Genomic DNA, 144179 nt, shown 5'->3' with positions numbered 1-144179 from the left:
GTAGAATGGACAGAAAATGAAAAAAGATACACAGATTTGATTAATGCTGTGCAGAAAATGTGAGAGTTGCAGTATAAGCTCTTATTTCACTAAACTCCCTTGCAAATACATTAGTTCAGATTGTTGTCTGAATGATATATTGTACTTTATGTTTCATTAAGACTGTGGACAAACTCACGGAGGCCTTGACTATTAGAAACTGTTATACTGATTGTGCTTATGGTACAGTCCAACTGAAAAACAACTTGTCCAGGGTTCGTCAGGAATTTCTCAATTTATTTTGCTTAACGTCCAACAATAGCTTGCCTCCTCAGTGCAACTTAGAGCAAGACTGATGTCCCAGTTTTCCATTTGAATAGTAGTTGAAAAGTAGTTCGAGGCTATCCAGAATTCCCTTTCACAGCCACTCCAAAAACTCATCCACCAACACCAACTTCTTCACCCCTACCTTTTGTCATGCTACCTATAGGACACACTACCCCTGTGCCGCAGTGACATAAATTGGACATAAATTGTGAGGTGCAGAATATGGATGTAATTCCAAGGGATACTGGGCTTCTGTTCAGCACTCCTCTCTCTTCATCCTGTGCCTGAAGCTACAGTGAGTAAGGCTATGTGATGGGCATGCATACTTAATGTTTCCCACTTCAGTTACCACCTGAATATTCACCTGTTCACCAGAGCTGCTGCTCCCCATCACTTCTTTATTGTGGATCAAATGACAACCACATACAGTATCAGTAGACACATTTCTAATATTGCTGTGTTGCTAAAAATCTATGTGTGTGTGTATGTGTGTGTGTTTACAAGCATACTGAATACACAAGACTGCCCTACAGTATAAGAAATCCTTCCATAGGTTGTCATTGGAGGCAGAGGAAGCCGGATGGATGGGTCTACCAAATATAAGAAGTCTCTGTTCGTTTTCCTATGATCTATAAAAGTTGTATTTTGATTAACATTATGTTTTAAATTAATTATTTAACTCTTAAGTCGTGTAATAAGCGGGATAATAGAGCTAGTCGGTGGTTATGGAGAAATAAACCCCTTCAGTCGGGGTTTATTTCTCCATAACAACCTTCGAACTCTCCATTATCACTTACGTAGTTGACAAAATACGACAAAAACATACAAAAACACAACAAAAATAAAGCAAAGGTTGAGTAAGAACTCAGAGCTACCAGACTTTGCTGCTCCCAGTTGAAGCGCATGTTCTGGAATAATAGTCAGCATTGTTTACAAATGTGATCATTCTACAAGTTTGAATTTAGCTGTGTCTCAATTCAGCGGCTGCAGCCGGAGGACCCAGCCTACGCCGTCTACGGAGGAAACGGCTTCGGAGGCACCTCGGAAGGCTGCGTTAACCGTCGGTAAATGAGACGCCATTTCCTGATTGCGTCCAAATGTAAACAACGTCCTAACATGTAAACAATGTCCAACGTTAAACATTTGAAAGTGGCGCTTGCAATGGCTCTTCCGTTCCTCTGCTCCTCACCTGTGCAGCCAGCAGAGCCCGGCACAGCGGGCGACCACACATCCAAGCCGGCTGCAGAGCGGGGGTACAGCTAACGTTCGATGGCATGCTAGGTTGCTAATAACAACAACAGCGCGCAAAGAATCTTGGGATACGGGAGGCCACGAAGGATAGGTGCGGTGCATCCTCCTAGAACTGGCAAAGGAAGGCTGCATTCATCGGCCGCATTTGGAGCAGCCGTTGAATTAAATTGAATTGAGACAGGCCTAGACGCGACACGAAGCCTCCGGATCTAGCCTGCTCTGGTCCAAGGATAAACAAAGGATCCTTAAAACAGATGAGGAGATCAGGACCCGTTGGAAAGAACATTTTGAGGAGCTTCTAAACCAAAGAATAACAGTTGATGATGAGGTCTGTGGTGTTTAAGAGAAAAGCACAGCAAATGTTAAAGTAAGTTTAAAAGGGTGTCAGGTTAGACAGTGCCCTGCTGTTCAAGGTGTTCACACTATGTCCCTTAGAGGGCACTAGTAGTATGTAGTAAAGAGTGTCACGGGGTTTCCTCCTCAGGTCAGTGAGGGGTGCTTTCGATGTTCATGTCCACCTGCCTGCACGCTAATAAATGGCTGCTGCCTGCTAGCACTCCTGGTCGTCCTTTTTCACCTCCTTTCCCACACAGTCTGACGACACGACAAGGTCCTTGACAGAATCCCACAGCGTCCCATGAAGGTGGGTATGATCCACCAAGTCTGTTGGAGGTTCATGATGCCATCTCAATGCTGCGGAACAACAAAGGTGGCGGTCCTGATGGGATTCCAGCCGAAATCCTGAAGGCCAGAGGACATATGCATGCTCTCATCCTCAAGATCTGGGACAAGGAGGCAATACCACAGACCTCAGAGATGCACTTGTTGTCATCCTGTTCAAAAAGGGGGACAAGGCAGAAAGTGGAAATTACAGAGGCATCTCTCTCCTCTCCACAACTGGAAAGATTATCGCCCGCACTCTCTTCAAGAGGCTCTATCCGCTATCTGAAGAACTCCTCCCTGAGTCCCAGTGTGGTTTACGTCCTGCCCGTGGTACAGCTGACATGATCGTCATAGCCCGACAGCTATAAGAATGCAAGGAACAAAAACAACCACTATTCATGGCTTTTATCGATCTGACTAAAGCCTTCGACTCTGTGAACCGCCAGGTCCTCTGGAAAATCCTGTTGAAGTATGGATGTCCAGAAAAATACATAAGGGTTCTGAGGCTCCTAAATGATGTCATGTCAGCAACAGTCCTCTGCAATGGGAATGAGACAGAACCTTTCAAGGTAGAGACCGGTGTCAAACAAGGATGCATCATTGCCCCCTCTCTGTTAGCAATTTTCATCGCAGCCATCCTCCACCTTATCAGCCACAGTCTCCCCCCTGGAGTCAGATCATCTACAGAACAGATGGCAAGCTCTTCAACACAAACCATTTCAAACCCAAGTCCAAGATCACATCCATCATGGAGTTGCAATAGATGACAATGTCATCGTAGCCCACACAGAGGAAGATCTTCAGTGCATACTTAATGTATTCACCAGGGCATACAAGTCACTTGGCTTGGCTATAAACGTAAGGAAGACCAAGGTTCTCCATCAGCCGTCATCATATTCCTCCACACCCGAAAATGTGAACCACTTCCCCATGGGAAGTCACCTCTCCTACAAGGCAGACTTGATAGCAAGATACACCATCATATCTGCTGTGTCAGCGGGGCCTTCGCAAAGCTCTGGAGAAGGGTGTTTGAAAACTCCAACCTGCTGGCAAAGTCCAAGCTTCTGGTCTACAAAGCAGTTGTCCTGCCCACTGGAGTTTTACCACCAGAGGTGCCTGCGCAGAATCTTGGACATCTCCTGGAAAGACAAGCGCACCAACTGCAGTATACTTGAGGAAGCACACATCAACAGCATTGCCACCATCGTCATCAAGCACCAGGTGAGATGGGTTGGTCATGTTGTTTGAATTTCTGACACACGCCTTCCAAAAAAGGTCCTCTATTCTGAACTAAGGACTGGCCAGCGAGCTCCTGGAAGTCAGAAAAAGAGATTTAAGGAAGTTCCATACTTCCTGTCGGGGTTTATTTCTCCATAACAATCGACCAACTATACATTATCTCTAGGCCTGTAACGATACACGTGTCGAAACCGAAACCGCAACACTCTAAGACACAAACCTGTGTCGCCAATGAAATGGCAGAACCGCAACACACCCATTCCAATGCTCCGTGGCTGTTTTGTTTTTTTTCTTTGTCCCCTGGGTATAGGTTATGGCACTGACGGCAAGTTTTTTTCCTAAACTTAAATAGTCTCCACAATGGAGTTAATTTCTGTTTATTTTTTAACAGTATTTTGTTTGAGAAAAGAGAATAGTTTCTTTGTTTTTAATTTATTATTGTTATAATTAGGGCTCGCGCGACTTGACGACGGTCTGTTATTCAGAAATAACGGACCGCAGAACGCAGCACTGGACCAATCAGAGAGCAGCATTCAATAGAGTCGTGTAATAAATAACGTTATCCACTGCTCCATTTATTGATTTTTCGCCAGCTTCGTTGTAAAAAAAAATGCACATGGGCGAGAGGAGTAACCAAAACAGCGGAAAAGCAAGCAGACTTGAATAGTTCCCCTTTAAGGGTTTTGAAATATAGCAATTAAAGTTTGCAGGTAGTTAAGTTCAACAGAACTGTGCAAATGCTGCTCTTTGCCTTGGGAAATGTTTAGACATGAGACTGAATGAGTAAAAACTTTTGAATGGCTTCTACTTGCTAAGAGTCTTGACCTTTCGTAGTTAACTATGGTAGAAATCATTATTATGCTCACATCTCTTACAAAGGGCACTTAGGACAGGAGTTACATTTTTTAATCTCAATTCAAATTTAATCAAATATAAAGGATCCATAACTTGTGTATGTGAAGACTGCTGGGAGGTTAATCCTGTATCTATGAATGAATATGTGCAGCAGAGAGGGAGGAGGGGGCTCCATAGGGGTTTCATTTTTTTTTCTTTTTGAAGCAATTTAAATCCTATGAGCACCCAGAACGTCCTCAGGTTATACTTTATCCACAGCTCTACCACCTCAAGCTAATATTAACATGTGGCCTGTGAGATTCAAAAAAAAAAGTCTAATTTCCCTCAGGGCAACTAAGTTCAATCCTCGAGAAAGGCCTCACCCACATCACACTATTTTCCTTGGATCTATTTACAAAACTCTTCTTATGTAATGTAGAGAGACCCCAATGAAATCCTGATGATGTAAGCGTTGGGTAATCAATCTGAGTTGATACAAAAAGTATAAGTGCTGTAGAGGAGAATTTACACTACCGGCAGCAAAAATGTTATTTAAAACTCTACAGAAAAACACAATTTGCTCTGCACTAAATAACATATTGAAAGCACCAGTACAGTATCAGCCTGCTGTCTGACAAATGATATTGCTTGCTGCTTCTTCTGACAAACTATCTTAGACATCATTTTAACACCTTGCCTTGCACAAAAAATCAAGCAAAGATGATTGAACATCGAAATTTGGTTGTTTGTGGTAGTAGATGATTTCAGAGAACTTTGCATATAGCTGTACAGATTGAACTAATGTAAACAAACAGGACAAAATGTGAGGTACTAATTTAGCCCAGCATGTCAAGTGGTATTCCTGAGGCTGTTATCACATGTTTTTTCTTATTGTATAAAACACAAATATGTACATTTTGAGCACTGAGATAAACTAGCCACCTGTTCAAAATATGCAGCACCTCACCACGTGCATGCTGGAATAGGCTTGAGCCTCTGTGTGACCCTGAACAGGATAAGCAGATATAGAAAATGGATGGATAAATAGATAGTGTAAATTGTGTCCGAATTGTCGTCCCGGCTAAAATTGGATCTGCACACACATAAGCAGAGAAAATGAAAAATGACCTGTTTCACTCTGACCGTATAACCTTTAACAACACTAAGGCATATATCATCAACATGCTTTTCTTTTTCTTTTTCCCGGAAGACTGCACAGTGTCCACTTTATCCTATCATATAACATAAAATGTGGGGCACAGTGTAATAACAGAGATCTGGTAACATTAGAGCAAAAGCAGAAAAAATGTCAATATGCTAAATACCTATTTAAGGAAATCACCTTTTGCAGATTTGCAGTTACTGTCCCACATGACACATACCATAACATATGTGCATTTTTTTCCTAGTTATTTGTCCATTTTTTGTCATTCCATTTATATTGCACCTTGGCTTTTCTATCTTCATTTCGACCAAATGTAAAAACACCAACAGGTTTCTTATGGAAATGTATTCCAACTCAGAAATTAAAGGTGAAGGATTGAAGGACACTGTTATTCATTTATGTGTGAATCTTCAGCTGCCTGGCTACTTTACATTGCAAAACTCATTCCTGAGCTGCTGCAGAAAAAAAGGGGGAAAAAAAAAGATTAATAGGAGTTCTAACTGTCTTCTAATATTCCCTGTGGAGACTTACATTGTGTTTTTATTTTTTAATTCACTGAAGCCTCACTTCTTGCCCTTAAGGACAAACACCAATTTTGTAGTTGCTTTCAGTGTGGCAACCAGTTTATGTTTGCAAATTGATACCATTCAAGTGTAAAAACAGCTTTGATTTGCGGAAAATCCTACCCCTTGTGATTTTATCCTATAATAATGCATCCACTGTGCACGTATAATGAAAGTAATTGGGGTTCCATTAAAGCAGATTCATTTATTGCACTTTTGTGACTTGAAACTAAGGACACAACTAGAACAATTTTGAGAACCCTCTTACGAAGGACACTGAATGTAAATTTTTATTCTGGTTGATTGAACCTCTTCTCAGGCTGACAACGGGCGGTCACCACACTGCATCTATATATATATAAAAATAAATTAAGCTGAAAGTTGTTGGTGCAACGGAACAAACAAGAGATACAGGGAGTCATCAATCAAGTTAAATTTCTACACGCCCTCAACCACAGAGGAAGTGTAATCATCCCAAATACAAGTGAAAACACGATAACCTTTGTTTTTATAAACCTTAAACTTGCTAAAGCCTCTCCTGACAAGGCAGATTTATTCAAGAGGGTCTGGGTGCAGACCTCCAGCGTGGAGCCGCTTCCGTTGCAGGCTCCACTCTCAGGCCACCTACACTGTCAGGCCTGGAAATAACAAACCTTTTTTTCGTCTCCAAAGGACCCTGGCATTTTCGAGCATGACAACAGTACTGTAAGTATAACCTATATCAAAAAAATAAAAATGTCTTAATGCACGGGTTGTATTACAGATTTACTAGCCACCTTTATCAGTATAGTAAATATGTCACACAAATTACCGAATGAATGTTATGGTGGTGGGCTAACAGTGGCTAGCAGTTGAAGTTCATGTTATTTGTTGTCTAAATGAAGATGAAATAAGGATTTGTTTTTTTTGCTATCTTTCAGCCCGTTTGGGGAGGAGGAACTGGTGGAGGCTGCACGACACTATGCCAGACTGTGGACTGCAGAAGAAGGATCTGAGCTTGATGATGTGGAGACAGAAGTCATCCTGGAGCCGTTTAAGTTCCCCAATATATCGAAGACATGTATTTCTGACCGACGAGGGTCCCTGGCATAATGTGAATGTGAAATGGAGGACTAATTGTTGAATAAAAGGAAACAGAATTAAAATGTGTTATTTTATGTGTTTTCATTACCTATTTATGTTTTTAATCAACACCTAATAGCCTTCCCACCTAATAATTTATTTTCATTATGAAAAGCACAGGTAAGTTAGTGTATTTTAAAATACAGTTTTAACTTAGGGTGGCCAAGTGTTCTCTTTTGCTTAAAGGCTTTTTCGCCTTTAATGGAAAGCACAGTCGAGAGAGAGACAGGAAATGGGGAGGCAGAGGGGTGGGAAATGACACGCAGGAAAGGGCCGCTCGCCGCTGGATTCAAACCGGGCTGGCTGCAGTGAGGACAGTATCCTCAACACATGGGGCGGCTGCTCTTTCTTTTTTGTTGTTGTTGTTTTTTACAAAAACTGGAAGAGAGGCTCAACAGGCTAAATGTTTTTCTATGAACTTATGTCACTAAATAAGGATGGAGTTTATACCCCATTGTGACCGTCTGCCTCCGTTGCATTAGCTGAGCAATTTGCATCTCTGCCTCGCAGATCTAAAACAGCTTGCACCAACAATTAAAGGTAATGAACATATACCTCTAAGACTATAGGGATTATGGCAATAGGCGAATTTGCCAAAATGTTGAACTATCCCTTTACTATAAATATAAATCAACAACAAAGCCGCTTCCTCCAAAAGTGTCGATTTTATTTTGAAGTGCACTTCCTGTCCCGAGTGTCCTGACAATGGAGGCGACCTGAGAGTGGAGCCCGCACCGCAAGACCCGCGCTGGAGGTCTGCACTCTGCAGCCAGACCCCTCTCCATTTATTTGAATGGCAGTGTTCAAACACAGTAATTCTTAATGCTTCCCAACACATATACCCCTTTCCCACTGGCCCAAAAACCCGTTTAAACCCGCTAACAATCGGCTTTTGGTGGCAGTCAAACAACCGCGTCAAACAACTCGGCAAGCGACGTGGGTTAAAATCGCCTTCAATCGGCTCGGCTCTGATCGGCTTGCAGTGGGAACGCCAGTCCCGGGTCAACCCACTAATTTACGTGATGACGCTGAGCGTTAGGTGACGCCACGTCATCGGGCCGGTCGCGTCTCATATCACGTACCAAAACAAAGCTCTGCTCACATTCGAGACTGGGATTTGATCAAAAGATCAAACAACACTGACCAAAAACGATTGAAAAAAAGACAGGCGACAGTCTGTTTAACTGACGTGTTGTGCCACAGACGTCCGTCATACGGCCGCGGCAGACTCGCTGTCCTCCGCGGTCCTGGTGCTCCAGGTCAGCCAGACGCCTCGTCTGCCTCGGTCGATGGACCTCAACACTCCACGGAGGGCGGCTGTGGCATGACACGGTGTTTCTCGCACCATGGATGAAACCAGGGCAACTGGTTTATGCTCATTTTGGTCAATGGGAAAGGAGCCAAATGCTGATTGTTAGCGGGTCGACCCGCTAATTTTAGTGGGAAAGCGGCTATAGAAGTTGTGTTGAAACATTAACTAACTGATCATTATTTTTATGTGTATGTTTTTCAAAATGTATTAAACAAAAATATAGTTGTATTCAAATCATTATTCATTATATCTTACTAAGTTAACCTATGGGCGTTACATAGAATATTTATCATTTGTGTAAAATGATTTTAATTCCTGTGCCAAGTCTTGAAAGATGGCTACGTTTTTTTAGGTCACACTGACCTTGACCTTTGGTCATTGACCATCATAATCCAATTACTTCATCCTTGAGTTAAGCGTTCCTGAGATTTTGTGTTCATGAGGCAAAGAATGGGACAGAACGATGGGCGGACAGACAGGGCAAAAACATAATGCCCCAAAATCTGTGTTGTAGGTGTGGAGGGGGGAAAAAAAGCTTAATTCAGGTTAAAATTATACTTGTATGTGTATTAGGTTCATAAATTCCAGACACAAGCCTCGGAATAGAGAACTGTCTCCTTCCATTGGTTAGAAAATGCTTAAAGCCTCGTCTTGCCTCAGACACTCATGCATAGCTGTCACGTACTGCCAGCAGGCATCATACCTTAATCCCAGATTAAGTTTTGAAGCAAGGTTACTCAGTGATTAATCTCAGAAGCTGTATATCATTTGGTATGTATCCATCAGTGTTTAACTGTGGCTTTCACTTCCCAAACTGCAGACTGTGTCCTGCGTGGAAGAAAGAATGGATTGCATGAGACAAAAATCTGACTCATTAATGACACATCATTGTGCTTCCCTCCAATGTCTCACTTCTCCTTTTCATCTCACTTTCTTGTCAAAATTTTCATTCTTGAAACAACCATCACAAAGAATACCGTATTTTTACACTTGCAAAATCAGAAATTGGGGGGGATTTTGAGACGTTACTACCTTGTCTTTTACACAACACGACAACTCAAGCAACTCTTGAACTGATTCAGACAAAGATTCACAACACAAGGTTCTGAAATCGTAACTAAGGTAGGGTTGGAGATCCTGGTTCTAGCAGGCCACATATTCAAGATACACAGACAAAGGCCAAGCCCCTTTCCTCAGACATCTCTATGAAGCCACGCCTCAGCCACAGTACCACGAAAAGCCGCATTGCTCACATTGAGTCGCGCCACAAAGTATTGCTTTCGCGGCACAACACTGCACAGCATTGCTAACTTTCCTCCAGCTTTTTCTTATGGCTCATTCATGTGAAAGAAAACACCTACATTGCCACCTACCAGAATGGAGTATGGTACATTCAACTGTCTTTTCTGCAGTCATTACTCTGCTCTGCAGACTCTGATCGCGCACGCAATTAGTGCTCTCATTTTTTTTTAAAAAGCATTGAATTACTTGGTTGCAATCATAGTGTGGAGAGGATAACCGGTTTCGTTAAAAACAAATGCACATGGCCGGGAGGAAAAGCTACCATACTTAGCATAGTTCCCCTTTAAGTGTTGAAGTTAAATGTGTTTAAGTTTAGCTCTGTTCAGCTTAAGAATAAACAACCACTCTATTGAATACACAAGAAACCAGAATCAAATCCTCTGGCTCGAGGAGGAGAGGTCATCTAAAGTATTGAGAGCTACAGCAATTAAATTAGGTTTGTGTTGTGTTTATACCAGTAGGAAATATAGGAAGTTGCTCCAAGTAAAATAAAAGGACTAGTTACTTCAATATCTATCTGTGAATGTTCAAAGTACTGCATCAACATTTGTTTGGATAGATGGATCAAAGTTGATCACAGCAACTTTTGTCCAGTAAATGTAAAACATCAGGGGCCCACCAGAGTTGCAGAAACAGTAACAGGGGCCAAACCTCCATAAATATCACATCCTGCTTTGATCTTTTATTTTGAATTAAATGACCTCGCTCTCTTTTTTCTGCTTTAATGGACTTAATTATATTTAATTAGTTCTTTTGATAGTGAGTGAAACACTTTAGCAAAACATGCATAATCTTGTAATTAACTTGAGTTTGTACCAATGAGTAGGTTTGTCAGTGAAGATGAAGCATACAAATGATATTCATTATTTTGCAAATGTTGTGTCTGTTTTAAGAATTGTCTACCAGGTTTATAGGCTACAGGAAGAGAAGCCTCCCAGTTATTTCCCAATGAGGAGATTAAAGGAATATCATATTCCAGGAATTTTAGACAGGGTCACGATAGGTTACTAAGTAAAATGGAGCTGGAGATTTTTTAATCAGAATGTGTTGATATTGTTTCATTTTTCATGTACACTCCCTCAGCCTTCATGACAGTAGAAATTGGTTTAATCAATAACCAATTTCAAGCTGTTTTTTGTATGCATACGAAAAATGAAACTGGTTAAACCCGCTTTACTTATTTCATTTTTAAAATGACAAACTCAATGCTTCCACTGAGAAAATAACTTGGATCAGGAGCTTGATGAAAATAAATGAGCAGCTTCCACTAATCAACCTTTTCTGTTATTTAAGCCATTAAATGTTTTTCAAATGTTTTGTAACACAAAGGTCTCACACATAAAGAGACACGATTAGGCAGATCCACAATGTTATCATATAACCTGGAAATAATCTGAGAAGCAGTTTCCAATACTGAACATTTAAATCCACCACCAACAGGATGCAGTATATAAGAAATGATGCCAAGCCACAATTATAAGAGTTTAATTCACACTCAGTATGAGACATTCTGCTCATCCCGGCTGTGATGTATAAACACATCTACTGTAGCCTATGTTTCTGACTCACACGTCCTACTTCCATTCTGTTCCTTATGTCCTACATATAGGGATCGCCCTGTGTAGCATGAATCAGAATTAGTTCTGGAGCTGTCCATGACCGACATATGACAGCCATGGGGGAAATTCATACACGTAGTGTACCACTGCGTGTCATAATCACACTTACATAAACCTATAATGAAGACAAAGAAATACTGTAAACTAGGACACACTTACACATCCTGTTACAGTGTCAGACAAACTATTTTCTTGGAACATTACTTTCTTAAGGACAAACCAAATTTATTTTCCCCAGTGTTGAACATCTTTTGTGTAAGATACTGTGAATCTAATTGAAAACCAGAGTCAATTACATCCTCCACATTACTGCTGACCTAAATAAGAACACATGTGTGGTCTTTTTTTGTTCATCTCAATCAATGCTTTGGTGCAGATAAAAAAGAATAAAAAAAAGACTTCACTAATAGTATTCAGATTGCCAGATTGGCTATGAGTAATCATTATCCCCAGAGGATGAATCCTAATGCCTTTCATCAACACTATGATTCCCTTTTGTGACAAAGGAATTTGAATGAATGCAATTTGGAAAGTCAGTAATCAAACCGCCTAGTTTTTACCCATGATACTGAGAACCTAATCCCCAGATTCTCAGGGAAAGTTAATGTGGACAGCTCAGCCATTGAACTTCTCTCTGCTTCCACAAAAATTGGATGATATGGTAGTCAGATGATAAAATATCATTACATTCCCCCCAATGACTGGTAACTGCAACTGTAATTAGGTGTAGCACTTGAGCAAAAGCAGCCTCTTAATCTTCACTCCTGGCTGCTTCTGTGAGTTTCTCTTTTTTCATGTCACAGGGAAGTATTTCACTGCAAATTAAAGGGTGGATATTTTCTGTAATTTAGAAAGTAGAAATCACACACTTCCACTGTGATATTGTGATGATAAATGAACTTGAAGCACGTTCTTATCCATTCCTGATTAGGGCATGAGGAAGAAAATGGGGGTCTGATGGAGAGATAGATGGCCACAGAAATACAGGGACATACGAGGGATAGAACATGTGTAACTTAATTAAAAGTGACAAGTCTTGAAAATGTCATTGTGTGTCTCTGTGCCTGTAATTAAGAGCCCTGATTAAATTCTGGCTCCCTCCCAAAGACTGTATACAGCATTTAAAACATTTGCCAGTTTAACTGTAGAATCTAATTAGAATGAATGACTTGTGGATCAACTCCAACTCAGTCTGCCACGCTGCATTCACAATAATGGAATAGAGGATGAGGAGATTGGGAGGATCAAGTAAAGTGGGAGAGAGAAGGCTCTTTGAACGAAGGAAAAGAGATGAGTGTGTTGGACCATATCAAAGCTCTTGGTTTATGTCTCTGTCTGGCTCGCTTGTATTTCACTCACTCCACTTTGGTTATAATATTCTGTCACCCTTACCTCCATCAGTCAGATGGTGATGCAGTCCATTACAAAACTAAAATCTCAACAAATAAATCCATTCGAAGTTTCTCTGTGTGAGAACAGAGAGGGACGTGATGGGAGCAAGAAATTATAAGGAGGCGAATTGCAGGTGGAGGAAAATTGGGCACAAAACCAATATGTTGTGTGGAAAATAACAAACACAGAGAGAAGAAAAGACTGATGGCGTGTGTGAGAGAGAGCGACTGTGTTTCCAAGAACAAGTGACAGGAAAAGCCGAGCTCTATAGCTCACCCTCTGATCTAAGTGAGGGTCACTGTTACTTACTGTGACACTGAAGATCAACTAACGGCTGCTAATGTGTAGAAAGGAAAACAGACCTGTGTCCTAACTGCTGATCACTCTGTAACAGGATAGTTAAAGCCCCAGTATGTAGGAATTCCCCGGTGCGGTTGCATATCGGAACGTATTCTTGATGTTGAATTCAGGTGAAATCGGGCAGACGTCAGACAGACAACAGACGCTGCATGTAACAGGATAAACAAGCGTCTATGTAAACAAGTGGTCTGCCAGCACGAGGCAAAACAATACAGGCGTGACAATATGTTGTCATGATGATGTCGTATTGTTTACCTGACCCACGTTTTACCGTCATTCTCTCTTGGAGTAAAATGACATCCGATTGGTTTGCCGACGGCCGTCTGCCTGACTGCACCTGAATGCAACATCAGCGCCTCCGTCCTTCCTCACACTACACAGTAGTGACAGTTTTAACAGGCCGAGCCCACAGCTCTGCTGAGTTTCTGTGGTTACCTACGGTTACGCTGCCCTGAACGTAAAAAATGGTGATGCAACATGGCAGCCTCGGTTCAGTGCGCCCCCCCTTGTATATTTATAACGTCTTGTAACAACTCTTTCTAAGGTACCAGAAAGCTTTCATTTGTATGCGGATGTGATTCGACTTCAGTGAAATACGTATTTAAGAAAGCAATATTTGATTTTTGCTAATAAAAAGCCAAATAAGTTACATACTGGGGCTTTAAGGACTGTGCGATCCAGGAGGACATTATTGTTTATATCACAGCTTCTCCCATCAAAGTTTCCCAAAGATAGTGAAGTATTTCCAAAGGTTGCCATGTAAGTGACTTGTTTTTAGCAAGACAAGACAGAAATAATGACGTTATTTAAAGTAACTGAGTTACAGACATTGAAGGCTTGCGGCCTCAAGGAAATGGTGAAACGGTGGTTGTGATGTTTTCGCACCTTGCAAGCTTATAATAGACCAGATGTTGTTATTGAAGGAAGAGTAACAGAGCAGGAAGTGGGTTATGTTGCACGTCTCACAGGTTGTTTTGTGTGCAGCCTTCAGTAACTTCCATAAATTGGTTGTTAAATGTTTGCAGATGCATGAGGGGGAAAATAGAGTGAAAATGATTACTGCACTTTATCTGCAGCTATTAGCAGATGTCATATTTTTGAAAACACTGCCCCTTGGACCTCTGATTGAATCTGATGCATCTTATTGGAGACAGGACCTCCTCATGTGTCCAACAGACTTTTTTGTGTCTTCAGATTTTTATGCAACAAGGAGGAATGTGGGGATAAATAAAAGTAATGAAATGTGTGGAGAAGAGAAGCATTCCTGTGGAAAGCATAGGCAGACAAGGTCAGCATATAATCAAATCTTAAGTACGCAAGATGTGAAGTACGCTGAGCTCAAAGGGGTTTTCTGTTCAAGAACTAACTTCAGTAGCATCACTAAGAGTCATAGTAGAGTCACAGAGACAAACAGAGCTGAGAGAAGCAGATCAACAATCGTCCCAGCTGCACAGTTCATTAAGACTTATTCTGTTGCACACAGTTAGCCCAGTATTTAATTGAGGAGGACAGCTCGATCATTCCCTTGTGGAGTAGCAGCACTGAGTGCATTTGGGACTGCAGTGCAACAGCAAGCTTCTGTCACACTGAGACTTGTCATATGATGCTTCCAGGGACTACAAAACCAAAACACAACTGCACATTACAGAGCCTCAGCTGAAAATTGGTAATGTACTATAAAGGAGGCTTCTCTGTGGATCCACATGAGAGCTGATTGTTTCAGAGTGAATGCAGTTGAGTTCTCGACATGAATATATTCAGGAATCAGCCCCCTCTCATAGAGATGATGTTTAATGCACGGGGTCGTGCAGAGGCCTTCAGGGGGAAGGTGCTCATAGTTAAGAAAAGACACATTGAATAAGATTTCAACATACCATACACTACCATCATTCATCTAGCATAACCTGGGAATTACAGCAACCTAATTTAGATTCAAACAGAACCACATCAGATGATGTCGCTGATATTTAAGTTGAATGTAGCCCCTACCCATCTCTGTTGTGAATTTACAGGATTTTTTTTTTATTCTCACTAAGATATAAATTTCACCACAACTCTATGTGCTTCTTAATGATGTATGAGGACTTACAAAGCAGATGTTGTAGACTTGTTGTAGTCATGGCCAAGTAGAACTGGGAGGCCTCCGTTCTAAGGGTGTGTGTACATCCGACTCCTGGAGGTGGATTGTGGACAAATGAAGTTCAAGATCATGTAACATTCACAAGTTACAGTAAACACATTTGTATGAATCTGATTATGTTAGAAATTCCACTGTGTGACATATTGAATAATGGCATCTCACCTCCGATATGCTTCGTTGACAAAGCTGCAGTTCAATGGATGTTCAGTTGCTGCAGGCAATTTTCCTGAAAAAGACAAATGTGACATTAAACGGTAGCGGGAACTGGGGCACTAAAGGTGATTTTTGAAAAGCCTTTATTGTAGCATGGCCAAAAACAAATGTGATATTACGTAACTCTGATCATGTACAGGTGTGTTTCAGCAGCAATGTCTTCATTACAGCCTACCGAGAAGCAGCAGACACCGACCTCAATGTTTACAGCACAAAAGGTGATATCACTTGAAATTTCTGATGTTTTTTTTTCTCCAGCCAAGCTTTCAGGGGAAAAAAATAGGCTACAGCCAGAAACACATCATGTAGCTACACTAGCTTTAGCAAGACATTCCTTAAAGGGATAGTTCACCCTAGAATGATATTTCGCTCATTATCTACTCACCCTCATGTGGACTAAGGGCTGGAAGAAGTTTCAGAGTCCTCCGTCCCTTCTCTGAGTTACAGGGGGTCTTGGTGTAAGTGCATGTCCATATAACGGTTGTAAAGGGACACCAGAGCTCTTCGTAAAAAAACACACACCGTCCAAATCTCGCGTGATTCGCAGTAACCGCACTGACGCCGGCGCAAATCACGCGAGATTTGGACGGACCAGGAAGAGGAGCTTTGAGAAGCTTCCGCTACAAACAAGCTTAAAATATAGACTTATTTAATTTTTTTCGGGACAATTACGCAATTTGGGGCTTCAGCACAAGACGGACATTACATACGAGCAGCATGGAGGTATTTGGATGTTTTTTTGTGTGTGTTTTTTTACGAAGAGCTCTGGTGTCCCTTTACAACCGTTATGGACATGCACTGCTACGCTGAGACCCCCTGTAACTCAGAGAAGGGACGGAGGACTCTGAAACTTCTTCCAGCCCTTAGTCCACATGAGGGTGAGTAGATAATGAGCGAAATATCATTCTAGGGTGAACTATCCCTTTAACTTAGCCTACTGTTTTAGCATTTAACGGTTGTCACTCATAGCCATAATGCTCAGAACAGCAGCAAACGTTACAAACAGTACAAACAGGGTCCCAGCACATAGCCTAATACGAGGCATCAAACATCTGTTAGCTTGAAAAGAGACGAAAACAACTCACCAGCTCTCCTCCAGTTCTAAGTTATGCAGCAGCTTTCCGCGTCCAGCTGAAAATGAAACCAGTAGTCGTTCTCAAACTGCAACCGTAACTTACTGTCCATTCTGCGATGTCTGCTTCACTATTTACATTACAGTCTCTTCCTGCAACAAACGTCGTCCTGATCTCGCGTGTGACGTCGCGTAATCTCGCGCTTGTTTACGTAATTCTCTCCGGCAAATATTTAAAGTTAGAAATGCCCAATTCCGTTCATTTCCCTGTGAACACTCGATAATAAACTGATAGGCAAGATACATTGAACTTTGGCTGTATTATATGGAGTAATAATCACACATTTTTATCCTTGAGCTGTGGGACTCTTAACTTCACTTGGTAATGTAATCGCCTCCACGCCCACCTCCACCTGTAACCATGGCAGTAACAAGCAGACATCACAGAAGGGACAACATGCTGAGTTTATGGAGTTTGAGGACAACGACGACTGGTTTCATTTCGATGGGTTTGAGACTGAGTTTACTGAAGACAAGCTGAAGGAAATGGAGGAGAAACGTGAAAGGGGGAGAGCTTTCCGGTGGAGTCTTGTGCTGAGCCTGGGGGAATCAAGTGGTGTGGTGGTCAATGCCTGCCGCCGCTGAAACCAGATGCCAGTCGGCCCCAGACGTGTGTTGTCAGTGCTTGGACGTTATGCTGGATGTGGAAAGATGCTGCATGACGTATAACTGGAGGAGAGTGGGTGAGTTGTTTTCGTCTCTTTTCACTAGAAACCAGGCAAAGCTAACAGATGTTTGCCTCGTATTATGTGCTGGGACACTGTTTGTACTGTTGATGATGTTTGGTGCCGTTCTGAGCATCATTTGTGGCTATGAGTGGCTTTTTGATTGGTTGCGCGTGGATCAGACTGCACTGTTTGTTACGGTGCGGTCATTGCTAAAGTTGCTACAACTAGAGAGGCTAGCAGTTAGCAGACTTCATCTCTCGAGGGGGGTCTAACTCGGTGTCACAGTGCATTGGACCCACAGTCTATGGTTGGACCATGGGTTAAATTTATGCCGGAATATCCCTTTAACAGCTCCCGATGTAGCTAAAACTTTTCTTGGTTGATTGAAAGGACTTTGAAAATTACAATACATTATGTTTATTTTACTGAAACTGTGAACCAGGCTGCTGAGTTTATTTGGAGCAACAACAATATTGATACAAAATATGAGGCGTTATAGATGGTATTCTGTAGAAACAACCCTCCTGTTTTCACAGTTAGGGTTATACAACTTCCTACTGTATAACAACTCTTACATGACTGACCAACCCTCTTGTCACTCTGCTCCAGTTTTACTCCAGTTACCAAATATCCTTACATTAATTTCCCAGTTATTATACTACAGCATTATTCTGACTTTATTTGTCTGTCATTTCTTGGCCATTTCTTCACATTACCGGAGTGTTATGTGACCACATAATCACAAGCCTTTTAGTGTACTGTAAGAGTTTCCATATTTAGCCAAAACCGGATCTTTCCTTGATCTTAACTTAACCAATGACTTTGACTGTCTACACGGCAGCTGCTCCGCCCTTGGCTGCAAAGACGCTCTGCAGAGGGCAGTCAGATCAGCAAAAGGCATCAACAACGGCTGAGCTGCCAGCCATCCAGAGCGTCTACAATGAGCTCTGCAGGAAGAGAGCGCAGCGGATCCTCTCTGACTCCAGCCATCACAGCCGCAGACTTTTCACACTCCTGCTGTCTGGCAGGCGGTGCGGGAGCATCCGGACCCAAACCAGCAGGTTTAGAGACAGTTTTTACCCACAATTTATCAGGCTACGGCTGATAATCACACTTGCACACACATACAGGACCATAATGGCATAGGCCTACACACATTTACATATAGCTATACATACATACACACCACGGAGGGAATATTACGGTTTACTTGGTTTAATTGATATCATTTAAATGTAAATACTGTGTTTTTTATTACACTATTTTTTCAAGGTAAATAATAATATTTTTTATCCTATTTTAACATTTTACATTTAAAAGTATACACTGTAATCATTCTGCTACAAGTGAGCAGTATAAGAAAACAACTTAATTGTGTTGTTACGATTTCATTCTAGATAAATGTTGTTGGTATTTATAAATAGTGGCTGCTCATTATTTTTTATTTAAAAGATGTAATTCAGAGGGTATTGTCTTTCTGCCATGAGAGAGAGAAAAGGTGACGGTGTTGTTAGGATTTCAGAATTTGTTGTTTCCCAATACCGCACCACATCAATTTCTCACTTGTGTGCATGTGTGTATGTAAAGATGTCACACATTTTCCAGCATCACATGTCTTCTATTTTTGAATGCTTATATGATAAAACTTGTGGAGCTGAGGCTGTGGCAACCACTAGCATCATTAGCACAGCAGCTGGGTATCAGTCAAAGGGTAAACCAATTGATGAGAGGTGTGGGGGCAGATGTTAAGAAAGTGAAAGCAAGTTGTTTTCTTTCTTTTTTTTAATAAAGGCAAATATAAGGACTTTAAATCAATCTGTTATTGGGGTCAGTGGGGTTGTTTTATGTACATTTTTTCATTTTGTGTAATTACACTTTCCTATTGTCCGTATGTTGCATTGGCACAGAGCCTGCAGGTCAAATGGAGCAGCCAACTAACCAGCTGGGGGTCAGGATGCACATACCGTGACCACGCTATTCGTCTGGACAGGGATTCTGGAAGTGCTGCTCCTGCTGCGTCTCCAAGTAAACTTACTGGCTGTTTGCCTGAACAACAGCAGCAGTTGCATAAGCAGCCTTGATGTGGGTAGAGGAGTCAGACACAGATCCTGTTTTGTAATACCGAGATGTCTAATGTGTAATTGTCTTTGACGTCCCATTTGCCGTCTTTGAGATGAAGAGAGGGCTCCTATTTCACTTGGGGTTGTTTGTGATATTGTAGGTCTGTATCCACAAGGTTACATAATCATCATCATCATCATAAGATAAATGCTGTTGTGTTGATGTTTATTGGTGTGCACCTTTCAAAATACCATAAACAGCAGAGAGATCTGTAAAGAATGTGTTCCCAGAGAACAAAAGGGAGTGAGGCACACTAATTAATCACAGCTTTTAATTGTCCAAACAGACTGTTTGGAGACTATTGTGTCCTCATCAGAGCCAAAGTGGTTCATTTGTCATTGGATAATTGGTTCAAAGGAGTTTCAAATCTTCCAGGTGGGAGTTGCTGTAGTCAGTGTCCAAGAGCTACAGGCCTAACCCATCAGGAACAAAAGAACACAAGACAAAAAAAAAGTTTCATGGATAAAAGTACCAAAAGTACAAGAAAATAACATCTGTCAAGTGTGACAAATTAGAGAAAACATGACAAATTAAGTAACTGATTCTTGCCAGAGGGCTAGCATCATGTCAAAAATGAAACAGAAGAAAAAGAGACCTCTCATATACTTACATGGATAAAAGTGCAAAAAGTACGAACACTTGACAAGTTTGACAAATACGAGGGAAAATAACAAATTCAGGTCTTCATTCTTGCCATAGGGCTACATTGTGTTCAGTGTGAAACCAACATGCCACTCTGTTGATCACCTCAGAGACAGGCTGGGATTTTTTTCTATTCCCCAAAACTTTTAATGCCACAGAGCTGTGGTCAGCCTACACACAAAGCCAATGGTGTTACCTATAGGGTGCAAATGTTTAATGGTTTAATGTTTATGTTTATAAATCTAAATCTTTGTCCCACATAAAACAAGCCGAGACCATTCAACATATAGAAAACGTGCTAATGCAGTTAATGAAGCATTTAATGGAGTATTTTATGACAGTATGTGGAGGTGTGAAGTAGTTTGTGCCTGATGCATTAGAGCATTGTGCATCGTGACCAAAGCAGAAAAACAAAAAGCACGTAGGCTGATTTAAGAGCCAGGAGACAAGGTGGTTTTCTAGTGTCAGAATGAACCACCCTGTCTCTCAAGTTAAATCTGATCAGGGGAAGCACAGAGCAGATCTTACTTAAAGAGGGGTCACTTCTGAGGACATATCAATGTTGGAGGATGATATTTTTGACCCTGTTTAGGAGAGAAAATGATTTGTGATGAAGGAGTGGACGTGTGAACTTGTACAGTACAGCAGGAATCCCCTCGGATTGGCCCACTGAGATATACAACAGCTTTGGCCTGGAAATCTGTAACAGTGTTGCAGTTTCTGCACAATCTCGAGAATTGGCCAAAGGGAATACTGCATATGAGTTGTTTTGGATGGTTACTCCCAGCTTTTATAAGTGTATTTCTGCTGAACGGTTTTATGCTTGTTAGTCTCGATAACACTGCTGTTTCCCCTGTAAAGATGTAAGGTTTATAAAGTAGATAAAGGCTTCATGTGGTTTTATTGCTTCATTATTGACTTTGTGTAGGAGGCTTAGAAGCTGTTTAAGTTAAACTTGCCAAAACTTACCCTGAAATACAATTAAATGAAAACCTAATATAAGAAGATCATGATCACATCAGGGTTTCCGAACAAATTGCATATTTTCTGGCTCCCATAAAATCTTCTGCCCAAACTCAAAGAAACTCACTTTTCGGGCCTATTAAAACTGTGCATGCTTTACATTACTTGCAGCTATTTTCTAAAACTTACTCTCTTTTTTTTCTTTTTTCTTTTTTTGACTGATTTCCCACTTTCTCCTTTCCTAGAGGAAAAATCAGGCCAGTGAGTCTTCCATGGCAGGGAAGGTGGTTCGCAGCCTGAGAGTACACAAACCATGAAAAGTAGCTATTACCAAAGTTGAGGGAAATGATGCTGCCAGAGTCTTCAAGCATAAAGGCTTATACCCACTCTGCCTTGCCCACTTTATTTCTGGTCCAAGCACAGTGAACTGTAATTGTGTAATGCGTAGACAAATTTCCAGACTTCAGCCTGAAGCTCATCAGTGATGTGTCATGCAAGCAGGAGCCCAAAGTGAGAAGAACATCCTCTCTGGTAAAGAAAATACAGAAGAACACAGTGTCATTACAGCAGCAGCTTGGCCCCGATGCAGGCAGGCTTCTTGGCAGTGCACTGTCAGAGTTTAGGGATGGAGGTGGAATGCAGTCATGCACAGATAACTTCCAAGTCTCTTTACCCTCTGATGGAAGGGCTTTTGTGGATCTGTGGCCCTTTCATCAACCCCTTTATGAGCAAAATTGGTCATAGGTCATTGCCTCCTGCAGGCAAAGCAACACTGCAACTGAAATATCGGTAGATAACCAGGACTCTTTGACATTAAAGGTTGAGTAGTCTTCCATATGGAGGATGAGAATTCAAATTTAAAGGTATATGTGTGATCATATAATGGATCCAGATCAAATGCATTTATAGGAGATGGTCTCTGAGTGCACATTTTTAGCATTAAATATATAGCATTTGGATCCATATTACAAATTTTTCCTCGATTGCCACAAGCACAAGTGAAATGCAATGCAAACTGTTAGAACATATGTTATTTTAACTATTTTTTGGATCAGACCTCCGATGGATTTTTTTCCCCCTTTTTTTTTTTTTTTTTTAACAGCCATTGGATTGATTGGTTGGTTTAATTATCATTATTTTGGGGGGTTTTATCCATTATTATTATTATTACCAGCAATCTCCTTTCAACTTAAAGCAGAAGTAAGCGATATTTTTGTGTTAATATAAGTCTTAAATAGTTATATCTTCCGACAGCAATCACTTACATAGAGTGTTTGGACCGAAACACGGGTCTCTCAGTCACTCTGCTCTGCTCTGAGCCGAGGAGAAAACTTTTCTTGTATCCTACAATTTTTATCCAATGAGGAGAGAGAACGGCATGAAGGGCTGTGTGTACAGCCAAGGGATGCGCGTGAATGTGGTGACGTAGGGACGAGGACCAATAGATCCATGACGAGGGCGGGGGCTGCTAACTCCATCGGCTGACAAGAAGTTATGGTGCGTTCAGGGCAGCCCGTTACTCGTGTTTTTCCGACCTGTGAAGTCATACCAGTTCAATCTGGTACGAGTTCACAGGTCGGAAGTTACGAGTGGCCGTTATAGTCATGGTTATAGTGCACTTTCACAGGTAAAACAGGTCGGAAAAACACGAGTGGGTTGCCTGGAACGCTACAAAGTCGTAAGTCGTGACTTGAAGCCGATTTCAAAAGGCTGCCTGGAACGCAGCATTAGCCAAAACGACCGGATCGCTTACTTCTGCTTTAAGACATCAGGAAATTTATTGTGAAATTTAATAAAATCTCTAATTATGAAGGGATGTTAATTTCTGTTTTAAATTGCTCGTGTTGAGAGAAGATGGGAGGAATTACATGAATAAGAGCAGATCTGTCAGTCGGGAGGGAGTTGAAATGAGATACTCATGACAAATAATAAAAGGGATGTTTAAATAACTGGAAGTGAAATGAACCACAAGGCTAATGAGTCATGTCTCAATGTTGCACCATGTCAGCACACCAACATCTGATTGCTCGTCTAATCACTGCCATAAAGCTTGCAACTCTGCTCACTTCCAGACAGAGTGAACCGCAGAATGTGAACGTAAGTCTGCAGTTTCTCATATTCCAAGGAAGGCATGGTTTGTCTTTGTGGTCATAATGAACCCTCGTCACTGTCAGTATGTGAAACACTGAGCATCCTCTGCTTTTCTGCCACTGAATGCACCACACAATCTATGTTGTAACTTTAAAGCTATAAAGGCTATAAGCAGCAAAATAACAAGTAATAAAGCAAGTGAGTGAAATATGAGTGAAAAAATATGCCATATTGTCATTGTGATAGAAGAGAGGGGAGGGTCATGGGGGCATTGAGCTGTAGTCAAGATGCAATGTGATAATTTAGAGCTAAACTGGTTTGTATAAATGTAAAACTAATGGTAATAAAAGTTGTGTGCATGCTTGTATGGTCACGCACAAATAGGCACAGAAGTGACACTGTTTTCATGACAAAGGGCAAAAAAAAGAAAAGAAAGAAAGCTGTAGCCAATGTCACTACACTGATGAACAACTGGGAGAAACTGTTGCACAGTGGGAGCCGTTATGGTCCTACAAATACTACTTCCATGATTAAGTTGACAAGACAATACTGGAGGAAAGTTGTTTACTCGTCTCCACCTGTAGAAGCACACAGACAACAATCTGCAGTAAATCTGGATTTCATCCTTGTGCCCTTTTTCCAGTTAAGTGATGGTTATCATTGCTCCCTCTTCTACTAATCATAACTCACAGCGCACATTCCCTGGGTCCCTTGATAAAGTTGTCAAAGTTTTAAATCCTCTAAAATGACATTGGAGATATTATAAGACAAAATACTCCTGTGAAAACTGTCTGACACGAGCAGAGCAGTGTGTCGGTGTCAGTGTGTGACTGCATGAAGAATCATGACTTAGCATTGGTAAGTGTTATTAGCCTGGTAAACTGCGCAGCAGACTTTTTCTGAGAAGTTATCAAGTTATCTGTACTTTGCTCAGGCAAGCTCAAGGAGTCATTTGAGCTGTGCACATGTTCATTAAGGATGCCAGATGTTGCTTGCACCACCTTTGCACTTGCAATTTTTTGTGCAGCTTGCTAGAAAACACTAAATGCATGTTGGAACAAATACTAAATATAAGTAAATATGTACAGGACACGCTTCCAGAAATTGTTCATGGCATTTCACACAGACACTAGCTTACACAACATGTGGCATTTAGCTGAGGAAGAACAGCAATGTGGCAGGTTTCGCTGCAGGGAACATCAGCAGCAGCATTCAGTCTCACGTCAAAAGACACTACTATTTTTCAGCAGTGATGTAAACAACATCAAAGTGCATGTAGCAAGACTGTAAACAGACCTGTAATCTGTCCAGCTGTTACACCAGAAATACTACAGCTGCACTGGGCTCCAGGTTAAAAACGTGAAATATTGGGGCGGTGTTTGGTAGAGCAGCCGCCCCATGTGTTGAGGCTATAGTCCTCACTGCAGGCGGTCCCGGTTTGAATTCCACATTGAGCGGCCCCATTCCTGCGTGTCATTCCCCCCCTCTCTGCCTCCTATTATGAAGTGAAATATATCCTCAAAATAAGTTTAAAAAGCACACATTTAGTACACACCAGTAAGTACATTTTAATTTCTCTTAGCTGTCAACTACTGACGATAATTGGTCTTAGCTATTTAGATGATAGTTTCTTATTGCAGTTGCATAACCTTGTGCAACTGCTATTAGAAAATCATTACAGTTTTTTTTATGATCCAGCTGCAATAAGCAGAACTCATTGCAGCTGGAAATGAGGCTGATGGGAGTGGTGAACCATCCAGTAAATCAGCAGGCTATAAAACTGAAATAATCAGCTATGAGGCTATAGATATGTTAAGTGGGAGGACTGAATAGTATGAACACATTCCTTTGTTTCTTTGCTATTTAAAAATGTGAGTGGAGCTTTAAGCCCATTAACTTCAATTTGTGTAGATATTTCCCACCTGACGAGATTAGCAACTACTTAAAAGCAGCAACCCATGAGGGAGAAATGGCCAGACTACAGGCCCAGGTTTAATGGCAATAAATTATGGCTACTAGGGAACACCACACATGCTGTGACTGTCTCTCGAGAGTTGAGGCACATTCAACCCTAATCAGTGGATGGCGTTCAAGAGCAGCGACAGCCAGTGACTGCTGATGGAGAAGACATGGAAAAGTGCACGTTGGAATAAGGGTTCGTTTATGATCTAACAGTCGGAGCCCGAGGTTCTCATCTGTTGAGATAGTTCTTCCTCACTGCACTAAATCATATTCCCAGAAGACTTATTCAAGAAATAAGCCTGCAGATTCTGTGCTGCAGCAAAAATATCCAATTCCAGTGCTGTAAGATCAACTGTACCAATAACCATACAGTAAAAGCATGACCCACCAACAAATTTGGGAAACCTATTCGTGGTAAGTGAGAGATCTATGTAAATACACAAAACAGTAAAAAAAAAAAAAAAAAGAAAGTTGTCTCAGTCACCTGAGGGAGAAAACGGAAATAAAGGGAATTAAGATAAACAAGAGAATTTAACGCCTTTCAAAGAACGGAAATCTGACTAGAAGCTGTTGTTAGTAGCTTCATGAGCTCAAAAAACATTCCCACAAATAAACTCCTCTTCACCACTGGAGGAAAGTGGCGGGGTGCCATTTCTTTTGTTGTGCAGAATAGCAAGAGGGAAAAAACAACATTTCCGCATTCAAATTCTCCATAGCCATCACATACACTTTCATTCACCCTGTCTACACTATGTTTGATAGAGATATTTTATTCATATCCAGGGGATAATTTGAGGATTATCAGCTCTAAGATGGCATTTTGATGGCTTTTAAAGAACACTGTTTTGCTCTGAGACAATATGTGTTTCTAAGTTTAGCTTTTTATGAGCGTTGGGGGCTACTGTGAAAACATGACTGCGTCATGTGGAGGAAAGTGACTATATTTTGCAGTTTTATTACTGTACTTGTTTGAACCGTGATTGTGTAAGAAACTGTTTGTTGTTCCTGGTAATAATTTTTATGTGATGTTTTTCCAGTACTTTCTGTACAAAACACTGTGCTTCTGTGTCATTCTCACTTGTTTTTACCACCACTTTCTTATTTTATTTCAGGTTGTCTTCAGTGAATCAATGATGGTGTCATGTGAAGGAGCACAGGAGCTCATGTGGAAACCACTGACAACGTCCACACACTTAAGAAGCAGAAAGCATCTTAAGAAAAACTACACAAATAGATAAAACAGACACATGTTACAAAAACATTTAGCAACACCAACAACTACAGAAATGCTGCAAGTAACACAGACGATGAATGGAATGCATAAATGCATGTTTGTTAAATGATTCAACTTCAAAAGTCGCGAAGTAGCCTATATCCCAGCCAGGTTCTTCATCTGTTGTGTCCCCTGAAAACACTTTCACCGTCACTTATTTGTGCTACTTGCAGCACATTGATGTAGATTTAGTTGTGATGTAGCAGTGTGATTTTTGTCAAACTGAATCTTGATATTTAAAAAGTGCTAACTTGAGTAAATTAATTTTAACAACATGTTCTTTCCCTATAATTAATTCATTTCTATTTTGCTTTCTTAGTTCATTACAACTCTTGGTTCTTGCTTCTCATTGTGTCATTTCTTTTACAAGGTGAGTAAGTGAATGAGTAATGAATAAATTGTTATATTTCTTTACTTGCTATCCCACCTCACGCCCCCATACAATATTCACCATCTCGAACCATCCATTCTGTTGCCCATTGTGTACTGACAAGTTATAAAACTCATTTTTATCCACCACAATGGTTCACTCAATGTGTCTCTGCCTCACTCACGCTCCCACTTCCAACAGTCTTCAAAATTTCACACTTTAACAAAGTTCAGTGTTGTTCAGAGTTTGGAGTCACTCAGTCATTACTGGGCTTGTTATTTGTACCCAGCCATTTATTCTTCTAAAGAAAAGAAATTGAACTTTTTTTCTCCAAATATTGGGGGTAATGAGGAAAACAGGAGACACATAAAATGAACAATTCAGGAAAGGTGAAAGAGGTGAAAACAATCACAATGTGTCTTGTTCTGGATGGGAGGGAGCCATCCTCCAAAATAAGGGCACAAATAAAAGACGTGTCCGCTTAACATCTCGTGCAGTGCAGCCTGGGGATGTTGAGGTTGTTCTGCCTGTCAGTCACTGTTCCCACAACATGATTTTGGTGACCTCCCTAAAATTTCATGCAGGGTCCCATGGTGGTAGCATAATAAGACATTTCAAGGAGATCGGGTTGAACACGGTGATGGATAGCAGGCATTGATTTTATGTAGCTCGACACCCACTTAACCGACTTCCAACTCAAATGTGACTGTGTTGGGTTGTCATTTGGCTCAGTTGGTTGAGGCGGGGTTCTTTTGTTGTTGTTTTTTACCTGTTCTCATGAAATGGTTGTGAATGTGATTTATTCTGGATAGATAATGTGTAGGCCTATCTTCTCAAAACTTTATTGATCAATCTCTTCCAAACCACTGTGAAAATTTAACCACAATTTACCTATATAATAGGAATAAAAAGAGGAATGTCTGAAAACAAAATTATTCCAACTTTATGGGGAACTGTGTATATAAGATCATATAGGTAAATAAGTAGAATAGGATGTAATCTAGCTGCAGTTATGTCCGGTATGTGTGGTATCTGCAGCTTCAAATTAGTTGTATAGAATAAACATCTAGGCTATGAGACAGGGTTGCCATGGTAGCATTGTCATTCAGTGTGTTAGCATTTAGTTCAAAGCACATTTGTTTTAAAGTAGCCTCAGAAAGTGGCTAACATGACTCTTGGACTATGAAATTATACAATTACAATATTCATCATATCATTTTACCAAAGCCTTATTCATAAATTCATGAAAGTATTGTTACAGGTGATGCTAATAGCTGAGCTTTCAAAATATGAACTGATCGTGGTGGCACAAAGAATCCCTGTCAGGACACCAGGAAAGACACTTTAAAACTGGCAGTGTCACAATTTAATTGGGATGTCTGGTTTCCACATCACAGCCTAGGGACCACTAGCTGGGCTTTAAAGTTTTAGACTAGTGTCACATCGTAAAAAAAAAAAAGAAAAGAGTGTGCCCATCCTTTGTAGTATGTTTTCTTCAGCAGAAATGTTTAGAGGGACTGGTGCAAAAAGGTAAAATAATATATTGGGAATGAATTCAACCCTGAGAGCAGGATTCTTATATTCCATACACTGAATATAAGAGCTATCAAGTAACAATCAGGGAAAAAGAAACATGTTTGTTGTTTACACAGATCAGACACTCAGCTTTGATATGAAAAAGTGAAAGGAAGTTCCCTCCCAGCTGTACAATAAACTTTCATTAACTATATTGTCTTCCTCTCTCAGCCATAAATAAATCATTTTTCCACTTACAGAGATGTTTAAGAAAAAATACACAGTTACACAATAATTCTCCACCACTAGGTGTCTCTCAGTCAAAACAGTAGCTGAAGACAAAGTTTGGTGGTGTTGTAATTTCACAACAGGGAATCATTATCTTCTCCACCAGTGTTATTATTGCCAATCAGCTACTCCTGGTTTCTTTCAGTATCAATCATTTGGGAGGTTTGTAAATCACCCACAAAGGTCTCCTCCCAGAACAAACAGACCGGTGATTAAAACAGGTAAAAACAAAACAGTTTCATATTAAATATAGAACAACAAGACATGGTGGAGTAATGGCCTCCTGAGCAGGAAAGAGAGAACCACCCCCTCTGCATTTGTTGTAGACTGAGCGTCTGAGACCTTCCAGAATGTCCTGAAGTCTCCTATCAAAGACGTCGGCTGGTGGACCATCATGATATCCATGAAGTTCACCTGTGTCCACTATGTGACACACACAGGACGTCTCAATGAACTGCTACTGTAGCTGGGTCACCCTTATCTTTGTTCAGCTTGTTGTTTGGATAACTAGAGACCAAGGCATCTGATGGTTAAAGTTTTCTATTCAATTGAAAGCAAAATTTAAAACATTCAAAATCTGAAAAGTGCATCATATCAATGTGGCTTAAAGTTAAATAACATTTTAATTTCTGGGGGCACCTTTCTCTTTATTCTTTTATGTTTCATTGTTCTGTAAAGCACATAACAGATAAAACTGCATTGATAAGCAATCAAATGAAACAAACTTTCTTTAATTGAAATTACAGATTTCTCTAGGTTAAAGGGACAATGAGGAGTTTCTATTTGGTTATAAAAAAAAAGTCTCACGTTAATGTGGATGTATCTACGTTACCCACACTTGTTAATGGGCCCATTTTCGATAAATATATTGTTTTGTCTCTATCGTTATTATTAGTGGTGGCGGAGATGCTGGTCGAGCCGACCAGCGTTTCTTTACTTTCGGTTTCGTGGCGAGTCATGAGAATAACGCAGCCGAATCGCCGTTTATGGTCGGAACTACGGCGGTATGTGATCGTCTTCGAACCTCTGACTTTAATTCTTGATGAATGAAAACATGAATCTGTCTTGCGCCGGTCAAAGACATGTACGGTGCGCACGGAGGCTCATAAATGTAGTGTGAAAACGCTTTGCTTTTCCAAAACTCCTCATTGTCCCTTTAACAATTGATGGAAAATGCAACATAATACAACACGATGCAGGTCTAATTGTGTTTCAACATGCAGGGAGGTTAAATATTATACCTTTTATGAGGTGACCAACTCTATACCCTTTAAAATAAGATCCATCTCACTGCTTCAAAAGGCCAGAATGCTAAAGTAGTAAGAGTTACACTCTCTGTCATCTTTAGCATCAGTACAATAAAAGTGTCTCTCAGGGCTCTGACTGGTTTGTAGTCAGACAATCTGTACAACATGCCCAGATTTTAATAATACATTGCCTCTAAAAATCTCACTCGTTCACAGAGATAACACAGTGCTTACAGCAAAGCTGAGCAGTGAGTGTTGCCTAAATGAGCAGTGCAAAATGTGTGAATGTGTGTTATCACTGGTCACACAACCCCTAGGGGTCAGCAGCATGCGCGCTCACACACACGCACACACACACATGCACACACAGATACAAATCTCCACACAGAGTTGAAAATTAGTGTTCTGGTGCAATGTGCTGCAAAAGGTGCAATTTGCTGCAGGTCACAGTGATGTAGAGGGACCCCGGAGCCTTTCAGACCAGGCTTGACCTCAGTGCAGAGTCAGTGTGTGCAGGAGGCTCCGGGTGCAGCAGGAGGTCACAACGCTTTTTTTTTTTCCTCATCAAGAGAGAGAAAGCAAAAACAAGAGCCCTGCCAATGTCAGGAATTCATTTTCTCCATTATTATTTAATTGCAAATGACAATAGTTCCTATTTAACTTCTCTGCCTGAAACACTGGGCAGTGATTAGACATTAAAATAATACTTATCTGGCCAAATGCCTCACATTTTGTTCTCATCATTATTCTTGGACCCCTGAATGAAGTAGTCACGGTGATGTTACAAGTGTGTTGAGCTTTCACAGTTCCCATGGGGTAGAGATGCCGCCCTTATCAAATGGAGCAATGCAGTAAGGGCCCTTTACAACTTGATGTGACACTGACAGAATACTGATAGACAGGTCCCATTAGATGGCAGACACTCTTCTAAGCCCCAATTTAACTTATAAAGGTCATACACTGAATACCACTGTAAAATGATCAATCATTGAAATGCATGGCGATGTCTACAGGTAGTATTCATAATAAATGAAGGGGAGAGCTCATAATGTGTGAAGGAGAGATGAAAAGACTGAAAGGTAGACAAGCTGTTGGGATAGCAGCACTTTGTGAAACTAATAACAGATTCAGTTTTCTCTCTGATTAGATGATAAAATTAGAAACTTAACGAATGCTACTCTAATGTCTGTCAACACGTCAAACATCCATCAAACATTAACAGATGATGTACCATTCATAAAATATTCAGACACTATATTATTCACATTTGGATCATTTAAATTCATTTTTCCTGCACTCAATATCCCATAAAGACACAGTGATTAAAAAAAAAGAAAGAAAAAAAAGAAAGAAAGAAATCAGCAAATATATTGTGAAAAATACTCTGTGTTCACACACTTTGCTCTGACACTTGAAATTTAGCTCAGGTTTGTCCGATTTCTCTTGACCATCTTTGGGATCTTGATTGGAGTTCACCTCTGGTAAATTCGATTGATTGGACATGATTTGGGAAGGCACACACCGGTGTAGATAAGGTCACACAGCTGACAGTGTATATCAGAGCAAAAACACAAGCCAAGTGGAAGAAACTGCCCGCAGAGCTCAGAGACAGGATTGTGTCCAGGCACAGATCTGGGAAAGATACGGGGAAAAAATAAGAGGATTCTGCTGCATTGAAGGCTCCTAAAAGCAGAGTGGCCTCCATAATTCTTGGAACAACCAGGACTCTTTCAAGAGCTGTCTGCCAAACAGAGCTATCGGGGGAGAAGAGCCCTGAAAGTCCACTTGGAGTTTGCGAAAAATACCTTAAGGACTCTCAGACTGTGAGAAACAAGATTCTCGGGTCTGATGAAACCAAGATTGAACTGTTTGGCCTCAATTCAAAGTGTCATGTCTGGAGGAAACCCAGGCAGTGCTCATCACCTGCCCAGTATCATCCCAAAGGTGAAACATGGTGATGGCAGCATCATGCTGTGGAGGTGGGGGAGGTAAAGAGACTGTTCAGGATAGAGGGGAAGCAAAGTGCTGAGATATTCCTAAGGAAACAGGGTTTGGATCACTCAGGATTTAAGGACAATAACCCCATGTGTAGAGCCAAGATAGTAGGCTGGCTTCACACTGGACAATTTTCAAATTTTAACTGTTTTTTAAATCATGGAGGACCGTAGATATAGGGACAGTTTCAACTGATTCTTAAGATGATAATCCTCCATACACACACACTAGATGAGAGACCCCACACCTGCTGTTTGTAGTAATGATTTCACAATGGCGATTCCCTGGATTTGTAAAACCACTTGTCAAACGCCAATACAGTCTAAAGGCACTGGTGTTGTTGCCAAAGCCCAACTAGCTAGTCTTCGCTTTGTATTTTCCATGTCTCAGTTCGCTGCCCTGTTTGTGAGCTGTAAAAGTGCAACATCTGGTTTGCAGGTAATACTACTACTACTACTTGCCCAATCTGGAATCTGGAGACAGGGGGTCTGTGTCTGAAACAGGAGCAGCTATTACACAAGCAATTAATAATATTGACACAAGACACTTGAGGATTATTTGGGTCAGTTGGGTCCAAAATCTGGACTAAAATTGACTAATGTGCAGCCAGACTCAGAGGGACAACTTTGTGAATGTCCTTAAGCGATCAAACCCAGAATCAAGGTGTGCAAAGGTTGTGATGTCACAATTTCATAAACTGTGAATGATGAGGGGAACTATAGGGCTGTAACATCACACAATGTGGTTCAGCCTGAATACTTTCTTTTGAAAAGAAACATTTATCTAATTACTATTTAAATAAGCTTTTTGTTAGCTTGAGCTTAAACTATTAGATATGCACAAAGATGTAGCCTTTGGTTAGAAGATTCAAACAGTTTGTTCTTGTGATCTGTGCTAATTGGATATAGTCACACGAAGCTATCATTCTCAAAGCTGCGGACCAATGACTCAGTTCTTTGAAGAATTAATTTATTCATTAGAAATAAAGAGTTGTGACATGAGGTCTTACAGGAATATCATTGTTTGTGTCTGAGGGATAAGGTAAACAAATTATTTAATTGGAGAAATATAATCGTTTTTTTCAGAATTATTCTTTTTTTCCTACGATATGCCAATGCTTTTATCTGTTTATTCCAGTGCCAGTGTGACAAGCTTCATAGTTCAGTTCTGGTTTAAGAATTTTAAGTACAGAGGAGAGAGAAAAAGTCTGAAGGCAAAAAAAATATCAAGAAAACAAGTGATTACATTTTTCAGTCATATCATCTTTGTTACAAATAAGCACGCTCAACTGTCTCTCCTGTTCAGTGGATCACCTTGAAAACAGGATGAACAGAATGAGAGGAAAAGATGTCTATTGTCTGTTAAGTGTATACTGACCAAAAGGTCAGTACACACTCAACACACAACTAAGCTAAGAGAAAGGTTTAGACTCAGACATTGTATACAGATATAATCAGTGTTAAACCTGTGTGCATGATATCAATGACTTATTCAGAGCATGTTTCTTTTTTTCTGTTTGTTTGCTCCCACAGTTTCATCCTAAGCACACGATATTGAATCATCTGATGTAATCTGAACTCAAATGAGTCAAACCTCTGCGTCTTGTTATTTAGCCTTGAATAACAGACCATGTTATACTGTAAGCAATGCATACTTTTTACCTCTGATGCAAATGATGCGCTTTGCACCAGAGGTTTTCACCGCAAAAGCTGCAGCACTAAAGCTATGACTCACTCTGTCTCCGTGTGCGGCTTCCTGTGAAGATAAGTCATCCTGTTCTCTGTCTCACAGTCTCGGCCCCACTCTTTAACCTCAGTCGACAGTCTACTGTTTCTGTCTTTGCAGAATCCCTCAATGGATTCGGCCTGATTGATCGTAATGAGTTTGGGGAGCTCAAACATGGCTGGAACTGCACTAGGAGCGGCCTTCTCTTTCCTCCTCTATGCCTCTGTTCTACAAGGTAATCATGGACCGCATGTGCCGTTGCTCATATGATATAGCAGCAAAGATGTGGATGGGTTTGAAATGTGTATTGGCTGCTGGTGTGACAAACTGTCTCAGTATAATGCTACGATTTTTATCAGCCCTCCATCCCAGTGGATTTCAGTCTGTGTTATCAACTTCAAAGTGTAAGTGATTTTGTCTCCTTTTCTTGCTTCCAATACTGTATCTGATGTGCTCAACAGGGCTCCCAAATATTGAGGGACACCATTCTGAAACGACAGAGGCAAAGGTGGGCCAGAACGTCACATTATCCTGTATTATGGACAACAATCCTGATCTCAAGATTGCCAATATTGAATGGCGTAAAAAAGACACAAAGCTGGCTCTGTTCAACCCGATTTATGGAGCCTATCTATTTTGGACTAATGTCACCATAGAGGCTGTGTACATTAAAGAAAAAGACTTGATGGGCAGTTATCTACACCTTCCTACCATAAATGAATGGGACAGTGGCACCTATATCTGTGATATTGCAACCTTTCCCAATGGCTCCATCAGGAGAGAGACGGAGCTGAAGATCAAAGGTACGTGAAGTTCATGTAAAGTCACTCCAAAACCTTGACCAGCCTCTGCTGCACCTGTCAGGATTTCATATTTGGAGAGACATGTACAGCAAATATCTAATTGTCCACTGCATATATTTCACATTACTAGTGATTGCATCAGGGCATTGGTCCCCTCCCAATCACAGCAGTTATTTACTTCTGAGCATATGTATGTAATAATTGCGGGAACACATCACAGAGCTTTGTGTTTGTCATGAAACATTTATGTCCCTCTTTCCTCTGTTTGGCCTATTTCTTCCTTTTCTTCTCCTCATCAGTCGTGTTGTTGTACGCTGACGCAGGCTAAAATAGACCCTCACCTTCCTTTCAGCCGAGGGGGGTGCTGTTATCATAATAGGGGGCAGAGGACGGAAATAACAGGTGTTGTTTTATGTCAGCAGTCTTTAACGAGGATCACCCTCTGGATTCATGTTGCAGCAAATGTTTTGCATAAGCGGGAATTCATATTGATCTCATATTTTCTCTCTGTCAGATGTGGTTAACCTAACATGCAGCGAGGACAGAGCTGTCGACGTCCACAGCGGAGAAAACGTGAGAATTAACTGCACGGCCTCATCTAATGCTGAGTACAGGTGGACCAAGGTAATGCAAAAACAGAGAAACAGTTCACCAGCTGGGCTCTGCCAGTCCTGTGAATTCAATTTCAATTATTTTATTTGCTTATTTAATTATACATCCAGCAAGCACCAAGATGATTTGATTACCTCTGACATCAGAACCTATCCTATTCAGTGTGTTAGAGAAGTGTACTGTACATGCCACATAATCTTGTTTTGCCCCAGAACAAGACGCTGGTGTCAGAGAATGAATCTCTGGAGCTGCGGCGGGTGACCGACGCTCAAGCCGGGGTTTACACATTGACTGTCAACACAGGAAGCCAGAGTCTGAGCAGAGAGTTTATCATCACAGTGCTAACAGCAACCACAAGCTCACAGACAGGTGAGCACCTCCATTTCCTCGTCGCCATGTCTCTCTTTGTGTCGTACTCAATTTCAGCATTTCCTCAGGGCTGGATTAACAATCTAGCAGAGGGTCCCAAGAGACTGAATGACTTAATAAACTGCACTAGACCAGAGAGCTCATACTTGACTTTTGTCATTATACTGTAGCTCACTCAATTTTAATTTTTAATTAGCTGAAAGGAAAAGGGAGAGATTCAAAGGATTTTTGAATCTGCCAGCCAGGTTATGAAAAAAGGCACTATAGTAACTGTGAATAAATTGGGGACTACAACACTTTAAAAAAAAAAAAACTCAATTATTTGCTGTGAATCAGTCGCACCATGGGATTTGGATGAACACTGAGGCAAGATAAGCGTAAATGACAAAACAACCAAACTGCACAGCATGTGATGCGTCCCCACTGCTGAGCTGATAGAGCCTGGTAAAGTGTTGTGAATGGGCCGCACGAAAGTAGGAAAACAGTCCCCGGCTGTCTGCGCTCACATCCTCATTTTCACACTGACATCTTCATTTCATGTCTCATGAGCATTTCGATATGTAACTAAAGGAAGAAAAAAAAAAAGACGCAAGCCACATACACACACACACACACACACACACACAGACATCAGAAGTCACTTCCTGTTCTTCCTCTCTAACTGCTCTCAAACCACAAGAGCAAACAGCCTCAGCTGAATGTCAGCAGCGGTGTCTCTGAAGCATCACACAGGGTGAGAGCACAATCTGTTGGACAAATCGGAGAAGTGCAGCTTTAATGAAAGGTTGGAAACAAAACAGAGAAGCTATTTCACACTGGCACAATGTCGTCTTTGCGGCCATATTTTCAGGGGATGTCAGCTGGTATTAATGAAGGATCTGCACAGGTGTATGAATGAGTGAGCACATAGCAGGATGCACAATGAACTAACCATTTCATCAAACCTTACTGTTGGATTTTCTAATCACACCCACACCTTTATCTCAGGAATCTGTATCCTTGACTTCACAATCCAGGGTCTTTTTTTTTCTTTTTTTGTGCCTATTTTCATTTATTGATTATGCACAGAGTTCTCACAAAAACCAACCTGGCCCATGTTTTAATGATGCATCACTGTGCACTGGGTGTTTTTGAAATTTTGCAGTGCATTACTGAGGGCCATCAAAGGAATAGTTTAACATTTTGGGAAATGAAAGTGAAAAGAGAAAAAAAAAAGACAACTCATTATATCACAGGAGGTTAGACTGACTTTTAGCTAGGAGCGGTTTCCAGGCCACCAGCAGGAAGTTCCAGCTCATAACACAACATAACACAAAGTCAACACACAGTGGCGACCTCAAAATTTGCTGGAGGGCAGACCAGATGAGGTTCAAATAACTCTCTTTGTGCTAAACTAAGCTGAGCTAAGCTAAGGTAACCAGCCGGTGGCTCAAGCTACTTTTTTACAGTAGAGATTTTCTCATTTAACACCTGGCAAGAAAGTAATTAAGTGCATTTACCTACACGTCCAACTATGCTATTAACTTTTTCATTAATTAAATACTGTAATGCTGCTAACCAGAAGCTGACAAACATATTTTATTTGATGAATAGGCTGCAGTTTGTTTGTTTTCCATCTCAGGTGTTTCTTTTCTAACGAGTGACCCCCTTGACCTCTGAGAAATTATGTTGTTTTTTTCTCCTGCATTGACAACATGAAGTTCAGTACAGTGCCCTGTTAATGCATATTTGCTATGGACTCTCTCTGTTTTTGATGCCTTCAGATCTCACAACAGTGTCATCACTGCCTTATGTAACTGAAGAGGGTCTGACGACGCCTGCAGAGAGCAGCTCCACCACATCATCAACCACCGGGCTTTCAAGTAGTGACAGCTCTGTAACTTGGACCATGAGTACTGCTAGCGACGCAACAGATGAAAATCCAAGACTAAGCAATGTTACGATCGCAGCAGGAGAGAATATCACTTCTTTCACACATGATAAACATGTCAGTACCACATCATCACCCCCCGCAACGCCCACACACACTGACCCCCTTCATCAAGTCAACTCCACTACCTTAAATTACAATTATACAGTGTTCAGATCAACACAGGAAACGACCACAGATGAAGTGAAGAATAAATCCACGCCACACAGGCCTACAATTGGTCCGGCAGACATTTTCTCAAACAGGACGGAGGAGCCCAGCACCACGAGAAACATTACACAAAACTATGCAGCACCCGGTGCAGGTAATGATCAATATGAGCACCACGTTAAAATAAGATGATTTATATATGGTTTTGTAAATTAGGTAGTTAACACTTTATGAAGCATAAATAAACAATTATAAAGAAGTTATAACTCATTTATCACACACTGAAACCTAAATCGTTTATAAGGGCATTCTTATTGTAAAGTGACAGTGTGATTTAGCTCCTTTATTTCCAAAAAGAACAGGAAAATGCAGCATTTCAAGGATTAAATCTGTCACCATTATCTGCCCTGCCACTCCAAAAAAAGAGAAAGGAAAAAGAAATGTGATAGTCCAATTTAAGAGCAGGAGAAAAATCTTTTTCATGTTATCAGCACTAGGTTATACTATGCTTTACTGATCTGTCTCTGGCTGAGAACCTGTATCTACATTCCTTTGTTGCCTGAAAATGGCTTTTTACTGATGCTCTCTGATTGTTTGGGATGTGTCATTTGCTCCCAGGTCACCGGTACCAGATTGCATTTGTGGCTCTTGTTTAAGACAATATCGTGAATAGTTTAAAAGCAGCATATAACTACAAACAATAAATGCTCAACTGGCAAAGCTCATTTCAAACTACAAATGATTAGCCACAGTTTATTTGCCCTCACCATCTGCATCTTCATGGGCATATAGAATCTTTACAGATTCCAGTTTTCCCAGCCTCGGGCTACTTGCCCTTTTGAGATAGAAACCTCATTAAAAGGAGGGGGGTGTCAGCTCCCGGGGTTGGAGTGCGACCAGCTCAAGGGGAGAACTGCAAAACACACTTTCTGCCTCAAGGCAAAATTTTCACATTGTAGCTTTGCATTTTTTTTTTAAATCAATATTCATTGCAGTCTGCCAGGTCTCACCAGAGAAAGCTGATCAATATCTTAGGAACACATCTGTAGCAGTTGCTGTCCTCCAAAATGACACTTTTCCTCCCTCTGAACCTGCTTCTTAAGATACCAAACGGAGTCACTTGGCTGTGTTAATCATCGTTCCAATACTGCTATTGATCGTCGTGGCTGGCCTTCTCTACAGGAGACATCTTATAAAACAGAGGTAAAACTTTGCACTGCACCCACTCAGGGTCATGCACCAGCTGACCCTGAAACAGAGGAAAAATATCAATATCCAACTTATTTTCTGATAGATGCACATGACCTATAGCATCTTCATGCTTCCTGGGTGTAGCAAAGTCTCTGGCAATGCCTCAAGTCAATATCTGTCTTCTCTCTGTGTCTCTCTCTCTTTTTTCTGTAGGATGGATCTTCCGCCTTCGTTCAAACCTCCCCCTCCTCCAGTCAAGTACACAGCTGCAAGACAGCCTTACCCCACTTCAAGGTGTAACTCAGTAGTATATGACGGATATATTCATTGATATACAACAGGTGGATGACTTACATGCATGTATTGTTTGGATATCATATCGGCTGCATCTCCTTGGTTACGTGCAGAAGTTGGTGTATTACTTTCAGTTGTGGTCACTTTCAGGCAGTGCGAGAGCCAGGTGTATCTTGGTTAAGTGGGGACGTTTCTATGCTAGCTACTGTGTAAAGCACTTTTGTGGTTTTCTCTTATTCTTACAGATGTGAATATTTTATGATTTTTTTTTATAAATGCGAAAATAAAGTTCTTTAAACTCACCCTTGCGTTTCTGATATTTGACAATAAAACTTGGTTTCATTTGACTCTGATTAACTGAACTATTAAACTGCATTTCCTTAATGCAGACATTAAGAACTGATATCACAGGTATTACATCTGATGAAGCCGTACACAAGCATTTTATTTGCACACAAGCAAAACTGCAAAAACCTGTACAGCTGATCCACCCCATGTTTTTAAAGGGCCTGCTGCTTCTGCTGACATGTTGGTTTTCACCTGAACTGATAGGGATTTCCTGTCGAGAAGCCCAGTGACTTCCTCTACAGTAGCTGTTGAGACACTGATGTCACAAATTGACAAAAGGCTTTATATCAAAGGCTACTGTTGTCCACAGGTACCACAGGGTGACAGCTGAGTTTACAAAGAGGGGCTGAAACCACAAACCACATGGCGAAATGGCTAGCGAAATACACACGTACACACACACACACACACACACACACATACTGTACACATATTTTGGGTATTGGAAATGATAACAATACCATTTTTTTGTTGTTGTTGTTTTTTAACAGTTTCTGCTTTTATTTTTATTTTCTGCTTCTGTGAAAATAAATTCTTCTGAAAATTTGCTTTGAAAATACATTTAATTTGCAGTTTCTCAGTAAACTGAGACACATGTACTGTATATACACACAAACACAGACACTGGTGCATGTAGCTGTACCAAGAAACCTTTTATAACTGCACATTTTTTTCTGATTTTCCAACCACAGTAGCAAAACCACAGTGTGCTGTGTGCGAGATAAAATTCTCAATGTATGTACATAGCTATGACGTTTGTGCACACAGACAGTTCATGTATCAAAGTCTTATTGTACTGTACCTAAACCAAATCCATTTGTGAAAATTCCCAGTTAACATTTGAAAGTTTTAAAACTGCTTGGAAATGAATGAATGGGAATTTTCTGTGCTGACATTTTAAACTTTTCTTGTTTACATTAAAACCAAGAATCCTAATATCAATTCACCATCTTTAGGTTGCACCACGGTGACCTATTTGAAACAGTTTTGTACCTCACAATGGTACTGGGACTGGGTGCGTCAGAATGAGGTTACATAGTTTCCTGTTTGTAACTGAAGAGCAGCCAGTTTTCAAAGTGCCTGCGATAAGGGAGAGGTAACTACAGCGAGGTAAAAATAGACTACAGTGGAGCACACCTCACTGACTAAACACAGTGATGCCCTGTAGCCTGAGAGCAGTCGTGTCAGAGAGACAACCCGTTTTGTTCAAGACGGCTGGAATATGACAAAAGGTAGGATCAGAGGAACTTCTGAAATCATATATAGATTTTTAAACTTAAATCTTTATATTTCTTCCACATACACATCCGTATAATTATCGTCTGTATCACTATCATTCTACAAAAACAGAGAAAGCTCAATCATTTCCAAAGCACATGTCACAATAATGGCAGAACAAAGGGTGGAAGTGAAGAGTGGAGGGTTAAAACAAGGAAAACAATGATGAAGATGACAATCATAACTTAGGTTATTTTGTAATTTATTACTGTTTATTGTAGTTTAGCGTCCATTTACAACCTTGTTTCGTTTGTGTCGCAACGCATACATTCATCATGTGCAGCACGTTTGATTTCCTGAACACCAGATTATTTGTTTTGCTTGAAGAGAGTTGAGCAAACAATCACACTACTGCAGGAAGAGTGAATTTACTGTGAAATTTGTCAGTTTCCTTTCATTTAAATAATGGCTCTTTACAGGTAAAACTGTGACTCATGGCCTTGATTTTATTTTTGAGAAACATACTATACAGTAGATGTTCTATATTCAGTAGCACAAGGTTTATACACACAAGTATTAAATACAATAAAAAACAGTTTAACATTTCTATCAGTGTAACATTTCTCTTTTGTTTTTTCTCAGATCCTACCAAAGGTAAGGGACAAGGATAGTGTGGTATTGCTGCTTTTCACTGGTGCTGATGATTTTTTGGTGTTAATGGTCAGTTTGAATTTCTCTTTTTAGATTGTAAGGCTGAAATCGTGGGTCTGGTGCTCTTACTTCTGGCCCTAATGATGTCAGTGTGTCTCAATCTGGTCTTATGTGTCAGACGAAGATCATATTTCTGCAACGGTATTATTATATATTACGTTTTTTTGCCATATTGTTTTGCTTGGCAACACTCAGACACACGGACTTACTCAGAATCAATAAATGTGTTGTTCATACAGGCAAAGGCAATTGCTGTTACCCACATGGTCATGTGGGACAAGGGTATGCTATTTCTTTATTATTTTTTAATGAGGAATAAACATGTACACATCGGCCAGTTATTATTCATCCCAAAGCTTTTGATGTGTAATAAGTAATGACAGGTATTCCAGTAGTTTAATTTCATTCCCTATCGACAAATAACATCTTCCTGACGAAATAAATTGTGAAAATGTTCCACCATATTTTGTTGAAGCCCATCAACGGATGAAGGCCATTACTTTCATGACCTCAACCATCGTGAGCAGCAGGAAAATCCCCACAATGATCATGAGCAACAGGAAAATCCAATCTACGGCAACATCTGCGCAGACAGAAGAGGTGAGTACAGGCCTGCCATTTCAATTTAAGAAAAAAATACAGTAAGTAACAATGACTCACTGTATTTTCCTTGGCATGTCAGTGTATTACTCAGTCAATTACAAAATGATTTTTGTATATACTGCATTATTTGTTAATACAATTCAAACTAGATGAACACACAGTACAACAGTTACATCAGTGTCATTTACAGGAGATGCAAAATTACAACTACAGCATGTGAAGTGTAAAAAAATAAGCGATGATGTCAATATTGGTAGATTGTTGTTGCAAATGCCATGTGGCCAAGTTTTAGAAACATTTAAAGTACTGTCTGATTACTGTCTGATACTGTCTGACTGTCTGAAAATTCATTGCATGCAGATTGCGCGTAAATCCGTACTTAAAACATAAATAAAAACATTTTTTATAACAAAAGTTCATAGATTTAATTTTTGCTCTCCGTCTAAATGAATTCCAATACATTCTTCATTCAACTTAAGACAAGTAGAGCTCTTTATTGTAATTATTGCCATATCATTTATATATTAATAGAGATGAAATAACACAGTATGCACATGCCATACAAACTACACTGTTATAACTCATATTTCACTTTATAATATTATATTATAAAGATTTTAACAGCTAATTAGTTATAATAAAATTAGTTAATACTAATAATAAACAAACATAACATCGATAAAATGTTGAAATTGTAACACTGTATTTGCTTGTGATACACACGTAGACAATGAGGATTTTGTATCACAAATAGTCCAGCTGTTTGTTGAAATGTATTCAGTGGTAGTGTTTGAAATGTGAATTATTTTCTTTTGTCATTAATGTGATTTACAAGTGCTCAGTCTGTAGACTGTAAATGTGTCAAATCATGTGCTTTACCTCAGACTCAGTCACTGGAGAGGTTTGCTATGAGATGATGACCATGCATCGTTTGAAGGTAATCGCTATGATTTCATAGAAATATTGCAATTTCTCAAAGTTTTGTTCCCGTAAATATAGTTCATACATAATTCCCTCATATTTTTCTATAGGCTACTGTATGTGATGTTATAGCAAAGTGTAATTTTATGTTACATTTGATAGCACATGTCGTTGCTGACAGCATTACGGCAGAGTGGAAAATTGTGCTAGAGTGTCCTCTGCTTCTGTGGCGCAACTTCAATTCTGCTCCAGCGCAATGTCTTTATAAATATTCATAGAATGTATATTTGTACATGTTTTCCCCTGTATTAATTATATAATTAATCCTGATTGTTAAAGGTCAACATTTTGAACATGCAGAAGGAAATGTAGTGAATCATGTTGTGTAAAGGTAACGAGCAGAAATTAGTTTGCAGGTTACTTATAATATGTAATCTCATGCAAAACAAAGTGTGTGGTTCATGTTTTCATTTTATTATATCTGCTGAGTTTGATTTCTACTGAAACTAAACACACAATTGCATGTAGCCTATTTTGTGTAGAAATACATTAAAGATATGCTGAGAGGTTTGCTTTCAAAACGGAAAGCAGCAAACACTACAGACAATTTGTGGTCAGTGACACTGAACCAGTGAATACAACAAGTACAACATGTTCTAAAAATAACAGTGACTTTGAGAAATATCACACTACATTTATGAGCCTCCGCGCGCACCGTAGAATTCTTCGACCGGCGCAAGACAGACTCATGTTTTCATTCATCAAGAATTAAAGTCAGAGGTTCAAAGAGGTTCAGTTACCGTCGTAGTTCCGACCATAAACAGCGATTCGGCTGCGTTATTCTCATAACTCACTGCGAAACGCTGGTCGGCTCGCCAAGCATTTCCGCCACCACTAATAATAACAAAATAACGACAGAGACAAAACGATATATTTATCGAAAATGGAGCGTAACGGAGATTCATCCACATTAACGTGAGACTTTTTTATAACCAAATAGAAACTCCTCGTTGTCCCTTTAAATGTTAAAAACATAAAAATATTGAACAATACTGTATATTTTACCAACCTTTTCTTGTCTCTGTTGTCTGTTTCCAGCCTTCAGAGCCTGACCTCAATTACGCTTCCCTGGATCTGAAGTTGGCAAAGAAACGCAAGAAGCATCGTCACCTGAAAGACCAGACTCAGGGGCGAGGCCACCGTCAGGATCAGCTGCCAGTTCAACTCACCCCTCCCATGAATTCTTTCCTGGGGATGGAAGGAGACATGGATCCTCACCTTCCTTCCAAAGATACCAGCATCATGGTCTCCCACAGCAGCATCTACCTGAACAGTCAACAGATAGCCCAGGAGACAGAGATGGAGAGGGAGAGGGGGATAAGCATGGAGAGGGAGGATGTGGGAGCATGGGAGGGGGAGGGAATGAGGGAGGACGAGGGAGCTAGAGAATGGGAAGGAGAGCTAAACGGTGAAGAAAGAGAGGATAGACAAGGTGTTGGTAATGGGACTGCGTGTGCACAGCTTTCAGAGCTACAGGCTCCTCAGAGCGCTGCTGATCAATAGGCAAACTTCACTTTCAAACTTGCTGTTTCAAACTGCTGAGATCTTGATTCTGGGTCACCTGGAAATGCAAATAAAGAGATAATATCTTTTGAAAAAAAATGTGATCTTCAGTATTCGCACAGTTGAGCAATTTCCACTTGAACTAGATGTTGAGGACATGAAGAGAAAAGGAAATGTGTATGACATTTAGAGGTCAAGGGCCACGTGGAAATTTTTTGTTGTTGCACAAGACAAGGAAAGCGTTACGACTCGTCAAAAGACAAGGAAGATTTTGATGTCTCAGAGACAGATGAGAGAAAAAAACACACAAAGACATTTGTTTTCGATGCTGTAAAGGGAGTGACCAAGCTCTGAGACTATTTTTCTTTATGTTGCCCTAGCACACATGACTCTGCTTCTAATTTATGTTATGACTCAAACTGAAATTAATATGAAGGTAAAACTAAAAAGGCAAGACCAGTGAAGGGAAATTTGATGTTTACAATCTCACTTTATTTTCCATGTGGGTATGTTATAACTGTCACCCTAAAAGGATTTTCCACTTGAAACTTGTGATAATGGTGATTCCCTTTATGACCTGTGTTGAATTTAATGTGTCAACTGTTAAATGACTATGCCCTTCTGTAATCTCTACTCTGCAATGATAATTTACTGCCCTGCTGTCTGCTGGGGATGGAGCTGTGAGGTGAACTCAGCAGGTCCGAGGCCCACAGCACACTAACCGTTTTTTGACAGTTTTTCAATAGATAACTGTGGCCTACTTCCCCTCTATGGATTAATTTTCGGCCTCAGGACCTTTGGAACTAACCGCTACAGACACAAAGGGAAGCCACACACACACACAAACACACAACAGGGCACTATTAGTAACTGTCAATACATGTGATGTGCAGAAGCAAGCCTCCGCCTCTGTGTGACATTTTACACTGTACACAAATCAGCTGTATTGCACGGGATGTTTCCTTGATAGCTTTGGGTGACATAATAAAAATGAAGATAAAAATGAAGGATTTGTATCCTGCTCAAACAGTGCTGACAAATGGCAGATGGCTGAATGATGAAAGACAAAGACAAATCACTTTCATTTCTTTCCTTCGTTACACAGACATACAGAGAGTTAAACAGAGCTGATACTGAAGTGACAGAGCAGATTCATTCTTTTCACGACGGTCTTATAACAATAGTGCAGGGCTCATGTGAACACTGAAACTCATATTTCAAACTGGAATTATTCGTATTTATACTCTATCTCACACTTATACTTATACACCATTTGTTGACCCAAAGCTAATCTAAATCTGTTTAATCTAACATTACCTCCCTGTAATTTCACTAACTCAGACTGTTATGGACTTGTATTATCTGCACATTCTGTTGGGAATAAATTGTTATTGTTTTTGTTTTTTTAAAACAGAACAAGAACTATACATTTTGGTCTCACATCTCTTAGGCCGCAACTGTGACTACTCCAAATAACTAATTTCCTGTTCCAGACAATGATAAATCACTTTTATAACATCATGAGACACCACTACATTGTTTCATCAATAGAGACTTAGTGTGAGGTGCTGTCTTGCATATGATATGAGGATTTTTTTAAAGGTAGTGACGTTCAGCCAGGTTGCTGAGAAACAGCACATATGAACAACTGTACAGTGTGCTTGTGTTGTTTAACTCATTTGATGATTGAATCAAATCTCCACTGTTAATTTTTAACATCAACACACACATCAACACATTCATGTTCCGTGCACCAGGGAGAACACACCGGGAGACCCGGTTCAGGATTGAGCAACTGTTGGATTCATGGTCACTCGTCCCATTGAATTTAGTTCATTCTTTATTTTAGCAGCTAATTGTCATGTTAGTGAGGGCACCACGTCAGAACCTTCAAGAATCATGATGGATAAAAAACCTGCAAAGAAACTTTGGACTTGTCCTTTTGAAGCTCTTAGGTAAGTGAGAAACTCCTGTTGTTGAGCCCCTTTTCTCATGCAGACATTTTATTTTTTTTTAAAAGACAAGAATTCACAATTAACTGTTTTTCCAATCTAATTTACTGAGAGCTGCAGCAGCTCTAGTTAGTAGACCAATAGGAAAAAAAGGACAAGGGTCTCAGAGATGGCTGAACCTTGTGGCAGAAATAAAGAAGGTATCGTGACCAGAAGGAAGAGGAAAGTGGTGGACGACGGAGCGGGGCCATCACATCAGAAGGAGCAGATGCCAAAATTCGACCACCTCAATTCAGCCACATCCACCGTCACCAGTAGCAAACCTTGGCTTACCACCGTTACCTCTAATATCGAAAGTGAACTGAGATGTAGGAAGTCACTGAAGTGAGATGTAAAACAAGAATTTACACAGGAGGGGTTCACATTAGAGTTTGAATAACTGCTCACAATTGTATTAAAACAAAATATGTGTTTCTGTTCAGCTCAATGTAAGAGAAGCAGCTTGGAGAAGGAGGGTGTGGGTGTGTGTTTGCTGGCTACCGCATAGCTGATACTGTAAGTTACCAGTAAGTGATACATTCTCATATCAACACTTATACAGACACACATAGCCTACAACATAGTCAGGAAGTGCTAATCAAAGCTCTAACTTGTGTTGTAGGTGGCTATCAAACACATACCAAAGGGACAAGGTGTTTTGCAGGCAGACAGTGAGTAAACAAAAGCACATGTTCACTGAATGTACCGTGAATGAATTACACTCACCCAAGGAACATCTCCTTCAACCTCTTTGGCAGTGGCAGTAGTTGAAGCTCTGAGAGTCCAGCATGATCAGTGGGGATGTTCAGGTCCGCGTACCTACTGGACTGGTACGACCTGGGCCGGGAGCTGATTCTGGTTCTGGAAAGACCAGTCTCCTGTAAGGACCTGTTCACGTTCATGGAGTAATGGAGGCCCTCTACCAGAGGAGGAGGTAAAGGTAAGCTACTGGGGTTTTGTGATGCCAAAAAGTGATAGCTCTCCAAAAACCAATTTCCGTCTGCGGGAGTGCACACAGTCTGTTAAAGCTGGAAAGCGTAGTTTTGGCTCTACAGTTGCTTTCATTAGGATCAAACAGCAAATCGAATAACTGTTTGTCAGAGCTAATAGCGATGGTATGTACTGTATTAAATGGTAACGCCCATTTTAACAGATTTTGCAGCCATACATGTGTGTTGGCTGTTTATGATGTAATCAAGCATTATATGAACGTGATTATTGTCAATAATGTTACTTTTATGTGCAATGTCCAATATGGTTGTTAGATAGATAGACTGTAATTAACATGATTTATATCTGGCGTGTGTGTGTGTAACAAAGACATTTGGCACAGAAAGGGTTTTTCTGCCTCAAAATGGCTTTACTGTATGTCACTCACAGAGTTACATTTAGAAGATTTGACCTCAACCAGTACTTTGAAAAATGAGTAAAGGGCCATTGCAATGCAAAATTTGATGTCTTACATAACCTGCCAAAAATTAATTCCAGCTCCTGGTGTTACAGTGAAAGGGGTTTCCTGCCTCAAAATAACTTTATGTCACTAACCAGAGCTATATTTAGAAGATAAAACCTTAACCAATCATTTTTACCGCTTGTAAAAATGAGTAAAGGGCCATTGCAATGTATAATTTGGAGGGTTTTTTTCTTGCCAAAAATTGATTCCAGCTCCTGGTGTTACATTGAAAGGGTTTCTGCCTCAAAATGATTTTATGTCACTCACTAGACTCACATTTAGAAGATTTGTCCTCAAGTCCAGTCCCTTTTACCACTTGGAAATTGAGTAAAAGAACTTATAACAGTCTTACACTTGCCAAAAATCGCAGTTCCTAATGTTGCAGTGAAAATGGTTGCTTGCCTCAAAATGACTTTATGTCACTAGACTCACATTTAGAAGATTTGTCCTCAACCAGTCCCTTTTACCATTTGGAAATTGAGTAAAAGAACTTATAACAGTCTTACACTTGCCAAAAATCGCAGTTCCTAATGTTGCAGTGAAAATGGTTGCTTGCCTCAAAATGACTTTATGTCACTAGACTCACATTTAGAAGATTTGTCCTCAACCAGTCCCTTTTACCATTTGGGAAATTAGTAAAGGGCCATTGCAACACATACTGTATATTGCAGTCTTACACTTGCCAAAAAATTGACTCCAGCCCCTGATGAAAGTGAAAGGGATTTTCTGCCTCAAAATGAATTTACATGTAGGCTATGTCCCTCACCATACTTACATTTAGAAGATTTGTCCTCAACCAGTCATTTTTAGGGGCATCATGTGGTGCAGTGGGTAGAGCAGGTGCCCCATATGCAGAGGCTACAGTCCTCACTGCAGTCAGTCCTGGTTTGAATCCTGCATCCGGTGGCCCTTTACTGCCTGTCATTCCCCCTCTCTCTGTCTCCCCATTTCCCGTCGCTCTCAACTGTACTGTCAAATAATTTCCCTATAACCTTGACAGTCTCAGCTTGGAGGACTTGAAGTGAGCCAGAGGGAGTTGGCAAAGTTTCCTGTTTTCAATGTGTTTGTTTGAGCTTTAAACATCAGTAAACCCTAAAGATCAATAAACTGACACAACAAAATTGAATGGTAACAATGAAGCTGTTATGACCCTGTCTCTTTGAATTTTCTTAAAGACTGAAGCAGCAATAACTGAGGATCAAGTTGTTTTTGTTCTGTCACTGTAATAGAATCGTTGTCTATGTGTTTACAGTATGTGTCAAACTAACAGATAAAACTGTTATATCTGTTTGGTTGTCAGCCTACTGTCTTCTTGTTTTAAGAGAGAACAACACATGGTTTACAAAAAAAGAAAACTCTGTTCGTGGCTGATTAAGATTAATTCCATCTGCACAATGAAATGAAACAATGAATAGTAGACTAAATCAATTTCTATTCCTACATGTGACTGAACATGTAATCAAAGACGATAGAGTATCTTTGATGTGATTTGCATGGTGAAGAAAAGGGTATTTGTGCCTTTAAGGCTCTGCATCATCACCAAATGACCAATGATAGAGGGTGCTGAGTTACTTAGCAACAGGTCTCATACAAACAACTTTGAAAAACACTACTAGGCCACTTGTTTCTGGACAGTTGTTTTCATTAGTGTAGGTGTTCTGTCATGGCTGAAATCATGATGTGTGAACCACTCGAACTTTATAATCTACTCAACCAGCACAGGTGTGTGTCAAGGCTGGCAGAGATCAACTACCTGTGTTTGATCGGTAAGAGCTCTATAGTCATTGCAGGCTGTCAGTGCTGGGGTGGCTTGATTTTTCTGATTCAGTTGAGTCTGGCTTTAGCTATAACTTACTTGCACGTGATGTTCTTTTTTCTCTCTCTTTTTTTTTAGATGCTCGTGAAACCCAAGATTACAACACGAGTCACATCATAACAGCTAAACATGTCAAAACGGTATGAATATTATAATAAGTTTGGGAGTGAAGTCTTTATTCTAGCCTACAATAAAGGCCGGACATGTAACTATGCCCTTAAAATACTGGTTGCTATGTTCTCATATCAATAGTAGTATAAACAAACACTGAAAAAGAGATCATCCAAATCAGTAACTCTGTATATCATGGTTGAAATGACTGAAATGAATGAATCTGTTTTATTGCAGCAGATTTTGTAGATTTGATTATTCTGAAGGAGATGAAAAGTAATTCTTGACCGCTTAATATTATGTGCATACAGCCTAGAGGAAAAACCATTCCTCTATTCAAACCAACCCATTCTACTGCTTGTAAAACAGGTTGTGTTACACTGTAAGTAGCTGGTAATAACTGAAAATATGATAGTACCAACTATTGTGTTTATTACTCATATATTATACAATATCAAGACATTTTTTGAAAACAAAAACAAACAAAAAACCACCATGAGTGGACATAGGATTTGGAAATGCCATCCTGAGAAAACAGCTCACATGATGCTTCCTTACCCATTAAGCATAAGGAGAGCTACAGGTGGCATCTCTGAAGTCCTGAAACCTTAAAACATCTGAGGCCCCAGTTTGTAGATAACGTTCCACAACCCACCTCGCAGGGCAGCTGGGAAAATGGAAATTGGTTCTGAGATGTACGATGAGCTTTGGAATGAGGGGGTGGGTAGGATCAAAGACTGCTCCATTAATGCTAGACTTCAGCTGGTGCAGTTTAAGGTCATGCACCGCATTCATATTTCAAAGAGCAGAGTTAGAGGTATCGCTGACCCTCATCTTTTCTGGGATTGCCCTGAAGAAAAAAATATTTAAAATGGAAATATTTAATTTATTTAGCATAGTTAGAAGTAAATTGTGCATGTGCTTTTTTGAGTAATGTCTAATTTGGTTGTAGCTTAAGGTTTTTGTGTGAGTGGAAATCTACCTCCACTCCATGCTTTTAGAAGTACATCAGACTGTAATTCTGTTAAGATGTAAGGTAATTTATTAATTTTATGAAAAGCAAATGGACTTTGCTGCAGTTAAGTAATGCACCCACTGAGAGTGGCTACCTGAACTATACCTTTTAAATCATACTCACTCCCCGGGCTTTTGGTGCAAAGTTAAAGCAATGCAAAGACAAGCCTTGCATAACAGCTGAGATTCTTAGTTCACTAATCCTCCCCAGGATTATTTTGTGCTTCAGAAATCAAAACCTTCTGGGTGACGACTCTTTGCAGGATTCAGAGGGCAAGTTCCTGCTGCCAGTGGCTGTGGAGGTTGACAGCATGCAGCATGTGGTGGTCTATGACAGCAACAGCAGCTGTTTGCAGGAACAAGGTAGGCTACAGTGTTAATACTGAAGATAAGGTTGATTTACCAGCACATTGATGGATAGCATAATGGTTTATATTTTTCCTGTATTTCCTACTATTCACCTGGAAAGTTCATAGTTACAGCTACACCGATGTTTATTGTTTGGCTTCTGTCTGTGGTTGCAGGCAGAGCAGTTGAATGTGCACAAGCCCTGGCCAAAGTTAGCCTGTATCCAGTCCAGATAGTGAAAGGAGGCTTTCAGAGGTTCTCAGCTCTGTACCCTTTCCTAAGGACCGAGAAAATCATGTACACCATCACAGTAAGACAAACACACCTGCAGCATCACACATTCATAATTAAACCTGTGAGGCTTCATGTCAATCATCCATTTCCTTCATATTCTAGCCTCACTTACATGAAATTGATTTCCATCCTTAAAATGTCGTGTGATTCAAACTCCTGCTGGTAAATACAGTTTAATGAATCTCTGTGGTGTCCTATAGGAGCTGGAAAACCTGAAGTCCTATCCAGTGGAGATCATAGCAGGACTGCTATATATGAGTGAGCAGCAGAAACAAGACATGGACTCCAGTATCCTCAGAGACCTGAAGATCAGTGCCATCGTCAGCATCTCACAGAGCGACACTCTGGAGTAAGTCAGGACTGAACATTTAAAGCATGATGGAGAAACTTCTGGGTGTCATGTGGCTTTGCTGTCGGGTTGGTTCTGAAGTTTCTTTGAATTTGTTTAGATCTAGATCCTTCAAGGGGAACCAGGCCATGCTTAACATCCCTGTGGCTGACTCAGCAGACTCTGATTTATATTCAAGTTTTGAAAGGATTTGTAATTTTATCGGTAAGTCATATTTATTATAGCAACTGTGTAGCTATAAACACTAAGTACTGTAAACTGATTTAAATCCTCACAAATGTTTGTAATGCCATAATCCACAAGAACTGTAAAACTGTCATCAGTCTTTCTGCACATCTATGTTAGCTGCAGTTATCAAGAATATAAACATAAATATAAAATGCAGTGTGGTAGGTCTCTGCTCTATCTTCTGTTTTCAGTGTCACACACCAGCCTGGGCTCTCGTGTCCTGATAGTTTCCAGACGGGGCAGAAGCCGCTGCAGTGCTGTAACCATTGCCTTTCTCATGCACCAACACAAATACACACTGGAGGTAAGTAGGTTCATTCACTTGAGTTCAGTGTGCATAATAAAGTGGCACTATGTGCCTTACACTATGATCTCTAGAGGATTATAAGTAAGCATGCAGTCTGCTGCTTGACATTGTCAACTCAAGATGATGATTTGTTTCCAAAGCAGAATAAGAGCTGGAAATGAGATTTTGTATCCCTGGACGTGCAGCTGTAGAGTATCTTGTCTGAACAGAAATATATAAAAAAGACAATTTGTGGGTTTTTAATGGGATTTATGTGTTGGATCTGTTTTTGTCAAACTGTGTATCCATCCACCCAGCACTTGTGTGCACTGTGCTCAGCCAAAGCACACTTTAGGTGTGGTAAGTGTAGGTATAAGTCTGTAGTGCTACCAAAACCTGGCAACCTGTGATGCTGCACACTGTCACTGTGTCCAACAGCTGCTCACCTAGAAACAGTGACAGCAACAAACAAGAAGAAACACCATTTGTTATTTTCTGACTTATGGTAACAGAGCAGATATAGTGTGTTGATGAAAATGAATCAGAGCTTTTTGAGCAGTTTTGGATTTTGGATTGAGCTAGTTGGTCCCCCTGCTTCCAGTCTGTACGCTAAAATAGACTAACTACATAATGACTGCAGGTGGGGGAAATAAGCTTCTTCTTTTTTAAAGATTGATACCACTCTCATCTAAAGCTCAGGCAACTGTGTCTCTCTCTCTGTTAAAATGAGATATATTAGCAGTTATCTTATTTGCTTTAGGCTTTTATGATGAAAAATATATACAACTTTAACTCTCTTCCCACTTGGGTGATGTGAGGTCTCACATTTAGAGTAGTACATAACACTGTTGGTTTGACTCTTTTCAGCAGGCCTGGAGGTACATGCTCAAATGCAAACCCACCATGAGGCCAAACACAGGGTTTCTACAGCAGCTGTCTGAATGGGAGCTTCACACCGTGGGAACAAAAGTCACTGATATCTCTGGCCATGATTTTTAGCAACTAGTCCCCTATTCAATAAAGACAACTGGTTTCAATTGTATTACATCATCATCCATTATTGAACGTCAAATTCAGATAACTTTATTTGTTCTTCAGGAACTTACTTTGTGGAAAAGCATCAGTGTATGTAAAATACAACTACAACCCAACAACAACAGTTAGTACACACATAGTAGAGGGCTATATCCTCCTTTAATAGCAGTCAGTGAGGCTAGAAATACAACAAATTAAATAAAGTATCCAGCAAAATAAAAGGTCAAAGTTTTTGACATGAGTAGATCACCTATCCAAAAGTCTGAATAATACCTAGTGGAATTAAGATTAAAGCAGAAGTAAGTGATATATTTGTGTTAAAGCAGAAGTAAGTGATATATTTGTGTTAATATAAGTCTTAAATAGTTATATCTTCCGACAGCAATCACTTACATAGAGTGTTTGGACTGAAACACGGGTCTGTCAGTCACTCTGCTCTGCTCTGAGCCGAAGAGAAAACATTTATCGTATCCTACAGTTTTTATCCAATGAGGAGAGAGAACGGCATGCAGGGCTGTGTGTGCAGCCAAGGGACGCCGTGAATGTGGCGACGTAGGGACGAGGACTGTTATGGTGCGTTCAAGGAAACTCGTATTTTTCCGACCGTGAAGTGGTACCAGTTCGATCTGGTACGAGTTCACCGGTCGGAAGTTACGAGTGGCCGTTATAGTGACTTTCACCGGTAAAACAGGTCGGAAAAACACGAGTGGGTTGCCTGGAACGCTACAAAGTCGTAAGTTGTGACTTGAAGCTGTAATTTACGATTTCAAAAGCCTGCCTGGAACGCAGCATTAGCGAAAACGACCGGACCACTTACTTCTGCTTTAACTGAATTAATTTCAAGGTCAGTATGCAGCCTTGTTACATCTTTGATATTGTTTAGATTTTTTGCTAATATTTGATAATGCAGGCTGTGATTTACTGGGATATTGTGTATTGTACTGTATGAACTAGGTACCAATAGAATAACACTGATAATTGTGGTGAACCTAGGCATTTTAGAGGAAAACAGAAATAAAGACTGTAGAGGTATTTTGTTAGATACTGACAGCCTCCAGGGTACAATAACAGAACAATAGAATTGGAAATAGATTAATCTTGCTTATTCTATTCCCTATAAAGTAAAAGGGGGAGAACAGCTGTATTATGTGAAATACATATACCCAGGGGGCAAAGCAAAAAAACGGACACGGAGCGTTGTAAAAGGTTTGACACCAGAAATGATATCTAGGAACTTCAAGGATTAAAACCTGGGTGGACAACCCGGTCAACTAGCTGCTGGAAAGCTACAGGGGGCTAAAACCCCTTTCTGGGGTCATTTTGCTGGCGAAATGATGTAAATGCAAATATTTAGGTACTACAATGGCATAAATAGTCATACAACTATAAAATTTGGCAGAGAGTATCTTGACACATAGGGGGAGGCATGAAAAAAAGATTCTGGGGTTTGTTGCAACTCAATTTTAAGATATCTCCCTCAACATCCCAAAAAAGACAAAAAAAAGTACTGTTCGCCTGACAAATTCTCATGAAAATTATTATTTTTCAGCACTTTATGCAGAATATCTATGCTTAACATGTATATAGAAAATTTCCTTAATTCATAAGCTTCCATTTGAGTCCAAGATAGCCTTTCTATCTCCAAAGCCCCACTTGCTGTGGCCAACGGTCTTCTCTATCTATCTGTTCACTTTGGGGAGACCAGAAATAGAATGGTTTCTGATCATGCCAGTTAACATGTAGTTTTTCACAATAGGTGTTGCATTGTTTGGAGACAGCCTGTAGCTTTCCAGTAGCTAGTAGAAAGGCTATCTTGGACTCAAATGGAAGCTTATGAATTAAGGAAATTTTCTATATATATGTTAAGCATAGATATTCTCCATAAAGTGCTGAAAAATAATAATTTTCATGAGAATTTGTCAGGCGAACAGTACTTTTTTTGGTCTTTTTTGGGATGTTGGGGGTGATATCTTAAAATTGAGTTGCAACAAACCCCAGAATCTTTTTTTCATGCCTCCCCCTATGTGTCAAGATACTCTCTGCCAAATTTCATAGTTGTATGACTATTTATGCCATTGTAGTACCTAAATATTTGCATTTACATCATTTCGCCATCAAAATGACCCCAGAAAGGGGTTTTGGCCCCCTGTAGCTTTCCAGCAGCTAGTTGACCGGGTTGTCCACCCAGGTTTTAATCCTTGAAGTTCCTAGATATCATTTCTGGTGTCAAACCTTTTACAACGCTCCGTGTCCGTTTTTCAAAAAACTGGGATTTTGCCCCCTGGGTAATATGAGCTTTCACTCATTGATACAATTAACTCATTAAACTCATAGCAGGCATCAAGTTTAGTGTGCTGGTGTAAAAAAAAAAAACAAGCACACCTTTCTCAATAGTGCACACATGTGGGTTTTTATTCATTAGTAATTAGAGAATGAACAACTATGATGAAGTAGTGATGTAAGTGAATTAATATTTGAATTCATGAATAAGGTACTGTATAGTCTGTTCTCCCCTTTTTACTTATTTAATCACAATAGATAATGGTTATTTACACCATTTCCCCCAAAGTTCAGTAAAGTTTACGTACATTTTTCTTACAAAATGCTTCTAAAACTTTTCAAAGATGAACTGTTTGAAATGTGAATGGAAACACAGATAAGTTAAGTGATGGTGACACCTTCATAATATGCTTTTTCATTAGCTAGCAAGTCTAATTGTCATATCTATAACAAAAAAAATCAAAGTATATTTCAATCATTTCGTGCTTGAGTCCATACATGGCTCCATGACAGGTGCTAACAAACCTGCTTCAGATGACAGTTTCCCCTGTCTCCAGAGTTACATAACATCTGCTCTAAAAATACAGGCCACATGCAAACACTCAGCAACACATTGCCCTGAAATTCATCTTGCAGGAGACACAGTCCTCTCCCTCACAAAATGACTAAACAGTGTGTATGTGTCATTTAAAGAGTTGTCCCTGTCACACATGGCTGTGGGCAGGGCCTTGGTTTGGGGTTACACTGGGTGGATGAGGATGGACAGAGGTTGTGGTGCCTGAGAGACGAAACCCAGGGAATAGTTTATTTCTGGAAGCGCGAGATCGCAGACGGGGCGTCTGATTGGACCACGCAGCTGCAAATTAACACGTCCAACGCGCAGGACGCACGCGCTTCTGTGAAGTTTACCGTCGATAGGTATGATGAAACCGGAAGCTGTGGCCTCATAACCATGGATCTATTACATCCATGCTCATAACCAAAAGCTTAAAAGTGGCCGCCTTGAGGACCTAACATTAGGAAATGATTAAACTTTATTTAAATTTAGATGGGTGCAAATACACAGAAGAAACAAAATCATTTAAGTAGTCATTATTGGTCGGACCTCGTCAAAGATGCTGCATGCTCAACTGTGGTACTGAGAAAGAAAAATATAAGAAAATACATTCACAACAGCATATAAATAAAAATAAACATGAAATTATATAAGTTGACTGCATAATGTCTGGAGTTGACTTGTTTCAGAATATTTCACTGAGAAAGGGAAACTTGACAAAAGATTTATAAGACTAAAAGGCATGATTTTATCCTACTATTCTGTTCTACTTTTTTATGTTTCTTACAATGAGAAAGGGAATAAAGAAAGGAAGCAATATATTGAAAAATAAAGTAGTTTTAGCTTAGTGTGACTTATATTTACACATTTAATACGATGTTTATACCTTTTGGCATTTATCAGAAGAACAAACAACAAATCAGGTATTTATCCTCTTGTAAGTCTGGTATTGAAATTATCTATTTATATTAATTATTTGATGCACTTCAAATGCTGAAAGCAGATTTTCTTGTTGCAGAATTGTTTCCACTTCAAACTGTTTTTTATATTTTTTTTTCAATATTTCCATTATTTTATTGTATTTATATTGTATGTAACGATTAATCACTATCTTAATAATTTAGTCATTGATTCGTTTGATTGTTTGTTTTCAGCATAAGCTTGGTGTATTTTATTTTTCTTTTCACTTTTTTAGTTGCTGCTTCAGTAACTTCAGTAGCCTATCTAACCGTACTGAGGCTTTTAATGTGAAGGCTGTGACCGGAAGTGACGCTCATACGTGGACGCAACATTGACGCTGACAGCGGTGCAACTGTTGCACAGCGGATCATAAGTGTTGTTGCCCAACTCCTAGAGGCTGCTGATGCCAGGCTAGACCATGTTGTTCAGTCCGTCGGGTTTCACCGAGTGTCTGCGGGAATGGGACGACCTGGAGAAGGGCTACCAGCAGATCCAGGTGAGTTCAGCGGCGTGTCGAGCTGTGGTTTACCTATGGAAGTGCGCCCTGGCTGGGTATAGCTAACAGTCTGGAGTGGGTGGGCACTCCGGTCCGTCGACACAGGGATCCGCCCTCAGCAGCTAAAGATAATTGTACTGTGACAGCCAACAGACAAACAAAAAGTAAGTGAAAGGTGCAGTCGAGTACGGTGTGAGTCATTGTTACTCAAGGGGAACACCACATGGCTCTTTGTGTTGGTCTGTTCAACAGCTTAAGCCGAGAGTGCACTACACATGCAGGAATTAAACCGGATTATGTGAAGAAATGTGGCGTGTTGTAATTTAATATGTTCAACTGTAAGATGGTGAACATACACATGTCTACTGATGAAGAGCAACCTATACACTTACCAATCAGAAAAACCCCATGCCTTTATATTATGGTTGTCATTAATGTTTATGATGCATTCAAGACAGTCCGAAATTTCAGCATGGCTCAGTTCACTTTTATCAATACAATGTCATCACCATGAGGCATTCATGTGACAGTTTTAACAGTTTTAATCCCTCATACAAAATAAGACTCGATAGATAGATAGATAGATAGATAGATAGATAGATAGATAGATAGATAGATAGATAGATAGATAGATAGATAGATAGAGTCATGATAAAAGACTATTTCAAAAACACTCACTCACTGTGGATGATCCCAATTAAACATGGTTAAGTGTGCAGCACACAGGCTGAAAGTCACTGTATGTCACATGCTCAGTGGAAAATAAGGAGCCTCTGTTTAATTATAACAAAGTCGTCACAGCTCTAATAATGTAAATAGACAAAAGATTAACACACAGTGATACAGTGAAACCTTGAGGGACAAAGGAGAATTTAATATCATGATGTCAAAGACATTTTAAGAAATGATTTTAAAGTAACAACAGAAGACAACAATACCAAAAAAAATAATAAGATTAAGCTGCTTCTTCATATTTTTTGCACATTTTATCATTTACCTGATAGTCTCTATGCACCTGTTGAACATTATTGTGGAAGATTCATCACAACTTTATATATTCTTATTCTCTTTTGTTTTTTTTTTACCTCCAGGACACCCATCGCCTATATAAACAGAAACTTGAGGAAGTGACCAAACTGCAAAACACCTGCTCCAGTGCAATCTCACGTCAGAGGAAGAAACTGAAAGAGCTGACTGCATCACTAGAGCAGTAAGCGTTGATCAGGGATTCATTGTGACGATCGACAGCTACAGTTTTAAACGTCTTCAGCTAATGAAAAAAATAGCAGCCTTTTGGCAAGGAACTACAGTTTAATCATATCCCTCACCACAGAGACTCAGAGGTCTTGTGTGAATGCCACTGACAGAGTTTGTTGGGAGGGATGGGGCTGTCAAATTTGAATCTTCAGGTAAAGGCTGGAATAACTACGACCCAAATATGTCTTAGATTTTTCATTGAAGGTAGAAACACAAATATTTTAGTAACAGTGTAATAAATGTTTACAATCTTTAGCTACTACATCAAAATGAGATGACAAGTACAGTACCATGTTTTTTAAATTCTGTGAAGGGGAAATTCACTTTTTGGCCTCAAACACTTAACACAATTTGAAAGTTGCAAAGTGATGCGTCTTCTCACTCAGACACCAGCTACAAATAATAAAGAGAACAGACATTTAATTTTCTCTGATATGTAATTAATGTTGATCAGCTGTCACTGATCTAACCACCACTCGATCCATGGCTGGGAAGCCAGTGAGGGATCAGGTCCTTTTTGCTTCAGGGCAATGACAAGGACTGTAGTAGTGAAAATGGGCAGATGTTTTAACCATTATACAAACAGGTCAGTCACACTGTTTTTGTTGTTTTTTTTCCCATTACTGTACCAGATGCAAAAAAAAACATCCAACACCCAAGTTAAGTCCAGAAGACGTGGACGCCATCGCTGAAATCGAAGACTCCATCAGAGACAGAGCCAATGCCTTCACTGAGATGGAAGCTTTTCTACCAAAGAAGAATGGGTTTGTCTCAATATCAATGCCAATTATCAAACCAGTTATGTTGTTTGTCTATTAGTGCAGCAAACATGGCAAACAAGTAGTTGTTTTGGCACAGTGATTGTGTGTTATGGCAGGTTGTTGGTCTGATACAACTGTGTAGTGTTTCACATTTCAATATGATGTTTACACTGTACTGTTTGTATCGTGAGTGACTGCCATGTCCTCCTCTGTAGGTTATACCTCACCCTTGTTTTAGGAAACGTCAACGTAACACTCCTCAACAAACTGTCCAAGTAAGTCTCCACTATCTTCATTTTCCTACGACCCAGAAACATCTGTCAAAGCGTGGTCACGTCACCATCCCATTCATGTGGCTTCTTTTTGCCTCACCAAACAGATTTGCCTACAAAGATGAATACGAGAAATTTAAACTGGTCCTCACCGTCATCCTCTTCGTGTTCTCCTTCACCTGTCGCTTTCTGTTCAGCTACAGGTGAGATTTACCCTCAGCTGAAAGTATTTTACAGTGTACTGTGTTATTGTGACGGAGGGATATGTGGAGCAGTCAGAGAGAGAATAGTTCATAACTGCCTGAGGTGGCAGCTGCATGACACATGTCCTCCACTCCCCCTGGAACAGCCAATCCTCTTCTTTATGACAGCTGATATCAAGACAAATCATGTTGTTATTGCAAAGGGAAGATTCACAACACAACACCCTGCGCATAAAAATGCAACAATAGACTGGCCAATGTGTTCCATATCCAGTGCATGACTACTATGAACAACAACGTATCTGGTCAGATCCTGTGTAGATTATTTTTCTTTTCTTTTTTTATTGTGCAATACCAGTGACAAACATTAACAAACATAAAGACATGACATAGCACAAGACAGGAAAGACCTAGCATCCACAGCAGTCAAAAAAGTACATGGATTGAGATGAATTGTGATAAGGAGCAAAACAAGAAACAAAAAAGGAAATAAATTAGAAAATCAAAAATAAACATCAGCAGCCAATCAGTCAATCAATCATTATATATTTTCATAATAACAATAATAATAATAATAATAATTAATATAGTTAGAAATAAACAAAATAAGTAAGGTATTTAAAAAAATAAATGAATCAATAAACGATACTTGACTCTCACCTGGTGTAGACTGACAGTGCAGCAGAATAAAATATATTATTACGTAATTTCCATTGTGTATTTCAATTGGTTTACTTCATTATCCTCTCCTTTTCATTTCAGAGCTCTTGATGCTCTGTTCAATTTCCTGTTGGTGTGGTACTACTGCACGCTCACTATCCGGGAGAGTATCCTCATCACTAATGGCTCAAGGTCTGTTCTGAATTCTCTGTCTGCATTATTGTTATTATGATAAGAGTAGATAGAGGCTTCCTAGAGTTTACAGTGTTAAAAGAAAGACACCCAGCCTGTAACCTTATAAGCCTGTCTGTTTGTTCCCTGTCTTTATGTCCTTTCAGGATCAAGGGTTGGTGGGTTTTCCATCACTACGTCTCAACCTTTCTGTCTGGAGTCATGCTCACTTGGTGAGTGCTGTTATGCACTGAGAGTTTCACACTTTACACAACTGCACATAAAACTATAATCCTCTGGTTGGGTTGAGATATCAAAAAAGTTCTCACACAAAATAAAATGCAAAAGCAAACACAGCACTGTGATTTATAATTGTAAGCACACATAATAAATTCTTCAGCATTACAGGAAATCAGTTCATATTTCAACACTTGGGCTCCGTGGGGATATTACATAAGAGATCCTTTTACAAAACAGTCCCATATTTCACCATGCACCTCATGATTTATAAACAGTAAAAGGCACTAAAGGCAATCGAAAAATGGGCTAAATAGTTATCATGATATTCATAAATTATTCATGTTTACAAGGAAAATACTACAAGAAAAAATAATATAAATATATGCAGTGGCAAGAAAACAAAAATGAAGCTTGCATTAATGAAAATGAAATAATCTAGCCTCAAAATGTGGTTTAATCCTAATATTTTTCATATTGAACAACAACATTTAGAGTTTAGGTTGGAAAATTATTATTTAGTAATATTAAAAAATGATGTGAAACCCTCAGCAGATGATATTATGAAAGCTTCATTGGAATCAGGAGTTATTAGTAAACACTGAGTCACCATGTTTCACGGAAGAGATCTGAGAAGTTACAGGATGAAGAATTGTTGGTTTGCGTGAAGCTGAAATCACACAGTGACTCTTATTACACTTTTGGGGATTGAAAAGTGAAAAGTGTCTGACTTGTTTGGTCTGTTTAACCCAAAAACATGCATGAATAGACATGATGTCCTGGGAATAAATAGAAAATAAAATATTTTACTCAAAACCAAATTAAAACCATCACTTGTGTTTGTGCTCCTAACCAGATGTTTGTTGTTGTTTTTGTTCACAGGCCTGACGGTGTTCTCTACCAGATGTTCAGGAACCAGTTCCTGACGTACTGTCTTTACCAAAGTAAGAGAATCGAGCTCAGCTCCACGCGATAAGATTAATGTACATTATGCAATACACATTCTTTACTATAACAGACCAGTCTGAATAACTAGATGGACATGAGCTTCAGTGTAACTGTCAATAGCCTCCAACGTGAAGAAGCCTGTTTGCTGTGAGGAAAATAACACCAAACACCCTGTATGACAGAAAACTTGTCCAGATGTGAAGTCATGGTTGTACTTGTGTTCTTGTGTGTGTTTTGTCCTGTGTTCTGTTTGCAAAGTAGGCTTTGTCCAGTTCCTCCAGTACTACTACCAGAGTGGCTGTTTGTACAGACTCAGAGCGCTGGGAGAAAGACATAACATGGACCTTACAGTCGGTGAGTCCAGACTGAACTGCTGTCAGTGTATTTATAGTTGAATGACTCTGAAATAATACGAGAAGAAGGGGCTCAAATGATCCGCAGTGCAGAGACAAGTTTAGTTTAATTCCTGTCTTTATATATATATATATATATATATATATATATATTTATATAATATAGTATAATAATAAAAGCAATACAATTGATGATACACTGTAATTTGCCAAAACTATAGTCATAAGAACAGGCTAAACATGACAACCACAGCAAACTGTTAAAAAAACAATTAACAGTAGATGCAGTTTCCCAGAAATGAGTGCAGTTAATTTGTGTTTCTGAGTTGTCAGCCATTTATGGAGAAATCTGATTGTCCAAAATTAGCTGATGCTCCAAAGCAGAGCGAACAATGAACTGAGTTGAGGAGTGTTGTGTTTGTGTAACGTGCCCACCAGAGGGTGCTCACCGGTCACATCTCGGCCACAGCAGCACGGCTTCGGGGCTGCTATGGGGGTCAAGTTGGCTGATGCACCACTTAGGTCCACACTGAAATACCTCAATGACAGTGAGATGGTTTGGCCTGAAGTCTGGTGCAGACATTCATAGTCTCCAGAGGATGAACCCTATTGTCCCCTCAGTTTCTATCTCACACCAGTGTTATGCGGTTACATCATTAAGTCAATATTCAGCTCTGTTCAGCACTACCTGAGCAATTAAATCCTCAGCTGTATGTAAAAGCAGGCTGATAAATGAAACTAAGAGAACAAAGTAAACATCACACCCGTCAAACACCAGCTTGTGTTAGCCATGTTATCTCTACCTTGTTAGCTTAAGGTAGTGTTACGTGTCTCACACAGACAGTGACAAGGCAGTTTTTAATGTATTATTTAGTTTGTGGGATTGTTATCAAAAAATGTTTGACATGAATTTATGTAAGAAAAGGAAATAACCAATGTGAGAGTTTTTATTGAATTTTCAAATTCTCAAATATAATTTCTGCTCCATATGAGCCACATTGACTTCTTGGATGAATGGTAGCAAAGCAGGAGGAATATTCTCTAATATTAGTAACAGCTGAAGTAAACCTCAGCTCAGTGACTCCTCTCTCTTCTCCTGGTGTTCAGAGGGTTTCCAGTCCTGGATGTGGAGAGGCCTGACCTTCCTCCTTCCTTTCCTGTTCTTTGGCCATGTGAGTGGCATGTCTCTGAATATAGTTTACTGCTTTTGGTACTTAGATTACATGTTTAACAGGTTTGGTGTCTGACTGTTGGCTCTTCCTCCTCCTCTCTTCCAGTTCTGGCAGCTTTACAACAGTATAACACTCTACGAGATGTTCCAGCTCCCAGAGTGTAAAGAGTGGCAGGTTTTTTAACGTTCAGTTTTCACTCTGTAGTAAGCAAATACAGCAGCATGTGTGATGCCCTGCTTCCTGTATTTTAAAGGACAATTCCAGGCGAATTCAACTCAGGGGAGTATGTTCCTATCATTTTAGGTCTAAAAGAAGGAATCTGAAGATTTTCAGTTTAATTGCTCCTGTTTTGCGGTAGTTGTGTCTTAGACCCAAGTTGCCGTGCTCGGTGTATTCAGGTGCAGTGGGAGCTACCGTTTGTGTCATAAACACAGGAATATCAGCTCTTTACTTGCTTGAAGTGTACATTTTTTTCCACAGACAGCATCAGGTGGCTACTCAAACATGCGGCGAGAAGTTTTTTTTACTTGAAGCAAGTCAAGAGTTGATATTCCTGTGTTTATGACACAAACGGTAGTTTTCCCACTGCACCTGAACACACCGAGCACGGCAATTTGGGTCTCGCGAGACTCCGGGAGACTTTGAATTAGATCTAGTTTTACAAACATGTCGGCTTGCTTGAAGTAAATAAACTTCTCAGTGCATGTTTGAGTCGCCATCTGACACTGTCTGTGGAAAAAAATTGCGGCTTTGAGGGATGTAAACAGTCTAAGCAGCGGAACTTGCATCCATTCCCATTCATTGCTGCTGTGGCGACGCGGGGACAGACACAACTACCGCAAAACAGGAGCAATTAAACTGAAAATCTTCAGATTCCTTCTTTTAGACCTAAAATGATAGGAAAATACAGCCCTGAGTTGAATTCGCCTGGAATTGTCCTTTAAAGTTGTGTGAGCCACATAAAGCCTCTGAGCGATGTAACCTGTTCATTCTCCTGTGGTGCAGGTTGCGATGTGCGGCTGCTCCTACATGGTTCTCTTCATGGGAAACTTCCTCACCACACTGGGAGTGGTTTACCAGAAATACATGGACAACCAGGACAAGTCCAAGACCTTATAAGACTGGAATAATCTGTCAAAGGAACACTCAGCGTAGCTCTAATATTGTCTTTAGAGCTCAATGTTACATTTGTCGTCCTTGTGGACCACTCATATGCACTGCTACTTTTAGTCCTGTCCTTTTGATTTCAAGTCTGTATGATTTCTTATTTGTTCATGAATAATGTGTTTCCAGGCCAAAGACATTATCACAGTGATTGGTCCAAAAACAAACAAACAAACAAACAAAAAAAACAGGTTCTTACAAAGTAATAGTGTAAGATTGTCTGTTTTGGTCAAAGTCGTACAACTTGTCTAAGGAAGTGTTACTGAAAAAAACCCAAATAATGTTATTTGCATTTTATTTATTTAGAGAAATCTACAGTTTGTTGCTCAGCAGCTGCTCCATGTTTTAGCCTCAAAGTGCTCAATAAAACACTCCTTCAAGTCACCACCTGATCTTGTCGTCTCTGTTCCAACAGACATGTAACTTCATGTTTCAGGTGGTAGAAACTATTTGATCTTATCACTGCTGCAGGAAGATCGAATAGTTCTACCTGTAATATGCCTTTGCTATAACCCTGTCCACTCCTACTTATGTTATTTAACTGTATCGGCCAAGTCATTGTGACATGTAAAAATGCTCTCTTAGACTTATTAGTAATTGCCAGAACACCTTTCTTGGAATCTTCTCTGCTTTTCTCAAAACTATAAGCACAAAACTAAACAGTCAAACTAGCAAAACCAAACATACCTCCAAAGTATGCCTCCTCTGTGCTCAAAATCAAACTGTTTTCACATCACTAGCAGATGAGAAGAAAAACGCCACCATGTGTTCATCACACACTGCATGGAAAAATGGAAAACACAGAGTTCAAGAGCACATTTCTATGGGACTGTTTATTGATTATAATAGAGTAGGGGAAGGTATTTTAATGTTTTCTAAAGAAATATTCACAATTCAGCTTTCGGTCTTTCTCCTCTTCTCCATCGTCCACCTATCTGATTATTTCCCTCAAACACTTTTGAGTTGTTGTATTTAAACTGTGACACTTGTGCTGTTGTGTTTGACTTCTGCAGCCTGCATTACAAGTGCTTCACAGTACACAATTTGTTTTTGTAGAGTTTTGAAAAAAGGTGAAATGAGATTGACAGCTGTCAAACTCCTGAAAACTGTTTATGGTTTCGCTAAAGGTATGATAGATTAAAAAAAACAAACAAACAAAAAAAACAGGTCCAGGCCACTAAGGATTCAATTCAGATAGTTTAGTGGAATTTAGTGTTTTAGCAAATCTGAAAAACAGTAATGCATGTGTATCATTCTGAGCCTTAGTGCATTACATCCAAATGGCCACAAGGTGAAACCATTGGATCATAACAGCTGAATGTAAACACCATCCAGGTCCTTCTGTAGACGCAAATACACTGAGTAGATTTCATTCATCAAAACGGCAAATCTTTTCTATATATTTGGACAAACATCATCACACCTCTCTGTGCTTCAGCTCATGTTTTACAGGGAGTCTGGGACTCATTTTTCCAGATGGGCCACGTCTCTTGAGGGTGATACCAGGGCGATTCTGCCATCTGCTGCTGCAGGACTGACTGACGAGGAAGGGGCTGAAATATAGTGATTATTGTTCACGTGCGATTAAATGTCAGCAATTTCACTGAGTGAAAGTTACTAATCAGTGAAAGGTTTAGAACAATTGGTGTAGTTTAAACAAAGCCGTTATCAGGCCTCAGCGGGGAGACTCAACAGTTAGAGCTTTGTTAATGTTAATCTGGTCTTTTTTTAAAGATACAACTGCTAATCTACATGAGCAGAAGAAAGAGAGAGTAAAAGTAAGAGTTACTTATAAATGTTTTGCATATTTAATTCTGTGAGAATGCATACTACATAAAGATAGAACTAAGCTAAACTCATATATTACACATACATCATTTTGCTGAAGCCGTTAAAATTGAATAAGTTTCATCTTTATGTTGATCACCATATCTCCTCTATGAGTGGGTAATTGATACCATTCAGTACAACAAATATGTGGCCAGTGTAGTTTATTTCGAGTCAATTTACACCACACTGCTGCTGTAAATACTCATTAGTGCATTAAATGTGTATTGATCCTCCACTGAGAGTCAAATTAAAGAGCTCTGTTTCCTTCAGTTTGAGCAACATTTGCTAAAAACTACACCAGCTGTTTTATTAAGAAGTTATTTAGCTTCATCTACTGTAAAGATAAAATTATACCTTTGTGACCCATATAAATGAGCCGGAGGGTTGAGTGCCAGTGCCACAGGCAGTTAATGGAAGTCAGCAGATAAGATCCATGACTGAGGGGCACAGATTGGCTCAGAGCTGGCTGGGCTGGGCCGGGCCGGTGTAGGGGATCAGTTATGGCTAATTAGTGATGCGCGTGAACGGATGAGTGAGATTCCCATCCTCCCAACCCACGACCCGGCAACACCGCAGCCAAGAGAACCAGCTTAGCATAGTCAGTGGGGAGAGAGGAGCTTGTTGAGCCTTACACCTGCACCCCTGCACCTGATGGACGGGTGGGTCCTGGTGGTGGTGGTGGTGGGAGGGGGGGTATTATTGGACTCTTCAGTGGCTGAAGCACACACGCCTAGTGGGTGGCAGCACCTTTGGAGGCTTCTGTGGTTTAGTTGGGGTGGTGGCTACATCTTGGTGACTTATTATTTAGAGGCCTGGGTGGTAATATGTTTTGATATTAAGATTGAGCTTTTTAAAAAAATAAATACATAAATTGTTCCATTGTTTCCACATCTAGAATAATAATGGACACTTGTGTGGTTATGACTGTGATACCTTTCTTCTTTCTTTAATGAGAAGGTATCTGTGTGTCTCAGCACCTAAAAATGAATGTACTGTACCATGTAACTGTGAGACTAATATTTTTACACCATATTCACTTTACCTATCAATACTTTTATATCAGGCCACCTTATATCCTCAGTACTTGTTTTTGCACATTGCCTGGTTGAAGGTTGATTTGTTTTTATTGTTTATTTTGTCTATATTTTCTGTCTGTTGATTTGTGTTGTGTTTGTGTCTTTGGTGTTTTTAGCCCTCTCTACTGTACTTTCTTCCTTACTTGGCTGATGTAACAACTGAATTTCCCCCGTTGTGGGATGAATAAAGTACATCTAATCTAATCTAAATTTACACTTTTGTGATGTAAATGTATGTGCATTTTTTACATTTTTACGTACAAAGTACAAATCATATGCAACAGACCAGACATGCTGAAACATTTGCACCTCTGTGGCCCAGTATTTATGTGCACAGGTCACAACTCACACCTATACCTGGTGATCAACACTAGCACTATGCAGAACAAAAGAAGTGATTCAATGCATGGAAATAATGAATCACCTTTTTATGCTCCCAAAGAGTTTTATGAGTTTTATTTCATAACTGTAACTAGTAGTACTGGTGCTTTTAATGATCATTTAAGAGAGAATACTGACATACAACTTGAATTGGTTTACAAGCACATCCAGGGATAATTAAATGGATGAGACAATAATAAAAACTTCATCAGCAGTTTAAAATTCTTACAGACGACACAGGATCTTATAAGAAAAGAATGAAAGGGTTTTTTCGACACAGCTGAGTTTCTCTGGCTTTATGATTTAAACATATCTACAGTATAGAGGCACAGAGCCAGAACACAAAGCAGGATGGAGAGAAATTTGCACATAAGATCAGAGAGAATAATACCTGAAAAATTTAAAATGGAAACCAGCCACACTTCCAATTTATTACAGTAGCAATTTCTCCCCCACCCCGGCAAAAAAAAGTGTTGGATGAGTTAGTGCTGCAGGGCCAGCGAGAGCGAGGCTGGGCTGAACAAATGTGACGAGGAGCAAAGTGAATGGGGTGGTAGAAGGGGAAGAGGAGGGCTGGGTATTCTCCCAGCCTGCACCTCTTTCATCTTTCTCATTAAAGCCAGAGCAGTGGGGGCCGTCAAGAATGAGCCCAAGGACATGGGGATTGGGGACTGAGCCTGAGCCTCGCATCGGGAGGCGGAGGAGGAGGAGGGAGGCAACAGCCAGAGCGAGCAGACGGGCCGCCATGTCAAACCTTCACCTTAAACTTAACCTGCCTCCCAATGGGACCCAGATAAAGACCTCTTATCTGCACTCACCTTCTCTCCAGGCCTGGGAACAACTCTAGCAGCAGCAGGAAGTACGTGGGGGGCGTCTGTGGTTGAGTAGGCCCCCAAATACACCCAGAGAGCATATGAAAGAGAAGGGCAGAGCTGCTGATGAGCTTCTATCTGACAGAGGAGGTGGTTCTGAAGAAAGACACTGAATCCAGTGGAGACATGGGGTCTTGGACTGGAGAGCTCACTGTTGTACTGAATTTCTTTGATTATGGTGATAGTTTGTGTTTTGTGGCGCTTTCATTCCTTGAAATCTTTCTTTTTTTTTCTTTTCATGGTTTGAAGCATTAATACGACCAAACAGCGTGACATACAATCTGTGCTTCAGTATGACACATAGGCTATCACTATAGGTTGATTAATTATCCCTTAATGTGTTATATATTAATTATAAGCAATTAATAATGAGAACCAAATTTGGGTTGCCAGGTTGACGAAACTCCTCCTCCAGTGTGGCACATTTCTGGTCTTTAAAGGGATAGTTCACCCAAAATTCAAATTTCACTCATTATCTACTCACCCTCCTGTCGACTAAGAGCTGGGAGAATTTTCAGAGTCCTCCGTGCCTTCTCTGAGTTACGGGGGGGGGGGGGCGGGGGTTGGTTGTCAATGGATACCAACTTTCTTCGTCCAAAAAGACACACCAAAAAACATTTGCACTGACACAGGAAGAGCAGTGAACCGAGACACTGGGAGCTTCCACTACAAACAAGCTTAAAATATAGACTTATTTAATTTTTTTCAGAACAATTTCTCATGTCAGGGCTTCAATACAAGAGGGACATTACAGACGAGCAGTATGGAGGTATTTGGATGTTTTTGGTGCGTCTTTTTGGACAAAGAAAGTTGGTATCCATTAACAACCATTATGGACAAATACTGCTGCATGGACCACCCCGTAATTCAGAGAAGGAACGGAGGACTCTAAAAGTTCTCACAGCTCTTAGTTGACATGAGGGTGAGTAGATAATGAGTGAAATTTGAATTTTGGGTGAACAATCCCTTTAATTATTTGACCACTTATTTGTATCTCTGTAAAGGAGCTATACAACTAAACAGCCTAGAAACATGTAAAACTACAGATTTTTTATGATATTATTCCTTGTGAACTTGATCCTGAGCTGCAAGACCAACACAGGCTAGGTGAAAGGTTGATGGTAAGATCATGTGTCAGGAGGTTTCTTAGCGAGAAAAACTCTGCTTGTGTAAAAGTAGGGTTAAATAAAAAGGGAATGCGGATGTTATTGACTTTGTACACTTCAGTTCAAGATACCTGCCCCAGGTGTGTCACGTGTTCATCCAATCGCAAGCTTTAACTGAGACATATCAATAATAAGATCATTCCAGTTAATTGTGGCGTGTACCTGACATTAAATCACTGTGTCCTCACCTGCCCCAACGCTAAGAACTTAAGGAGAATGTGCTCGGAGGTGTGGATAAATCCAGGCAGGTGTGAACGTGTCCTGAGGCCCTGAATCAATTCTGGCACATGTCCCGCCTCTGTCTCTCTGGAGAAGAAGGGGGAGTCACAACCCAGACAAGCAGCAGCCAGTCTGTAAGATTCCTCCTCCAGATACATGCATGTATTGATCGGAGTATACAGCCCATCAGAGGAGGGGAAGGCCGGGGAAAACATGCATGTGATTGAAGTAAACGATTCAACAAAATAAGAGCCCTATAGCTCCAGATCTTTCCCTCCCTCATTAGTAAATGTAGCCCCACGACAGCAGCTCATTCACTCTTGATACATGAACTGAGTGCCAAATTAAATATGCATATTTAATAGGAGAGGAACATGATTACATCCACTTGTTAAATGAGAGTATGAGGAACGAAGAAATCTAAGGGAGAGAGAGAGAGAGAGATCTTCATGGCCTGCAGAGTGTGAAAGAAAAAAGAGAATTCATCTTTATTTTAACACGGCTCTTTGGGAGTAACCCTAGCAGGACTTCCCCCACTCTGCAGAGCTGATTACACACACTCCGGCTTTCTGGGGGTTTGGACTGCAGGTTCCTATAGCAACCACCAAAAGCAGACAGTGAGGAGCAGTATTGCTTGCCATGCGCCTTAACATTTTTACCTCTTTTCGAACCATCAAACAGCATTTTGGAGGAGGCTACATGCTGCCAAGTGACTTTTGCAGCTCAAAATATTTCTTTGTCACAGTGGAGTCAGACCATAAAATCCCTCCGGCGCAGTGCTGATGAAAAAAATGATAACTTTTACAGTGGTCCATACAGTATCATATTCAGCGCACTGCGGAGATGCTATCCTGCTTTTCTGACTGCATGACAACAAGATCTATTCTGCAAAACAGCTAATATCAGCTCATTTTATGGCTGAATCTACTGATTTGTCATATTATTTGCGAACATATTTTTTATTTATTGACAAATATTTTGAATAACTGCCAACATTGAATCATTATATTTGCATTTTCAATAACCTTTTTTTAGCACAGCCTATATTTTAGATGATATTACGATCATTTAATTTTCACATTAGGTTAACTTGACACATATCGCTGCAATAAACTATATTTGTTTCAACACACAGTTGCTAAATGTTAACATAAGCAGGCTGTAAACACGCTCAAGACAACACTTGGATGTGCAGCATGTACAAGGTTTTCCATGTTCATCATTTAGTTTAGTGTCAGAGCATGCTAACATTTGATTATTATAGCAGTAAACACATAGGACAGCTGAGGCTGATGGGAATTACATTAGTTACGCACCTATGTGGCTCTGCACACCAGAAATCTTTGACCTCATGATGGTGCTAGAAGAAAGGTAGGAGGTTAGGATTTAGCCTTTGGGCAACTTTTTCTTAGGGCAGTCATAGTTGTGGAAACATTAGTGATGCACCAGCATTGAATCTATTCAGCCATACTACAGCTAGTGTGGCCAAAAATTGATGCTTACAGTATTTTATTTGTCCATAGCATTTCATAGAACAGAAGCAATAAGTCGATGAAATGTAAAAGTTAATACAGTATAAATGAAAAGAATGAAGCTTGTAATTCAAACTTTTCCTACTGTTCTCCTGGTTTTACAGTATTGCACATCCAGGGATTAAGACATCTGTCCCTGTGCAGGATTTCTGTCCCCACAAGAATTTAGACAAAGTACTGAGGATTTTCATTTAAATTGCTTGTGTGTACTGTACATTCAGACCCACAGACAATGTCCGTATGATAGCCTGGTATCTGAGTTTTAAACTACTGTATATCCTGGGACATCAACAAACTGATACTGGATCTGCAACCAGCAAACAGACTGCCCTGAAACTACATTTAGGTTAATAGAAAAACTATCAGCTGTGTTTTCATTTTAGCTGGAAATGTGGGTGTTGCAACGAGGCCAGACCAGAGAGAGATGTGGTAATCTAATCGAATCTACCACCTTTAACAAATCTCAGCAGAATGACAGCAATGATCTGATGGTGGAGATCATTTTTAGCTGAGCAAAGCATTTCTCTAGAAGTTGAAATGTGATATCACATGAAAATTCCAGGCAAACAGTTGGAAAATTGAGATTTTTGGGGGGGAAGTTTTCCACACGACTATCATTACACAGAATTCATTATGCATGTTTACTTCTTCGCTGGTGTCAAGACCATGAATCAATACTCCATGGTAAAAATAGACAATTCAAAACATACTATGTTTCCATATAAATCATCATTAATCATCCCACAGAGTCCTTGACCCACATATAGAAAATATTTGGCCCTCAGGTGCTAAAACGTGAACAATGAAGTAGGTCAATGGGGCCACTCCCACACACACGGTGTGTTTTTGGTAAGCCAGATGGTCAATTTGGGCTGAGCCGAGAGAAAACTGATCACAACACATTCTGTCCTCCGTCTGACTGAATACAATCAGCCTGCAAAGTGCAGGATAAACACCCTGCAGCCTCCCGCAGTGCAGTGTCAGCGTGTCAGGTGCAGCTTCATTGAACGAGGATATACACAGTGGTCCATGGTGATTCACTGGAGGAAACACTTACTTTGTCAATGTGTTACTGTATTTTGTGATGGAGAGTGGCAATTAACTTTATGTGTGTGTGCAAACCTTTCTTAAACAATTAAAGCTTGTAACTTTGCCTCAGCCAGAATCCAGTGTGAAATAGATGAGCTAAAAAGAAATTGTCCTGATTAAGAATGGACTCTGAGCCGGCACAATTAGCATTTACAGGCTCAACACGCGGATGAGATGCCGATGGGAGAGTCAGTTTTCCTTAGTGGAGCTTCTCAAAGTCCTTGAACTCAGTAGGAGGATGAACAAACATAGCTGTGTGAACTCATTTGGCATTTTGATGATGGTGGAATCTCCCATATGTCGTGCGTCAGTATTTTTGAGGTCACTGAAAACCTAAATTGACCCTACAGGGTGGAGGCGGCTACAGCAGCCAAACAATTTAAGAAGTGCTATAATGAGGATGGATTGGTTGCTTTCCACTGCTGCAGCGACAAATTGGAGCACAAAAGCCCCCACTGTGACAGCTTTAAAATATCACATCACTGCTTGTGTTGCCGTGTTGAAAAGCTTTTCTTTACAACATCCTGTTTATTGCCTTTGTTTCCATTTTTCAGCACAAAAAAATAAAAAGAACAAAAAGGCGTCTAAAGCCTCCGTTTGCCCCTGTTGTCATTGTTACTTTCACTAAAGCCATTGTTGGCGAACGCTGGTCACCGCTATTTCCAGTTTCCCATGGTTACCATTTCCCTTTTAAATCATCATGTGCTCCCACGCTAAGCTGAGGTGTACACAAGCAAATAAAACAAAACAAAGCCGCAATGAGAATACACACATTTAACAATGACTCTAAATGAATGCAAATGATGCTACATGTTCTTTTTACCGTACCTACCTGCAGATGAAATGAAAACAGAAAGGAATGTTCATACAATAGCATATGAATTAAACTACAAAAGACAAAAAACTACAAATTACTTTTTTTTAAATGCTTATTTAGTCTGTAGTTAAACTAAAACAAAAAAGAAACATACTCAAGAAGACTTTATTTTAAACATGTGTGCACCTGATGCAACAATGTGCACCTGATGCACCAATTCAATCAGCCAATTAAAACTCAGTGCCATAGGTTCCTGTTGGGACAAGTTTAAATTACTTGGTAAAATAAAAAAATAATATTAAAATGACTGCAATGTGGTAAAATGTCAGCAACCTTATGGTTGCTACAGTAAATAGACTAGGCTATTAGTCTCATAGATACAGTAAGATATTTTCAAGCTATTAACTTTGGTTATGTTAGGGTGAAAACTGTCTTACTAACTGAGTTTGATATTGTGCCTTACTGATTAACAAATAAAACAGAACGCCATTGTTTTACTGGCTGATGAAATAAAGCTGAACCTGTGTCTCTACACTGGACTACTAACACTGAACACATATTCTCCACTTTGAAATTACTGATCAACACTAAATATATCTCACTAATGATTGTTTTAGTAGATTGAGCTTGAGCACTTGCACATTTTACTCATTTAAACAAGTTCATCCTGAGTGGTGTGAAACTTTTGTCTTCATGTAAGTTGTTCTGAATTGTATTTGAGCTGTTGTGTCCTGTTGAAGAATGTGAGGGTGTCAAGCATTAACCCCGTGTTATGAAGGGTTAACACATGGAGAGATAGGAGCCAGGACCCTACTGTATAGAAAGATTTAGGCTATGTAGGCCTACCTGTTTATGCTTTCACTTTAGGTAGTAGTAAAGTTTAGTCTCATGTTTTAAGCTATTGTGTCTTATATTTTTGACTAATCCACCAAGTTTAAAGACAACTGAAACTTGTAGCAAACCCCTATAGATTTATGTTGAGCTTAAAGCAGAAGTAAGCGATCCGGTTGTTTTGGCTAATGCTGCGTTCAAGGCAGGCTTTTGAAACCGTAAATTACAGCTTCAAGTCACAACTTACGATTTTGTAGCGTACCAGGCAACCCACTCGTGTTTTTCCGACCTGTTTTACCTGTGAAAGTGCACTATAACGGCCACTCGTAACTTCCGACCCGTGAACTCGTACCAGATCGAACTGGTACGACTTCACAGGTCGGAAAAACACGAGTTACGAGTTGCCTTGAATGCACCATAACAGTCCTCGTCCCTATGTCGCCACATTCAGGCGCGTCCCTTGGCTGCACACACAGCCCTGCATGCCGTTCTCTCTCCTCATTGGATAAAAACTGTAGGATACGAGAAATGTTTTCTCCTCAGCTCAGAGCAGAGCAGAGTGACTGACAGACCCGTGTTTCGGTCCAAACACTCTATGTAAGTGATTGCTGTCGGAAGATATAACTATTTAAGACTTATATTAACACAAATATATCACTTACTTCTGCTTTAATTCATAATGCAATAAATACCAGTAATTCAGAGGCAAAGTTGAGAGCACACAGAGCCACAGTGAAAGCAAAACATCTCCAAGGCTGAAGGGAGGAGAGGATGAGAGGCCTGTGGCCTGCTGAATGAAGCATTGTTGAGGAAGAGTTTTAATGATCTGTATTATCTGCCCTGAACCCTCAGACACCTGGGATGGAAAATTTATGTCAGTGTAGGGAGGGTTTGTTGTGTTTCAGGTCCAGAGGTTCGTGTGTTGGGAAGATGGGACCAGCATGTGCCAGCCTGAGGGCGCCAACGAAGGGAGGGCTAAGTCTAAACCACAGCCACTCCCCACCTGTTAATAAGAATTAATTACACACACAAACAGTAGTGCAACGTATTAAGAATTATTGTAACGCCTTTGTCTTGGGCAGATGACAGAGAATTCTTGCTCTCTTGGGATGGTGATTGCAGCTAACTGCTTGCAGACTGCCATTTCTTCATTTCTTCTTCATTGTTTGTCCTCTCTTGGAATAAACGAACACGCATGTCAGTTTTCCTGTTTTTTCAACCTGACAGCTACATTTAGATAATTAAAATATAATTTGGTTGTCAAAGATCTTATAGCCTAGATAAAATGAAAAACTCAGTAGGCCAAGCTGCCAGGTTTGCTCACTAAACATACTATTCCCTATGTACTGTAAATGTAAACTTTAGTGGCTTTAGTGTGGCTTCCAGTAATCGAATGTTCCACACTGACTGGAAAACCATTAAGATAATTGCCTATGACTTTAAAATAGCTGGTTGAATCACAGAGCCCAGTCTCAGCCTAGTCTGAGGCTGAGCACATCATCCCGTCTCCAACAAGAGTTTAAGAGTTTGTTTACATCCTAGCGCTCATGAAGACTGAACTGTTTCCTCTGTTCTCCTGCAACTTCATTAAAACATCATTCAGACATTGAAAGTTTAAAAAAAAAAAAAAAAAAGATTCACTGACCAACAAATTTGCATTTCTTTTATCTCTTAGCACAACAGTGCAAATTTATAATTTTGTTTAAAGCTGTACAGAAAAGAAAATTGAATTTGAGCCCACTCTGGGTCATAAAATTAAAGCAGAAGTAAGCGATCCGGTCGTTTTGGCTAACTTCTTGTCAGCTGATGGAGTTAGCAGTCCCCGCCCTCGTCCCTACGTCACCACATTCACACGCAACCCTTGGCTGCACACACAGAGAGGACCGCCCCTTTATGCCGTTCTCTCTCCTCATTGGAAGGTTGTAGGATACAAGGAAATAAAATAAAAGTTTTCTCCTCGGCTTACAGCAGAGCAGAGTGACTGACAGACCCGTGTTTCAGACCAAACACTCTATGTAAGTGATTGCTCGTCTGAAGATATAACTATTTAAGACTTATATTAACACAAATATTCCGCTTACTTCTGCTTTAATGTAATAACTCATCTATCAGACGATGAAGGCCAAACTTTGCACAAAATTCTATTTTTGATTAAATCCAGGATGAAAGTGTGGTATTTTTTTTTCGCATTGGATAATGCAGGTGCACGGATTATATGTCAGCCTGCTCATGATTCATCAGCCACTGATATTGGATCTGTCATCCATCAATCAAACGTCTGAGACAACACACACACACCAAGCTCAGTCTCGCCCCAAGCTTAGAATATCCCGCCCGCTCTATAACAACCAATCAAATTCGTTTTTCTTACTTGGATAAACTCGTGCGGCAGCTCGTGCGGCAGCTCGTGACAACTCGGCGCGACAAACAGGACAAACGGCCATTTCTGTACACCTTTTAAAAAAAACTGTTTGTCCAAATCAGACAATAGTTGTGTCCCAATACAGGGGCAAACCATATGTGGCGGGGGGCGGTAAACGATACGAAGGTGCTACGATATACCGCTGGTCTGCGAGTGGCAGATCTAGAGAATTACACCAACAACGCCACCTTAGGACTTGCACCTAAAGAATTTACTCTTTTTCAAACTTTACTTTCTCAGAGGGTTTCCCGAAAACAACCCATGCACAGGTAGGTACACAAATGAATACAGGCACGGTTATAGAAAAAGTTTAACAAGTTTTATTTAGTCACAAATGGAAGCATTAATTTATTTAAGTTACTTATCTTCTGTAAAAAACAATTATAGTTATTTTTATTTCCAAAGAGCACAATATTAATCTGTACCACAGACTCAGTTGAGACTGAGAAAATAACTGAGCTGAGGTCACTGCAAAGGCTAAATAAACAAAAAGAGAAACGAAACCAAACAAAATATCTTATATACACAAAAACAAACTCAAATCAACACAAAAGAAAACAAAAACCATAATGCTACATGCATAACTTCTGCAGGTCCTCAAAGCTGTGCTACTTCCCACCCCCCACTAAGGAGTCGCGGTCAGTCAGTCTTGAACTACAATACACTACTTTAAAACGAGCGTCTAACTGACGAAGGCAGAGCAGTAACTATGAGCAAGGCAAACAAAAATAAACAAAACGTGGAGATAAAAGGCAAGAGGCAAGAGGCAAGGCAGGGCACAACAGCCTAACGCCAGGCAGGCTGCATGGAGGGCTGTAGCCTGCACCAATAAGTAATGTAGCCGTCAGAAGCTAGCGCGGCAGCGGTGGCTAACCGAGGGGGACACACACACATCCACCATCTTGGCATACACGCCAACCTGGAGAACCAACACCCCAGCGCATAATGGCGCCGGTAGACCGCGGCTCGGAGGAGCCGTTTGCCGGGCCTACGCAGGCGAGGAGAGAGAGGGCAACTGAACAACGGGGGCTATTTAAACAGGTCCGCATTAACAGCCAATGAGCGACTCCGCACTACAGGTGCCGGTAAGGGGCGTGACCACACACCTGACGCAAGGCGCCAGACCTGCTGCAGCATCAAAGACTGGGGGACACAGAAGGAGAACACAACATATATATTCACACAACAAATAACCACCCGGTTACACATAGACTGTAAAAAAAATTATGGACGAAGCATCTGTGACGTCATTGGTTTTGGGGAGTCGTTTTTGTGACTCAAATATGGCGGCCTGAACAGCGCCATGTTGGATTTACCGGCCGAGAACCCGCCCACTGGCCTCGAAGCAGTGGTCTCCGGACCTGTCACTCAACGTTTCCGCGCCCTAATTGGCAAGAATTTAAAACCTAATAATAGTAAAACGGTAGAGTTAAAAAAAACAAATTCACCCCCCTCAGAGTGCGGGGGTAGAAACTATCAGTAGAGACCAAAAACATAAAATATACCAGGCTGTAAATATGTTTTTTTAAGCTGTGAAGTCGGCTATTTTAACATGGGGCTCAATTGAAGTTGCTCCCATCTGGAGCCAGCCCCCAGAGGCCGCCGGGGTACTGCAGCTTTTTGAACGCGGAAGTGGTCTTCACTTGTAGAACCCACAACTCCCCCCTTGCTTCAAACGTGTTTTATTATATAACAACACAGTATGTAGCCTATATTAGATTTTTGACCACCCCCACGGTCAAGTGATTTGATTTTTTTTTTTTTTTTTTTTTTTACTTGCTTTGCTGATTAGATTGTTTTACTTGCTTTGCTTTTTCTGCAGCAAAACACTTTGAAAGGAGTCCTCAAGTATGTCCAACAAGAGAGGAGCTTTCATTTAATGCTGGAATCTGGATGTCATGACTATGATAATTGGTTTTGTAGAAAATGAGTGAATGCACGTTAACAGTGACCTGTTGTATGTAATGGCCCCATGATTCTGATAAATTAGGGGTAAACAACAACAACATATAGTTTAACATCATTGTTCTTGTTAAGTCAAAGCAATGACACATGAATTTACCCAGCCTGTTGGTAATATGTAACCCACTGGTGGATGCAGCAAGAAACAACATGGAGAGAAAAGATTCACTGACCAAAAAATTTGCATTTCTTTTATCTCTTAGCACAACAGTGCAAATTTATAATTTTGTTTAAAGCTGTACATAAAAGAAAATTGAATTTGAGCCCACTCTGGGTCATACATTTAAAGCAGAAGGAAGCGATCTGGTCGTTTTCGCTAACTTTTTGTCAGCCAATGGAGTTAGCAGCCCCCGCCCTCGTCATGGATCTATTGGTCCTCGTCCCTACGTCACCACATTCACGCGCATCCCTTGGCTGCACACACAGCCCTTGGCTGCACACACAGCCCTTCATGCCGTTCTCTCTCCTCATTGGATAAAAATTGTAGGATACAAGGATACAAGGAAAGTTTTCTCCTCGGCTTACAGCAGAGCAGAGTGACTGACAGACCCGTGTTTCAGACCAAACACTCTATGTAAGTGATTGTCGTCGAAATATATAACCAGAATCTCAGAGGGAAGTTTCCAACATCTTGTGGAGCCCATGTCATGAAGGATTGGGGCTGTTTTAAGAGCAAAGTGAGGGTCTGTTCAGTATTCATGTATTAATAAAGTGCTTGGTGAGAAGGTCGTCAACTTTTATGATTGTTAGAAACAGTTCCAACTAAAAGCAGTAAAAACTGCTTAAACCTCTGTGATAATCGAATCATATATAAATGACTCACATTTTTCAACTTAATGATACAACTTTACTTTTACTTAAGTACTTACTTTACTCAACTTTTACTTTCAATGTAGGACTTTGACCTGAAACAGTATTCTTACTGTAATATTACTTTTACTTTGATATGACCTCAATACATCTTTCCACCACTCTTACCGTCAGACCAGCCAACTGTCTGCCTGAGCCTGTTGCCAGGCACAAACATCAGTATTGGATTATTCTCCAAAATCCTAAATTACATGTCAAGACCTCTTTTCTTCAACCTAAATGCCAGCCTTTTTGAATTCCCGTAATTGTGGCTTTCCACAATACCAACGCAAAATTTAAACAACAGTACGTAGAATTAGACATTATGGCTTGGATTGCTCAGCCCCCATAAATAAACGCTAAACAAACCTAAAGTCTAATAAAACAGTAGAAACTTGAAACTGGCAGCTGCAGGATGCCTCAGACTATAAAAACCGTTCCGGACAAAGCAACCACGGGGCCACTGTGGTCTCACAGCTGTCTGTGATGCTCAGGAAGTCAACCCTGTCTCCTAGAAATGAGGAGCCGTAATTGCTGCCTGGATTATGTTCAGAGTTAGCTTTCTTTAATGGGTGAAGCTGCACTGATCAATGGCAGCAGATATGTATAGAACATATCTGCTGGCCATTAAGTCTTCCCATATTTGCTGTATAAAAATAAAAACTGTACCAATAATAGAACAAAAGCAGCAGAAAACAATGGGCTTTGTAATAAATGTCCAGAATAGCTGTTTCTTTTAGCTAACCCAATAAAAAGAGGTTAAAGAGCGTGAGTGTTTTCTTGCAGCAGGATGACTAATACTGAAAAAGAATGGACTGTGTGATCAGGCCTGTTAAATACTGTCAGATGATCAGTAATGGAAAAAAAACCCTACACATACAGTTTTAAGGTGCACTTCAGGGGAAAGCTGAATAGTTAACAGCTCTGGGAATACTAAACTCTTGACTTTTTTATGTGATTGGATGATTGAATGGTTTAAGGTTAATGGTGTTAGCCACTGCACTTGGGGTTGCCACTCAAGTAACAGGGGGCCAGTTTCAAGGGGTGCAGTCTTGACCCTCTATAATGCACCATTAAATGCATAAACAAGAAACAGAATCTCACATCAGTGTATGAGAAGGTAAAAGGTCTGTGACCGTGTCTGCTGAAGACATTGCTTACATTTTGTAAATACACATTTTAACTGCAGGGTTTTCACCTTGTAAAAAAAAAGGCAGAGTAAAGGAGCAGTTAATCTCTTACTTCTTGTCAGTGGAGCTGTCAGCAGCTGAAAGGCTGAGGAGGGAGGGAGTCAAAAGCTGCCTTATCAGAGCTGCCTGAAGGCTCCGGCTCTATAGTTCAGACAGTCTTTTTTTTCTGAATTAAATTTCAGCAGGATTACTGAACATGTGTAAATACTCAAGAGCCCCCATCATTAAAGCTACACTGTTTGAGAAATGTCACACAAAAAAAGAACTATAACTGTCTATACTGTGTTAATGGAGGAGTTGGCTGTGGGTGCAACTCTCCCTTTATATTTATAAAGCCGAGGAAAAAAGCCTCTGGATTTACATGTTTTTTCAATGCACTTTAGAGAATTATTTGCAGTATTAACAGAAATAACCCATTGTAGCCTACACAGTTTTATCCTCTTTCGGCTCATTGTTTTCTATCCCCCATTGACTTGAACCCCTGCAGTGTAAAATCCTTCCCACAGCTCTGTCGCACTATCTTGGGGTTACACTTCATGGCCCCATTTCCACCTGGCTATTAACATGTGATCATATCTGGATATGTTATCTGGATAATGACATCTTTTAACAGGCCCTTTTCATTTGAAATTGGCATTAATAAGGTTTCCTGCTATCTGAATTGTGCAAGGATTGTGATGGTATCTGAAAATGCAAATTGAGGACACGCCAAGACAGTCCGCAGCATGTGTAAGGCTGATTCTCTCTAGCTCTGCTTACCAGGCTGAAGTTATTTATGCTATAAGAAATGAAGGAGATTGTACTAATTCACCATGCGATCTTCATCTCGTGCCTCAGGAGGCACAAGATTCCTGTGCCAAAGGAAGGATCTCCACCTCCAGATCTGTACACAAACCAAGATGTAAGAGAGACAACTTTGTGGTTTAGACGGGAACAGTTCTCTGCAGCCTCTCTAGCCATCATGTGGGTTGTCAGATATGGTTGGAAAGCACGGCACGGGTGTTTGGTATGTGTGTCTGTCCAGGCATGATGGTACCAGACATGACAAAACATCAGGATACACAGCCGCTGCACCTGCAGAATTAGCTCATGTCTCTGTTTGTGCACAGGTTAAGCAGCAGGTCAACACAGCAAGGACTACAGTCTGAAACTAGCTGTTGGCTAACACTGGCACCATTACATTTTATTATATTCATCAATGTGCACTGTCCCCCTTAAATAAATAGAAAATAAAATAAAAGTTTTTTAATGAGCTTTGGAAAAGTTTGTCTCTGTTTTTCTCTGGAAAGTAGGAATAAGGGGCAGGTGTGATTGGCTGCTCCTTGTCAGTTGCATGACAAAATAGAAAGGAGGGCTCAGATAATTCTGGGTTACTTTCTCGCCTCTGCACAGCTGACTGGTCATGGTGTGACAGGTGTGAATGAAGGATCATAGGTTTCAGAAGGTGATTGTAATGGCTTTTTGGCCAGAATGTGCCAGAGACATCCTGACTTCCCCTCAGACCTCAGGGAGGGATGGATGTTACTGTATCACAGCACAGTTGAACTGTTCCTTCAATGTGGGTTGTAATCTTTATTATTGCAAGATTGGATCCTGTTTGACGGATGGATCATAGGACAAAATTTTGCTCTGCACAGTCTCTGCCTCATGTGGGTAGAAAATAGCACAGCCCTGATGTCTTGTTAATGCAATCAGAGAAGAATGAATGTGAAGTGTGCTGTCTGCTGGTGATTAAGAGCTGCCCTGACACAATTTTGATTCACTACATTTGGGAGCAATTGGCCACCTGGGTCCCATGGAGTGCTTTAACCAAACTGACTGTTGTGTCTATATGGAGCCGTGGCCCCGCCCCGCCCCGCCCCTCCCTCCCCCTGTGCCCTCAACGAGACACTGATGTGTCTGAGCTGAGGTGTGCCAGAGTGATTCATTAGTTCATTAAGGCGTCTTGTGGCCATGGCAACAATCTTTCCGAGGGGTCAATGGTAACATGGCAGCCCCCTTCAGGGCAAACTCTGTCACAAGCTCTGAACAATAGCAGGAGGTGCAATCAGTTACCCCTCCCCCCAAAAAACATCCAGAGGTCCCATAACCTATTTATGCCCTCTATCTTACAAAAACACACACTGCTGTGCACATACACACACCTCCACACAAGCACGCACAACATTACAATATAATCTAATCAGAAATTCAGGGTTGTATACCCAGTGATTGTTCCAGTAAGCCTCCAGCCCAGGAAATCTCCCCACAGCTAATGTAAGGTAAAGGTACATGCTTTTATTTGTTGTGTTTTCAAGGCTCAGTTCTATACTATGTAAGACTCTTAGATTAGTCATTCTTAAATATAAAATTTAAGGAACACTGTTTTACTTAAAGAATTACAACATTTCATGTCCCTTCATCCGAGTTTATTTCGTTACTATAAAGAAGACTAAAAGAATAAAGTCAGCTGTCAGAGTTGTGATTATATCTATAGACTCTTTGCTGAGTTGTGTTCAAGCAACAACCTGATTTTATACCATGAAATGTATATTTCACTCATTGCATTCTGGGATTGACTCATGTTCACACATATGGAAAAGTGGAGGTGAAAACCCACTTTTCTCATTGACAGAACTTTGAAAAAGACCTATTCTGATCTTGAATTTTAAACTCAACCAGATAAAAAAGAATAAGAAAAAACAAAACAAAACCTGACATATGGGGTTGAATTCTTGACGACAAATACTTTGAACTTGAAACTTGGATTACTTCATAAATTCACAATACGGCCTATAGTTCCCTTAAAGGGAAACTTCGTTTTTTTTTCAACCTGGGCCCTGTTTTCATATTTTTCATGTTTTTTCTTTCTGTATACGTGAGTGATGGATAATACAATTATTGAGGTGGCTCCAGTATTGAGCATGGCAGGCAGCCTGCAGCCCGGCTAATGCTCTTCAACCAGGCAAGTGGACAACATACTAAGGAGAAATGAACGTATATGTCTCTACCTTTAGCTGGAGGTCGCTGTTTATTGTGATCTGTGTCCAAATCTCACCACGCTAGAAATCCCTTTTAGGGACACAGATCACAACAAACAGCGACCTCCAGCTAAAGGTAGAGAGTGAGACATATGTTCATTTCCCCTTTCTAGTATGTTGTCGGACACTGTAACTATCTGAACCTGTCAGTGTGAAAAAAATGCAGGTTTAGGGCGAACCATGACGGGAGCCACTTGCCTGGTTGAAGAGCCTTAGCTGGGCTGCTGCTGCCTGCCCTGCTCAACAGTACTGGAGTGACCTCAATAATTGTATTATCCATCACTCACATATACAGAAAAACATATGAAAACAGGGCCCAGGTTGAAAAAAAAAACAAAGTTTCCCTTTAAAGCCATGGGTTGTTGTTGCTGAATTCTTTACATTTCATAATATGTGTTGTCAAAATGTAAACGCAAATGATTGCATTCATTCTATTGACCAGTTTTGGTTCCTAGAAACACACAAGTTAATTGTAGCGCAAATTGAACAGTGACAAAACAACGCAATTCATGTGTAATTTCAGCCCCTCATGGACTTTCCCTTTTCTCCTCTGGCCAGTTTGCACTAGTGCTGTTCCAACAAGTAGGAGAGGATGTGGAGCAGTTGCAGCTGAAACCAACAGCTTTGCACATATGAGGTTAATTTGGAACAGTGATGAGACCACCACATCATAGGCTCTTTTCTCTTTGCCATAATCACTACAGCAGTAAACATGAATGGTGTGGTAATGCACTAATTAAAGGCCCAGCCAAGAAGATTTTAACACTTCTCTCTCCTGTTTTCTCTGGCCAAACTTTGAAAGTATTTCAGTGTGATGCACTTTGTTGCTGCACAATGAGATGCTATTTTCAGTCTGAATCGCAGCACAAGCAGTAAAAATAGTTACTGCATGCAGGAATCCTCAGTGATGTAGTGTCTGGCTCAGCAATCCTCCTCTTCTCATTGAAGGCTTATTAGTGCTGATTGCTGTAATTTTCTTACAGTTATAGACATACATTTTCCTCATTCAGCACATACAGGGTTTTTAAATCAGCTTCTCCAACTGGGGAGAACACCCTTAAAGCCCCCCCCTCCTTGGCATTTTATTTTGGTGAGCAGCGTCCTCTTTTGCATTCCCACCCCTTCTTCTGACAGAGTCTGCTCAAACCATCGGTCCTTGACTCCGTCTGGCACCCCCGTGGTGAAACACTCTGCCCCCAATCTGTGTGAGCAGAGCAGCCAGTGTGTGGGCTCACTCCAGGCTGCAGGGAAATGGATGATGATGATGATGAACTTGAGCAACAATCTCCTCACTACTTCAAAGACTCTTTTATGCCATTGGACAATCTTCCCTATGTTGGCCCGCACAAGTGTTCAGGTTACATTTCAATTCTACTTTGAACTCTTCAAAGACCCCACAGTTATACCTGTGTGACGTGTTAGTATTCATGTGCATGACACACGTCATGTATTGTATTTAACCCTTTATTTAACATCACATCCAGTTCTGAGGAGTACACTGAGAGACTGGTGTTAGATGTCACTCTGACATTAAGATATTAGATGATGGGAATGTTAAAGTAGGCAGGCAAAAAAATTCATGATAAATACTGTATCATTGGAAATGTAAGATGCAGTGCTTTTGCGTATAAAGTCTGAATATTTCTACAGCATCACTTTTGACCATTTGACTCTTCTTGAACCTTTTCCTGTAATACTAAGCCTGTAGACTATTCCATTTATGTTTGTGTGTACACCAACTTATGCAGTCTTTTGTTTCAGTTTAAGCAGAAGTTATAGTATGAAATGCTTAGATTTGTTGGTGCAGAGGGTTGTTATCACGTAGGAGTGAGTATCTGAAGTCATAATCCTAAAGATTTTCTGTCCTGATGTTACCAGCAGCCATGCTTTAACACCACATTATTCCAAAAAGACAAATACAACAAAAGAACAGCAAGTGAGTTGTAAGTCAATAGTTGGCCTTTCTTTTCATAGTTAAAGCTTTTTGTGTGAAGTGTGGGGTTGAGCATCACTGGCAGCTGCTTTCTCTTTGTTCCATTATTTCCTGCAATATTTCAAACTGATCTCCTGTCAAAAAATGAGGAAGTGAAAGGTTAGAGACGTCACTGCATTTCCTAGTGTCAATCTCTGTCAACACTAAAAACAATGAAGAACATTGAGGTAATCACAAAATGTAAATACTTTCAATGGAAATAGCATCAAAAACATGGTCTGACGTCATGATATTGGCTGATTTAAACATCAAGTTTAATGTTGTCTTGTTTCGCTTCCATTGGGATGGTGTCTGTTGTTTCCAGTTAAGTTCATTGATTAGTCATGTGACTTACAAATCACCATTATTAAAACATTGTCACAACCCCAAATAGATTCAAGTTTCCATTAAAAAAGTAAAATTTCATCAACATTTCAATTTACTTTTCAAAATACTAAATACCACTACTATACTAAACTAAATCCAACCCTCCAATAGTTGACCTTATTCAACTTCATTTCAAGTGAATAGTTTAAAACACACCAAACATCTGAGTGAATGTAGCTGAAAACAAAGCTGATTTGCTGATGGATCATTAAAATCCTTTGACAATGAAGTGACTGTCCCCTGACACCTGTCCCCCTTCAAGGTAGATGGACTGTGTGTACTCAACATCTGTGTGTTATAATCCAGTGTGACCATTAAATCTTCAGTTTGACACCATTATCCTATCCTCCCATGCCTTCTCTCTCCTCACAGCAGCACCAGAGATGGCCAGAATAAAGAGAACGGAGCAAAACAAAAGTGAGGGGGAGGGATATAACAAAGAGGCACTGCTGATTTAAAATACAGTAGAAGAAAGATTTGGCAGAGGGGAATCATCTTTCTTTCTGCCTCTCCTCTCCATTACAGGCAAAAAGAAATATTTCAGATGGGGTTGGGGATTACTGCCCACTTCAAAGACTTTATTCACACGAGCTTCTGACTTTCTTTCCCCTCTTATAAAACAGGCTTCGTTTCCAAAGGCCAGTGATATTCCTGTGGCCAAACCGACACATCTGTGAGCCAAGAATTAAAGAGATAAGTATCGACTTTTACTGAAGTATAACGGAACTGACAGTCAACAGGACTCCCAAACTGGGAGGCCATCAAAACCCTATGGGAGGGATGTCCATTCTATCTATCAAGTATATAATGAAACATATTTAGTTTCCTTGTCAAATTAGTTTAGCTTTTGATTCCTAGTTGCATAAATGTGAAATATTGGTGCTACACCTAACACCTTCCACTAATACAATTGATTATTACAGTTCGACTGAATGATTTTGGTTTTATAGCATATGTGAAGAAGGATGCGATAAAGGAACAATAAAAACATTAGATCTACTGGATGGTTTGAGAAGTTGAAATCATGTCAAGAGGAAAGAAACTGATACAGTACGAGATGAAGTTTTAAGAAGAGACTGACTTGAAGCCTGGGGTCTTCTGGCAAAACATTTCAAAACTGACTGAAAAAGTCCTGCCAGAGCTGACTTATGGGAGCGCCTCCACATAAAGGGGGGTGGGGGTTATTTTCTCCTGCTGAAGATCCACTCTGATGCCAGGTTAAAGACACGACTGGCTGTACCATCTGTCACAGGGTGCAGCTACATGCCTGTCCACACCCTCCACAGGACTGAGTTAGCAGTGAAATTACTTCAGTGGAGAGGGAATTACTGTTCTGACTGAAGAGGGGAAAAAAGCTTTGAATAATGAGACAGGAGTTAGTAACAGCAGATCCTCAGTCACATGACTGCACACATACATCTGAGATACAGAGACTCTTCACCAGATCTGGCTGCACATACATCACACAAATATCACAATCACGACAATTAATTATTACAAGTATTTCTGCATTCAACTGAGGCTTCTTGACAATATTAGGATTCAGCCCTGCACAAAATACCCCACAGTCAGGACATGTAGTTGCCCAGTATGATGAAATCTGGAACCTAAAAGGATATCTTCGAATTCTTGGGGTTTTGGCGCAGTGCAACACGTACGGTATGTCATCATGCTAGAAAGGCTTTACTGTGCTGCCCACGTTACACCATAAGAACGATGCTTTCAAAGGCTCAGTAACAGCTGTTGTGGTCCATATTGAAATTCTTAAGTATGTTTAAAATGATAAATGAATGGTGGCATTGTTTTACAGGTCCCTAAAACTCAGTTTATATCTCCTGGAGAACTTGCTTGGAAAGAGCCATATAATTTTACACAAATAACAAGTCAGAGAGAGACTGATCAGCCCATAGCCGAGAGACTTCCAATCTTGGAGACAATAAGGAGTGAATGAGTAATTGATATTCAGCTTGGTTTAAATGGAGAAACTTCTGTCATGGAAATTCATGTGGAACCAAATTAACGCAGCACCTAAACCAACCAGAGCTTTGTCTCTGTCAGTACCAGCTCCTTCCAGGAAAAATTTCCAAGACATTATTTGGAAAAATTGACCTGCAAAATAAAGCCTTCACAAAGAAATCAATTAGATAGAAAGTATCTTGAGATTTTCAATAAAAATGTTGAATGGTGCAAGGCTTTATACATCAAAAGGGGCCCGAGCTTAGATTTCTTTAGGAATGTGGTATCTGGGGCATGCTTCAGGGTAAGGAGGAAAGAGCCAGAGCACTGTGAGCTACAGGCATTAACAAAGGAGAAAATGTATGGGCCAACAGTTGCATAAAAAAAAAACCCTTTTCACGAGGAGCCTGCTTAGACTCATGTCTCATGAGTAAGGGCTAGATAGATTTCATATGAGAGATGGTTTCCTCCAGAGTGGAGAGAACTTGGCACAAACCCAAAACAAATATTCCCTGATATGAGGTGCAAGATAGACTTTTACACATGTGTGCAGCTGTTGCCGTCCTCTTTTCACCACGAGGCCTGTATCAGGTTTATTTTGATGTGACAAATGCTGGTTGAGTTATGATTCATATAGGTGCGAGGTCGGTCCGTCGCACAGGAATGTTCGCTAATGCTCAGGAACAGTGGTTCCCAACCTGAACTCCAGACTTCCTGCAGTGTCCTAAAATACATGGTCACATGGACCCAAAACCATTAAAGGGATTATACAGGAAAATTTAAAGTCTGTTACACAAAATTGTGTGACAAAATAATCTTAACCCAAAGGCTCTGTTATGGCTATTTCTGAGCTCTCAGCTGTGTTTCACAGTTGCTAGTAGCAAATGAGAATTAACAAAGTTTTGTGCTTTTAAAACTTGTATCTACTTTTCTGCCTTATTGTTGGGAAATAGCAGATGTTATCTACTGTTTAAGGTTGAGAGGGATTCTTTAAATGAGAATCAAAAACACATTGAGACCATGCCAGCCTGTGATACTGTAATGGATCAGATGTAGAGATACTTCAGTTTCAGATGAGTTGATCTCTATACTGTATTACTCCACTACACCTAAAAGGGAACAAGCATTTTATTGTGTAATTTGTCATCTCACTTCATATGAATTTACCAAATAAAGACAGACATGTTTTCAAACTCATCAACCAATGTCTATAGTGTAATTTAACGTGAAGGCATGTTTTCTTGCCTTTACTTTCTAACCAGCAAATAGCAAAATTCATAGAAACTTGACTCATGAAGCAACAGGTCATAAATCCAGTTGTTTAGGCTTTAGACAACATACTGAACAAGTGACAGCTGTGATGATACAATTATTTTTATTTTTGGATGCACTGTCTGGTGATGACACCATGCACTGCTACAATATACAGCTCCATCAGGCTGTCACAACACTGCGTATGTTTGGAAGCACTCATGTTAAGCTTGTAGTGGGTTATAAGTGTTCTGTGACCACAAGACCTCCGTCTCCATGTCTAATGTCTGTGCTGTGTGCTCACGTATGACAGAGGATGGACAGCTGGCTGACCAACTCCAGGAAGCTTTTCTGCTGCAGCTGTTGGCCAAGGTGACTCCACAGTGGCACATGAAAACACCACTTTATTGGAGGAGATCCAGTGTCTCTAACCTTTGTCTCCAACCTGTATCATGTGCAACATCCCAAATGTATTCATGAGTTGAAGGGTGTGCTAAAGTTAACATAGTCTTGATTGCTTTTGGAATTAGAGCTGTTTTTATTTGTCCACCAAACGCTTGAAAAATATTCTGATTAAATATTTTAATAATTAACAGCCCTAATGAAAATGTGTGCACATCTGGAAGTATTAGAAGAACATTTAAAATTTAAATGGTTGGTTAAGGTGTTGGATACTGATACATCACCAATAATGGTCTTTGTTGGTGGTTTTCTGGTTAATGATTTCTAACATGGCCTTTGTGTTTCATATAATAGTAGAAGAATCTTGATTTGCATTTTAAAAGTAAATGTCACAAAATGCTTTTCAGTAGAATACAAATTGAAAGCTGTGATTAATAATTAGACATAGAAATCTAGTGAAGTGAAGTCTTTCACTGCTGCCTGAGCTACATTTCACACATGTGGAGAGCTTTAAAGTTTAGAAGTCACCGCTTCAAAGACACAGTCTCCTTTGGTTTTAAGCCTTGAGCGCATTGCAACCAAAAAGAATCAGCAGATAAGAGAGCAGCTTGTGATATACGTAGGTTCATGTCCAGCAGAAGTTGTTGCATCAGCACCAGTAAATCCACGTCGGGAGCGGTGCTGAGACTTGAACTAGTTGCTGTCTCAGCCATCAGCCCAACAAACAAACCAGCAAACAAACACCAGGCTGCTGCCTCGTTAATCACAGTCAAGTGTCAACACTGTAATCCACAAAAGTGAGGACAACTTGAGTTGTGTGTCACAGTGAAAACAGCTGGTTGTTTATGGGATATCTTGAACTTGTGCGTTATACTTGTGATGTTAATGGTGTATCAAGCAGCTCTGTGTGCGCTGGCATTATGATGTAGCTGAAGGGTAAACTTGAGAAAACGCTCTGTGCTCACCACTCTGTAAGATGTGTGGTATGAATCTTATCTAATAATAAATTCTGTATGTCAGGAATCTACATTTCTTATAAAAATGTGTAGAGGTTTGGCAAAAAAACTTGAATAAGCTATTAAAATCTATACATAAACATGCAAACATGTAGAGAAAAAGTGTAGTGGTGGAGGAAGCACTCTGAGATATCTATATTTATTAAGAAAGGAGACAAATAGAAGTATGGTATTCATGATGCAGACTACCCATTTCTGAATGTTTTATTACTGCATATTGCTGTGTTATTAGAACTGATGCATTTTCAGTCTGTTTGTATGATTTTATAATCATGTTGTATGGTTTTATTGACTGTATGTCTCTGCATAAATCTGTAAAACATAGTGACATAATCCATACAGAATAAAAGAGAAGTAATCAACCTAAAAGGAACACATACTCAAAATTGTCCTTAAAAACTTTCTTGCTCAAAGTTAAATGTGGGGATCGATAGCCTACTACTGCTGAGTCTCTATTATTGTTAGCATTAGAAGTGCTGGTACAGGTGGACTTCATTACCTTTGGACATAAAGAGCTAAGCTAACCGCCTGCTGGCTGTAGATATGAGAGTCCCATTTACAAAAGCAATAAGCTATTATTCCCCAAAATGTCAAACGATTCCTTTGAGCACAAGCCGTACAGTTTTTCCACCTCTATGAAATGAGAATACTTGTATTCCAATATGAACGACGTAGTAGAATAATTAGGGCCCGCTACACAAGCAGCCTCAATAGGCCACCTTCCTCTTTTATACATCCATTAAGCATTCGTATTTTGGGGGGATAATCAATAATAAAGTGTTTAGACAGAAGTAGAAGAAGAATATTCTCTCAGTATGATATTATCACTGTGTTGTGACGGAGCCTGAATCTCACTGAGGATTACAGTTTTACTCACAGCTCAAGTGGAGTCATGTTTTATTTGCAGAATTATGGCGGATTGGTTTCCAACATGCACTCTCCCATTCTGTCTCAGAATAGAAGGAGCATAATAAAACTTAAAGAACTTAAAGGCACAGTTCAAATAGAAACTACAAACTGTCTTCATACAGGGTGTAATGTTAAATAATTAATATTAAGGTTTTCTGATACTGCTGGATGTTTAATTCCACTGGTTATTGCAGTAAACACAATAGTTAACCAATTAAAGTCATGGAGCACAAAAGTGGTTTTAGATTCAAGAGAGAGTCTGTAAAATCATTTATTTAACAGTTAACACCTATTTTATAATGCTGATGGAAAAAATTACTTTCAGTGGCACTGATACAGAAGCTGTTTTAAGAGTTTATTTCCCCAATTCTCAATGGATTGATTGGTGGATGTTTTTCTAACAACAAACTCTAGTATAAACACTTAGCCTCCATGTATCAACAATATTGCCACACAATTTTTCCTCCACTCCCACTGGATTATGGGATATACGGTGATTTTCAGGTGAAGCAGAGTCTTAGATCTGTTATCTTACAGCTAATACAACATATTTTTTATACCCACCAGGTGCTGAGGTGATTCGGAGGTTTTTATTTACTTTGTTGGGGTCCTGGGTATTTACATTTACATTGCCCCCCTCCCTATACACCCCCCCTCAAAATTTAATTTCTGACTCAGCCACTGTGCTGAGTGCACATGAAGTGTCCCAGGCCTGCTGGATTCATGTGATTTAGGTTAAAAGGTGCGGAGGCCCGATAAGGTTCTTATTTAGTCATGACCTTTAGAGGGACTTTCTACCATAAGAAGTAGTGTATGCTGCGTGAGTTAGGAGAGGTTAAACACCGATAAGCTGCCCCCCCACCCCACCCCACCACCACACACAGAAAGCCCCCCACAATAGGAGGACCCCGCCAGACTGAGGCTCTAATTGAGCTCCCTCCTCCTCCCCCTCCCCCTCCTCTCTCCTCCTCCTCCTCCTCCTCAGTCTCCTCCGGGCTGCTGCTCTAACTTCTCGTTGAAACACACACACACACCACTTCAGCTTCAGTTTGTTTTGGACTGGATACGACGAGCACCGAGAGACATGGCTTTCCAGCGCGGAGCATTTGTACCGCTGTTTCTTCTTCACGTCCTCCTCCTCGGCTGGAGCGGTGAGTTAACACCACATTCACCATTTTGTCTTTTTTTTCTTTCTTTTTTTGCACTAAAGTTTAGTAAAGGAGGAGAGCCGCTCTCAACGAGTTTGAATGACAATACAACGTGTGGCTTCTCTCGGATGCTGTAATGATAATGTTTCTGACATGTTGCAATGTTTTTTCTTACTTAATTAAAACATAGTTTCCTCGAGTAAAAGTGTATTCTCCGCATTTTAGCTGCTCTGCGCAATTTTAAAGAAAATTTACATAAACTAGAATAAGCGCATGTTGGATTTTTTGCTTCTCTTACACACATTTAACAGTTTTTCCTGTTTCTTTGCCTTTTTTCATGATGTTTTAAGTCGAAAGTCTCGCCGTTTGACGTTATTCAAAGGTGTAAGTAATTGCTGCGTAATTAACGCACTAATTAACAGACAAACACGCAGCAGTTAAATGAGGGAGCGTCTAGAAACGCACCGGGATGTGAAGGGGGAGTTTGATTTTAAAGGGTTGTGTCAGAGAGTGTTTTGAATCTGGAGAAGTCGTTATAAGGTTTAATACGACTGCTGCCAACATCTAACAGACCGCAGCAGTTTATTTGAACCGCAGGACCAAACTTAGCAGAGTCCCACTCCTCCAGAGAGGAGGCGCGTGGTCACCTCCGAGTCCCGGTGGAGATGGTGTTGACCGGTTTACCCAGACAATGAGGACGAGGAGGCTTCTGGCATCACACACAGGACAGGACAGTGCAGTGGGGTACTGTCTGTCTGTTGTGTGTGCACTGTGCACGCGCCTGAATCTCTATCTTTTTTCCTTCTTTTTTTGCAAAGGTATTTCCCCAAAATTAGGGGTTCTGCTACTGCGGATTATTTTCATTCTCAGTTAATCTGCAGATTACTTTCTCAATTAATCCACCAAATGTCAATCATAGTGTCTAAGAGTCCAAGGTCAAGCCTTCAAAGGTCTTTTGTCCAAAACTTGAAAGCGCCAGACTTGGTTTGTGTGATGTGTTTCCAACCTGCATTGTTGATATGCCGATCTTCACCCCCTTGAGATGAACCATCTTGAACTGAGAGTTGCTTTGAGATGTTTATCACCTGCGGGTGAGTTGTATGGTTATAGCAGCCACACTTGTCATCATACAGCCTGCCAGCCTGTTGGTGTGTGGGTGTGGTATCCACTTTAAAGCTAAGATCCAACTTTGATTGAAACGTAGGCTTTTTAGGTCAATGTTGAGGCGTGAAACCAGTGTGAAGAAGCACATTTTTATTCATTTATCAGTTGGCCAACCAATGGACCACAATTGGAACATACCGGATGAGTTAATGATGTAAAACTGAAAAATTCAACAAATCGTCACAGCTGAGTGACTGGAACCAGAGACTTTTTTGACGTTTTTGCTTGAAAGCCTTCTGCTAAATTATGTAGTACGTACTACCATGTTAACGTTCAGAACCATTAGTATTTAGTTAGTCATTACGACACTGTTACATAAGAACCCAGTGAACTTTACTTAATTATGCACCAGACAGTCACCTACTCAGTACTCATGGGTCAGACCACACCTATGATCGAACTTGGCCTTCAGTTTGGCTTTCCACTGTACACCTGTGAAGCTTTATGGCTGTATATTTTTATCTAGTGAGATATAAATATATTTCTTTGGTATTCTATTGTATGTACAGTACGTGCTCTGTGCAGTGCTAAGAGTGACCATCCAACCTCATTGCACTTGTGTAATGACAGTAAAGGTTACTCATCTTACAGAAAATGAGCAACTGACTTAATATCGATAAAAATATGAATCATGCAGGTTATTTTTCAAGCAAGAATGTCAAATATTCCTAAATTACCTCAAATATTCAGTTTCTCTCTCAGTTAATCTGTAGATTCTTTTAGTTACTTTAGATTTGCTGAGTGGGTAAAGCGTGTGTTGGGGACTCTCATCAGTTGTTGCTGATGGAGCACTCTGGGTGATGCAGTTCAAAGAAATACTTGAACTTAGTCTTGAAAAGCTAATTATCAAGCCAAGAGAATATACTCATCTGATTGCTGCCTTTGAAGGTGAACTACAGAGTAGCAGTACGCTCTCTGGGTGCTGTGCTGTGCCCCGCAGGTTGGTCAGATTAACATTATTGTTAATTAAATCAATTTAGAATAGTGGTAGATAAGAGTTGTCGTTTTTCTTCCACAGTTAAAGTAGACATGAGGTTAACTGATGGATTACCTGACTCAAGCAAGCTTTACTGTTTTTAAATAAATGCAAACCTTCCTTCGTCTCCTTGTTGTATCTCACAACAGGACAACACTCACTCTGTCCCGACCTTATCCGTCTTTTTCGCTTAAATCCCTGTTTTTTAGTCCATCAGCCTTGTCTTAATTGGGTTACTTCTGCTTAATCCTCATCTCCCCTCTATCTCCTGCAGAGACGGAGTAAAGCTGTCTGTTTTTGGATTAGATTGTTGGCCCTTGATAGAGACCCGGCCCTCTAAAGAGCTTCTCAACCAGCCTCTGTCAAAACTGACCTCCCCCCTAATGGGCCTTGAAGGGCACTTGGCTTGAATACGATTTGTGGCTAAAAGCACTTGTGCTGTATGGAAATGGACCCATCCCGCGTACGAGAAGAAACCCAAACATGTAGCTTGGCTGATGCATTGTACGCCAACCTCTATTGATTGAACAGGCTGTTCATCAGTATGATGGTCATGTTTTGTTACAGGAGCGGCCAAGTCGTGGAGCCCGTGTTGTGCAGTAAATCAGGGCAGCGGCAGGGCTTTTACGATGACATTTACAGAACACAAAGTAGACACGGAGGACAGACTTACTTGGTTCATGCCATTATGAAATACTTTTAACCAAACAAGGCTTTATCCTTCAGTGTATGTCAGCGCTCTGAGGGACCCTTAAAGCTTTTTGTTCCCTTTGCAATTTAAACAACAAAACAGGGACTTGTTAACTATGTAAACTTAAAATGACAGGGCAGCAGTTGTGAAAGTTAGGGCTGTCTGTCTATCTCAGGGGTGTCAAACATGCGGTCCGTGGGCCAAAACTGGCCCGGCAGAGGGTCCAATCCGGCCCTCAGGATGAATTTTCCAAGTGTGAAAATTTTAAATTGCACATATTTCTATCAACTTATGTCAGGTAACATGTTTTGTAAAAGGATAGTTTATTAACCTTAGAAATATCTTTATAATGTACTCAAACAAAGGGAAAACCTTTTTATTTATTTATTGGTTATCATGCTATTATTTTACTGGTCCCGCCCACTTGAGATCAAATTCTGCTGTTTGTGGCCCCTGAACTAAAATGAGTTTGACACCCCTGGTCTATCTCTTCCCCATGATTCAGTTTCTGGATACATGGTTCATGACACAATACAGTACAGTAGTGACACTGACAGTCACTAGTAACTACACATGACAGTAGTTTAATTTCAAGCACACACTTACAGGTAACATGCTCAGTGACCTTGGGCTCACTTTTTGCCAGTCTTCCCACGTTTTGTTGAAATGCTGTTAACTGACAGCAAAGGACATCATTTCATATCTTCAAAGGTTGGTGATATCCTTCATTTTCCCCTGTTAAATTCATGAAATCCAGTGCAAAGACCCAATGTTACGTAAAACTGATTCAGCTTATAAATGCTGTGTGTGCAGCCAAACTGAAAGCTCATTACTCTGCGCAATAAATCTCCACTCTCGTCGAAAAACTATTAAAAACATATCAACGAGCCACACTTTTGTACTTGGTGACGTGTGTCTTCATTATAATCATTGTGCGCTTTGTAGTTCACTGTGGTTCAATCCTGCAACTTTAAGTTGTGATTTATGGACCAGGCACCAGATGAGCCCGACACCAACACTAATAGAAATGACGGTAATTAACAATCAAACTTAAACCAAGGCTTGTATGGCATTTACCACAAATTTGTTCACTGCTTAGTCAGAATCATTAACTCTATCCTGACTCACTAGAAATGATCTTCGCTCCCTGCTGTAGAAGTCATACAAGCTAAAGTCAAACTCTACCTCTACTCAATCAATCACTGAATATCAATTAAATCAATCACTCACACAGTAAATTGGCTAATGTTACTTCCCTTGGGCTGACTGATCAGCCTGTAACGTTGTCATCAAATGCTGTGTTTTGATGGCTGCATCAATGTTCTCAAATGACAGAGATTATGTATTAGTGGTGGTTTTACATATAGCATGTAGCTGCATCCTGACCTTCTATTAGTGGTTAATCTTCCACCTCCAGAGGAAATGCAGTCTCCATAACCAGACATTGAGCTGACTACCTGAGGCAGTGTGTGACATAGGAACTAGGTGTGAGATGGTATAGAGCTAGATTTATGGTCTGACGTCATTTCAAACAACACTCCTGCAAGTTGCAACAACAAATATTTCCATTATTTAAGGACTTGAACTATAGATTTTGTTGTTTGTAGTACTTTCAGAATAAAACCCGTCTCCTGTGTCTCTTACAGTTGTCGTATGTGACAACGTCCCTGCGGTTTCTCTTAATGGACGAGCAGAAGCATTTCAGAGCCCAGGGACTTAGTGGCTAACAACTGCACCATTTTGTTCAGTGAAGCCTCTCAGAGACAACTCGTGTCCTTCTTGATGGACACACAGCTTTCTGAGTCTGACTGAAGTCATCTGAGGTTACTGGTGTCAAACATGTGGTGTCCAGGCTTGGTCCAGAGTAACAACATGTATAAGTTTGTTGTTGATGGAGATTTTTTTGATAATAGTTAGATGGGTAATAATTTAGCAGCTTGGAGGTTGTTTTTCAAAAATATGTGACTTATTGAGCAAAAAGACCAAATCGAATCTCAAATGCTCCTCTACTTTATTTCATCATATATCATCATCAGTTGAGACAACACAACAGACAAATCAAGAACTAGGTTCACTTCTCATTTCACACCATATTTTGACATTTGAAATTTGATTTATTCAAATGATTAATCAAGTATGAAAATAAACATTGTATAAATGCTATTTTTTATCCCTACACTACATGCTGTGGGTGTGTTGTGTCCTTGAACACAAAGTCTTTGGGGAACCAATTAAATGCATTCATTCAATATGATTTATGTAGATTCATTGATATTCTAAAATTAAATTAAGAGCATTAAATTATAACTCAAAACTATCAATCTCATAATTGAGATATTCAAATTGACCACAAGGTCAAACAATAGAGAGGAAACTACATTTATTTCAGTATGTAAATAAATGTATTGACCTTTTACAATTTGCAATAGAGGTGCAGGCCAGGGTGTACAGTACAATAACAGCTAAGTTACTGTCCACAACTGTCAAGCCATCAGTGTTTGATCTCATTCTCTCATTCTCTGATCAGATTATCTATTGTCTATTTTTAGGAAAAGGAAAGGAAAATTATTGTTTGTCTGTGACATCATTTTTCATTCATTATTAGCCAGATAGAAAAAAATGTGTTTTACTTTTTTCAGCCAATAAAGTAGTAGTGAAGTATCCAGAAATGAGCCAGGAGAGTGAGTCAGTCTCCTCATGTAAATAATGGCTGCTGTCCCTGACCTCTTCTTCATCCGTCTGTGGCTCAACGCCTGTGAATGCCTGTGCTCCTCGGCTGCTGCTGGGCATGTCTGGATGGAGCAGGAAGTGTGCAGCTGTTGGCTGCAGTTGTTCATGTGGGATTAGTGCATTTGCCTGAGTGATAGCCCAGCATGACAGCCATATAATCTAATGTATTGGCTCATTGTTTTCATTAAAGAGAGTGCGCTGTTTGATCCCTGTGGTATTATAATAGTGCCTTGCTAAAGGCATATGTAAACTAATTCAGCTAACATGTATGTCGGCACAGTGAGCACTCAGATACCATAGATCCTATTGAATTAACTCTTTTCATTACACTCACTGAAGATTTAACCCACTTCCATGTTTCTGATGCCTGCATGCATGAAGCATCAACCAGTGTCAAGTCTAGTGGACACACACTTATTTTAAGACATCAGTTGTCCCTTATGATGTAGTTTGGACACCACTGAAGAAGCCAACACTTCAAATCTTGTGCTGTATCTTCATTAGATGCGACTTGCTTCCCATTCTTCTTCAATTGAAAGTGATTGTTTTCCTTCTAATGCTGCAAAGTTAAGTTTGCCAAGTTAGAAGTTAGCATGCTGACCAGCTAGTCCATACTTGCCACTTTCTGATACCACCTGGCTCTGGCATCCACTCTGCCCTGAGTGATGCTCAGCGGGCGTGTTATAATCTCTTGTTCTGTAAACACTATTATGGCTGAAGCACTTGGAAAGCACCTGTCCATGAAATCCCATTCAACAGCAGAGAAAACATACAAAGGGCCTCTTTACCTAAACATAACTGTAAAAATACCCATCATGCTTTGGGAAAAACAAATAAAACTTTTTGCGTGCACATGTTGGCTGCAAAGTCTGCAGATGGTTTATTTTGATATAAATGCTTCTTTGTTGTAATGATAGGAAATCAACATGAATTCTTTACATATTTTTCTTCACCTTGTTGTAAAAGCCTAGTTTTTTGTGTGTGTTTGTTGTTTTCAGTCTGTGCTTTAAAGCCTGTGCATGCTGAACATCCAAGACATGTTTTGGAAAATCAAAGCCGGAGCTGTTTAGCTGGCAGGAGCAGAGCTGACATCCACCCTTAAGCCTAAACTGAAGTGTTTTCAAGGGCCTTGTCTTGCATGTGTAGTGTATTTGCAGTCAGTGGATGCTGGATGTTTGAGTGGGATTTTTATATCCAACAGCTGCCTCTGTAGTTTGATCTCTGGCCTTCTGGGAGGGAATTTCTCCCGTATCGACTACCTCTCCAGTGCTGAAGTACTGCCCAAAACATCCCTCACTGGGGCGTTATTCAAAGCACATCATCCACCGCTGCAAAAAATCCATACGCTGATCGGTCCACCCATAGGACCTGTTGTAGGAGCTGGAGATGGCTGAGACTCAACCGAGAGGAGGAATGTAGGAAATTACTGGTGAGAGGGAGGAACATCCATGGGCATTCAGGGTGTGAAGAGCCCATGAGGGAGTGGTGTCAGCCAGAGCACTAAAGTTATCACACACTGTGTCAGGAACGTGCGCAATGTCTCCGGCATTTGTCGGCTGCAGTTGTTCATGTGCTCATGAATTACATTTTTATGATATTTATTTTTCTAAAGAGCTACAGGGCTTCACACCAGAGATCTTTCTCATCATGCTGGGAGAGAGCAGAGAGGTTTGTTACTTAAAAGCCTCTTTGAATCACAAATATCGGATTGTGCTGCACCGCTAGCACCGGATTGATTATTTGTATACGGTATTGTAGGAACAGTGTGGTGAATGTAGAGGTGTGTTTCCACCTGGTTGGATAGGTCTTAGCTTTTCAACTCAGTCGTATCCAGTTTTTGCAGCACAATGGCATGATCCCAGTCTGTCCTGCTCAAGTGTCTCTTAAACTTTTTATTGATAGAGAAATCAATAAAACAAAATCCTTAAAATGGTTTCAGCACCAAATACTGATTAAAACCTTCAGAAATGCATCACTTTTGCAATGTCTACACCTGACATCAACACTAGTCCGGAGTTATAGAGCCCATAAAACACAGACTTTTGGAAACACTGCTGACCCTGTTTTGTTTTGAAAACTCTGATGACGATGATGACACAGGCGCTCCTGATTGGCTCTTTTAGCCACATCATATCCTTCCCTGATTTGTCGCGCTCCTATCATGTGACACTTTTCTGAGCGAAAACATCTTACATTCAGTAACTTCACCCCACCTCCTCGCTGTCATCAGAGTAGACAACCTGCTTCCTCCGTAGAGGATGACTGCTCTTGTCCAGTAGTAGAGTAATCACCTGCTGTGAGTGAACAAACTGCAGAAGTGCAGGAAAGAACTCCCGCAGCAGTTTGAATTATTGATATTGTCACTAAAAGCATTTAGCTGATTAATTACCACGAGGTGAAGGATGTGATCAATCAGTCATCGTCACCTCAGCTGAATCAGACGGATCCTGATGTGTCTTGTCTTCTAGTCAATTTAGTAATGAGATGATTTGTAGTGTGATATCAGAGCCTCTGCTCTGTTTCTCCGGTGATTAATGTTATAAAACCACCTCCACACACGTACTTTTGGCTTTCAACCGTATGTACTGATGCTGTGTTTAGTCACGATGTAAATATGTCACCACGAGGCAATATTGTTAATATGAAGACATGGTTTTTTTAAAATCAAATTAAGAATTAGATTAGATCGTATCTTGAGCGATATGATATGGCGCACCCGCAGGCTGTCTCACAATAAGTGACTTTTCGTCAGAGCAGATTAAAAGATAAATAAATGACAGGACGGAGTAGAAATGGAAGCAAAGACGCAATCTGGTGGCACCATTATCTTTAATAAGATGAGTGTATTTATATTAAATTTGTTCCCTCTGTTGAAGCAAGAGCACTAAAAGGACATCTGTTGTCCTGCTCACTCATTATACAGGCTAAATATACTACAGTTACATGTATGCATGTAATATCATACATGAGGATATGTACGTCTACATAGAATAAGACACGTATGTTCTTCTCCTCCTCCCTCTGTCTTGAAATAAGAGATTCATTTGAGTGTTTCAGTCTTTAGCAGATTTGGACGTTTTTCTCCAAACTCTACTCAGGCAAAATTGGACCATCTGTACATGACGTCCCCTTCATATTTAGAAGGCCCATCTGTGGGACACATGGCACTCTCTTGGGCCACAATCCAAGTCTTGGCATGAGTCCCATTGGTGCCAGAGGGAGAGACAAAAAAAACACCAGCATCGCCTTCATTGAGAAGCTTTTTCCTTCCTCCTTTTCCCATTTCTCTCCCTCTTTGGTGTGCAAACAGAGCTTAACCAGCAGCTGCACACACCTGACGCCCCAATCCATCGGACAAGGCACATTCTGGAGAGGGGGCAACAAGCAGGGGCTCACGTTACAGAGAAATAGTACACCACAATGGACTTTGCCTACTTCCCGCTTTTTCTGAGCCTTGTCCCCCCTTCACCCCCCAATCCCCTGTCTCCTCACACACCTCTCTCATGCCCCCTCCTTTGCCTTTTTGTTTTTTTTTCCCTTCTCTTTTCAAGTGCAGTGGACAGAGCCTGGGAATATTTACTTTGCTCACTTCTGATTGAACACATGAAAGTGATGCATGCAGATTTAAAGGGTGAGATTAACTTAATAAATGCATGGTATGGTGCTGGAACTCACCATCACTAGTCTTTTTCATTTCTGACCATCTATGATCTGTGGGAGCCTGAACAAGAATCTTTGTGTTACATTTAAGTTAGTGTCACATGAGCTCTTTTGGTTGACCAAGTGCCAGCACATAAAGCTGGCACTCCATAACATACCACCCACATGGAGAGCCTATTTTTCAAGAGCAGTTTCTTAGAGGCTGGATATGTGTAGCTCCAGACCGTCCAAGTCTGCATGGACAAAACATCCTGATGCCAAGCAAAACCAGTCTGATTTCAGGACCAGTTCAGTTTGGCATTAAAAGCATTTCTTTTTTTTTGGCATCATAAAATCGGATATAACCCAGATCATTGTAGTGTGCAGCACATTTTCTTTTACCAGGGGAAAACGAATGCTTAAAAACAGTCAACTAATGACAGATGCTGCATGTTGTGTCTTGATACTGTTGATAAGAAATACTTTTGGAAAGTTTTTTTTTCTCTCTCTCTCTCTACGATAAATATGTAGCCACTGGCGACAGGCGTTAGCTTGCAAATAAAAACTGGAAACAGGGGTAAAAGTTAGGCATGCTCTTTTCAAAGTTTGGCCCTTTCCTGCCATTGTGATGTTTTTACATCAATGTCTGCAGTTTGGCAATTTTCTACCCCCCTCCAGCTGAGGCCGACCTCACTTCACTGCTTTGTGCATAACACCTTGGCACATGATGACGAAAACACCTGAACTGCTGTTTAGTGGTAATCTCATCTGTACATCTAGCAGCTACAACCAGCATCAAGACCCAAAGGCTAAACAACACAGCCTGCGGCACAGCACAGCAAAGTTACCCATTAATTAGAGAGGCTGTTGAGTTATAACTCGCTGTAAACGGCTCCATAATGAGATTACTTCTGCTAGATGGAAAGCACAGATTCCCTTTTAAATGCCGAGGGGTTAAGGTGTGTGTGAAATGTGACCACAGCACTATGTCAGCGGTTAGAAGTTCCACCTGTATCTTTAAGTCTTCTGTCTTGTAATGGATAGGAGATAGTGTTTCTTCTTGGAACAATGCAGAGGCCACCGACTCGTCTGCAGCATTTGCTGAAGGCATCCCCTCAGACCGCGTCATTGTCTCCAGGAATGCCAAGTCCTCCTGATTCCTTTTGTTCTCAGGGTGGTACGTCAAGCTGCCAAACCAAGCAGTGTGTGTGTGTCACCCGGGGAATGCCTGAAGAGATGGAGTGTAGTGTTCAGCTCGTCACCTGGATTAAATTGCACAGTGATATCATGAGCGTGTGACGAAAGTAACAATAGCAAATACAGCAGGTAATGCCTGTTTCTCACCTGACATTTAATGGCCACAGATGCACTCGATGGTGAAAGTGATTTATTATGACACCGCCCAAAAATAGCATCTTAATGTGTTAAGAGTTTGTGCTGTTTTCAACCAAAGACACTTGATGCAGTCTTTTAGCTTGGGGCAAAAGAATTGTGAGGATAGGCCACTTTTCCTGGAGATTTAAAAAATAATCAGTTTTTATCCTGCATGGACTTCTTGAGTATTTTTTCCCCTAAATACAGACAAAAAGCAAAACAAAAGACATATAGATAGACACAATAAACGTGCATAAAGTCCATCAGTTGATCATAATATCATATGACAGGCGTTTCACCAACAGAAACAAAGTCCAACCCATTTCAGTCATGTTGTGGAATGTGCTTACCATTGCATTATTAGACTGCACGCAGTTCTTCTCCTCCACATCCATCTAGGTGAATTGATAAAGCTCTGGGCTGTCTGGCACTGTGCCAGCCAGTTGCCTGTCACGTCACGTTGCATTCACATCTGTTGTCAAATTAAAATGAAGTCAGTTTTCAAATGCAGACCGACTTTGAGGAAAAGGCATCTCTTGTGTTTGGTGTGTACATGTGCAGATGAATATTCATGATGACCCCAGGGCTTACCAGAGCGTCTTTCATGGTGTTTGCCTCTCTCTGCTAATGGGCTGTGCCATGCCATGGATATGGCATACGTACTGTACATCTGGCAGTGTTGGGGTTTTTTTTCTCCCAATGAGTCAGTTCATTACAATAAACTATGCAGCCAGCTATAGGCTTAGATCTTAAATTAGCTGTCCTCAATCTAAGACTGTTTTCGAACGATGTCTAATAATTCTCTTAGTGAAACTCTGCACTCTAGAAATCCTTCGTACCCAGTCTTCTTTGTTTAAATGAAAAATGTGCCCATTATCTGCTTTTTAAAAATAATCTTTGTTTAAAGGAGTGGGGTTGGGGTGTCTGTGTATGATATTATGCATAGAGCAGGATTTCAGAGTCTTGTGTCAGTGCTGTCTGTAAATGTTATCCCAGCCCCCGAGGCTCAACAATCAGTGCAATGGTAGAGGGCCTGATTTAACTCACATTTCATGCTTTGTGTGGGACTTTCCCCTTCAGCTGATTCATAGTGCAGGCCTAATTATTTTTGTCTCTTTCTGTTGTTCAGTTTGTGGTTTAGGGGCAGTTGTTTGCCAAAATCCCCGGAGGGCCGATCTCTTTGTTTAAATGTCCCTCAGGAGAAGCAACAGAGGCAGAAAACGTGCTGGCGGTGCAAAACCAACAGCAACTGTTGATCGTAGCGTGGAATTTGTCCGTCTTTTACTGTTCATCATTGTGGCGCAAATATTTTTCTTTTTCATTTATCTATTATTGTCACACTCCAAAACCTAAAACATTTCAATTTACACAAAAAATATACTATAATATTCACATATCTGGAGGCTGCTTTAAAATCAGTTCAGCATTAGTTATCTATGAGTTATCAACTGTTCTGTTGATTAAGATTCTGTCAATCAAATAACCTCTAGTGTGAGTTAGTGTTTTTAGCCTCGTGTTGTAAAATACACTTTTACATTTTTACATCTTTATATTCAAACAGTATGTCCTTTCCTTAACTTTCTTTGACAAAACTATAGTTTCTCAAAGACATCTCAACAAATTTCATGAAGAAGCTTCACTTGTGCCCTTTTTTATTACTTCAGAAGCCAACCACTCTGAAATATTACATCTGTTTGTTTGTTTTTCTGAAATAAGACAGCTTTTTACCTCTGACACATTTGGCTGTTGAGGTTCGATACAGAGCCTTTATTATAACTCTATCAAACCTGAGAATTTGAGTGGAGTTGAGCAGGGCCTATATTTATTATTTTTAAACTTATATAATACAAAAAAAAAAACCAAACATTTATATTCATAATAAGGAGAACCTTGTGTTTTGTTTTCTTTTTGCGTTTTTTCTCTCTCCATTCAACAACCAGAAGTCATAGGGTAGATGAGTGGAGAAGCTTTAGATAGATGCCTGGCAGTTTAAAGTGAGATGAGCTGAATTTGAATTAGAAAAGATCAAACAACTGTGTCCTTTGAAACTGTGAACGCCTTCCTCGGTTCGCAGATGGAATAACACAAGTGTTTTTAGGGGCAAGATGCTCGCTCATGATTGAGTTTGGATGGTGACATCTTATGAGCTTTATTGTGAAATGTCACAGGTCTTGACGTGGAAAGTGATAACAGGCTTTGTTCACAGATAAGAATCAAGACGCTGTGATGGGTGATGTCCAAGTCGCAGACAGGATTTATTAAGGAGCCGTGGCTCAGAGTTGACTTTTGGGGCAATTTAGTGGCTGCCAGACACAGCCAGTGTCTTTTGAAGACGTGTCTGATGAAAGCTGAAATGTGATCCACCTCTGCAGCTCAGGTTTAGGGTCTGGAATCTGCCCCATGGGGCTTCTTCTTCTTCTTCTTCTTCTACAGCAGCAATTTAAGAATAAAGAGGTGTCAAGACTCCAAACTAAACTAATACTACCCCATGCGCTGTGGAGAGCGGATTGAAGACTCTCTCAACTATCTATCTCCTGGCACTGATTCAGGATGATAACGGTAAAAGCCTGTGTTTAACTGTTGGAAAGCTGCTTCAAGTAGAGTATCAAAGTCAGTTGGTGCCAGAGATGGATAACTTAATGACTGCGCTCTATTTGCTACGTGAGATAAGATTATTTCAAAAGTTGTAAAAGCGTATATAATTTATTATAAGTACCAATTAACACAGTATCAAACCAACCTGGAAGTTCTCTGATGATTTAAAAAGGAGAGCGTGATAAGGCTGTATTTGTGAGAGTAGATTACTTAGCTGGAAAATGCTCAACACACACAAAAAAACTTGAATCAAAACCAAAAGAAGCCATCATGCTCACTGTGATGGATTATCAGCTCTGTGGCAGCCAGCATTGTGCTCCAACCAAATTAAAATCAGAATTTGTGTTTGTGTGTACGTGTGTGTGTGACATCACAGGCAAAAACGGTGAGCGCGACCAAAATAAACCCCAAACACATTTGGGTTTTATTGGTGTGGTCTGTGCAGGGTGGCTGGAAGAGTTAGTTGAATTCCTGCCTCTTTTGTCCGGCCATGCATTGAACAGGTTTGCATAGGTGTAACGGAAAAGTAATGTATTGTATGTATTGTATTTGAACAGTGTATGAACACTTTTCCATTTTGGACACCTTCCCCTTCATGTCAAAGAGTCAGATTTGACTTAAAGCACTGAGTTGCTGCAGCAGTTACATTTAACTACACACACACTTTGGACAATAGGAAGTTTCTCTGGAGGTTGGCTCTCATGACCTCTGACTGACGGTCTCTTACAGCCCTGCAAAACTTGTACTAAACCCATAATAGTCTTTGTGTTCTTGGAAGTGACTTTCAGCTAGATGCACTTCTCAGCTGTGACAGCAGACCGAGCAGCAGCAAAACCTCTGGGTCTCGAGGTGGAGACGAGAACACGAATCTCATCTTAGCCGTTTCCCTCTGGTTCCTCTGACGTCATGAGTGGGTGACAGCAGCAGACCCTGGTGTGGTGGTGTCAGACTGCAGCCTGCAGGTGGTTGAGGCATCTGGCAGGGGCAACCACCCACCCCACCACCCATGGAGATGGGAGGCGGTGGATGAGGTTGCCAGGGAAACAGACGTCTGGGATGTTTTTCTAACCCTGCTGTGAAAGTGACCCTGACCAGGATAAGTGAGAATAGAGCAGGCAGAGTTTATATCTCTGAGGAGCAGTGATGAAACACTGAGTGGATTTATTGAAAACTAATCTGCAACTGCGTTTTCTTCTCTTACATGGAAGTGAATTGGACATCTGGAATATGAGTCTGTTATGTTGGTCATATAGGCAGACATTTGATGATGTCCCCTTGGGCTCCAGGAAATAAGTGATCAATGATGATACATTGTGAAAATAATTGGAAGATTAATTGCTAAAATAAATAATACACTTAGTTGCAGCTCAACTGAATAATCATACAATATTTTTTGTCTTCTGGCACATGTCAGCTTTCATTCAGTGTGTTTACTCTCTTTTAAGTGACAGTTTAACACATATTTAATGAGAAACAGAAAGTTCTGGTCCAAAATGTGTGTTTGGTTTAACCAAATGATTGGCCAGATTCTAAGGTACCGCTCATCGTCATATACTTCTCTCCAGCTTACTTTTCCTTGACAAGCTGCTGGAGTAAAGTGTAAAGTGGGTTCAGCTTCAAGACCCAGGTGGAGGATGGATTAGCCCTGTGTTTAAGTTGTAGCATATGTCATAGTGATAGGTCATAGTTACCTAATATGCTGTCGTATTGATATAACAGACCCCATCTAGGGTCCCGTTTAATAAATGATGGCTCCTGTTGTGCTCAGTCGTCAGCTACTTGAACCAGTTTCCTAAGATTTTTCACTGTGTGCAGTATGACAGCAAGCCACATAGTTCTTTTTTGTTTTTTTTTAAAGCTTAGTAAATTCAACTATTTTTTTTTTTTAAACCGCGTCCAAAAAAATACTCAAGTGACGTTGATGAACTCCAAACCCGCTTAAGAAATCTCTGACTCTGCAAAGCCCCCCGCAGGGCTGGAGGAGTCATGACGCCATGGGCTTCCTCTGCCTCCAGCCAGCTTGGCATCTGCTGCCCAGCAGAAAGCAGGAACACTGATATCGACAGGCCTGAAAGAAAAAACATGCTGGTGCCTGTTAAAGGGTACAGAACACATGGCCAGTGTTAGCGGAGAAGTACGGAAGCAAGATGGCTGATTGCGATCTATCTGTCATGTCTGTCGTGTGTTATTCCACAACAGTTGTGACCATCAGTTGTGTATATCTCCACCACCCGCTGGCGTTTGTCATTTAGGTCGATAAATCTTAATGGCTAAACTTAACCACCATGCAGTGCATGTTACCCAGCGGCAAAGATGTTATGTGACAACGGCATACATCTCTTACCTCACCTCTGCACCCCCTCCTGTTAGCAGTCGGCGGATGATGATGTGCTGTGAGTGAATCTAAACAGATACTGAGTGATACATGGAGAGGTTTTCCATCCACCGCTAATTAACCCGGGGCTACAGAAGGAGCGAGCGACACAGATCAGCCATCAGCTAAAAGAATAAAATCACATTTTAGATGACAATATGTCTTCATTAAACCTACGATCTGCAAAAACAGGATCAAATCTCTGGGGACTCAAACTTTGAACAGAACGATTAAGTTTGGCAGTCATTTATAGTTTTGTTATTGTCTGTAAACCCCATGAGAAGACTTCCTTACTCTGCCTGTGGAACTAAAAACATGTTAGAGTCAGGGGTCAGAAACATAACGTTTCATAATTCAAACATTACTCAAACAGGAGAGAAGAGTGGATTTGCTTGGGGCTGTTTTCACCTGTGGTTTAATACACATTAGGTGCTGCAGTGATTATTTCTGGCATCAGTGTTTGTGGAACTGACTCAAAATAAACCACAGATCCCACCTGGGTGGATTTAAACTCTCTACACAGACGGCACTAGTTAGACAGCTCAGGTCATTTGGTGTTTTTACAGAATTGACCGACACTGAGCAAAATAACATTTTCATTTTTTTACTTTTCTGTTTTATATTTGATGTTAGTCCTTCAGTGATTTTACAAGAGACAGATGAGAAACAAGAAGGATGACTCTTCCTCTCCTCTCTTGAATGTGTCAAAGCTTCTGAAACTCAAGAGCCATACAATTCTACATAATGCCCTCCTGACTGGTCTTACAAAGTCCACTGCCCACTTTATATTGGAGGTTTTCTTTCAGACCTCTTCAAGCCTGAGGCGAGATGACACTATCAGGTTTTTTTTTCCAGCTCTCACAGAGCCACAGAAGACATTATACAACTGTTCCCACAGGTTGAGCTGCTCTCTTCCATGGTGAGTCAACTGATTCTCATGTGTAAAATCACTGCAGTGCCCTGTAATAAGAGGCTGTCTCTCTGTCCACAGTGCTGACATGCTGGTGTATTGATAGATGTAACTCGGCCTCAGAAAACCACCCGCTACTGTGGAGCCTGAATTAACTTTAACCTACTTTATAACTTCTTTAAACTTTGCTGAATGAAGTCTGATTCAGCATTTTCAGGGTTATATTGCCTGCATGTTCACACCTAGCGCTTTCTTATCTAAGCAATATTCATCGTTCAGTGGACTCAATCTGCCATAAGCATTTTTATATTAGCAGTGCAACAGCTGCGTTTCACTCTGTCCTCCTTCATTATTGGTTTATACTCCAGTCTCCAATAACAGGTTGCCACAGGAGCTGTAGACACTAATATAAAAGATATAAACTGTTCATGAAATGTTTATGTAATGGCAGTAACTCAATGCATTTAAACATGTAGACACGGTCAAGACAATCTGCTGAATTTCAAACCAAGCATAACAGACCATGTAAAAACAGATTGCCGTTAACCTGAGTGAATTTAGCATTGGGATAATGATGGATGGATGTAAAACAATTCAAAAAACATTTGGCATTTAGGATTGACAGGTAAATTGCTTATTGCTATTATTGTTTGACTATTGGGTTACAGTTTGGGGAAGAAAGGGGATAGAAGAAGGAAATCTGTTGCATGGTCTGATGAGTCTCAGTCTGAGTGCTGTAGTGGTGTGGGGGAAATTTTCTTGGCACACTTTGAACGCCTTAGTACCAAATGAGCAGGCAACAGCCGACCTGAGTATTATTGCAGTGAACCATCTCCTGATGCCTGCTCCCTGCAGAGTAATGCTCCATGTCACAAAGCTCAAATCACCTCAAACTGTTTCTTAATGTGACGGTGAGTTCACTGGATTCAAAGGCCCCACAGTCACCAGATCTGAGTCCAGTAGAGCCTGGGCCTTTGGGATTTGATGGAAGGGGACAAATCTACAGCAACTGCATGGTGCTATTGTGTCAGTATGGACCAAACCCTCTAGAGGAGTGTTTCCAGCTCCTGGTTGAATCTATGCCTTGAAGAAAAACCAACCTGAAGTGCTTATGCCTGGGAGTGTACATGCTATACGTTGGACTCCAAGGGTTAACACAGCTTCATAGCAGTGCGATGAGGTGAAGAACATTAATACTGGCTCGGCTCTATCTTTGGCCTATTAGTGTTATTTTCACTGCTTTGCCTGCCCAGGCTCCAGTTCAGCAGGGCATCAGGCTCCATTTGGCTTGAAGTGAACTTTTAGTGCTTCACTCGCTGACACTGAGCACTGAGCTCACAGCGGAGCAGCACATTCATCTCCTCTCTTCATCACAGACATAAAAAACCCTTTTCATATTTGTCTCCAAAAATCACACGAGCTGAAAAAGGACTTCACACACTGCGGGATGTGAGTGTTACATCAGAGAGACACTGCTTGGGAAAGTGTCCTAATTGAATAAGTTGAATTCAATTAGAGAAGGCTCAAGCATCCAATGAGCATTTCATCACAGAGAAAACACTGCTTTGATTTGATAAAGCAGGTCTGACCGGGGCACGAGGAACAAACATCAAAAGCCTGTTTACAGACTTTAATAGAATCAGAGATAATGACACTCCATGTGTACCGTCCCGCGACAAAGCTGCGGTCGTCTCTGCCGTGCGAGGGCTGTTTGGAGTTGTCGGGCAATTCTCTGGGTCGTCTTAGCTCACAGATCAAGGCCGCTGGGCTGGATCTTTGAACTTGACATTTCAAAAGGGAGAGGATAAAGAGATGCTTAAATATCAAATCCTTCCCCACTCCCTCAGCCCTGATATTGGATGCTGTTAAAAGATCAACCGCCTAATCAAAGAGGACTGCTCTTGCCAGAGGATTTTCCCGGTGTGCTTGTCTGTGGAAGTTAATTTATACATGTTTCAGCAAAAAAAAAAGATGGTTATCTAACTTCTGTCTCATTTGGATTCTTGTTAGCAGATATTGACTAAAATTGTGCCTTTTGATTTGTCTGTTTGTTTGAAGCACACTCTGCCACATACATCAAGTAGTTAGTCATTGAGACTGAAGACAAACCCCCAGGACATTTCTGGTAGCAGTTTTTATTTTATCTTCCATTGTAGTCTATTTTCTGTGCCATATTTGTGTGCACACCTTTTTCCCTGTGTGATACGGGACTGGGGGCTGCAGGGACTTCAAATCAAGGTGGTAGGTCCTGAATGTGAAGGGTAATCGTGTTTGCCAGTAGACTAACTAAAACAAAAATAGAAATTCCTCACTGTTTCTCACGGTATTTGAACATGGCATGAGTTGGGCGAGGGTAAGAGGAAGTGCGGGATTGTTTATAGGCTCACAGGTGTGTTAGAGAGGGAAATCAACAGGCATTTCATTGTGTGTGGTCTGGTGATAATACTCTTCTAAGTAAGTCCACCCCCCCTCCTTCATCCCTCCACGCACACACCCTCACTTGCCCTCCTTCCTCTCTTCTCTCTGCTTCCCACAAATCACTCGACAAATGGGCAGCCCACAGGTGTTGTCGGGGAGAGCCCCCCCCCCCTTCCCCAGCCGCCCCCGTCTTCCACGGCATGGGAATGGGGGCGACGTTGCTATTGTTCACAGCTGCTTGTGTCAATGTGACATGCCCACCTCCTCCATCCTCCCCAGCACAGTGGGACACTCTGCCACCCGACGACTGGGAATCCAGTCATAACCGCAGCCCTGGCTCAAGGTCTTGGCACACTGCGGCCAAGAGAATAAAACAAGTGGAGGATATTGTCTGCTAAGCCCTGAGAACTGGAGTCTCCCAGTCTACAGATCAAGATAAAGCTGCTCGCCGCTCTCATATCAAACAATGCAGCTGGTTATGAGTTCTCGGCACAGATATATCATTGTGTTTGACATTGTGTCTGACCGACTGCGCGGCATCGGGCTCGTGCTGGAGGAGATGGACGGTGTTTATTACTTTCTGGAGGCGAGGACCGTGTTTTGACGTGAAATACAGGGCAGGTTTGTTGTGAAAATATGAGGGTTTTAGATCTGTGAGACGTGTCAATAAGGCTACGGTGAAGGTGAACCTGGTCTGAACCTTTGACTCTCACAGACTGTTTACATGCACACAGCTACTCAGGTTGTTGGAGGGGAAAAAATCAGAAAACAAGTTCATTTGCACTTTGCCTTAGTAAGACCAGCTTAGCAGAGCTGACATGGTTAGGCAACTTGTAGAAACAGAAACGTGATAACTAATCCAAAGTCATTTATCAATGAAGACAAAGAAAAGACAAATAATTTGAAGAGATCACCGTGGACCTTTTCCAAAAGACACAAGTACCGTCTGGAATATGTCATTGATTTTTTTTGTGAGTAGCACAAGCAGCACACTGTGTGACATCCTTTCGATTTGTTGTGGTGGATATCATCGTTCCAGTCCAGTGTTCAGTCTGTGTGGTTTGGCAGTGTTCACACCGATAAACAGAGCATGAAAGGAGTTCATCCTTCTCATTAACTTCTCTACATGGACCCAGTTTGGTGCCTTCACGCAGGACAACAGCAAAAATGCACCAGAATTTGAATCTGACTCAACTTTTGCAGCAGCACAGTGCAGCTTTCTAGTTCCACTGTGTGTCTGGAGAGCACGGAGACAGCTGATAAAATGATTGTTGCCCTGACAACCTGTAAAACGTAGTTGTAAAATCCCGTCTTGTAGCCGTATAAACGTCAGTGCTGTGTGTCTGAATGCCTACAGTTACCCAGTAGCAGCTACAGCCCACATGTGCTTTGTTTGCCTCCTCCACACGTCTCCCTCCCCCACCCTGGGATGCCTGCCCCTGTCTGGGCTGCTCTCTCCTTAACCTGCAAGTAATTGTCCTTCACCCAACCAGAGAACATCTCACAGCTCAGCAAACAAATGATTGTACTGATTAACTACACAAAACACTGACATCCACCAGTCTAATCAGAGCCTGAGATCTCTTCCTTTATTTTCTGTATTGTTTCCGGTGAATCTGCTGTGATCTCTGCTGCGGTCCAGCAGCTGGAGAGGGACTCAGTGATTTGGTTGATAAGATGCCTGTACAGGCATACATTCACCAACCCACACATACAGACCCCCTCTATCAGGGGGTTTCATCTTCCTCTTCTCTGAGAACAGCTGCAGGCATGCATGCAAGAAACTCTGAGCTCTGAAGTAAAAACATGGATAAATTATCTCATTTATGACAGCAAGTCGTGATTTTTAGACATTTCCTTTAATGTAGTGTTACAGACTGGCTTGATGGCAAAACATTCATGTTGACTATTTTCAGTGGTTAGTTGGTTTAAATTTGTTTCAGAAGTCATGGTGTAAATGGTGTTCATGAACCAAACTGCTGTCGGCTCTTCTGTCTTCTCTCTTTTTAAATTGCCTATAACTGAGAGAGTTGGTTTTATTTACGGTTTATAAGAAAACTAGTACTTCAAACTATCAAGAATTAGTTTTAATTTAAGATATCCAACTAAAACACAATGGCTGACACAGAATCCTGGCACACATGGTTAACATGGGTGTAATGTTTCTGTAACTGAGAACAAAACCCTGATTTGCACAATCCTGTGTCACCATACAGGAGGATGGGGGCCCGACACCATTCATTCATCTGCATTCTCTGCTAATTTAATTAGTTTTTTTCACCTGAATGTGATCCAGGTTCCTGTCATCCTCCTCTGGAAGCACACGCACAGTTTGTGAGCTGACTGGATCTCTGCCCATTTTCACACCTGGCCCATCACGGTGGAAACCATGCACGGTTTTAAACTGTGGGCCTCACACAAATGAGGTTATTATTTAATACTGTCCAAATAAATAACAATATGTGTGTGTGTGTGTGTGTGTGTGTGTGGGGGGGGGGGGGCCGGGGGGGCGTTGTTTGTAGGACTGGCCTGGGCACAGTGAGTAGCCTCTCCTCCTCATTAACACAGCAGTGCACCTGTGATCACTCTGATATTCTCTTTGAGAGCATTAAGGTTCTCAGCGGGGGGTTTTGAGGGGGGGTTGGGGTTCGCCATTTTGATCCCGGTGAATTAGGTGTGGCACGCTCGCCCGACAGCTCGCCTCATGTCTGGTAGACGGGATGAAAGGAGAGGGAGTGCACAAACAGGCCTTTGTTGTAGGACAGCCGCTGCTCGAATGCTAATAAACTCTGATGATACAAATAGACAGAGACCACACAACAATGCAGAAAGTTGAGGCAAATATGAATGCGGCGTGCACACACACACACACACACACACACACACAGACAGAGCAATGGAAGTGATTTCTCTAAGGGGTGCCTGTGTGTGATGGAGGCAGAGCTCCTAATCACCAGTGAAGCTAATTGTGGTAGATGTGTAAAAACCCAGCAGACTCATCAGGCAAAATGAGAGGTTGTATCACATATCGTTGATTCAGTGATTGTTCGCTGACGGCAGGAATGAACCATCACTGCTGCTGTTTTTATAGACTTTTACACCAGCTCTCTGCTGCAGTGCCAGTGTATGGCAGGTCTTTGAATAATTTAAAACAATTGATCAATTTTTATGAAAATTTTAGCAATATTTATTGATATGAGAAGACAAAACAAGACTTTTATTTTTCTTTCAAGTTTTGAGAAGTATTTTCATTAAGCATAGACCAATATAGGAATATACTGAAGCTTTACAACAGTCTTGATATTATAGCTTGCTAAAAACCATCAACCTTTTGGAGTATAGTGTTAACAAAATTCCTGCTGTTTTGGGTCACTGCTTTTTTGTTTCTTAAAACTTGTGAGTTTATTGTGCTGCATTGTGTGTGTGCAGTGATCTTAATAAACCATGCAAATGCTCTGCACCATACTGTTCTGGTGGTTGGTAGAAAAACAATCCTGATTGTTGGGGTCCTTTTGGAAAGACGTATCGTATAACCAGTTGGATTCTGGCTACCTTTTGTTGCGTAACCGTCACTCTCTACATGTTTCCCGTCTGCGTCCGCATTGCCAACTGTCCAAGAATGGCCAAAGTGCCAAAAGAAATAGTATTGAACAGGTCTGATGCTTCCCCCAACAATGACTGTTTTATTCAGAGTCGGTTGGTTTCTGGGAATCGAAATGGAAGCGATTACCTCGGGCCGGCCCTGTTTTCTGCTGGAGGGTTGAGGGAAAGCTGATTTAGTTGGCACCAAGTTTGCAGCTTTCAAGGATGTTCAGCGCTGTGATGATGACCACAGGGCCGGGGATAAGAAGGCCTTTGTTGGAGTCCAGCAGCCAGTCAGTGTGCTGTCGTCAGAGGTTTGATTGGAAAAAAGGTCTCCTATTTTTAGTGTTAGAATAACAGCGGAGGCCTCATACCTGGACCCTCTTAACTTAATGTCTCGTCTTTCACACACTTTAATATGAGACGAAGAGGGAATCACCGCCGTTTCCAGATTTTATCGACCTGAAAATGTTAATTTTTGTGTTATTTTACTTGACATGTTGATGAATATAAGGTTAATCAAGCTGCATGGTTCCAACGGCGGCCGGCGTAACATGTGGGTTTCTCAATAGGTCAAGACCTTCTGCGTTCTTGTGGTTACTGTTTATTCCAAAGATACCACTGCATTTAGCGTAAGGAAATCCAATCATGTATCGTCCAATTCATATTTATGTTTGAAATGGAATCCAAACACACTTATATAAATCATTTCCCCAGAGCTGCAGCGTTGTGGTCAGAGGTATTTCTGGATTGTGGCATTGCGTTTGCCCTTATTCTCAGTCCATTTCCAGCTTCTGTGTTCAGGCACTGGCCCTCAGGTGACACTTGTACATCCACGAGCGTTACACTTTGGTTTAACCCAATTTTTAGCAGCAGAACTACGAGATAATATATTTGTGTTGTATTTATGCTTTTTGCTGTGGGGTCGAGTTTCTAGTAAACTGTGTTTCCGCAGGCTTGTTCTCCAAATTTGTTTTCAATCTGCTGATACCCAAAGGAAACCTCCCCCTTGATGTAGATACAGTGTTTAGCCTGTTGACCTTTAATTAGCCGTCCTGTGGCTGTGGAGCAACCTGCGTGCCAGAGCCCAGCAGCTCTGGAGGGGGGGGCCTATTGATGAGTAGTGGATGCCGAGGAACAAGCCTCGCTCACTGCTGAACATCAGATACAAGCATAAATAAAACATTCGTACTGCTCCTTTAATGAAGTCTCACCCACTGGGTGTGATGATGAAAAATTAATGTGGCTGCTTAAGAAGTTGCTAACCAGCGGGAATGATTAGGAATTCTCTAAAAGCCAGTGTTGGAGGCCGGTTTGTAAGAGGATGGAAGATGTAGTGAAACCCACAAAACAAGTGAGAAACATTCAGCGTGGCAACATGTTTGTGTAAGTCAAGTGTGTGTGTGTGCACGTTGAGACAGAGTTGAGATGCCAAAGGCGTCTCAACAGATCTCATGAGAGCATTAACTCAGATTCCATTTTGTGGACACTATAATACAAATGTTAATTTTAGAGAACTTGTTTAAAGAATACAGAGAGAAAACAACCAAAAACCATTCTTCAAAGTCGAGGTGTAGCTACTATAAGCACAGCAAAGTCAAACACACAGAAATTGTGTCTTATCCTTTTCCGGCTGCAACAACAAACTGTGCACAAGAAACTCACTCGCCCTCTAATCCAACCTATTACAGATTCTTTACTACTCTTCACGCTGCACTTTGATGTGCTGCGATGGTCTCTTTAATCTCTAGATGAGAAATTGTGCAGCAATTTAAAAAGCAGCTAAAACACCACGTACATGGAAGGTGTCTTGTGCTTCTGGTGGGAGGTCTCTGCCGTCGTAGCCTGACAGTCAGACTGAATTACTGTTTTCTTACACTTAATTTGTTCAACCTGGTTTGTGACAGCCGCCGCTATTTTTGAGTCTGGAGTGGCGAGTGAGTGACATTTGTCCTCAGAAGCCGATGCACCGGTTGTCAGATGCAGTTAAAGTTTTTCACAGCAGTTTCATTGAAACGTTGTGTGTTCATGGCTGGAGGTTGATCGTTTGCTCCGTTTCCTCATCCTGTCTATAATGCTTTGACCACAACACCACATTTATTCTAATCATCTGGAACTAACAGAAGTGTGTGTGTCTTCTCTAACTGAAACCAAACTGCTGTTGCAAAGTGTGGTCCAAACAGCTAGAAAACTCTGGTGTGATCATGCCGCAGGGACCCGTGTGTGCACTGCGCCGTCTCATCTGAATCATCAGTTCCATGGGGGATTGTTTGGAAGTAGAAAAATACAACGCAGATGCAAAAAGGTTGATTGCTGCCCTGCAATGATTTGCAAAATGCAAAATCGTGTCCACCTGGTCAGTAAAAGCCCCGTACATAGTGGTCTTGACCTGGAGCTTCTATATGCTCTGCTGCATGAAAAAGGGGGGATCACTGATGCATACGGTGCCTTTGAGGAGATTTGCAGCACTTCCTTATTTCTCTGTGCGAAAGAATAAAGGCCTGGCCCTTCACTGCCACTCCCTGTCACCCAGGGAACAGGCTGCTGGGAGATTTGTGCCAGATGCTGCTTCTGAAACCATTGACACATCAGTAGGACAAGGAGCTCTCATCTCCACTGTAGAGCTGTGTGCTTTCACTATTTGAGTGTGTGTGTGAGTGTGTTTGTGTGCTCTTTGATGTCAGGCAGTACACTGTGTCCCCCAGGTGTTCGACACCACACCCGGGTCGTGTATTGAGAAATCCTCCTCCCTGTCATCCACACTTACATGCTAGCTTTTTACACCCTCCATCCTTCGAGGACCCTCAGTGTCCACACACAACCTTTCTTCAGAGAGTCCTGAAAAAGCTTTGAAAACCACTGATCTGTTCTTACATTTCATCACAGGCAGCTTCAAAAAGATCAGGACTGGTTTTCTTCTCCAAAATGTTCACGTGGAATAAAATGTACCACATTACATATGCGTAATATGTCATTTCCATTCACTTGAACTGGAAAGTGGTGTCAGCCTTTTGGATCCTGCTTGTAACAAAATGTCTTTGATGTACATGTTATAATATTCAAACACCAGACACAATGTTTCATTTATTAATATCACAATCTTTTTTATTGTCTTCTACTCATCTCCTCAAAATCAGCCCGACATGCTCTGATCACTTCTAACTGGACGTTTTCATGTTCTCAGAAGCATCCAGTCTCATTTCATGGTTCAGCAGGCATGTGAAGGATTAGGGTAACTAAATGAGGCCCAGTTGTTGTGTCAGAGGTGATTTGGACTCTTATCAGTGGCAGAGCTGTAGATCTACTGGAGGCCTAAGCTGACAGCCTTAATCGAATGGGGAAGCCAATAATGGTGACCACTTTGGTTAGCGTCTGAGGGTATTGTCTGCGCGTTAGGCACATAATGAGCTACTGTATGCAGAAGCTGTCCTGGAGGTAGGCCCCTCATTATGTCTCTTGTTTGCCTGATTTGCATTGTGTAAGTATTGTGTGAGTCTGTCTGTATCTGTCTTTAAATGAAAGGACGTAAAAAAAAAAAAAGAAGAAAAAAAACGTATTTGTGCTCCTAATTCTCAGCAACTCTCAACTTCCTCATTAAACATGACATTAATTTTATATTAGTTTAACAGCCATTTGTTTCAGCTGAATTGTGTTATGAAGGGAGATTGTTTTAACTGCTTGGACAGGTAGAGACTCTGCTGTCCTTGTGAGAACAGAGTGAGCTGCAACATCCTCTGTGCTTCTCCATGGACCGTGGTCTCTGTCCACCACTGGTATTTATGGGAAATGTGGTCTTAATTTGGAGGCAGGTTGTGTTATGTTTGGCTTTGCCTGTACTTCCTTTCCTCTGCTCACCGCTGCTGTACCAAGTCTCCCTCCAGGAACCAAGGCAGAGTGAGGAAAGGCAAGGAGAGAAGGAGACAGGAGAGAACCAAAATGGAACAGTTGGGTTTTTTGTTTTGAGATTGGATCTACCTTTATTTTCATCTTATATTATTTTAGACGCTGGGTATCAGCGTCTAAAATAATATAAGATGAAAATAAATAAAAATTCAAGACATTTCAGTCAAAACAGCAAACATTTGAACATCAGCGAAGTCAGTAAGGGGATACATCCTCTGTCTGTACACACCAGTTCAATTTTACATTCAGTAGACAAGGACAGATAAGTGAATTTTAACCAGCTACTGACAGTAGAGTCAATGTTGGGGCATCACTGAGTGGAGGAGGCTTCAAAATCCATCCAATTGTTTGTTGAGAGATTTGAGTTTGGACCAGAGAAGTGAAACCTGCATCACTGATTTGTAATCTTGTTTTCTTAGTTTGGGGAATTGAATAATAATTTGAGCATATAAATCATCAGCTCTCACAGAAAAGTATATACAACACTTAATGGTTCAATACCCAGCAGTAGGAGGAGGTGGATGTGTTTCAGCCTGAGGCTTTCTTCAGTGGTTCTCAGACCATGTGGGTGTGACCCTTATTAAGTCGCAGCCAGAGACCCGCTGGTTTCTTCCTGCTGTTGTACATTACCCTTTATAAATTGTGACATACTTAAATGTGGTTGCTGGTGACCTTTTTGGCATTTCTGTGTTTTTTGGGTCAGCACCCATTAAACCCTGAAGACATGACGAGTTGAGCTCAGCAGTTTTTTATTGAATGTTAAATTTGCCTGTTTTGTGTGTTTTTGTGTGTTTTCTGCTTGTCTTTAGACATTTACATTTATTATTTCACAGGTTTGGCTTCAAAGAAATAGGTTTTGCATAAAACAAAAATATATAATTGACACTCGTATCCAAAACTTTAGATGCAGCAGCACTGAAATCCGTTTCAGGAAAGTAGAGTGCTTTACAATTTCTCAGGATTTTGTCATGGTGTTTGATTGCCTTTATCCTGTGACTTAAAGGGGAACTATGCAAGTCTGCTCGCTTTTCCGCTGTTTGGTTACGCTCCTCTCGCCCATGCGCATTTGTTTACAATGAAGCCTGCGAAAAATCAATAAATGGAGCTGTGGATAATGTTACATAACATATACGATGTTACAGCGTGTGCATTTGTTTAGTCTTAACCGTCATGAACAAAAGATTGTGTTTGGAGTGCAGAGACGAGAGCTGGGACACCGGGACACATCACAATTACTCTGGAGCTTTTTAATTAAGGTAAAAATGTAGCACAGCCACAGGAGAAATCCTGCTTAGTTCCTCTTTAAGTAATGACATAATAATGACTGAATAATAGATGTGGCGTTTCGTAAAGAAATCTACAGATAGTGGAGAAGTTAATCTGCCAGTTGAAATGTAATTGTGTGTGTTGTTGAGCTGGGAAAGTCTCTGTCAGCCCCCGTCTGTTGTTCATCCCTCTGACAGGTCATCTGGGGTCCTGTCCAGTCACAGGCCTGATCCTGTCAACACATTCAAATATTCTAGTGTGTGTGTGTGTGCATGTGTGTGTGTTTTTTCTGAATGAATTAGCTCTGTATCATCCAGACACAGACAGCAGACAGCCGCAAATGTATGCACACACACACACCCACAGGCAGCAGTTTTGGTTGTCAGGGTCCATAGATCATGGGTCGTGTGTGTTTGTGCTTTAGTCCATGCAGCATAAAGTCACAACAGGAACAGATAAGACCGGTCCCAGGTTGGCTTTGGAAGCCAAATCCCCGGCAGCCCCCCAGTGCTAATCGGATTAGCTGAAAAGTTAGCAGCACGGCCCCGAAGAGACAAAACAGTTTTTGCACTGACTTCTGTGACATATTTTGTTCTCCAGTCTCTATAATCTGCTTCTTGTCTCAAAGCCGCGTCACATTATCTTGGTCATAGTAAACACCGACCTCAGTACGTGATGAACTGTTTTTAACCTGTATTGTTAGAGATTTTCATGTGAGTTACACACTTTTCTAGCTCTGGGGATGAAAAAGCATCTATTGGCTGACTGGTGGGTGGGGTATGTAGTGTGTGTGTGTGTGTGTGTGTGTGTGTGTGTGTGTGTGTGTGTGTGTGTGTGTGTGTGTGTGTGTGTGTGTGTGTGTGTGTGTGTGTGTGTGTGTGAGATGTGGGGTGGGGGGGTCTAGTCCACCCAGGTGGGGGAACAATGGCGCGCCGGTTGTCTTAAAAGGAATGGTTGGCTGAGCATAGGCCCAGGCGGAGGAGGGAGGGACAGCCAGAAAAAAAATGAGTTGTGAAAATGATTGGTGCTTGGTGGGCGGAGGGGGTTATGGTGATGGGGGAGCAGCCGGCTGAATGGGGGCAGCAGGGTGGCAACTGGACTCTTAAAGCTTTTTTCATGCTTGGTCTGTTTCAACCAACGCTGAAAACACACATGAGGACACTGAGGTCTGGTTCTTCCTAATTGTTTTTCTTTATTTTTGAAATCCATTAAATAGTCAAAAACAAAAACTGGAATGTCCCTGAGGCTTTTCTTTTTTTGTAGTTTGTTTTTTTCTTGCCTGGAGGAATATGACAGTACTAAGTGTATATTTTCCAACATAGTAAAATTGCACAGTGTCCCAAGAGTTTGGCTTGTACTAATAACAGTAAACACAATGCTATATGGAGAAAAAAAAGCCTTATTGTCTGCTTTAAGACAATAAAACAAGCCTCTCACTTCTCTTTTTATGTTTCCCCATTGTGTTTTTATTGTACTCAAGAATCACAAAGAACTCCAAGGCACTTTCTATTACAGTAAACACGTTTTAATAGAGAGCGCCTTGGAGGTTTAACAGGATGTTTGAGTACATATACGTCCCTGTCTGAAGAGCACCTCAAACTAACACATTTATAATCCAGAAAGCACTCCTTCTTAAAGAATTTTTAATTTAGGTTTGTGGTGTTCAGGGGTGTAAAGTAACCAAGTATACTGACCTCTGTAAGAGAGCTCCATCTGTGTTTCAGTGCACCTCTAAAACACTGTTAAAACAAGCATCAGAATCAATGCAACAGAACCAGAGATTGTCTTTTTTCCTTATCAAAAAACTGGTGCACACATTCCCACAATGCAACACAGCTGCTTACAGTTTGGACAGAGATTTGGGGATGTTTCGCTAACAGCAGCTAATATAGCCTCGAGCTGCCAGCCTCAAGCAGAGATAAGAGCGGGCTGATCAGATCTCTAAACTCCCATTTTTCATTTTCAGCCCCAACCAAGGTTTACACGAGTGATGTGACTGAAGGAAATTTCAGAGTTCATGCAGCTCCCTGTGGAGCCACAACTTTACACAACAGACAGATAGAGTTACGGATACAGACATGCTTCTGTATACAGACACACTTCTGTATGTTCCTGTGCTTGTGAATAGAAATCCTGCAGACAAATGTGAGAAATCAAACAGTGGGGCAAACCAGCAGCTGAGGCCTCTCTAGAATGGTTATTAACAACACATGACAGATAAACCCGGCTGAACATCACACAGTGACACCTGGCAGAGTAAGGGGAGAGGAGAGGAGGGGGGGTGTCCTTGACCATCTCGCAGAACAACTCCAAACCAGATTAAATGGAGAAAATGAACTTTTTCGTGCCATCTTGTTTCCTTTTGTCACTGCTGCGTGAGCTGGCCCCTTTATGACGGCGGCCAAGTCCAACATGGCTAAGAAAGCTCTTGGCTGTCTGAATCAACAGCCCAGTGCTGAACTGGCTAGCCTTCCTCGGCCTGCATTCCCTCGACGATGCCTAGGGAACTGATTTTCTGGCCAAGAAGTGGTTCTGTGGTTACAGTCAGCCAGGCAGAAGGGGTTGAACATTATGCCATGTGGACAAGAAGCCTTTTCTTCTGTGTTCTGCTAACATGGCCGACTGGCTCCAGGTTTGTCTGGGGGACAAGTCATTCATCTGCCAAACACAGTGCAGTTTAGGATTGAGGGCTGAAATCAGAGTTAGGTATAAATGTTAGGAAGAACCAACGTTGGGTTCCAGCCACAGGAACAGAAATGCCATTTTTATTTTGATGCTTGTTACTGTTTCATGGGTTTGAATGGTTCATGAATAATAAGGGGACTGTGATGCAGAAGGCATGGAGCTGATTTATGTGCATGTCTGTGTGTTTTTCAGCATGGGCCAAGGTGGAGCTGACGATGCATGAGAGTGTTGAGGTGTACCTGGGTGACGCGGCTCAGATCCCCTGCCAGTACAGCTTCACTGACGCCAAGAACGAGCCCAGCTTTGTCATGATCCAGTGGTTTGTGGTGAGTAGTTCTGCTGGACCCACAGCGAAAACTGACACTGTCTGTCTGAGGCTATCCAACTGCCCATGTAGTGGGAGGGGCCACTCCCACCACCACCACCTCCTTAGAGTCAATACTTTGAATCATCAACCACAGCTCATTTTCTAGTTGAGGCTCCACATTTCATCTGTCAAAACAGATGAAATAAGAGAGTAAACACTGACACCTACAAAAAAAGGCAACTGCATTTGCTTTTGCAGACTTGTTCTTTACATGATCAGAGACAGGAGACACAAACATTTACATTTCTAAACCCATGATGTAGAGATCACATTTAAACTGTGTACCATTCATGTTTATGTTCATGAGAGTTAAGGCAAAAACAATTTTCACCCAGCACACCCAGAAAATATATATCAGTAAACAATTTAGCAAACCAAAGAGCTCAGCTAGTTTTTGTACTCATGTCTAATTCTGCTAGTGGTAGTGAGAGAGTTTTCCTCAACGCAACCTGAACAAAGAAAACAGAGGGAGCCTTATGAAACCATTATGCAAATGAAATACCGCCTGATATCATAATATTGACACAGACAAGACACATCAGGATCTGTCTGATGCAGCCCATGGGACATCAGGCTTAAAGTCGTTTTGCCAATATCAGTTTATAAGGTGAAGTGTATTTTGTTTGTTTCCTTGCAGAGATCTGTCGGTAACAGCTCCCGGGTGAGGATCTTCTTCAGCGACAGCCAACAGCAGGTGGTGGACAACAACACAGACTACAGCGGCCGCGTCCAGGTGACTTCAGATCAGCAGGGGATTCACCTAACCATCCAGGACGTCCGCCTCTCTGACGAGAGGGAGTTCTTCTGCCAGGTCAACGGACTGGCTGCTGGGAGTGCTGAGGGCAAGACCCACCTCAGAGTGTTTGGTAAGGAAGTCTGCAAAAAAAAGGAAAGAAAAGATGGTTAAAGTCTTTACGAAGTCAGAAACATGTAACTTTGTTTGTGATGTGTGTTTGATTCAGCTCCTCCTGAGGCTCCAGTGATCGAGGGTGTGTCCACTGGAATATCTGTGACCAACGAGTTGCCATCCAAGGTCGGTCCTCCTAGTCTTAGCTGCTGAGATCAACTAATATCCACAATGACTATATTACATGTAAAATCTGTTGAACACACCAAGTATTTGCCCCCCCCCCTCTTTAAAGAGGACTTTTCAATGTGACTCTCCTTCCAGATTGCATCATGTGAGGCTCAGAACGGCTTCCCTAAACCCAACATCACCTGGTACAGGAACGGCATGCCACTGATGTCCACACCGGGACGTAAGTGCTGACAGTCATTGAACAGCTGCATCTGCCATGTAACAGTCCTGTCTTCCACATGGTTGGATTTCAGGCCATGACTTTACCCTAGAGATGTTCTGATACTGATACCAGCTTCAGAAATGTCTCAGTCTCTCAGATACCGCAGAAAATGTGGGATCAGGCATCTGCAAGTACACAACTCTAGGCACAGATCCAATACCATGCCTCATTATGTAGTTATGAAATTGCTGTTTACCGCCATCTGAGTCGTTGCTTGTTTAGCAAGACCATTTATGTAATACTGTCACTGTGGAAGTTACAGACTAAAGGTATTTTATTTTTTCAAGTCATACTTAAACAGTTTTTCAAACCAAAAGCATCTCAGATACCTGGGATGTAAAAATGTGTTTTCTTATCTGTGGCCTTTAACATTAAAATGTCAGTTCTGGCTGTGGTCCATCACTACATATTGTCATGTTGTCATGTTTGTGCTTCAGATGTAAACGTATTGATCCTGATGACAAGGGAGTCCAGCGGCTTCTACTCCGTCCAGAGCACACTGGAGTACAAGGTGGTGAAGGAGGACAAGGACGCCCATTTCTCCTGTGAGGTCAGCTTCTTTGTCCCGGGAGCCATCAGGACAGCTGAGTCCAACAGCATCAACATCACTGTTTTCTGTGAGTTTTCATATTACAGCTGAACCACTGGTAATATCGGATGTCATTGATAATAATTGTCCCAGTATAATAATTCTGTCATCTTTGGGAGGTCCTATCTCAGTCTGGTCAGTTCAGTGTTTCCTCTGCTGCTCAGGGTTTTAGGTACAGATTCATTTTGCTGTCTATTCTTTTTATTCTGCTTGTCAGTCAAATTATTCCTGTGCTACCTCTGGATTAAGACAAATTGATTTTTTGCCGGTTTGATTTATTTCTCAGCAGTCCCTCAGCAAACCAGATTAAAATATACTGACTTGAGCAACCTGCTAATTGACAGTGAAGTCTGAAGGGAACCAAGAAGACGTCATCATCTAAATAAGAAAATGTTGCTCTTTTACTTTGAAATTAGCTGATTTACAGATGTTAGTTTCCTTCCCTGTTCATGTTCATGTTCTTATTTGAACATGAACATGAACAGGGAAAAAAATATTCACCATTAGAAACCTTCAAGCTTACTGTAACACCGTACTCTGTAATTTATACGTATCTATAGATTTTTTATTTCATTAACACTTTGATCAAATTTGTAATATCTAATACTGTAATAAAGCCTCATTTCTATCTAGTTCATTTATAATTCTATTGATTTCAATCAGTTTTTCTATCTTAAAGCAGAAGTAAGTGATATATTTGTGTTAATATAAGTCTTAAATAGTTATATCTTCCGACAGCAATCACTTACATAGAGTGTTTGGTCTGAAACACGGGTCTGTCAGTCACTCTGCTCTGCTCTGAGCCGAGGAGAAAACATTTATCGTATCCTACAGTTTTTATCCAATGAGGAGAGAGAACGGCATGCAGGGCTGTGTGTGCAGCCAAGGGACGCCGTGAATGTGGTGACGTAGGGACGAGGACTGTTATGGTGCGTTCAAGGCAACTCGTAACTCGTGTTTTTCCGTCCTGTGAAGTCGTACCAGTTCGATCTGGTACGAGTTCACGGGTCGGAAGTTATGAGTGGCCGTCATAGTGACTTTCACAGGTAAAACAGGTCGGAAAAACACGAGTGGGTTGCCTGAAACGCTACAAAGTCGTAAGTTGTGACTTGAAGCTGTAATTTACGGTTTCAAAAGCCTGCCTGGAACGCAGCATTAGCCAAAACGACCGGATCGCTTACTTCTGCTTTAATTCCAGCCATTGCTTTAGATTAGCTTTTTCTTTTACTTTCTTTTTTCATTTTACTTTCTCTGTATTATTTTCACATGTGCTGTGTAGAAAGCTTTGCATTGTTTCTGTCCCTCAGTCTTTTGTTGCATTTCATTTGGCCGACTCACTGGATGTGAGACTGTTGTTGGAAGACGTTTGTTTTTCAGTTCCCTACAACAGATGCTAATGCGTTGGTCAAACCTGCGAGCTGTTATTAGAATATTCATGAGCTGCATCAGGAACATTACAACCCACGCATCCATGAGAGTGCTAGAGATAACTTTCAAAACTCTGTGTAAAAAGCACAGCACTAGATAGACGCTCACTGTTGAGGCTATTTATTATATACAGTGTTCTTATGTATTCTGCAAATGTTCTGCCCTCCAGCGCCTGTGGCCTGTTGTTATGGTTGTTATGAAGATGGAAAATTGTCACTCCCTCATTCCCCATGACTCGTCTCCACCTTTACAGTTTTATTGCTTTGAAATAAATTACTTAGCTTCTCCTAAACCAATTACAGAAACAGATTCAGTCATTTAAAGGGGATTTTCACCAATTTTACTCATGAAATACAAAGATGTGGGGGAGGTTTCTGTGGACAGAATAAAAAGATTCTTGGAGCTTGATAATAATGTCTACATGTCAGGGTATCGTGGCCTTTGCTGCGCTCATTTCTTTCATTTTTAAGGAAATGCAAAGCTGAATACCTCTTCAAACCCTTTAAATAGTCACTAATGACATATTAATTTAAATTCCTAATCCAAAAGCATTTAAGAGCTGCATTATTTCCTCCTTCCTCTGTCCTCCATTGTTGTTTGAAACTGTTTTGTGGGGACGCCGAGGCAGGCAGAGCCAAACACAGTCTGTGCTGTCAGAGCGTTGGATATGGCCTTGTTAAAGTGACTTTAGCAGCTCAGTGAATAAGCCTGCTTAATTTCATTTTGTGTGTGTGTGTGTGTGTGTGTGTGTGTGTGTGTAGACCCCACCACCATGGTGGAGCTGTGGAAGGAGTCGCCCCAGGGCTTGGTCAAAGAGGGGGATACTGTGGAGCTGCGTTGCCAGGGCGATGGCAACCCCCCGCCGCCCTTCATTTTCAGCAGAGAACAAGTAAGAATGGAGGGTCTTTTCTCACCCTAAAACTCCCCGAGAGAGAAAGGGTGACACACAGGAGACATGTAGGGAATGTTTTTGATATGCAGAGCTCACTGGGCCCCATGTAGACATGAGTGTGCAAGGTCTGTGGAGGCTCTGTCAGCTCTGACCCTGCAGATCCAGGCCGGGGTCTGAGACCGGAGGCCACACCGACAGGGCTCATGTGTAGGACTCGTTCCCATGTCAGACACTCACCCATTGTATGTGCGGACAATGCCGACAACTCAGCTGACTGGCGTTTTAACTTTTCATAACTTGGCCGTCATGGACATTTGGTGTAGTTGTTGTAACCACTCAAGAGTTAAATGTTTGTTTCGTGTTGCATTTCACTTTGTCAGAACTAAATTAATGCTGAGATCTGGAGACACAGTCAGTCTCTGCAAGACGTCGCTTTAGTCAGCCAAAATATCTGTGGAGACTGCGAGACAACACACAGAAAACACAGTTGTTATGTGGATGAAAAGGACCATGCAATTTTGCTGTCATAAAAGCATTACTTACTAACAATTCCCTTTTTTGCATGAGATTCTGCTTAACAGATAGCTGTCACTGAGCTTGGAGAACCACCCATCCTACCTTTCCAGGCTTTTGGTGGGGGCCATAATGTCCTCACTTTGACTTGGGATCATGTTATTACACAAATGAACTGGTTTTACTGTTACAAGGTTCTGGGAGTTGACTGTGGGTGTGAACTGTGTGAACAGAGATTTTTGCATTAGCCTTTACTTTGACCTGAGAATGGTACCATGAAAGTAATAGATGGTTCAATGGTTAATCTATTATGGGGTGAAGAGTAAAATCACTACTTGAACACTTAAGCACTCATGTTTCTGTTATGATACAGATTGTCTTATTAAAAGTGAATGGGCTCTTGTTATTCCTTGAAGAGGCCCACTGTTCTCCTCATCCTGTTTAATACTTAAAGGGGTCAAGGCTGTGTGGTTTTGGTCTTTAGGTATATTTAGGGGTTCCAGTGTATGTCTTGGGTGTCTGCCATTGGCTCTCATTTTAAACGGGTGTGTTATCATCCAATCTGTGTTTTTTTTCTGTTCTATAAAAACATCAGCCTGACTCAGTGTTGTTTGGACAATGATTTTTCTCACCACCTTTGTGTGAGTCCTGTCTGCTTATCGATCCCAAATATCTTTTTTATTCATCTGTGGGTCGGTCAGTCTGTACTTTTTTATTTCTGTGCCTGTTTTAACAGGATTTTAATAGAATCCACGACAGGTGCATCCTTAGCCGTCATGCTACTATTAATTATATTTTGAGACATTGTATACACAGTGTCAGGCTATGGAAGGTTATTGCAGTTCATGTTGTGGAGATGATGTATGACTACAGTCAGTTTTATGACAGGTCATCCTGTAGCTGTCCAGATATTGCACTCTGGACCAAGGGACAGTGAAATGGATGAACCTGTCCAACATTATAACTCAAACTGTCTGTTGTTTACGGCCATGAGGCTCAGTTTTGTCCAAACACACTCACCATACTTGTACAAACTCACAGTTTTATCTTGTAATGAGCAATATCACTGACACTGTGTGCTTCATTCTTACTTTAAGTGGGTGCAGATACCAGGGTTAAATATTTAGGATTTATTCAAACACAGTCTCGGAGTCTGGCCACTTGTGGTTGTTGCCTTAATGGATTCTGATGTAAATTGTGGCTGCGTCTGTAGCTGTGTCCCCAGATCTCAGCTGTGTGACCATAATGGCCGAAACCAGGAATAGAAGAAAAAAAAAACCCTGACACCGAGATCAGCTACTGGCAATACGGTTCACATGTCAACAGCTCTTTATTTTTAAAGATGAAAGTGATGAAATCATGCGTCATTTGGGAAAAGTATGATTTTAGGCTGCCAACCAAAGCTGGATTTTCACCCTGTATTTGATCGCTGTCTAAGAGGACTCCAAAGATTACATGATGCACCAGTGGGCGGGTTTGATACGTCAGCTGTTTTCCACCCACAAACTCTCTCTCCACAAAATTGAAGGAACTCAGTCACCTTCTCAGTGTTATGCTAACATTATGCTAACATGGCTCACTTTTATAGTTACTTTTCTTTGCACTCATATGATCCCAGCATGAAACCAGGACACAAACTGAGCATTTGTTGCAGGACCCGGACGATGAGCTGGAGAGCAAAGGGGACGTGTTGGTGCTGACAACCGTGTCGCGGAAAGACAGCGGCATCTACCAGTGTCGCCCCCTGGATACCGACGGATACATCGACGTGAAGGGAGAGATGCAGCTGATTGTGCACTGTGAGGACCAATCACACAAACAGAAGAATCACACATGACATAACATATCTAAAACAACTTAAAGACACTAACAACGCAGCACTTTCCCTCCTCCTGCTGCTCCTACTACAGCTACTACTCTGCTTCTCATGCAGAGCTCTGTCTCCAGCTCCATATGATCATCTGTCTCCCTCACAGAAAGAAACACAAACTATTAATCCCACACAACATTGTGACGCTGTCCTCTGTGTCTTTTCTGTTTGCCGTCTTCAGACTTGGACCCAGCTGTGGTCGTACCCAAAGACTCAGAGGTCATGCTTAAAGGAGAGGATCTGACCGCAACCTGCAACGCTCTGTCCTCCCTGAAAACATCCACCGTCTGGTACAAGGTTTGTACATTTTGGACCGGAAAATGTTTAGACTAGTTGAAAGCACACAAACAGTCCCATAGCAACACCTTTCAGTACAGCAGAATATATATTTTTTATTTCACTCTAGAGCACAGAACAGAATTAAAGATCCATTGTGTGTGTGTGTGTGTGTGTCTGTGTGTGTGTAGGATGGGCAGCAGGTGGGTAAGGGGCACACGTTGCACCTGCAGGACGCCACTTATGAAACAACAGGGGAGTACATATGCGAGGTGACCGTTCCCTCCCTGCCCGCCCTGCACACCAGCGGCTCCGTTCACATCATCGTCCAAGGTCAGTCCTCCCTCTGCACCCACTCACCAGCTTCTGTTGACCTGTGGTGCCAAGACACTTTTTCAAGACTTTTCCATATTAAACACATAGCTGAAACCCAAATGTATTTTTTGTTATTGAAGGGTTTTTTCATACATCTTTTTTCATTCTTGCAGTTTGTGCATAGAAAAGAGTAGAATAGTTAAGGCAGAAAAGTGAAAATACCTAAAATAGAAAGACAGAAAAGTAGAAGTTGGTAAATAAACAAAACATGTTTCTATTTTAACTTTCTCTAGTTTGTGTATTTTGGTTCTTAGACAAGTGCACATTTTTGTTGTATGACTTTTTGAATGAGTAGCATCTGTAGCGACTCTCTAAATTGATTCTCTAAATGACCCTGAGAGCTCTGATTTGAAACACCTGTGCTCATCGCTGTAAATGTCAGCCAGGTAACTGCCGGCCAGTGTGTTGAAACCTTAATCTTTAACACTCTTGAGTAATGAGAGGGCGGCCGTCCTCCTCTTTTCCCACATTAAAAACCCATCAGGAAAGAGGTGGACTGTGCCATTTTGGGCCACCAGAGGGCTTTTAATGGGAAACATCTGTGCAGGAAGTGTTGAGTTGCATTGACAGTAGCAGCTCAGTATTTCTGTTAAAACTCCGAGTCGCGCGTCATGACTCATGAGGATCATGAGGCAGAGCTGTGTTTGGAGTAACAGAGAATGAAAACAGGAGCAGATCAGAAATTGATTTGTTACTAAATTATAATGAACTGGTTGAGAGTCAACGGCCTGCACACTCAATATTGATCTTGTGTGTGTGTGTGTGTGTGTGTGTGTGTGTGTGTGTGTGTGTGTAGGTGGTCCCCAGCTGGTGGGAGTGGACCAGGAGGTGCAGATGGAGGAGGCGACAGGCAGGATGGTGAACCTGAGCTGTGAGGCTCAGGGTCATCCACTGCCCAGCATCTCCTGGAACATCATCGGCAGCCAGGTACCAGCTCCAACTCACAGCAGGAGATGCAGTTCAATGCTCATTGTTGTAGTACACACACCAGACCCTAGTTCTCTTTGTAGTAATGTGAACAGTGGGAGAAACAGTAGATAAGATGTTCTGTGATCTTCCCAGTGCTGATGCTACCGATTGATAAAGTTTTGTAGACAGCTGTGGCATGTTTCCTGTTTTGGGGGTTCTTTGTAGCTTTATTCTGGCCACAAACAACAGATGTTGCGAAACAAAGAATATAAATGCTTCATTTTGCCAGCAGCAGTCGATGCCCAGTGTTGTACAGAGAGAAATGTGCACATTATCATTAACAAGGTGTGTGTGTGTGTCTGTCTGTCTGCAGAACTGGCATGAAGTGGTGAGCCGGGCGAACGAGCACATGGCCCACAGTGTGGTGTCAGTCAAAGTCACCTCGGACATCAGCGCTCAGTGCAACGCTTCCAATGACATGGGCACCGAGGTGAAGGCGTTCAGCATCAAAGCCAGTAAGAGCCCTTCACTAACCCTCACTGTATGAATGAATCATGATGGGATGGATACAGAGCCACCTCAGGCTTTGAACCTTTTTTTTCCTGAAATGATACAATTTTATGTATCGTTGGCCTTTAGAGCAAAAACCACCATTCTGCATTTTAACAAATTCCATCCATTTTTCATCTCAGGCCTTAATCAGACTCGACAGAACTGACAGAACCTCTGTGCTCACACATGATCTGATGCCTGGTGCACGGACTGATTGAATAGCTTTTATCATTGTAGAGTTTACATACATCAAACCTGATGTTGTGCTAAGGCCCAATCCCATTTCTCATTCATACCCCTTCACCTACCCCCTGCAACAATGATTCCCTGTGAAACCCCTACATAACCTAATGTAATACTTTATCATATGCATTATAATGCAGTAATGTTTGACAAACAGTTAAAAACGTATTCACTGCTGCCCTGATTTGAAGACACAGAGTGGAGATGTAGGGCTCAGAGAGAGGGCCGAGGCGTAGAAATGGGACTGGGCCTACATCCTCAGTGTGGCCTACAATGAACTTCTAATCTCACAGTCTGCAGACTCCATTACACATTACACAGTCAGCTCTAGAGGAACGTGGGTTGGTGTGTGACTGGAATCACATTAAATATGAGACGAGTGTGTGGGTGTGTAGTGGGGTAATGTTGGTGGACAGCTGCCCACTCTAAGTGTTGTTTTACTTGTTCACAGTTCCCAGGGTCACCACCTCTGCTCCCTTCTCTCCTGGTAAGATTGTCGCCCTAACGTCTCATCTTCATGTTGGGAACTTTCCCTCTTTCAAGGTCTCTTCTGTCTCAGTGTTCACACTTTAGACTGAGTTCTGTCTGTGACAATGAAGGGTTGGAGGACTGCATCCATTATTTATGACTTGCATGCACAGACTCAGTAACAGGACTGTCTTTGGTTTGCTGGCAGATCTTTGGGATGGCCTGTGGGCGTATTAAATATTCTGCTTGATATAGTGAAAAATCATAACAGCAGCAAATTCAAGCACCAACACTTATTATAAGACTTGGGCCAAATGCTCTGCAGTGGTAAGAAAAAAAACAGTATTTGTACATTTGCCGTTTTTTTTTTTAAACGAACTCAACACATTAGACACACAGCCGTGACTCATGTTCACTGACTTCTCCAGACAGTCTCGTGTTTTATGGTGGATTTTTACATACCAGGAAAAAATGCAGTTAAGTATGTAGAGGGGCATTATTATGAGGCTATTTTCTGACTATGTCTGTGCCGTCACTTCATTCCATTAAAATCTTCACTAGCCTGTGGGGAACACAATGGGCACCCGTAAAAAAAACAACAAGAACGTGAAGTACATCTAGAGCAGAGTGTTCTTCTCAGGAAATAAATATTTGCTTGCTTCTCTAATAATTCACTGAGTATCTCTTTTTGGAGTCACACATTCTGTTTGACTGGACTGAAACCACGTCTGCAGTCCCTCAGAGCAGAGGGTTTCTACGCACACGCACAACAAGAGGTGGAAGAGCTACTTCAGTTTTAAATTACATCACTGTTTTATGACACTGGGAACCAGAGAATGAATCACACTGTCTCAGTCTGGTTCTCACTTTTTCTATATTCAGCGTTTCCAAAGGCTGATCTGGCCCATTCCGAATACAGACACTTGTAGGTAAAAGCTTAAAATGATTTTGTCCTAAACTGATGGTAAATGGTAAATTGATATGAGTAAATGTATATGTTCTATAGAACGAATAGAATCAACTGGAAGCAGCATCGTCCACCCAGAAATTCAAGAATAAATTAAAAGATGATAAAAGCTTAAAAGCAGAGTTAAAGCTCCTCCTTGTCTCTGTTTCACTCTAGCTGTACATTTAGTCCAGACACAGGGAGTCACATGTTTTTAGATCTGGACAGAAAAGCAATTTCTTTACTTTATTTACATGAAAGATCCGCAGGACAAACAAATAAATCAGCCCATAAAGCACCTCTGTCAGGTTTGGAGAAATCCTGAATGATCATCTTGTAACATTCTGATCAGAAACCCATTTACATCATTTAATTATAACATCCTAAATAAACAAGAGACTGTCTGAATACAATACCTTCCTTTTTACATTTTGAGACACTTTGACATGTCACAGAAAGAAAAGCACATTTACGTAAATACATGAAATGACTGATGGCTGAGCAGCTCACTGCCACATCATGTCTCTCTGGTGAACTGAACGGAGCCATCGTTAATGTTATTAATAACACGTGAGTTTGTTCCTTCTATGACCAGTGAAGAGCTGCTGTGAAAAAAAAGCCAGTTAACACAAAATGTATATTTGTGCAGTATCAGTGGATGGTGTGTACATACTGTATGTTGTGCAGGAGAAGCACCGTTTTTCTTCTGTCCCACTCCCACCTCTTTGTGACCTGGCTCTGTTTCCTCATTAAATGTAAATGCTGAGGTAGCTCACCTGGTGGAGTGTTCACCATTAATAAGTCTATTCTGTAGCGGTCCAGGTTGAACTCAAGCCCAGACATCTCTCTCCTAACCTTCCTGTTTCTCAATGAGACAGCACCTATCAAAACATTTAGGGCAAGTCGGCCTAAAACTGGGGCACCAGAGTGATCCACCTGGTACAGTACATACCCTTATAGTCTACTTGCCAACAATGAGTACCCGGAAATGTTGAGTACCCCAAAGTTTTATGTTAGAAATATATAGTATCGGTCCCCAGTATTCAGAAACTGCCGGATGCTAACTTATATATATTGGGCAATTAGGGACTGTTCGTTATTTATCATCAGTGCCACCGGAGGGATTCACGGGACTTTTTTTTTTTTTTTACATGACCCCCCTGTCGGAGTCAGTAAATTTTAACATGACCCTGCATTAAGCCTTATCAAAAGATACATGACCCCCCCCCCCCCCAGCCATCGACACGATCGCATCACGTAGCGCGTGACACTACATTATTTCATTTTGACAACCATGTGTGCAACACCTTCTCATCACAATGCCATTTATCAGCTGTTATTAAAATCCAACTCATCAATAACAGAATCTCGATTTTGGACCAGCTCACATTACACAACAAGCCATTAACAATTAATCCACACTCAAACCGAAGCAACAATAATGTGAACTGCACTCAACAACGTATTATTACAAGGTTTACGACAGATATGACAGACAACTGTGTGTGTGTGTGTGTGTGTGTGTGTGTGTGTGTAAGAAAGAGAGGGAAAGAGAGAGAGAGAAAGTACGTAAAACCAGCTAGCTGTTAGCTACCGTAGCTCAGGCGTCGGTCTCCCGTCAGGTAAAAGCTGCCGTTTATTCCTCAAATGAAGCTCATGAAGTTGTCCTCTCCGGTACAGTTATCCATCACTGCTGTTGAATTAGCCGCTAAACTGCTGGACGCTAAAACCGAGGGGGCGTCTGTTTGTTTACAATTCACGAAAGCAACGTGAACGTACGTGCTGCTCAGACTATGTAGAGTTACGCAATGAGGCAGGCAGGCAGCGTAGCCTCTGTACGGTACTGAAGTTAAACTCACTCACCAATAAAAGACGTGCTAAGCTGCGGGCGAAACCCTTATTGAGTTCTTGGTTGAAGCGGTTAGCATCTTCGCCTGCGGTGCGGGAGACTCGGGTTCGAACCCCACTCAGGGCAGATCAACATAAAATAACGTTGTGATTTAGGGGCCGTTACTCTCATTGTCATCAGTGCTTGCAGCTTTGAAATGTCCCGTTTTTGTTTTGTTTTTGTTTTTTTGCGAGCATTGCAGTGTCCTCCAGACAAAATGTTGAATGACCCCCCCTCGCTGACCTTTTTTTTTTAGTGGACCCACCCCTCAACAAAGAATATTATGACATGACCCCCCCCCATTTTCCTCCGGTGGCCCATTCCATAAATAACGAACGGTCCCTTAGCACAATTGACATAATTAGCATAAATTAGCATATTTTGCCTATATGGGCAATATTTCAACAAAATTGACTTGGCTGATCTGGGCAATATTGGAGTGGTTTTAGGGGTTATTGATGATGTTGAATCCATTTCTGACATTTTCAAAATTCAAAATGGCTGCCTAAACCAGAAGTGACCAGATTGAAATCCATCAAAATCGGCCCACTGGCGGTTAAAATCTGGTCTCTTCCGGTTTAGACAGCCATTTTGAATTTTGAAAATGTCAGAAATGGATTCAGCATCATCAATAACCCCTAAAACCACTCCAATATTGCCCAGATCAGCCAAGTCAATTTTGTTGAAATATTGCCCATATAGGCAAAATATGCTAATTTATGCTAATTATGTATGTTATGCTAATTGCCCAATATATATAAGTTAGCATCCGGCAGTTTCTGAATACTGGGGACCCATACAATATATTTCTAACATAAAACTTTGGGGTACTCAACATTTCCGGGTTCACAATGGGGCCCTATGGGCTGGCAAGTAGACTATTAAGGTTTTGTCCTAACCCCAGTGGTCTGGGTTTGAATCCAACCTGCCGCCCTTTGCTGCATGTTATCCCAAACACTCTTTCTTCCACTTCCCTGTCTCTCTCACACAAATTAAGGTATAAAAAGGCCAAAAATAACTTTAATTCAAAACAACACGTAGCTGCATGATCCCACTATGGAGAGGCTGGGACAGTGTGAACTTCAGCTGTTGAATGGAAGCAGTGTGCGGGTGTGACTTCATGTTTGTGTGGTGGTAGTAGACTAGAGCACTGACTTTCTACTCATTCAATCATCATCATCATCTTCTTCATTATCATCATCATCATCATCATCGACGTCGTCATCGTCATCACGAACACACTGTTTAGTCATCTGGAAACACTAACACTAATGTAACAGCAGTGACCCGTGGTGGTCCAGTGTGTTGTTTGCTTTTTTGTTTACAATAACTTCTCCTGTTTGCAGTGTCAGTTGCTGCTGTGTTAGTTGTGGTCGTCTTGATGTGGCAGTGTCATGAGCAGGGTTGTGTATTATTACAAACAAATGGCAAATAAATCTCTCCCTGTGTATTTTGAGAAGCTTTGGGACAGGATGCTCAGACTGAGCTGGTGAAATAAAACCTCTAAGGAATGAAGTTTTCTGCACAATTGTACTGGCACCATCGGACATTTTGTTTGTTTTAATCTGAAAGGATATATAAAACAGAACAGAAGTAGACAGACAACACCATCTTAAATTTTCTTTTGTTTGTGCTTTATTCCACTTTGTAAGTCACTTAGTCAACCAGAGTGAACTTTTTCACAGTTTTCTGGGAGTATTTTTGAGTTACTATGTAAATTTCCACATCACTGCCTCCTTGATTAATTGTGGTGCTTTTTTCAGAAAGGAGAAGAGTTAAATGTTTTATGAATACCAACAGTTTTAGCAGTTCTACAGATGAGCTTATTGACAACAGAGAGAAGAAGGCATGAGTTTGGTGGATGATGGACTCAGCCCCCTCTGGCAGTAGGCAGAGTAAACGTCCTGAAAGCAGGAGATCTGCACCAGTGATCTTATTGGTGGTGCTGGGTAGTCAGGTTAGCCAACCACACTCTGCTGCATCAGTGCAGTGATACAATTTCAGCAGTGTCTCAGTTTGCAGCCTGAAGCTCCTCAGCCTCCTCAGACAGGAGCTGGGTTTGCTTAGATTAGATTTCACGAGGATGCAGCTCAAGTCAGAAGTTAGAATTTAATGAGTTTCACTCGTCACAACCACTGTGTTTTTGTATGATTTAAGAAGTAACTGCATGTTAACATTTAAAAAGAGGCTGATTTTTCTTTTTGCTGTAGGGCTTCTTACTTTGGGAATTAAAAAAACATGTAATTTGCAACTACAACCGATAAAGATGAATAGCCTGTAACAGAAAAATATCATTAGTTATCATAGGAATATTTTATTGATATTAGATGTTAGATGAATACAAGGGAATAAAAAATGTTGGACAACAGAGTAATTAAACTAAACTGAACTGTGAGAGTATAATGATCAATTGAATGAACCCCCTGCAGATGCTCTGTTTTTCTTTTGAATTGTTACTTGTTAATATTCTTTGTGTGCCGATAACAAATGTATCCAGCACATTATAAAGTTAGAGCAAAGCTTCTGGATGGATAATTTGATCTAAATCAGGTCAGTTATTAAGGCTTAAGGTCACAGACGTAGAGAAAAATAAATCATTCTTTTCCGCACTGCAGCATCCTCTGTCACTTTAATAACACTGAAATATAACGTACATAATTTCACGCTCGGCTAATTATTTCTTATCCATGAAGAAATGGACTTTGTCAAATAAGCCGCTTAAAAGACAATGTAGTAGAAGTGTTGTAATTTGAAGGTGAAGAATCGACCTTTTCATTATTTTAAAAAGGGCACTTCAGCAATTTAGTCGCGCTACTCTCTAAAGTTGGGAGACGTGCCAGGGACGGACTCAGAGGTCAGAAAAGTGTGTGTGAAGGGACAAAGACAGCGGCTGCTACACGTTAATCAGGCTCTTTAACACTCCACATCTCTGGTTTATATGTTCACTGTATGTTTCCTTCCTTCTGTTTTCCTTTACATTCACCTTCACCTTTACCGTGACTGGCTGTCCAACAGGCCAGTGGCTCTACCCACTCTGTCACAGTGACAATCAGCTCTGAGCATCACTGCGGTCACAGTGTATCTAAGATTAGCAGTATCGGCGTATTGTCGGACTGACGCTGACGTTGTTGTCTCTCTGTCTCTGTGTAGCTGAGGGCAGCGGAGTGATCATAGTGGTGATCATCCTGTGTCTGCTGCTGCTGGGCATCCTCGGCAGCGTCCTCTACTTCCTCCACAAGAAGGGAAAGATCCCGTGTGGACGCTCGGGGAAGCAGGAGATGTGAGTTACTGTGTGTCTGTCTGTAGTGTCTACACAACCACACAACACTTATTTAAATTGGTGGTGATACTCTATACTGTTCATACTGTCAGCCAAACCAACCATGAAATGATCCTTGGAACAAGTGTCCCCTGTGTGGTCAGAGCCTGATAGATCTTGTTTCTCTGCACTGAACCACGTCGTAGCTGATTTGCATTCTGCCCGGTATCAGCTGCTTTCAGCCCGTCGTCTCTCTCAATGCAGCTGAATTCACCATGAAGCTCTTCTCATCTACATTTTGTCCTGTTTCTGTTATCAAACGACAGAACAAATTTAAAAGTAAGTGAAAAGCAGCCCGTTGACACCACACGGTCCCCGCCAGCCTTTTCAACTGTAGCCTACTGTTAAAATCCTGGTTTGACAGAATCACCGTGCACAAGTTAAAGACAATGGCTGTGAGAAAATTAGGACCTCTTTCACGTTGGCTGCAGTGTGTTCAATACGCACGTGTCCCTGCAGGATGAACAGAACTAAAACAGGCAGCTCCTCTTTAGAAAGTTGCTCAGGTTTTTCTAAAAGCTGCTGGATGATTTGATAAAGGAGTTGTCTCTTGAAAAGAAGTCGCTACAACACTTTGGGCTTTATCTGAAAAGGATATTTGGATCAACATGTGAACAAACTAACAGAACAAAAGCACTGGTGCCAAGTCGTATTTCCCAACATCCCATAGTCCACTCTGTAACAGACTGACTGGAGATCATGTTTTAATCTGTTTAATATCTGTGCATCAAATTTGAAAAACTGTCATTTCTAATAATGTAGACCCCTGTCTTTCCTTGGATCGGCTTCAGTTCTTATCACATGGACCTGCTGCAGTCAGACCAGGCCCTGACTCACCTGACTACCTGAGAGGAACCTCAGGGTGGGTCCGGTCCCTGTGAAGTCCACCAGTACTAACTCTTGTTTGTGTGGACAGAACCAAAGAGAAGACCACCAAAGATGACATCGTTGTGGAGATGAAGAGCAACACAAAGAACGAGGAAGCTGTCCTCCTGAAGGCTGTCAACGGAGACAAAAAGGGCCCCAACAACAAGGTAACTATTGTGGTGGATGAATAGGAAATCATTATTTTCACAATGTAGAAAAACACAGCGCTCAAAGGCACTGAAGACCTGCTAGTGTCCTCTAGAGGCTTCTGTATCCACTGCCTCCCACAACAACCGTCATACACACAATGATAGTCTTCTTCTCCTGGTTGTGAGGCCACAGTGTTTGACTCACAAGTTTGACTCAGTTAAATGGTCGACAGCCTGCTCATCATTACTGCAGAGAGTTCAATGCATGGTGTAGTATTAGTTAAGGCTTTTTTCCAATGAATTATTTAATAGGCATAAATAAGAGTCCAGCAAGTGTCAGCATGGAGAAAATAAACTGTTGACATCAGCATGTCTGGACACGACTTACATTCAAATGAGCGTTTGAGTCAAACAGAAACGGTTGTAAATGCAGACCACAGCTCACAGGTCATGTGAAGCTAAAATTATCCTTTCTTTGTTTAAAGGGATAGTTCACCCAAAATTCAAACTTCACTCATTTTCTACTCACCCTCATGTCGACTAAGGGCTGGGAGAAGTTTCAGAGTCATCTGTGCCTTTTTGGAGTTACAGGGGGGCTCTGCACAGCACTGACAGACGAAGGTGGCGAACGGGGCTCACTTTTCTTCGTGCAAAAAGACACACCAAAAAACATCCAAATACCTCCATACTGCTCGTCTGTAATGCTCCTCTTGTATTGAAGCCCCGACATGAGAAATTGTTCCGAAAAAAAATTAAATAAGTCTGTCAGTGTTGCGCGGAGCCCCCCTGTAACTCCAAAAAGGCACGGATGACTCTGAAACTTCTCCCAGCCCTTAGTTGACATGAGGGTGAGTAGAAAATGAGTAAAATTTGAATTTTGGGTGAACTATCCCTTTACGTTTGTGTAGCAGTTTGCATCACGCTTATGTCCTCTTCTGTTTGTCCACCTCCTCTGTCTCCCTCAGTAAGGTCCCAGAGCCGTGACGTTGTGCAGCCAGCGGCAGGACACATGAAGCCCGTGGTCAGTGTGTGTGTGTGTGTGTGTGTGTGTGTGTGTGTGTGGTTGTTGGAGCAGAGGGAGCCTCCCACTGATCTGTGACCTGCAGGGTAACACCAGCCCACAGTCTGGACATTCCCCCATCGTGCTTTGTTCTCAGCAGTATTCAGTAGATTTACACAGCAACACACCACCACATCCATGCTCACCTTACACACACACACACACACACACACACACACACACACACACACACACCAGACTCAGTATGTATGTACAGATGTGCATTTTCTTTCAGATGGGTGTTCGCCTCCTGAAACATTCAGTTCCTCCATTTGTTTTGTACTATTTCCTCAAACTGCGTTCACCTCTTGGCTGTTGTTCAGTGTGTGTACGGCGACGTCTCGAGCGCGTCGTCATTTTTTTTTGTTTTTTATGAAAGTGTATATATTATATATATTTTGTTATTTAAGATATTTTGGCACTCAGATTTCCATTTCGTGGTAGCGTCTGGGTCATGTGCATGTTGATCCGTGTTCATGAGTCCAGGTGAGTTTCAGGACGGGACATGACGTCAGAGACCAAACACTGAGCTGCGTGTGTGCAGCAGCTTCCAGTCACACTGAGGGAAGGCTTGTCAGTGTGTTTGCTTCAGTTTCACTGTAGATTGACTCCAAATACTCATGTTGAAATCTGAGAAATGACCTGGAGGATCAGTTTTTTTTGTTGATATCATCAGGAGACACTAAAGCTTGAAAGGCAGGAAAACCACATCAGTAGTAAAATCTCTAAACGCTGTCAATCACACACTGGCTGCCTTCTTTTGCAAACTACTGTCAAGCCCTTGTACTGTTTGTAAATACGTGTAGTGTACAGACCTACTAGTGGTGGCCTTGGACTGTTACTGAAGGTGAAAATGTCAAAGGTTAGTAATCTGCTGTGCCTGTTTTGAGAATGCATCATACACTGAATTTTTTTTTTTTTTGTTTCTTTGGTTTGCTCTGTGTGTTTTCTTTGTGTTTCCACTGAGAGCCCGTCGGGCCTGAGGACACGTTTCAGTGTCGTTCACCACGTTGAAGCCTTTTACTCCACAGAACCATCAGACAGCCTGTGGTTTTGCAGCTTGATAATCAACAAGCTGATGCTTGAAACTTGCTCGACTTAGAGAATCCACCCCAGAGTTAACTGTTCAATTACAATATTATACCAGAAGGACCAGAAGCATCTGCTCTGCATTACCATGAATCTCTATCATCACACACTCATGGACCAGTGACAGTGACTCTCATGTCAACAGCTCTAATCAATGTTAGTTATCACAGAATCTGAGCAAAGGAGCAGTTAAATAGAATTTGTATTATTAGTATCAGTTATTATGTCATTAGGTATTTTAAATTTTACAAAATCTGACATCATAATTTCTTGATGTTTTTCTTCCAATTTTGTACAAAGCAGGTGGAATTTCTAATTTCTTGACTAAAGGAGCTGCATCATTGAACGTGCGTTAAAAATCTTATATTTTGCAGCAAGTTTTGAAATGACAAGCTTTTAAAAGATTGTCAGAGATTATTATGTTTCTTTAAAAACAGTTCAATGACACAACAAATGGATGAATGAGCAGCACGAACTGGTGCTTAACTACAGAACCATTAAAATATGATTCGTCCTGATTCATAGTGAATCGGCTCAAACGTGCGTGAACGCTGTCGTGTCACTTCAGGCCCGTGTTGTGTATATGACGTGCTGATGGCTCACTGTTTAGGTTATTGTGAAAAGACTTTCCGTTGCCGAGCGCCACATCGCCCTGATGACTTGCAACATTAACAAAGTAGTGACATGTTTCCTGTTAATCTTTATTTGTTTTCTTTTTTTTTTACTCCACTGAGTTGAGATGCATACGTTGTAGAAATATCCAGGTAGAGGACGTCCTCAGGCTGAAGTGTCCTCCTGTGAGGTGAGACGCTGTCATTGTGGTTGTAGAGACGCTGCACCAAGCCATAACACCATGTGCAGGACCAGATTTCTGAATCTGCACCTCGTCTTTTCAGTTTCACTTCAGATACGATTCTTTGTTTGTTGCTCTGGATTTTTCATCAGTGGGAGAAAAAAAAAGTTTGAAAGTAAACATTGCAGTTGTGTTTTTTTTTTCTAAATGTGTGTAAATTAAGTACTGTACATGTGATCCTTTGATGCTTGCGTTTTTTTTATATTTTTTGCAAGAAAATAATGCCAAATAAAAACGTTTCATTTAAGGAAATCCTGTTTTTTCCTGTAATTTATTTAGCAGAGGTATGAGAGAGCAGTGGCGATATAATCACTGTTGGGCTCCTCTTGTGCCCGAGGGCTCTCTGTGAACCAGAACAACAGCCACTTCAGAGTGTCCCACAGTGAGGAGACAGGAAGGAGCGCTGCCTCCAAACCGCTGTCAGCACGAGCTGGAAATGACTCCAGCAGTAGCTCAGATTTCCAGCTGGAACGTGGAGGAGGAAGGACAGAAAACACAGCTCACATCTGCAACAAATTCAGGCCCCGCACAGCTCCGAGCTGCCCGTCTCACTGCAAAACAAATCAGCCATTCCCCCGCTCATTTAGCATGAAGAGCACAACTCCAGGTGAAGACAGGCTCAGCCTCTGGAGTAAATGGGGAACAGGCTAGAAAACTTAGTATATTTATACTGGAAATGGCAGACAATTAAACCTGTCAACCTTAACTGATGAAGCTGAGCTGCACCTTTGATTATTTTAACCTCCTGTTAGTATCAAACACTGTACACGTGTGACGAGGACTCTAGTCTTTGATTTAGATGTGAATAATGATGCACTGGAAACACACTAACACACCATCACTTAGCAGTCGGTGCGTGGTCCACTGCATCACATCACGGTTTAATTAAAGTTTAAAGACTAAACATTTACAACAAGATACCTAAAACATGTAGGTGATAATATTTACTTCCATTGTTGTTTAGATCTATGGACTCTTTCAGACTTTACAGATGCACTGATCCATTTTTTCTCAGTTCTG

At 41.0% G+C, this 144179-nt stretch overlaps 5 protein-coding genes across 8 annotated transcripts; all 5 read left to right on the top strand.

Annotated features, from left to right (window-relative positions):
- The first annotated feature begins 33504 nt into the window (after window positions 1–33504).
- Window positions 33505–39110, top strand: LOC146974803 (uncharacterized). Its single transcript, XM_085798448.1, has 7 exons — window positions 33505–33708; window positions 33935–34276; window positions 34791–34900; window positions 35101–35257; window positions 37021–37491; window positions 38441–38540; window positions 38742–39110. The coding sequence occupies exons 1-7, from the start codon at window positions 33627–33629 to the stop codon at window positions 38857–38859; spliced, it is 1380 nt and encodes a 459-aa protein (XP_085654574.1). The 5' UTR covers window positions 33505–33626; the 3' UTR covers window positions 38860–39110.
- A 1950-nt stretch (window positions 39111–41060) lies between these two features.
- LOC146974802 (uncharacterized) lies at window positions 41061–45182 on the top strand. Of its 2 annotated transcripts, none has more exons than XM_085796864.1 (5): window positions 41061–41240; window positions 41339–41381; window positions 41575–41699; window positions 42587–42639; window positions 43722–45182. In XM_085796864.1, exons 1-5 carry the CDS (start codon window positions 41180–41182, stop codon window positions 44184–44186), a joined length of 747 nt encoding a protein of 248 aa, XP_085652990.1. In that variant the 5' UTR covers window positions 41061–41179; the 3' UTR covers window positions 44187–45182. The 2 variants fall into 2 exon arrangements, with proteins under 2 accessions (XP_085652990.1, XP_085652991.1); XM_085796865.1 differs by having other exon boundaries at window positions 42602–42639; window positions 43722–44468.
- A 4067-nt stretch (window positions 45183–49249) lies between these two features.
- On the top strand, window positions 49250–53322 carry styxl1 (serine/threonine/tyrosine interacting-like 1). The gene is made up of 8 exons (XM_085796863.1): window positions 49250–49396; window positions 49525–49586; window positions 50835–50934; window positions 51096–51229; window positions 51414–51562; window positions 51663–51766; window positions 51982–52094; window positions 52944–53322. Exons 1-8 carry the CDS (start codon window positions 49294–49296, stop codon window positions 53073–53075), a joined length of 897 nt encoding a protein of 298 aa, XP_085652989.1. The 5' UTR covers window positions 49250–49293; the 3' UTR covers window positions 53076–53322.
- Window positions 53323–57240: 3918 nt separating this feature from the next.
- LOC146974800 (transmembrane protein 120A-A-like) lies at window positions 57241–64985 on the top strand. 2 transcript variants are annotated; one of them, XM_085798447.1, is made up of 12 exons: window positions 57241–57403; window positions 58495–58613; window positions 59293–59424; window positions 59637–59696; window positions 59801–59896; window positions 60659–60748; window positions 60895–60960; window positions 61847–61908; window positions 62174–62266; window positions 63373–63437; window positions 63543–63611; window positions 64443–64985. In XM_085798447.1, exons 1-12 carry the CDS (start codon window positions 57326–57328, stop codon window positions 64554–64556), a joined length of 1044 nt encoding a protein of 347 aa, XP_085654573.1. In that variant the 5' UTR covers window positions 57241–57325; the 3' UTR covers window positions 64557–64985. The 2 variants fall into 2 exon arrangements, with proteins under 2 accessions (XP_085654573.1, XP_085654572.1); XM_085798446.1 differs by having other exon boundaries at window positions 62171–62266.
- Window positions 64986–92713: 27728 nt separating this feature from the next.
- mcama (melanoma cell adhesion molecule a) lies at window positions 92714–143409 on the top strand. 2 transcript variants are annotated; one of them, XM_085798444.1, is made up of 16 exons: window positions 92714–92901; window positions 123398–123531; window positions 124210–124438; window positions 124535–124605; window positions 124744–124831; window positions 125311–125490; window positions 127652–127779; window positions 129950–130094; window positions 130347–130462; window positions 130633–130774; window positions 131613–131743; window positions 132099–132240; window positions 132972–133007; window positions 138973–139102; window positions 140058–140175; window positions 141123–143409. In XM_085798444.1, the coding sequence occupies exons 1-16, from the start codon at window positions 92835–92837 to the stop codon at window positions 141123–141125; spliced, it is 1860 nt and encodes a 619-aa protein (XP_085654570.1). In that variant the 5' UTR covers window positions 92714–92834; the 3' UTR covers window positions 141126–143409. The 2 variants fall into 2 exon arrangements, with proteins under 2 accessions (XP_085654570.1, XP_085654571.1); XM_085798445.1 differs by lacking the exon at window positions 132972–133007 and having other exon boundaries at window positions 141123–141141.
- The last annotated feature ends 770 nt before the right edge of the window (window positions 143410–144179 follow it).

Source organism: Trachurus japonicus, chromosome 14 (genome assembly GCF_045865225.1).
Source record: "Trachurus japonicus isolate A0001 chromosome 14, Traja_1.0".
Taxonomy (NCBI): Eukaryota; Metazoa; Chordata; class Actinopteri; order Carangiformes; family Carangidae; genus Trachurus; species Trachurus japonicus.
This window is presented reverse-complemented; position numbering and strand designations above follow the sequence as displayed.

Bases quoted from the DNA above. Each gene is read 5' to 3' on its own strand.
- styxl1 (XM_085796863.1), top strand. From the start codon at position 49,294: ATGGCTGAAATCATGATGTGTGAACCACTCGAACTTTATAATCTACTC. The intron at 49,587-50,834 runs GTATGAATATTA...GACTCTTTGCAG, and splicing joins CAGCTAAACATGTCAAAACG to GATTCAGAGGGCAAGTTCCT. The intron at 51,767-51,981 runs GTAAGTCATATT...TTCTGTTTTCAG, and splicing joins AAGGATTTGTAATTTTATCG to TGTCACACACCAGCCTGGGC.
- LOC146974802 (XM_085796864.1), top strand. From the start codon at position 41,180: ATGATGTCAGTGTGTCTCAATCTGGTCTTATGTGTCAGACGAAGATCA. The intron at 41,241-41,338 runs GTATTATTATAT...TTGTTCATACAG, and splicing joins AAGATCATATTTCTGCAACG to GCAAAGGCAATTGCTGTTAC. The intron at 41,382-41,574 runs GTATGCTATTTC...ATTTTGTTGAAG, and splicing joins CATGGTCATGTGGGACAAGG to CCCATCAACGGATGAAGGCC.
- mcama (XM_085798444.1), top strand. From the start codon at position 92,835: ATGGCTTTCCAGCGCGGAGCATTTGTACCGCTGTTTCTTCTTCACGTC. The intron at 124,832-125,310 runs GTAAGTGCTGAC...TTTGTGCTTCAG, and splicing joins ACTGATGTCCACACCGGGAC to ATGTAAACGTATTGATCCTG. The intron at 127,780-129,949 runs GTAAGAATGGAG...CATTTGTTGCAG, and splicing joins TCATTTTCAGCAGAGAACAA to GACCCGGACGATGAGCTGGA.
- LOC146974800 (XM_085798446.1), top strand. From the start codon at position 57,326: ATGTTGTTCAGTCCGTCGGGTTTCACCGAGTGTCTGCGGGAATGGGAC. The intron at 60,961-61,846 runs GTGAGTGCTGTT...TTTTGTTCACAG, and splicing joins TCTGGAGTCATGCTCACTTG to GCCTGACGGTGTTCTCTACC. The intron at 61,909-62,170 runs GTAAGAGAATCG...CTGTTTGCAAAG, and splicing joins GACGTACTGTCTTTACCAAA to TAGGCTTTGTCCAGTTCCTC.
- LOC146974803 (XM_085798448.1), top strand. From the start codon at position 33,627: ATGAGTTTGGGGAGCTCAAACATGGCTGGAACTGCACTAGGAGCGGCC. The intron at 33,709-33,934 runs GTAATCATGGAC...TGTGCTCAACAG, and splicing joins CTATGCCTCTGTTCTACAAG to GGCTCCCAAATATTGAGGGA. The intron at 34,277-34,790 runs GTACGTGAAGTT...TCTCTCTGTCAG, and splicing joins GACGGAGCTGAAGATCAAAG to ATGTGGTTAACCTAACATGC.